General features: G+C 44.4%; 1 protein-coding gene across 4 annotated transcripts; it reads right to left on the reverse strand.

Moving 5' to 3' along the window:
* Nucleotides 1-51,316: 51,316 nt before the first annotated feature.
* MTX2 (metaxin 2) lies at nt 51,317-108,038 on the reverse strand. Of its 4 annotated transcripts, none has more exons than XM_014599584.3 (10): nt 107,921-108,038; nt 90,562-90,609; nt 89,542-89,588; nt 68,540-68,612; nt 64,249-64,325; nt 61,390-61,482; nt 60,839-60,877; nt 60,300-60,425; nt 56,379-56,455; nt 51,317-51,806 (listed from the first exon to the last, which is right to left on the reverse strand). In XM_014599584.3, the coding sequence occupies exons 1-10, from the start codon at nt 107,958-107,960 to the stop codon at nt 51,602-51,604; spliced, it is 825 nt and encodes a 274-aa protein (XP_014455070.1). In that variant the 5' UTR covers nt 107,961-108,038; the 3' UTR covers nt 51,317-51,601. The 4 variants fall into 4 exon arrangements, with proteins under 4 accessions (XP_014455070.1, XP_019336081.1, XP_006272286.1 ...); XM_019480536.2 differs by lacking the exon at nt 107,921-108,038 and adding an exon at nt 107,294-107,342; XM_006272224.4 differs by lacking the exon at nt 107,921-108,038 and adding an exon at nt 104,727-104,778.
* Between the last annotated feature and the right edge of the window lie 23,987 nt (nt 108,039-132,025).

The raw sequence follows: 132,025 nt of genomic DNA on the forward strand, positions 1-132,025 counted from the left end.
GCTCTTTGGGTACATTTATCTGCTGAACACAGGATGAGCTCATGTGGAGCTGGCAGAGGAGATAAGTCATGGCCAGCCAAGGGCCTTGTTACACCTTATGCTGACAGCTGCACAAATGTTAATTGACTTAGTGGAGCAGTCACACTGTAAGGTGAAAAACCATCTCTGACCACTTCACCTGCACAGCTGTGACTTGCCACTAGAGGCCTGGTGAGCAAAGGCAGGACTAGGAGCTAGGGGCAGGACTGATGCACTACTTCCGCTGGGCAGAATGAGTATGGAGCACCCTGTGGCCAGGGTGCTCCCGCCATTGCTTGGACTAGCTCTCTGTGGGAGCAGAGCCAGTCCTAGTGGTGGCAGGAGGCACCGTGGCTGCCAGGTACTCTAGGGTTGTGATGCTCACTCTGCCCAACATGCTTGGGGGGGAGGGGGGCAGTCAGGCACCATGCCCAGCCCCTCTGCACCCTAGCATCCCCTGACTCAGGAGGAGGGCCACTTCTTCTGGAATGCTAGAGGACTTCAGCTTGGATGGAATATCTGTGGAGACTGGCTACACCTTAATGGAACAGGAGCAAAATTAGGCAGATCAAAGATAATCCTGCCTGGGAGTGGTATAACTTTAAGACAAATAACAAGTGCTTCAAGGCACTTAAAAGATGCTAATATACAGCCAATCCAAGGGTTAAGAGCTCCAGAAGCTGCCTAAAATTATTGTATAACAGGGCCCCAAAATGGTAAGAAGGAACGTGTATGCCAACATGCTCTTGACTGCATAGCGTGTTTCCCAAGTGCGTGGAATACATTCATTCCCAGGCTGTTTCAGGGTCTTTACCAAAGTTATTGTTGTCAGGAGAACAAGCACAAAGGACACCTGAGAGTGAACAGAGGGTCAACACCAAAACTATGATATTATGAAGGGGTATAAGATGGAGTCCAAGCACTCTAAAATGGAGGGTACCTGAGACTGAAGTCTCATGCACTTCAAGTTTCCTCAGTGTACCACTGTGCAGACATAAAGAGTAGAGTGTTCAAAATGTAAATTCAAGTTTGAAACTATATTTAATATTGATAACATCTATTAACACAGCAGCTGTAAATGCTGCTTCTTTTCTGAGGAGCTGTAGACAGCACTAGAAGTGATGCGCACTGCGCAATGAACTATCTCCTGATGGCATATGGCTGACAAACACTATGTTCTGATGCTGATCATTCAGCCATGTAATTTATTTAGAACTCTTTAAATTGAAGAGAAAGATTTAAATGCTTCTTCACTGAAAAGTAGCTTTATTTTGCTGAGAGGATGGTTTCGCCTCATAGAAGAATCTAATCATTCTATACTCCAAAACTATCCACCCTCTGAGTGACTGGGGGCTGCAGGCCCCTCAGCTACACGCACAGCATTTCATGCCATGCTACATTGGATCTGCGGTCCCTGTAAGCCACTCAGCCAAGGACTCCTTCAGCCCTGTGGACCACACCACCCTGCCTCGTCCTACCCCCTGGGGCAAGGGCAGGAGAAGATGGAGAAGGAAAATGGAGCCTGGATATTCTGGCAGCAGCAGTAACTGGAGTGGTAGGGAGAGTGGCACCTAGATCAGGAGCCCAAGGGGCACCAGTTAACCCCTGGGGCACTGGATGTAGCCCACAGGCCACTGGTTGGACAGCCCTGATATACAGCTATTCCAATAGCTCTACTAGCAGAATAGTGGTAAAATGACACTTAGCTGTAATAGCAGGTTAGTGGGGAACAGTAATGTCAAAGGTGTTATTGACAATTAATGAGTATCAAATAGACTCAGATGAATAATAATGCTTTTGTACTCCTCACTAAATCAGATTGCAGAATTTAATTCAGCCTTATTCCTTTTTCCCTTGTTTCTTATGAGCATTCGTATTCATACTTACGGAGTGGCTTCAATTCAGACTGCTTGTTAGTGCATGGGTATTCACACCAGAAGTGCTGGTACACAGGAGTAACTAACTAGGGAGTTTTGTGCCCTGAGCTGAGATACCAGGGAGTGAAAGTGGGAGGAAGGAAGGTGGTGCGGCTGCCACTGCTCTGCCATGGTGCTGGTTCCCTGAGGGTTACCATTCTGGCTCTCCTCTAAATCAGTACCTGGAGCTAATGCCTTGCTTGCCCGCTCCTAATTGTACTACTGGTGGCATGCACAAACATCCTGGCTTTGTTTAGGAGGAAGGGAAAGAGCAAGAGAGTGAGACTACACTGTAAACAAACTGAAGATGGCATGAGTAGTGGTGAGGAGAAGGTAGAGGTCAACTGCTATAGCAGAAAGGTCAATTGCTGGAGATACTTTCAGGAATGTTCTGGCTCCAGAACATATCATAAAGGTGTCAGCAGTGTGGCCACAGGTAAATTAATTTATCAAACACCTGTGCAATCTACCCCATGCCTTTTCAATTCATCACAATGGCATCAACAGCTCATAGTGTGGAAGAAACAGGCTTTACTCTGTTATTTGGTTTTGAAGTTGCCAGAAACTTTTTATTGTACAAGCAGCTGCAGGGGAGGACACCAAACAGACAGAGCTTCCTCTTATCAGTTCCGCATGCCCCCCCAACAGACAACTGAAGCAAGCTTTTTATATGTTTCAATTCAGGTCACATGACGCAAGATATAACAAGTCAAAGAAAAAACTGGTTGGAACCAGAAAGCTGCAAGAGGGCATAGACTGTGGTTTGACCTATTGACCTCGTAGGCTTACTCAGCTCAACAAGCGAAAAGGGCGGGAGAAAGAGCAGATTGCAAAATAGGCAGGGAAAAAGCTATCATTAGCAAATAGTGCACTAACTCAAAGAAGTCAGCAGAAATTAAGGCCTGGGGTTTTCTTCTTCCTCATTCCCCCCTTTTGTACTTATAGTACAACCGATGAGATTTTGTAACCGTGTGTTGGGCAACAGACTGCAAGTGAGCTAATGGGAGAACAGTCTGACTTATGCATCCTTCGAGGCACAGTGAAACTTGTTCTTAGGTAGAAGATCTCCCAGTGCTCCCTTCAGAACAACTGTGAGACTAATCTCAATTGAACCAGCATCACGTTAGACATGTCTGTTGCATCTTTTGTGGGATGCACTAAGGTTACAATTGCGTAGCAACAAAATAAGTACTTGTAGAAAGAGAATAAACCCCAGGACCATGATTGCAATATAAAATAATTTGGCCCCAAGTCCGCCAAACCAGTCCCAAAGACTCCATTGATCAGTTTGGTGTAGTTTAGCAGCTTCTTTCTCAATAATTTTGGCCTGGTTCTAAATAGCACTAGAAGCATCTGGTATATAAACGCAGCATTCTGATTTTATTAAAGCACACACACCTCCTTTGCTAGCTAATATATAATCTAAGGCGAGTCTGTTTTGTAGAGTCATTTGTCTCATTTATTTCATTTCTTTACTTATTTCATGGAAACCAATGGCAATAGTATTAGCTATTTTCTCTAGGGATGCTGCAACTTTCTTTATTTCGGCCATAGCTAAACCTGCGGCATAGTTGGGGAACATTATACCCCAAAACCTTTGATTTTCTGTGATTTCATGAACATTGTGAATTCTTCCTTTAGGTAAGTGAGATCTAATAGTAAAGGCAGGATATGCTGCAGAGACATAGCATGTTCCTCCCCAACCGGAAGGAAGATTTTTATAGGCCTTATCTCCACATACAAAATAGTGACCAGCTAGTGCGATAACCAAAAAGTTACAAACTGGTTTTAACATCCATACTGAATAATAACCTAAATATCCAGCCGAAATGGGAGAATAACCGGGTATCCAGAAATCGTTAGAGAGCCAAGCACCATTTACCTTAAATTCTACTTCACTCTTACTGACTCCTACTACAACATGAGATCCATTACAGGTCCAACAAAACTTTCCAGGGGTGGTATATGCTAGTCGTACATAGTCAGCTCAGTTACAATTTATATCTTGCCAAGTTTCGTTCCCATGAAAGGGTGTATAATAAGGAGCTGACATTTGGGTTGCATTCAAGGGTGCTGGTATCATGGGTATCCATCCGGTAGAATGGATAGGGACATGACTACATATCCAACAACAAGAGACATTTAAGTCTATCCTAATTCAGTTAATTAAAGACAAAAATACATTCCCATAGGCCAGGTTTAAAAGTCCAATACAAATAGTCAATAGGAGGGACTCCATGTTTGGTTATTAATGATCTCTTTTCTTGGAGTCTTAATCTTTAATCTCCAATCCTTGGTTTCGTGTACACATACACCAGCTCCACAGAGCACTTGAGCATTATGTCAAAAGAAAGCTATTAGGATTGAACAAGACTTTCCCTATGGCTTCTGCTCATAGCTTCCTGTAGAACGGTTAGGAGACTGTCACTTCACTTCTGTGTTCTCAGTGTAGCCTTTGCTGTGGTCTGGGTTGTGAGAAGAACCTCTGATTTAAGATGCAGAGTGATGAGAAAAGGGCAAGAAATGGGTAAGAGCCTGGAAGTAGAGAGAGGCCAGCGGGCCAGAAGCCAGTGGATGTGGAAACAGAAGAAAGAGGTAAGCAATTGATAGGAGCAAAATGTGAAATACAAAACTCATTCACTGCCAAAGCACAGAGCATCCTGGGCAAAGAATGAGGCAAGCACTCTGTAGAAAACAGTATTTGTTTATACAATTAAAACTGTGTCATTATGCCCCTCTATATGTTATAGAAATGACAAAGGCTGATCAGTCAACTTCATTCCGAAAAGATAGGAAATACCATTCTTGACTTTGCAAGCTTAATGTTCTTTTAATAAGTGGGTGGGGAAGTATATAATTTTAATACATGTTAAAGGACCTTAAAACATTTCCTATATAAATCTAAATAAATAAGTATATAAATTCACAGAGGTGATGTCCAAATCATGGAGCCATTGTATAGCAAGGCTTTCCAGACCGCTTTCTAGTTATCTTATAGTAGGCAATAAGAAAATGAAGATATTCTACTGCAGGGGTTGCCAACAAATGGCACGGACAACTTGTGTGTGTGGCACGAGGCAGACTGAGGATAGGACAGTCAACACAGTGACTGATAAAGCAAGGAACAGAAAACAGAGCAGCAGATTGCTTAGGGAGCACAGGGCAGGAAGCGGAAAGCAAATCAGCAGATTAGACAGGAAAAGGAGCAAAGGCAGTGAGCAGAAAGCAAAGCAGCCAATAGGGCAGGGGAAGGGGATTTGAGTGACACCTGGGGTGAGTGTGGGGCTAATTTGTGGCATCCCTGCCAAAAAGATTGAACCCTCACTGTTCTGCTATAAGAAAACAAAGGCAAAGAAGCATAAGGCTATGTATGCTGTTTAATTCAAAAAAATGAGCAATGGTAAGGAATACACATGGGTTTTAGAAATACATCCCTAACTGCGTAAATGTAGCCTAGAACATGAGGAAATTTAGACTTTAAAAATTACACAGTTTTAAGCAATCTCATTGCATACATGTAATTTCTGTTTCAAGGCATAACTTCATGTGGTTCACAGAATAATTATTTCCCACTGCACAACTGAGCAGATTATTTATGATAAATTTTTACCTTGTCCTGAAAGAACAGGTATAAGGAATGGGTAAAGGCAGACTACTTATGGAAAGGACTATCTTCCTGTTAGTGGGTATGCCTACACAAGACACTTTACTGCACAGTACATGTGCTCACATCTACTGCATAGTAAATTAGTCTACTATGCTGTTAGCTACTACCTATAAAGACAGGTAGCAAACCAAATGCGCAGTAGATACTGTGCAGTAAAACGTGTAGATGCTGGCTTGGAGCAAATTTGCGCTCGGGGACAGGGAGCCACAGGGGAGCTCTCTGTCCCTGATCCTGGCTCTGCTCAGCTCCCTGCCTCCCCCCAGGAGCCCTCACTTGTCCAGCCCTTGCTTGTTCCCTGGAGTGGCCAGCAAGACGTCATGTGGAGCTGATTGCTCTGGGTGACAAATAAGGGCTCAATTCCCAGTCCCAGCTCACTCCTCAGAGCAGCCAGCACCACATGGAGCTGGCTGCTCCAGGGTGTCACAACCCAAAGTTGTGATTTTTTGTTTGTGTGTGTGCTTCGGCACCGCTAAATTATTTCCCGCCAATTTGTCGCTTTCTTTGCACGGTAGAGTTCTCTGCTGCAAGAGAGAACTCTTGTGCAACAGGAGATTTCCCGCCAGATTACAGCTTCTTTGCAGTGTGCATCTCTTTTGCATCATAGTGATACACGCTGTAAAGAAGTTCCTGCCATTTGTATTAGGATTCGCGCCACATTATTGGCCCATTCCTAATGTAGGCACACGTGGCGGCTAGTGATTGGCTTGCTAGCCGTACAAAAGGCTTGGGTAGTTTCCGCCCAAGCCGGAGGAGGGAGGACGAGAGAGATTCTGTGTGAAGATCTCCAAGCGCTGCGGACCCTCGCGGACCTGACACGCCTCCCCTAAGCAGGCAATAGAGGCAATAGAACCGAGCCTACGGAGCTCTAGCTTCTCGCCTCTCCCCGTCGCCGAGCACAATCCTAGACATATCCCTTTCCTGTAACTTTGGACCCGCGGAGCCTAAGTAACTCCGGGGAAACTTTTCGAACCTAACCGAACCGGACCCGCGGAGCCTAGCAAACTCCGTGGGAGCAATAGATTTGTCGTGTTCCTCTAGTGAGGATCCAAGCGGGAGCTGTGCCTGGAAACCTGTCCAGCCTATACCAATACCATCTTTGGGTGTAAGTAAACAATCTTTTCAATCAACCATTACGCCTCCGTAACTAATTCTAACTCGCGTGCACTAAACCGCCCAGCGGTTCTCTCCAGCCCCATGTGCCTGGGCTGCTGGCCACAGCCCGTGTGCAACGAAGACGGGTCCGGTACGACCCCGGTTCGCCCCCGGCTCGCCCATGACAGCCAGAATGGGATCGGAATCACCGCCACACTTGGCGACGAGGGCGGGATCGGGGCCCGGCCCGCACACAGGGGACAAATGAGGGCTGAACTCTCCACACAGCCCAGAACTGGCTGGGATCTGCCCCAGAATGGGACAGTTCCCAGTCATCCCTGGGCTGCACAGAGAACTATCCATGCAGCCCAGAGCTTGCTGGGACCTTCCCCAGAAGTGGGACAGTTACTGGCCAGAGCTCTCCTGGCCCCATGCACATGGGGACCAGCCCTCTGCTCCCTGCCAACCCCCAGGGTAAAACCCACGGGGAGCCTGGAGCTCCCACTAGCTGCTTCATGGGGGCCAGAGCAGGGCAGGAACAGCTTTGTACCGCACTGCTTCCATTGGGAGCAAATTGCTCCCAAGAGGGATCACTCATAGACGTGCTCCCGGATAGGCTTACTGCACATTATTTTTTACTATGCAGTAAACCTACTTTGAATGAATAGCACATGTAGACACACCCACTGTGTGTGTGTGTGTGTGTGTGTGTGATGTTTGTCATTTCTTAAATGAACTTTCAGAGGTGCCGAGTACATGGGGTCCTGAGGGTCCTGCCCCTCTTCAGGAAGCTGTCATCTGAAATGCATAAAACTTTCTACATATCCATCATCTTAGCACCCCTCACCCCCCAGCTAAAGTAAAAGTTGGCGTCTATGTGAACGTTCCTTTCTCTGCTCAGATTATTTCAGTGAACTTGACTGTGATACTTTGCATTCCTAAAGTACTTGTGATCTGAAAGCACTTGTTCAGTGTTTCAAGATTTAGGTTTGAGTGCTATTATCATTTCCATTTCCCAAATGGAGCAATTAAGACACAGAGAAATTAAATAACAAAAATGTTTTTCTCATATTCAGATATTTGTAGTTTTGATTCTCAAAATGGAAAAGGACTAATTTCTAGCATTTTTTTAAAAAAAACAGGATCTGTAGCTAAGTCTAAATTCAGCAAAGCCTTTAAGCATATAACACTTGCTTCAAAAAGTCCCAAGGAATTAAGGAGGTGATTTAAATGCTTTGCTAAACAGAGGTGGATTGTTGAAGTGGCCTCAGTCATTAACTCCTGGTTGTTTTTGCACTTCAATAATCTAATCAGAGGAGGTGCTCTAAAATTTGACACAGAAGTAATAATAGATATGACACATCAAGTACTTCCTATAGCTGAAACAGAAATTATGGATTTATTGTAGAACTTCTTATACTGTATCATCACAATTGTCCTTTCCAGCCTTAAAAATTTCTGACTCTGTGAAGTTTTAGCCTGTTGTGACTGTAACTGAAAAGCAAATTCCTGAATAAACACCAAGAGGACCTTTAAGGACACCAGGATCAGTAGGTATAGATTGAAAAAGATCTTTTAAAGCAGCCCTTTTACTTTTCTCCTATGCTTACAAATAGCCAAAAGGCTGAGTCTCAAATACTTTCAGTGGAACTCACATTACTATTTTCAAACATTATCTTTCTTTTTCTTATGTAATCTGCTGTTTTAAAATGTTTAAAGGACTGCTAACCATTTCATATAGGTTATCTTGATTATACAGAAATGTGATATGATTAAGTACCTCAATGTACTTTTCCATATCAGCTTTAATGTATCCACTTAGAAAGGCTATTATTTGAAATCTAAGAGAGTGATTTTTGTCTCTCTAAAAACAGGATATCAATTATAACTTTCTTTTGTTGAACAAGTAGCCATGTTTCCTCTTTGTAAAAGGCAGAGTACCTCGTGTGTAGGCCAGGGAAATTTCTTCTGCCATGTGTGAAAAGTAAGTTTGGCTTCTGAATTTTCAACTGTTATAAATAGTGAGAGAACAACAATATTATTATGGGACTTATAGGGTGCATCCAGATAAGTGAGCATGTGCCTGTTGCAGCATCTCAAAGCAGTTTGAAATGCTGCAAGAAGCACACTGGGAATGAAAAATTGTTCCCTGCACTGCATATTTGCAGCGCAGACTCTAATTTTTATACCAGGAAATCCCGGTATCATAAAAAAAACATGCCAGAGAAAAGTGGTGCAGGGCATGCTCCCTGAGGGTACTCTGAAGCACCCAGAGGCCGAGTCCTCCAGAGAGATGCTCTGACACCTGGCAGAGCATCTTTATGGCTGCTCCATGTTCCTGCTGCCTCAGCACGCTGCCACAGTGTGCTGGGGCAAATAGGAGCGGGGCAAGGCTGCAGCGGTGGATCAAATGCAGGCTCCGTCCATGGTAATTAGGGATGTCAGGGTGCAGGGACTGTGGGGATGAGGGTAGGGGGACTATGGGTGGAGGGACTGTGCGTGTCAGGGGGGAGGATTGTGTGTGTGGGTGGGGGGGACTGTGGGGGTGGTGGGGACTACTTGGGAGGGGTGGGTTCCCCACCTGCCCCCCAGTATGGTGCACAGCCCCCCTCCCCACAGCAGTGGCCATCCGGACACTCATAGCCTACTACTGGCAGAGGCCCCCTGTGGCACAGTGCAGCATGCCCCCAGCTACCTGGGACCAAACACCGCCTGTGCCTCATGGAGCCGGCTTGGGCTAGCCCACTGGTGCACACCCTCAGACAGAACAGGCACGCAGGGCTCAGAGGCAGGACCCAGCCCAGCCTGATGGTGCATGGCTTTTGTCTCTGGTGCCAGGACCCCGGGTGGCAGCAACAGTGGCCCAGTTCTGCCCAAGGGTGCCAGAGTTCTGCCAGAGGGCCAGTTCTGCCACAGGACCAGCCTGAGCTGGTTCCATGTGGCACAGGTGGCACTGGGTCCCACATGGCCAGGGCCATGCTGCACCGTGGGGGGGCTCTGCCAGTAGTGGGCTATGAGCACCCTGATGGCTGCTGCTGCTGCTTGCTGCTGCAGGGAGGTAGACTGTGTGCCATGTTGGGGGGCAGTGCATCATGCAGGAGACCCACCCCTCCCGAGCAGTCCCCCTAACCCCTACAGTCTCCCCCACATCCACAGTCCCCTTACACTCAACCCCCCCTACAATCCACCCATAAACCCCACACCCCCAAACCATCCTCACAACCCTCCCACCCACATACCCAGCCATAAACTATACACCTGCAAACCCCACACCCGCCAAACATCTGCACACACCCCATACCCACACACAAATCTCACCCCAACAAACCCTACACCCAACACCCCGTCCCCCACATTAACTCCACATCCCCTCCACAAATCTCGCACCTGACATGCCCAGCCGCCAAACGGGCCATACTGCAGCCCTGCCCCGTATCCACAGTAGTGCTGAGACATGCAGCTGCAGCCTGCGGGGGTGCTCCTGGTCCCAGGAACTAGTTGGGTGTGTCATGGGCTGGGGGGAGGGGTGGAGGTGGCAGCAGGGGTGTGAGAGAGAGATGGGGGAGAACTCTGGGTAGGAGAGGCCACCAGAGCCAGGCTTAGAGCCCCCCGACTCCCCTAAAGCAGCCTGTGGACAGGGAGGCCAGCCTGGAAGGGAAGGGGCTTGCCCAGCCCAGTCCCTGAACCCCAGTTGAGGGCTTCCCAGGAACAGCATGGAGATTGCTGGGGCATAGGCACAGGCCCAGAGAGCAGACCAGAAAGGGCTTACAGCCCTTACAAAGCACTGGGTGGAACAGCTGCAGCTGGGCTCATGTCTTGGTGCTGGGATGGAGCTGCTGCCAGGAGGGAGCTAGGGGGGCAGGCAGGGGCTGCAGTAAGGGGAACTGAGGGAGCTGTGGGTTGGGGCAGGACACTGGCATTCCCAACACTGCTCAAAGCCCCACATCCTGGTGAGTGAAGGGGAACAGGGACAGCTCTCATTTTTCAATTAAAAAAACCCCAAAAACAAATGCCAAACTGTATAGATATTTAGAATTCACTTTATTGTTAGTGTGTGTGTGGGAGGCGGCAGCTGAGTGGAGCCGGGCCAGGTCAAGCCCCGCCCAGGCCCCTACTTCGCCCAGCCCCCCAGGGAGCCACGCGACCGGAGCCACGCGAACAGGCTGCACAAACAGGCGCGCTTCTCTGCCGGCGCGTGAGTTAGCGCGGAGTTCGTGTGGGAGGGCGCCAGACCCTGCCTGCGCACCCCCCAGGGTAGACAGTCCCAGCCGTAGCCAGCCTACCGGAGGCATGACACGGATGGGCACGCGCTGCACCCTGAGGGTCCCCTCGGGCCCCGCAGCCCCCCCCCCCGGCACCTCAGAGACGGCCACCCAGACGGAGCCCCTGGTTCCGGGCTCCACGCAGACGGAGCCCCTGGCTCTCGGCTGCGGGGGCTGCCTGTCCCTTTTTCAGGCTCTGGGGCCTGGGAGCATGGTGACCTCCCCTTGCGGGGTCTGCTCCCTTTTGGGGTCTCTGGCACGCCAGCTGGAGGAGCTCCAGGCCACAGTCCACAGACTGCGTGCCATCAGGGACTGCGAGCAGGAGATAGACTCCTACTGCCAGGCCCTTCTCCCCCGGGAGGCAGAGGGTAGATCACAGTCTCCCTCCAGGCCAGAGGAGGACTCTGGGACCTCCTGCTGTGTCCAGCCAGGGGCATGGACCAAGGTGGTCAAGGGCCCTAAGGCCCGCCGCACCAAGGCCCCTCCCCCGCCAGAACTGAGCAACAGGTATGCACCTCTTGCTGCCCCAGCAGAGCCTGCTGAGTTGCCGGCCCCCACAGGCAACATGGGCCTAACTGCAGCTCCCGCCCCTACTCTCCCCAAGACAAAATGTAAGGTGTTTGTTGTGGGAGACTCCCTCCTGAGGGGGACGGAGGGGCCAATCTGCCACCCTGACCCCTTAGCCTGGCAAGTCTGCTGCTTCCCAGGGGCCCGCATCCGGGACATTGCAGAGAGGATCCCCAAGCTCCTCAAACCCACAGACCACTATCCCATGCTCCTTATTCATGTGGGCACCAATGACATGGCTCGGAGCACTCCCAGCCAGGTCATGAGGCGCTACAGGGATTTGGGAGCAGGGCTTAAGGGTCTGGGGGCACAGGTGGTGTTCTCGTCGATCCTCCCAGTCTCAGGCTATGGGCTGAGAAGGGACAGGAGGATCTATGTGGTCAACCAAAGACTGCAGCGCTGGTGTCGTCAGGAAGGCTTTGGCTTTCATGACCACAGCCCGCTCTTTGGCGAGAGAGGCAGCGAGCTGCTGGGAAGAGATGGTCTCCACCTCTCTCCCCTAGGGAGGAGGCTCTTCTCAGCCAGACTGGCTGACCTGCTCCACCGGGCTTTAAACTAAGCCCGCTGGGGGGACGGGGGGGACTACCGCCACTGCTGGCCCGCTGAACAATCCTTGCAAAGCGGATCACGGCACTCAAGGGAGCCCACCCCAGCCCCAGCCCTGGTAAAATCTGTGGGCAAGGAAGGAGCCCCCCAGGGGGCACAAATGCCAGGAGCTTGGGGAATAAGCAGGAGGAGCTCATCCTCCTGCTCAGTGCAAACAATTACGATGTCATAGGGATCACGGAGACCTGGTGGGACTCCACCCATGACTGGACCACGGGGATAGATGGCTATACCCTGTACAGGAGGGATCGTGTAGAGAAAAGGGGCGGGGGTGTAGCTCTCTATGTTAAGGAAAGCTACGCGTCCCTGCAAGCCGATATTGGTGACCAGGGTGGACGGCTGGAGACCCTCTGGGTTAAAATCCGTGGGGAACACGGCACAGGGGACACAATGGTGGGAGTCTATTACAGACCTCCCACCCAAAGTCCTGAGCTAGACCAGGAGTTTGCCTAGGAACTGGCTGAGGCAGCTTGCTCCAGGACCATGGTTGTCATGGGTGACTTCAATTACCCAGACATCTCGTGGGAGGATCGCTCAGCAAAATCTGAGCGGTCGCAGAGCTTCCTCTCGTGCGTGGATGACCTCTACCTGACTCAAGAAGTCTATGGGCCAATGAGAGGCAAAGCGCTGCTCGACCTGGTGCTGGCTACTGGGGAGGACCTAGTCGGCGACCTAGTGATCGTTGGGAAGCTGGGTGACAGCGACCACGAGCTGATCACCTTCACCATCCGCCGAAAAGCTGGCAAGTCAGTCAGCAACACGCAAGTCCTTGACTTCAGGAAAGCCGACTTTGACAAGCTCAGGAGGCTTGTCAGTGAGGCCCTAAGGGACTGTGACCACAGGGAGAGGGGAGTTCAAGAAGAGTGGTTGCTCCTCAAGGGAGCGATCCTCAATGCACAAACTAAGTCTATTCCATCTCGGAGGAAAGGCAGCAAGAGGGCACAGCAGCCCCCCTGGCTCTCCAGGGACCTAGCAGACCTCCTGAGGCTAAAAAGAAAGGCCTACAAAGGATGGAGGATGGGAGTCACCTCCAAGGAGGATTATTCTGCACTGGTCCGGTCCTGTAGGGAGCAGACCAGGAAAGCCAAGGCTGCAACTGAACTCCAGCTAGCTTTGAGCATCAAGGACAATAAAAAGTCCTTTTTCAGATATGTGGGGAGCCGGAGGAAAAGCAGGGGCAACGTTGGACCCCTGCTGAACCAGATGGGGCAACTGACAACTGACGCCCAGGAAAAAGCCAACCTATTAAATAGGTACTTTGCGTCGGTCTTTCATCAGCCCCATGGGACGCCTGTGCCTGCTACAGGGCCGGGAAGTCCGGGTGAGGGTGATCCCCTGCCCTCCATTAATGCTGACTTTGTGAAGGAACATCTTGAGAAGCTGGATACCTTCAAGTCAGCCGGCCCTGACAATCTTCACCCCAGGGTACTCAAGGAGCTGGCGAGCATCATAGCCCAGCCTCTAGCGCGGATCTTTGAAAACTCTTGGCGCTCTGGTGTAGTGCCCGAAGACTGGAAGAAGGCCAACGTGGTGCCTATCTTCAAGAAAGGGAGGAAAGTGGATCCGGCTAACTATAGGCCCATCAGCCTGACTTCTATCCCGGGGAAGATCTTAGAAAAGTTTATTAAGGAGGCCATCCTTAATGGACTGGCCGACGCCAACATCTTAAGGGATAGCCAGCACGGGTTTGTTACGGGTAAGTCTTGCTTGACCAATCTCATTTCCTTCTACGACCAGGTGACCTATCACCTGGACAAGGGAGATGAGATTGATGTCATATATCTTGACTTCAAAAAAGCCTTCGATCTGGTGTCCCATGATTGTCTCTTGGAGAAACTGGCCAATTGTCACCTTGGGTTCCCCACGATCCACTGGCTGGAAAATTGGCTCCGGGGTCGGACCCAGAGGGTAGTAATTGATGGAAGTCACTCATCGTGGTGTCTGGTGACCAGTGGGGTCCCCCAGGGCTCTGTCCTTGGACCCATACTGTTCAACATCTTTATTAATGATGTGGACACTGGAGTCAGACTGGCCAAGTTCGCCAATGACACCAAACTTTGGGGCAAAGCATCCACACCAGAAGACAGGCAGATGATCCAGGCTGACCTGGACAGGCTCAGCAAGTGGGCGGATGAGAATCTGATGGTGTTCAACTCCGATAAATGCAAGGCTCTCCACCTTGGGGAAAAAAAACCCGCAGCATCCTTATAGGCTCGGCAGTGCTATGTTGGTTAGCACTATGGAAGAAAGAGACTTGGGGGTCATCATTGACCACAAGATGAACATGAGCCTGCAATGCGATGCTGCGGCTAGTAAAGCGACCAAAACGCTGGCTTGCATCCATAGATGCTTCTCAAGCAAATCCCGGGACGTCATTCTCCCCCTGTACTCGGCCTTAGTGAGGCCGCAGCTGGAGTACTGCGTCCAGTTTTGGGCTCCACAATTCAAAAAGGATGTGGAGAAGCTTGAGAGAGTCCAGAGAAGAGCCACGCGCATGATCAGAGGTCAGGGAAGCAGACCCTACGATGACAGGCTGAGAGCCCTGGGGCTCTTTAGCCTGGAAAAACACAGGCTCAGGGGTGATCTGATGGCCACCTACAAGTTTATCAGGGGTGACCACCAGTATCTGGGGGAACGTTTGTTCACCAGAGCGCCCCAAGGGATGACGAGGACGAATGGTCACAAACTACTACAAGATCGTTTCAGGCTGGACATAAGGAAGAATTTCTTTACTGTCCGAGCCCCCAAGGTCTGGAACAGCCTGCCACCGGAGGTTGTTCAAGCGCCTTCATTGAACACCTTCAAGATGAAACTGGATGCTTATCTTGCTGGGATCCTATGACCCCAGCTGACGTCCTGCCCTTTGGGCAGGGGGCTGGACTCGATGATCTTCCAAGGTCCCTTCCAGCCCTAATGTCTATGAAATCTATGAAAATATTGTGATGATAGAGGCACTGGTAGGCTTCCAAATCGCTTTACCATTGTAAATATGCCAATAAAACACAGTGGCATTTCATTTTAATCACAGAAGAACATGGATTTTGGGTATTTTAATGAGATAATTTGTTTTTTTCTATCTGAGAATTTGTAACTGGAACACCAGGATCTCTGCTAGTGAGGCAAGTGGCGAAACCTGGGAAGAGGAGCCTGCCCAGGGCCAGCACTGGGGACCCAGCTGAAGGGCAGACAAGGTGGCTGACTGGCCATTTGGGGCTAGGAGGACACACTTCAACAGTTCAAAGCAGGCCAAGCTGAAGTTGTTATAAACAGATAGGGTCAGGTAAACAGAGAATCAGAAGTCAAGGTTGCTGAATTGCAAGAGGATTAAGTGGGTATTTATAATCTGTGTTGAAATATTCATCTGAGTCACAAAGAAAAGTAACAAACTTCACACAGGTAGTCTTCTCTCTTTCTTATTACCTCCATATGGAACTAATGGACATTTCGATTAGTTTTTACCTTGAAATATATATTGCTGAAGTCTTATGTAAACTGAGAAAAGCTGCAAAAAGAGCATGGTTTGAGTCCCCATTTTGGGTAAGGAGACTCAAAGTGTGTGTCTACACGTGCAGTGCTGCAGGGTGGGTTTACCTTTGGGTGCCATACTTTAAGAAGCATGTGGATAGCCTTGAGAGGGTCCAGAGGAGGGCCACTCATATAGTTCAGGGTTTACAGGCCGACAGGTCTCCCTATGAGGAGAGACTAGGGGACCTGGACCACTTCAGCCTCTGCAAGATAAAGCTGAGAGGTGATCCTGTGGCTGCCTATAAATTCATCAGGGGGGTGCAGCAAGGTATCAGAGACGCTTTGTTCACCAGGGTGCCTCCTGGGGTAACACGTAACAATGGTCACAAACAGACAGAGAGCAGGTTTAGGCTAGACATCAGGAAAAACTTCTTTATGATGAGGGTGGCCAAAATTTGGAATGGGCTTCCAAGGGAGGTGGTGCTCTCCCCTACCTTGGGGGTCTTCAAGAGAAGGCTGGATAGGCATCTGGCTGGGGTCATCTGACCCTAGCACTCTTTCCTGCTTAGGCAGGGGGTCGGACTCGATCTGTTGAGGTCCTTTCCAACCCTAGCATCTATGAATCTATAAATTGGACCTACACATGTGGGCATCTACATGTGTGGGGATGCGGAAGCAGATTTGCTGCTCATGGCAGCAGTCTGCTCCCACCCCTTTCAGCCCTGCACAGGCTCCCTGCAGCAGCCAGGGGAGCCGCTGGAGGTGCTGGTCACAGCTGCCTGTGGCCAGTGGCCATCTTTAAAATTTAGTCCCACATGATGCTTTTTGGCCTCCTGCCCCCACACTGCTGCCACCTGGACCCCACAGGGAAGTTGCCAGTGCCCTTCTGGATGCCATCCATGTGCTCCTGAGCCTCCAGCCGCATTGCCTGTGAGCCTACTGGGCCAGCCAGGACTCATCACTGCACATCATCCAGACCACCTGTTACAACAAACAGTGGCTGGAGTCATTCCAGATGACCCAGGCCACCTTTCAGAAGCTCCTCAAGCAGCTCTGCCTACGCCTGAAGTGGCTGCCATGCAGCTCCCATCCCCACAGACACCTGGCTGGCTATTACCATGCTCAAGTTAGCCATGCCCACCAGCTATCTCTTTGGTGTGGACAAGGTGACCGCTAGGGAGGCCATCCTGGAGGTGTGCATTTCCCTCTAGGATATGTTGGGGCACACCAGGTGCATGGCCCCTGGAGGTGGTGGCAGGGTTCCATGCCCTGGGCTTCCCCTAGTGCATCGGGGCCCTGGACAGGATCCACATCTCCATCACCTGCCCGCCCCATGGAGACTGTTCCTACTACAGTTGGCAGGGCTTCCACTCTGTCATGCTGTCATGTCAGGCCAGCATGGACCACTATGGCACCTCCACCAATGTGAGTGCTGGCTGGGCAGGCAGCACCCACAACTACATCTTCCACAACTCTGCCCTGCCAGCCCTAGTGGAGAGCAAGTGCTTCATGCTGAGGGTGCTGGACCTCCAGCTAGGTATGTTGGTATTCCCACCTGTCCTGACTGGGGACCCTGCATAACTGCTTCTCCCCTGGCTCCTGCACCATCTGGCTGGACCCCTACCAGGCACACTTCAACTGGTGCCTGGGCTGGACCTGCGTGCTGGTGGAGTGCACCTTCGACCACCTGAAGAAACACTGGCACATCCTACTGCACGCCTCAAGGTTGCTGAGGACAACATTCCCCAGGTCACCATCACAGCCTGCATGCTGCATATGATCTGCAAGACCCAAGGGAAACTGTTTCATGAGGCCTAGGTGAAAGAGGCACAGCTGGCAAGAACATCTGGCACTGGGAGTGCCAGCTGTGGCAGCAGTGACAGTAATGATCACCCCCAGCACCAAAACCCAAGGCGAGCCACTCACCTGACAGTGGGGGCCAGGATACCGGATGTGAGAAGCGCTGGCCGACCACCTCCTCTTGCAGTACCCACTGTAGCATGCCTGGACAGGACCCCCACAGCACTGTGCACCCCCAGCACCACACTCATTGCAGACAGTTCTCAGAAAAGCAGTTTATTTCCCTCCACAAACGCAGACCCCATTCGCCTGCCCCTCCCCCACAACAGAGCTTGTCCTTCCTCCCTCCCCCACACCAGAACTCATCCCCCCCATCCCATTTCCCACAAAGTCCCTCCACCACCCACCACCAATAAAGTACCCTCTTCCCTGTGCAAACTATGTACAGTGCTGTGTGTACCCTCCTGGGGTGGGAAGCCATGGACTGGGGGCAGCTAGGGGGTAGAGCCTGGAGACAGGTGCCCAGCTCCCTGGCCTCTGGCCAGTCCCCTGCAGGTGTACATGAGCCCAGCAAGCAGGGGGCTCATCTGGGAGTGATGGTGGGCACTGCTCTGCCAGTGTGGCCAGCTCCTCCTGCAGGCAGCAGGCTGGGTCAGTAGGGTCCATGGATGGTCCTGGCTCCATGCCAGGCAGCTTTTGCTGTGGGGCTGCATGGATCTAGGGTGAGTGGCAGGGCTGGGCTCAGGTGGGGGGGCAGGGTGGCGAGGGTCCTGGTGCAGGAGCAGGGCAAGGGCACCTGGCCAGCAGAGGTGCTGCTGCACGTCAGCCCAGGCCCAGTGGAGGATCTGCTGCTGGGTAGCGGGCAGCTGCCAGGGGACAGGTGGGGCTATGGCTGGGGGCAGGGCAGCAGACAGCATCAAGGTGACTGCCAAAACCAGGACAGTGTCCAGCACTCGGTGGTCCTCCTCCATTTCCTGTACTGCCCTGGCCACCAGGGCAGTCTGCTACTCCTGGGCATCCAGGTGCCTCTCCTCAGGGGCCAGGAGCCTGTCCCTGAACTTCTCGTCTGCTTGGTCCCTTGCCACCTTGCAGGCATCCATCACCTTCTCACACCAGTCCCTCACCTCCTCACAGGCAATGTCTTCTGCATGCCAGGCCTGCAAGTCCACCAGGCACTCCTCAGCCATGGTGACCACCCAGTCCAGCAGCCAGGTCTGGTCTTGTGTTCTGCACTGCCAGACCCAGCACATATGGAGGGCCCTGGCTGAGGTTGGAGGTGACCTTGATGGTGCATCCTGGCTGCCATCTGGTGACTCTCCCCCTTTCCTATAGATCAGGGAAAAGAGCTTGTTTCTGAAAGTTTGCAATATTTCTGAGATAAGATGCTCTGTACCAGGAGACTGTGTCTCGCCTGGCCTCAGATCAGGGGTCATGCATGCATGGGTGCCCAGGGACCATGGTAAGTTGGCTGGGCAGGCCCTTGCCCAGGTGGCTGCCAGTCGAGCCCCGTTCCCGCTCATTCCACAGGGGCAGGTGGGCTGCTGGGTGCTGGCCACAGGCAGTCTGCCTCCCCCACCCCATTCCCAGGCCAGGACAGGCCTGGCTCCTGGCAGCCACTCCCCCACTTCTCCTGCAGGCCAGCCTGTCTCCTAGCAGCAAGCCCATAGAGCCCAAGCTCAGAAAGTGAGTGACTTCCACCGGACTGGGATGCAGAGCTGCTAGCCTCCCCACTCTCCCTCCACAGGGCCTTTCTGGCATCTTGGGGCCAGCCTCCCACCATGCCAAATCTGTGCTCTGGGCATCACCCTGCTGAGAGTGTCCTGGACATGTTATGAGCAGCTGTTTGAATGGACTGAGGGGTGTCTGACCCATTACACCCTGCTGCTGCTGATCACCATGGTGCCCAGATGTACCTGCAAACCTGGCATGAGGTTATGAGCTTCAGTGGTGTGGAAGGCAAGCCCACCATGCCACACAACCTCTGCCACCATCTGGAAAGGTACCTGTGGCTGCATTACATGTCTCTGCCCCCCACAGCTACAGAAAGCATCACCACTGGCATCAAGGTGTTCCTCGGTGTGTGAGAGGCCTGTGCCCATCTAGCTGTGCCCACCGCCTAACTTAATAAAGTTTTGCACTGTCCCCCACCTCCCTGCATGCTGTGGGAGGAGAAACCCAGGGGCCAGGGGGAGCATAGGTGGGCCAGGCAGGGTATGACCAGTGGCTCGAGTCAGTCTCTGCTGGGGGCAAGGACACGTGGCTCCAGGAGGTGTCCTGAGGCACAGGGGCATGATGTCTGGCTGCTCATGCAGGGGCCTCCTCTAAGGAGGAGCTAGAGCTGCTGGCAGTTGGCAGTGCCATGGCTGACCTGGCTTCCTGGGCAGGGCTGCACCCCCAGAGCTGGGGTAGCAGGTGCTGGTCTGGGCCCCCAGAGTTGCTGGAAGAGGCTAGAGGAAGGGAGCACAGTGGGATGGGTTCCTAGCAGCCCAAGGGGCCCTCCCCTAGTGATGTGTCACCGTGGGTTCCAGGCTGCAATGGAGGCTCGGGCAGGCCGCCTGTGCTTGAGTAGATGGCATGGCTCAGGCTAAGGTCCTGGGGTGCAAGGATGTTGTCCAGTTGTTGCATAAAGGGCATGGACTTGCGGGCAGCCCCTGACCAGCAGTTGTGGTCAGTGATAGTAACCTACTGCGACCACAAGGCCTTAACCTTTCTGCAGTACTGGTATGCCTACTGGTCATGCAGCCTGACACACCCTCATATTTGTGGGTGTTGGAGCATGTAATATGAGTTAGCAGTACACTACTGCTCACAAGTTTACTCCAACCTGGGAGTTCAGTTTAGCTCTGTTCTTTACTTTAGTGTTAGGTGGTTAATCCAGCCTGAGCTGCTGTATTTCTCATCTTCAATAAGTACAGTGGACAATGTTTTTAATAGTTGGAAAATAGGATATGTTATCACTTTAAAAATACAACATAAATACTAGTGATGAGAAAAAAAATGTCAAGTTCTTTTAATCTTACCAGTGCTATCATCATTGCTCCCCTTGCTACAAGGCCTACACATGTAGTATGTGCATCATCATCAAGGGACATAGACCCCACATGTAGATGTACACATTCAAGGCCCCATAGGCTATGTTAGAATGAGTTTAGAAGCACAGCAGCTAGACACTTGAGAAGTACTCATAACTCAGCCACAGTACCTTCAAGTGCTCTGCAAAAATGTACCCTGAATCAGGAGTTAAGGCAGTCAATGGAGGAAAGAACTGTGGCTCCAACCATCCTAGCCCCCCATTTAAAACCAAGGAGCGTGCCTGTGCTTCTTAAATAGACTGTGATTGGCCACTGGTCTATGGATGTGGAGGAAAAGGGAAAACAATTTTGCCCTCTCTATCCTATAACTTGTATACCTATATAGGTGCTATCCTGTTTCATATGTCTGAAAAAAATGCATCTTGGTAAAAGCTGGTACAGTACATACGTTCCATCATATGTCAGTGGAATATTCACTCTGACCCAAGCCACAACCACTCCAAGTGAAAACACTAATTCTGCTGACGGCATTAACTGCTGACAGTAAAACAGACTGACTGGATGCAATGAAAATTTTGGAACTATACTAGGGAAAGTGTTCAAAGTTAGCTGAAGACTTGTTGTCATATCATGAACTTTCTGCCCTAGAACTTGTCAAAAATATCTAGAAAAAATGTTTGCAATGGAAATCAATAAGTTGCATTTTTGTCAAAAAATGTCTAGTCCCACAGGGCTTCCAACAGGTCCAGAAATTTGGCAGCAGGGGAGCAGAGGCACCATTAATTGAAGCTCCCTTGTCACCAAATTTCTGGACCTATTGGGAGCCCTTGAGCGTGACGACAGCTCTACAGGCCAGATTTGGCCCAGAGATTGGAGGTTGAGAGTCTGTTCTAGTGTGCACCTAAGGGACCACTCAGTAACAGTGCACCATGAAGCTGTTTCCTACAGCAGGAAAGGAAATGAGACCAGGAAGACTGAGAGCCAAAGTGTCAGGTTGTTTGCTTTGTCTCTGCCACCTGCTTTATCGATAAGACAATAAGGCTGTTTTAACAGTTAGAACAACATGTTTGACTATCAGTATGCTCCTTGCAAGGCATTTGTATTTATGTGTATTGAACATTCAGTATGTGTTAAACTCGCCACTATAACATTGATTCAGGAAAAACATATCTTATCTACTTGGCTGCCACCTTGGCCTGCACATGTATACCTTAGCTTGTAACTCCTAAGGGCAGAGCTTAAATGCCAGAAACTCCAGTGTATTCTGGCTATTCTATGCCACTTCAGCAGTCCAAGGCAGCAGAAGTGCTGGCTTGAAATCAAAAGGAAATATAGACCTTAAATGGAAGCAGCATTAATTGCCATGGCTCCTAGAGCAAGGAGTGTGGAGCCGAGGAGTGTGGAGCTGCATCATCTGTAAATTTCATGGCAGAAATTTGATGATAGGAGGAGTAGCTGCTGCAGCCCCTGAAGCCATAGCAATTAAGTAAATTCCAGCCCCCATTCTCCAGATCCAGCTTGAGGACTAGTCCTGTGCAACCCACCTGGCTTGTGGGACTGTTAGGGTTACCATATTTCTAGTTCCAAAAAAGAGGACACCTGTCGGGGGGACACCTCACTCCCGACCCACAGCCCCCTGGCACTGCCAGTGCCCTTCAGCCCTGACCCACAGTCCCCTTGCTCCCCCCAGTCCTGCTGAAGGGGGCCTCCAGCTGCGCCAGTCCCAACCAGGCTGGAATGCAGTGGCTGTGGCAGCTCCGGCTCATGCGGGTGGTGGTGAAGCGAGTCTGGCCCCAGCGCAGGCTGGAGAGAGGAGGGGATGCCTATAAAACCTCCACCCCAGGCTGGGCCTCCAACCCCTGTCCTCCATAGACTTATCTGGGTCTAGCTGCAGGGGCTGGTCCTACCATGCTGCCAGACTGCATGCCAGCCACGTGTGTGTGCACATGTAGAGCATATGATGTCCCTGCCTCCAATCACTCTCCCCCTCTCCTGCCAGCGGAGCAGAGCAAAATCTCAGACATTGGTTCAGATTTGGAAAACCCTCCCGGATGGAGATCAGAGGACCCAAAAAGAGGACCTGTCCGGGAAAACACGGACTTATGGTAACCCTAGACTGGATGAGTTGGTTACCACTGGTCTGCAACTACCCGTCCTAGTCCAGGACACAGAATAAGTCTGGAGCAAAGGAGCAGAAGGCCAAACACCTTTGCTTCCCTGTGACTCCTGACTGCAGGAAGATCCCCCCTGAGGCTGCTCTGAAATGTACCAGACTACCCTAATCCTATCTACTCCCAGAATCAAAAAAGCATGATAGTCTCCCTTTGCCCATACCTCTGCAGACATGCTGGGGCTGCTCCACTGTCATTTAACCTCTGGCTGCAGGCACTTTCAGAGCACATTTGTTTTAGTGATCTGACCTTTCAATCTTCAATAACAGTTCTTCATTTTATGTATGAAACAATCATGAAACTTTGAACCAAGTCTTGAAGAAGACAAACTAGAAGAAAGTGGGTTACCAGACAGGCACATGTAGATCACTTAGATTGCGGCTGCTCACAGCTTTATACCCAGAAAGTGCAAATCTTTAAAGCAAAGTTTAATTTGTAATATACTGACATTTACACCTGTATTTTTATGACTTTTAGTTATACCCACATTCAAATATGGCAGCAAACACAATCTGCATTATGAAGCAGACTACCAGTAGAGGTACAAAAACAGCTCATTTCCTGATCACTAATTCAGGCATCATGCAATCAGTCAAATGAATCCAACCTCCTTCACAGCTATTCTGGAGGCTGGTGCCCTATCATTACCAGTGAATAGCAACCCTGACTTAGTAGCCCAAGTTTTCTTTTAATGATAACCTTTGGAAAGGATCAATTGCCAATTGCAAAATGTCATAGAACTCTGACATCCAGAAACTGCTGTCGATTGAGGGGTACATCTGATATGAAGATAGCTGGAATGGGGAACACTATTTGTAGAAACAGAAACTTATCTATTATGGACAAATTAAAGCTGCCACTTGCCACTGTGCTGCACATTTTGGCAAGATGTTCATTGATCAAATACTTCCAAGCTTTCATTTTGATCCTATATCAAACCCTGAACTGACACTGATGCTTTAAGACCAAAACATTTTGGAAATTATATGCTTAACCAGACTCATTGCAGCCAGAATCATATTGTTGTTTAGTGTTCATTGTTCTAAATAATCCTCCAAATATTGATCGATCTGGAGTAAAAGGACAAATTCTTAAAAGCTAATCAGCTTTCCTTTACTGGATGCTGCCTCATATTTTACACTACCAGTATAGTATGAAAAGAATATTTGAAGTATTTTCTCTGCATTTTATAGGCTTGATTTGTGTTCTAATTTCTACATATCTCCCCTTCTTCTCCAAGGGTTTAACAACATTCTTATCAAGAACAAACACGCCCAGAGTTCATCTGATTTAATGGTTAATTATTATTTATGGTGATTTCTTACAGCATGTACCTACATTGTAAAATGCAATTTTACAAGCCAGGAGACAATATCATGTAGCTGCTGGGATACTGATATTATTCTACAGTGCCTTCAACAAATTATTCAGCAGTAGCAACAGTTATTGCTCAGCCTGAAGTTTAACTTACATTGCTGATGCTCTGATCAATGAGGCAGATACTGCACCAGAATTGGGAGGTAAGAAGTAATAATGAATTTTAAAGTCAATCTGAGAGCAGCCATCTGGGTAAATTTGTATTAAATGCATAATGTCAGCCTTAGAAGCCTTTAACTTTGTCATTTGCTTGCAGCCACCAGTTTGTTTTAAAAGTTAAATCCATTAAGTGATAGAAATTCATAGGATAGGATCTGTCAGTATGGGTACTGAGTACAATCATGAATGAATGTGCAATGATTTTGTTTGCCTTTTTAAATAGCCATCAGGATTCTCATCTCTTTCTGTGGACATGTGTTTGTATCATCTTAACTATATGAGGTACCAGGGGGCTGTGTCCCACCTGGCCTCAGATCCTGGCTGCAATTCAAGTCAACGACTTTTCCCAGTCACTTCAATGGAGTTGGGTTTTTTGTCACAATTGGTATCCTCTTCTCAGGAGCAGATTAGGAAGAAAAGAGGTTTAAAAGACTACCTTTAACACTTCTGATGTTAAAATGAGTGGTTTTCTGTTTCTGAGGAGAAGTTAATACATAACAAGCAGGTGCTAAAATTATGGTGTTTTGTGAACAATGATAGCTAGGAAGCTTCTGTTACCCAAAAGTCTTCTCTAAGACATTTCACAAGCATTTTTCGGCATAGATGATCTATAATGTAGACAGGATGCAAAATTTTTTACTACCATGTTCAATAATCCTACGTGAAAAAAGGTCTGTATGCAGTCTACATTATGGCTTTTTCCCATGGAGCTCTATCTACACAACAGAACAATGCTTACAATTTTTAAAAGGGTAGATGCACTGTTTCTCTTATAGGATGAAGCCCTCTACCCTGGTATCCTTCACACAAGCTGACAGAATAGTCTGACTTCAGTCCTTAGGACCAAGGCCTTTTGCCTTACTGTAGTTTTCGGCCACACATGGTTGCTTCACATTGGAGAAATTTTTAAAAAGTGGCTTTATTAAAGGAACTTTTGGATTACATGGAGACAATCGTACATCTACTCTATGTGCAGTACACAAATTAAGTACTGAATGCTGAATGGTGAGGAAGTTTTTAACCATTTTATGTGAGAGATTGTGGATAATCTCTCTCTTGGAAAGAGAACCAAAATGAATATCCAACAGGGGTCTCTTGTAATGGAGCTTAAGCACTGAGCATCAGCTTCACAAAATGATTTACGCATTTAGTTTCTAAATAACTGATGGAAAGCCCATTGACTTCAATGAGCTTTAAATTAGGCCTTTGTAGAGATAACATGAGAGTGCACAGGAGTTTGCATCTTTAGTGTCAGATAACTCTATCAAGGAATGTTAAACAAAAATAGTGTACAAATTTCTCTCTTGTGTACCCACTGCACAACTTAAAGTAATCAGGCATGCACACAAATTAAAATATTAATCTGCAGAAATGAAATTGTAATAAGGACTAGGACTTGGGTCTGCAAGCATTTCTCAGTAGGAAGTATCAACTTGGCTGAAGCATCAAGTTCATCAGTTTAGCCAGCAACTTATAACCCTGTCCTCAGGCCCAGGTTTTCCCTATACCAATGCTTTGGTTCTATGCATTAGATCATCATCCTCCAAGGTCTGATTTAAGTGCTAAATATAATATGTGCAAAATGGCATGGTACCTTTCCCTCCCATGCAAAAGGGGATGGAAAAGCCCCCCAACCAGGAGAAAGTCTCTGTACCTTGCTCCCAGGTTGACTAGGAAAAGTTTCTTTTATATACCACCTTACAACAGGGAGTCCAGGGTTTTGAGAAGAGAACCCTGGCTTGAAGGCTGTCATTGGTAATGCAGTTATAACACAAGCAGTGAAATATTTAATAGAGTTAAGTTCCCTTGTGCGTCTTCTGCTGACCCCTTTTATTCTTTGGGAAAAGGCAGGTTCAGGACAGGGAACCCAAGAGTGCACTTTCTAGCCCAAAAGGAGTAAAAGATCATTGAAGCTACAGCACTGGAGACTTGCTTATCTTCAGGTTTAGCACCGTTCGAAATATCAACTCACAACTCTTTCACCTAGAAGGGAGCATGCCTCTCTCTTTTTTTTTTAATTACTTTCATGTCTTTTTCCCCATTGCTCTTAAATAAGACAGGTGACCTGATCCATAGCAATGGGGCTACATTGCTACCCAAACATAGGTATACATAATTTAGTTTGTACAGAGATATGCCAGAGATAAGACAATGATCTCCTAGAGGGTCGAAGACATAATGTGAAAAGTTATAGGAGCAACTTTGCTCACTCTTAGGGTTTGTTTATGCTGGAAAGTTAACTTTGAGTAAGCATGTGAATTTCAATAAATTATTTCTGAATAACCCCATATATGGATAGTCTGGAATAAGAGTGACTGCTATTCCATAGCATCCACCCATGAAATTATTCAGGAATAACTATTCCTCAATAACTATTCTGGAACAACTCCATTTGTAGACTGGCCCTTAGTCTATTAGAGTATTATTTGTATTGCAAAGTCAGGAATTGTATTTGCATCCAGGAAGTCACTCAGACAATTGTGCCTAAACATAACTAATACCCTGTTATTTAAAAGGGTTTAATGATTGTTTGATATTAGGTAGGGCATATTACTGGAACTGATGCTGGATGGTCCAAACTTCTGGTCATCAAAGTCAATTTTCATTGACTTCAATTTTTGGAATGAAGTACCATCATATTCTTAAGACTTCTAAGATAAAACACAAATATGACACCAGCAATACAGAGTAATTATAATTTAGAGAGAGTAGTTAATAAATTACCTGCAAGCTGCATACATCTTTCTGGCAAAACTGTGTCTCTGTCTAGTATTAATATTTAAAACTATTCCCTTTGTTTATAGGTTATTCTGTACCCTATAATAAGAGATGTGAAATGCAACTCAAATATCAAAGCAGAGTTCAATGAGTTTTAAATTAGGCCCTAGTAGAGAGAACATGCGAGCGCACAGCAGTTTCATCTTCTAAAGATGTTCCATTTCTACCAGGAGTACTGCTGCTTTCCAGGTAGAAACCACAGGCGCATCCAGACGAGCAGGAACATGTGGTATGAGGCACCGCATACCAGATGTGCCATGTATGCAGGCATTCCCTGCGCTGCTAATTTGCAGTGCGTGGAGGGGTGGTGGGGGTGACACCAAAAGATTCTAGTGTCAAAAAAACTTGTGCCTAAAAAAGGTGGGGTTCACATGGCAGCAGCATGTGCCACCTGAAACCAGTCTGGCTGGCCAGAGTCATGTTCCAGCTACTGGCCAGGCTCCCTGCTGCAGGATTGCCATGGCGGGAGCCCACAGAGGCCCCCAGGTAAGGCTGCTGGGGCCAGCCCAAGTGCTGACCCAAGCCTCCCTTACCCCACGTGAGGTAACGTGTCAGGTGCCAGAGCGCATGTGCACAGGCATTCCCTGGGGAAAATAGCAGCAGCATACGTTGTGCCACTGCTGTTTGTCCCCTGGGTAAATGCATGTTCCCCCTCATGGGGATGCGCCCTATGCGTGTACAGATGTTCCAGCTTTCCTCACAGAGCTAAAATGGCCATTCCAGTAGAAAAATAACCCAACTCCAACCAGGTAGAAGTCAGTCTTGGGAAAGTTTCTACTGGGAAAATGAATATCTGCACACTTTAGTGTGGAGCAGGAGGAGTGGAGTCACAGGGAATAGTTCCCATGCCTTCTAGAGACTGCTGTCAGTCCCCCTGGTACAGAAAAGGGGCAGGGAAAGCTGCTCCCACCCCTCCAACAGAGCAGGAGGGCAAGGGAAGACCAGCTGCCAAATGTCCCCCACCTCATTCATTTGAGTCCCCAGCATAGATGGTGGAAGGCCCCGCGGGGCTAATGGGGCTCAGTGCCCCTCCCAAACGTGGGGCAGTGGGTTGGGCTGCAAGGCAGCCCAGCTGCAGGATCTAGGTGGATGCAGTTGGGGGAGGAATGCGCACACAGCCAGGATCACAGCCCAGCGTGTGGATCACTGGCTGCCCAGCACGGCCAGGCAAGTATCAGTCTATCCTATTAAGGGGAGGGGATCAGGGGGAGGGGCAGGTAAATCGAGGCTCCTGCATTGAGACGGAATGGGGTATATGCAGGGGCAGGGGCTGGGGTGAGTGGGGCCCCAGCCAGGCTGGGTTGGGGGGACAATCGGAGCCCAGGCGGCTCATCCAGGGTTGCAGGGGGCTCCTGATGCCGCGTTACCCCAGTGGAGACCCAGGGGACACGTGTCCCCTAATCTGTGCATGGGGTGGAGGTGGCTGCCACTGCACAATGGGCTTTGCTCCTTGCAGTAGCTGCCTCAAGAGCGGCACGATGCCATGTGTGTCCCGCTGCCAGGTGGGCAGGTGAGGGCAGTGCAGCCCAGGGACAGCAGGCACATGGTGTCGCATGGCTCCTGGGGCAGCTGCCACAGGGAGCAAAGCCTAGCATGCAGCAGCAGCCGCCTTCATCCGACACACATATCAGGGGGCCCATGTCCCCCCCGGGCCTCCGCTGGGGTGTGCACAACAGCAGGAGTCCCTCTACACCCCTGGACGAGCCACCTAGGCTCCGATTGTCTCACCACCTTGCCCTGCCAGGACCCCACTCACCTCAGCCCCTGCCACTGTTTGTGTCCCACTTCCTCCCTCACCGTAGGGGCCTTGATCTGCCCCCCTCCATGGCCCTTTCCCTTCCCCCTGCCCCTTCCCCCACAGACTTACCTGTTGGGTGGGGGCACACACATGCACACATGTGCGCGCATGCTCAGCCCTCCCAAATAATTTTTTCTCCCTCCACCTATGGTCCCCAGTGTTAAAAGCAGACAAGAAGCTTTGTCCCACTGCTCCATTCACTTGGCTGTGGTGCAGGGGGGCTGAGTAGGAAGGGATACCACAAACCCCTCAGCTGCCTCGAGTACCCAGTGAGGAAATTTGCCACACTGCTCCAGTCTCCCTGAGAATGGGAAGACTGGAGTAGTCCACACTTTCCCAGACTGGAGTCACACTGGTCCTGAGAAGGCACAGTGAGTACAGGAGAGGAGACACTTGCAGACTGAATGCTTGTGTTGCTCCCTCTCTTGGAATCATGTTAGCAATGGAAATTTTCCACTACTAGACGTGAACATTTGTGCAAAGCCTATGAATGGTCTGAATGTTGTATGCAAATTCCCTAGTACTTCATTTGACAAAAAGATGGATAGGAGCAAGCTCTAGGGCATCATTATCATCACCTATTGCTTTTCTTGTTTGTATTAATTACTGATTAGCGCTTTAAATATCTCCAGCTCTTACAAACATTATGAATTACAGGTACTTCAGAAAAGAGCTCCAACAGGCAAAAACTGGCTCAACAAGGTGCACGGTGAAGTTGTAGTCAGGATCTGTAATACAGAGAAAACCTTGAAGGGGTTTCCACTTAGGATAAGGATAATTCCACCGAATAAATATCTGTGATATAATCTTGAATGAGAACTGTTTCTGGTGAGATAGAGGGGTCTTGCAGAGGCTCATATGAATCCCTTGTTAAGAGAGACAACCTTAGGGCTATACTATTAATACTATTGTTATAGAAACACCTGATAGCATTGATTCAGATTATGCCAACAAGTAGGACTGTAGCTTGCTTTGAGGAAAACTCCAGAAAATTCTCCAAAAATATCTGTACCAAAAAGATGAACAAATAAAATAAAATACTGATCACATATAATGCAATGCAATCCAGTCATTAAAATCTGGAACTTTTCCATTGGCAATATAGATGCTGGAGCAAATGCTATGCCTGAAAGCCCCATAGAAAGATGTAATGATAAGAAAGGTATCACTTAGAAAGACCACTATTTTTCACAGGAACATATAAAATTCAATAGTTTGCCTTTAAAAGCCTAGGGCTTTGCCACAAGGTAATTTTGAAAAAGTCTTTTCTACGTCACCAGCAGATATGTCATTTTCCATAATTCATGAACACTAGGGCGAAGGTAGGCAGTGGGATCTTGGATAAGTATTCATTAATTTCCTCCATGTTTTTAGAAATGTCAGAGGTGTAAAGCTGAGAATAATAAAAGTCAGACTCCTTAGATATATCTACTGTGTTAGTAAGAATATTAGTCTGAGCACTTCTGATAGTATACAGTGTCTTCATGTGCTTGTGTCTTTAATTGGTATGCAAGGAGTTTATCTGCTTTACTGCCTGAACTTATCAGAAAAGATATAAAATGGTATGGTGATAATGGCTGCCTTCAAAGAAAAAGATATGTTCTTTCAAGGGTGTAAGTGCAATAAATCTTTCTGGTTTAAGGGCTCGCTGGAAGAGAAGAGATTCTGTTCTGCTGACAACTGAATGCGGGCAACTTTCCCAAAGGAAAACAAATCATGTCTTCTCTATTCAAAATATAGTAAAAAGTCATTGAAATGTGCTATTCTAGAATGTATATTATAGTATTTCTTACTGGCTCCCCTACCAATTAAGACATGCTTGCATCCCAATTCATTTATCAAATGGTTAATATAAACTACCTGGCATCAATATAGAATATTTCAAAATGAATATGTCTTCCTAATCTACAGTTCATCTGAAAAAAAAACAACCTCCCCCCCCTCCCATTTTTAAAAATAATCAATCAGGTTTAAAAACAACTAAAAGGTATTGTAGGAATTAAATTACACTGAAAGAAGGGACAACACTGATTTAATCACCCTTTCAGGAACATTTTGAACTGCTGTGAAAAGCTTGACTAATACCCTATGTAAAGTAACTGGGAAGTTTTGAAGGATACCTTTACAAACAAAAATCAGTATATTTGTCTAAAATAAACATTTTGTGCTTGGCTTTTCTAGGAATGAAAGACACATATGAACCTAGAGAGACAGATGTGTTTAAATTGATCTGTCAATACAGCACCTCCCGACATTCACTTCTACAAAGCTAGTAACTGGGGTTAACATGAATTTAAATAATTCATCTCGTCCTGAAGAATGAACCAGAAAGTTGAGTAATGGTATCTAACAAATCTCTCAACTAGCTGCTATCTAGTACCATTTGCTTGTATTTAAACCTCTTTTTGTTCTTAATCTTAGCACTGTGCACCACACAGCATATGACTAAACATAATACAATTTGATTTGTGTTACACTGGTTCTCAAAAGAACAAATCTGTAAAATTACAACATGTGAAAGCTTAACACAATGATATAAAATGGCAGTGGCATGGTTCATATCTTAAACTGACAGACTGATGGTGATTATTGCAAGGACAATGCCCTGCATATGTCAAACGATTTGCAAATAATTTATGTCACCTTATCCTCCATTATTGTTTTTGCAGAGGACATAAACTGTGTCACTAATATTAAACTGTCTGCAAAAAGAGCCTACCTCAGCTTTTTCCTAGCTGAGAATGCAGAGCCATCTGCACAGAGACAAACATGCATATGGCCATCATTTGTCCAACATCTTACACAATGTGAAGGTTTTTTACTTGAAATGCCAACCTATGTGGCAGATGATGTATGTGTTTCTTCAGTCCTGTGATTACCAGCACAGAGCTGCTGTGCAGTGCTCTTCACCTCATCAGTTCCACAAGCTGCACTCCAAGGTGTGTGAAACATTTGCAGCAAGATGGCTTCTGACATGCAGCAAGGCAAAAGCATTCTGGTGTGAATATTTGACTCCAGATTTTGTTCAAATCAGGGTCATATTCTGACCTGCAGAAATTAGTGTGGGTAGAGATTTAGCACTACGAAACAGCAATTTGAAAACTGGAATGAATATGTTTTAAAGATGGGAAAGCAAAGGAAAGTGGTGCTGTCTCCTGGGTGACTGTAGGAAAAGAGAAAGCCTTTGTAAATGACCTGCTATTTAAAAAAAAATTTTTTTTTTTGCAAATAAGCAGAGGGCAATGCAATATTTGTCACTTCTATTTGTTAAATTGTATCACGTGATCCACAGCCTGTAACAAGTTGCGTTCTTTGCCCATTTATTGATGCCTAATTTATTTCCACTATAAAATACATTCAGTGAATGACTTTTAAAGACACATTTTGTTAGCAATTAGTATTGAAATATCATTAAAGGATGCAGCAAAGAAATTAGAACAAATATCTGAAAAGTAAGAGTCCAGATTTCTAGAGTAAGGACAGAAATTAATTACACACAAACAAGTGATTGGAAACCAGTTCAAATCTGTAACACAACAGAAGTTCAGTGCTCATAAACCACTTTCAAAATGGCTGAAACCAGTTTAAGATAAACCTGGATGGATGTAGTATCAGACTTAACTGATTTAGGTTAAAATCAATTTATTGAACTTCTGTCCCAGATCCCCTTTGGATTCAAGTTAACTCTCAATCCCTTAGCAAGCCAGGATGCTTTACACTGTTCCTGCAAACTCCCCCTCACAGGTTGGGCAGGCTAGCCTTGCCCAAGCTGTCTGTTCCAGCTGAGCAGCTGGACTGAGCAGTGTGCTCTGTCAACCCCCCAGCTTCTGGCTTGAGACACTGCTGGCATGTGGCTGCATTTCTAGAATCAAAAAGTGAATATCTGTTCACTTGCTTATTGGTTCAATCTACTTCGAGGGTGGCTCAAAGTCTGGCCTGAAAGCCAGATCTGGCCAGCAGTGGACTCCATTTCCCAGCAGCCTCTGCCCACATAGCTGGGGCCAGTTTCCATGGAGCCCCAGCAGCAGCCTCACCTTGATAGTGTGGGACCAGGGTTTCCATGGAGACTGGCCCCAGCAGTGCTGGCAGGCATCAGTGGTGCCAGACTCTTTCTGATGGGGGTGCTGAGGAAGGACTGTGCTGCAGGCAGGAGCAAGGTGGGCTCAGCTGCTGCTGCCTGTGCTGGGCAGGCAGCAGCAGCAGCACCACTGGAAGTGATGGCTAATGGGGGGTTACGGGGAATTTGGGGGTAGCTATAGCCCCCCCCCCCCATACCCACCTATTGCCACCGCTGCTGGCAGGGCATGCGGCAGGATGCGGAGCTGCTTTGGGGCCAGGCTGCATGACAGCTTATGTTTAGTGTAGCATGTTATAATATGCTTTGTAACATGCTATAAATGAAATATACAAATACAGATGGGAAAGCTACATTTTCCAAACAATTCTGCATAATTCCTATACTGGTCATACTAAGAAAATGTTATCAGGTAAGAGAAGTCAAAACAATGAGCTGCTTAAATGAATGTGCCCATTGCTGTTTTGTTACTGTTACTGTAGGAACCTTAGATTATTAATTTCTTTTAAAAGGGACAGACCTCAAGCATCACAACAATCAACTGAAAACACAACATGGTAACCTTTACCATGGAAACCATGGTAAAGGTGGAACCTTAAAGATAACAGTACTGTGGAGTACTATCCTCTCCATGCATTTATTGAAAGAGTTTGCTTGTATGTAAACCAGGGCAGAGATGCATAGGAGGTGCATGCGGGTGCATGTGCACCCCTGAGATTGGCCATATTGAGTGATTGTACTGGAACTGGTAATATATGTATAAGGAAATGAAGAAAAAGGAATTCATAGAGGTAGAAAACTAGCAAATCCTTGAAAGAAAACAAGTGATGACTAGGTTGGGGACACTCATGGTAGTTGCTTCTTATCTGTTTATCATCACTTCATATAAACTAAACTACACTTTAAATTAAGCCCGCTGGGGGGATTACTGCCACTGCAAGCCCACTAGGCAACCTTTGTAAATCCAGCAGGCTAAGACACTTAAGGGAACCCACCCCTACCCTAGCCCCGGAACGATCTGTAGGGAAGGCAAGGGCCCCCAGTGGGACACTTGCCTGCCTATACACCAATGCCAGGAGCTTGGGGAATAAACAGGAGGAACTGGTCCTTCTGCTAAACAAGATTGACTATGACCTCATAGGGATAACGGAGACCTGGTGGGACTCTACCCATGACTGGGCCACAGGTATAGATATCTATACTCTGTACAGGCGAGATCATACAGATAAAAGGGGTGGGGGTGTAGCTGTCTATGGCAAGGACAGCTACACGTCCCTGCAAATTGACATTGGCACCCAGGAAGGATGACTGGAGTCTCTCTGGGTTAAAATACATGGGGAATGTGGCACAGGGGATATCATAGTAGGAGTCTACTACAGACCTCCTAACCGGAAACAAGAGCTGGACCAGGAATTCACCAGGGAACTGACTGAGGCTGCATGCTCTTGGTGCATGCTTGTCATGGGAGACTAACTACCCAGACATCTCATAGGAAGAGCATTCAGCCAAATCCAATTGGTCCCAAAGCTTCATCATGTGTGTGGATGAGCTCTACCTGACTCAAGAAGTCCATGGGCCAACAAAAGGTAAAGTGTTGCTGGACCTGGTACTGGCAAAAAGGGATGACCTAGTCAGTGACCTAAGAATCGATGGAAAGCTGGGTGATAGTGACCATAAGCTGATCACCTTCACTATCCATCACAAAGCTGGCAAGTCATTCAGCAACACACAAGTCCTTGACTTCAGGAAAGCTGACTTTGACAAGCTCAGGAGGCTCATTGTTAAGGCCCTAAGGGACCAAGACTCGACAGGAAGAGGAGTCCAAGAGGCGTGGTTGCTCCTCAAGGGAGCGATCCTGATAGCACAAGGGATGGCTATCCCATCTTGGAGGAAGAGTAGTAAAAGGGCACAGCAAGCCCCTTGGCTCAGCAGAGAACTTGAGGACCTCCTATGCCTCAAAAGAGAGACTTATAAAGGATGGAAGGCTGAAGTTACCACCAAGGAGGAGTACTCAGCACTGGTCTGTACCTGCAGAGAGCGGATCAGGAAAGCAAAGGCTGCAACCGAGCTCAATCTGGCTTCACATATCAAAGATAACAAAAAGTCCTTTTTCAGGTATGTAGGGAGTCAGGAAAAAAGCAAGGGTAACATTGGACCCCTGCTGAACCAAACAGGACAGCTGATAACCGACACCCAGGAAAAGGCCAAACTACTTAATGGGTACTTCGTGTCAGTCTTTCATCAGTCCAATGGGACTGCCCTGCCTAGCAAGACGTAGGATGGCCAGGGTGAGGGTGAGGGGTGAGGGTGTATTTATATCCAGCATCAGTGTAGACATTGTAAAGGAACACCTTGAGAGGTTGGACAGCTTCAAGTCAGCTGGTCCTGACAGATTACACCCTCGGATACTCAAGCTGGCAGGTGTCATAGCCCAACCATTGGCAAAAATATTCGAAAACTCATGGAACTCAGGTGAAGTACCTGAAGACTGGACAAAGGCCAATGTTGTACCCATCTTCAAGAAAAGCTGATACTTTCTGCCCTGACCTCAATCCCCAGTAAGATTCTGAAGAAAATTATCAAGGAGACCCTTATGGATAAGCTGGCTGAGGGCAACATCCTGAGGGATAGCCAGCACAGCTGTCACGGGTAGGTCTTGCCTGACCAATCTCATTTCCTTCTATGACCAGGTGACAAATCACCTGGACAAGGGACAAGAGATTGATGTCATATATCTGGACTTTAAAAAAAAAGCCTTTGATCTGGTGTCCCATGACCTCACGGAGAAATTGGCCAACTGTGGCCTCGGCTACACCACAGTCCGATGGCTGGGAAATTAGCTCCAAGGCTGGACCCAGAGAGTAGAGGTTGATGGTAGCAAATCATTATGGCGCTCATGACCAGTGGTGTCCCCCAAGGCTCGGTCCTTGGACTGGTTCTCTTTAACATCTTTATCAATGATGTGGACATTGGTGTCAGAAGTGCACTGGTTAAGTTCGCTGATGACACTAAACCTTGGGGCATAGCGTCCACACCTGAGGACAGGCTAGTGATCCAGGCTGACTTGGATAAATTTAGTAAGTGGGAGGATACAAACCTGATGACATTCAATACTGACAAATGCAAAGTACTCCACCTCAGGGAAAGAAAACCCACAGCATGCTTATAGGCTTGCCAGTGCTACGCTTGCTAGCACCACTGCTGAAAGAGACTTGGGTGTCATGATCAACCACAAGTTGAACATAAGCCACCAATGCGATGTCACAGCTGGTAAAGCAAATAAACCTCTGGCTTGCATCCATAGATGCTTCTCAAGTAAATCTCAGGATGTCATCCTCCCGCTGTATTTGGTGAATACCAATGCCTTGGTGAAGCTGTAGCTGGCATACTGCATCCAATTCTGGGCTCCGCAATTCAAGAAGGATGTCAAAAAGCTTGAGAGAGTCCAGAGGAGAGCCACGCACATGATCAGAGGGCAAGAGAATAGGCCTTATGAAGAGAGGCTGAGAGCCATGGGACTCTTCAGCCTGGAAAAGCGCAGGCTCAGGGGGGACCTGGTGGCTGCTTATATGTAAGTAAGGGGTGTGCATCAGGATCTGGGAGAATGTCTGTTCACCAGAGCACCCCAAGGAAGAACAAGAACCAATGGTCATAAACTCCTCCAAGACCATTCTAGGCTGGACATAAGAAAAAATGCCTTTCCTGTCCAAGTCCCCAGGACCTAGAATAGACTCCCCCCAGAAGTGGTGCAGGCACCTACTCTGGACTCATTCAAGAAATGTATGGGTGCTTATCTTAATGGGATCCTTTGACCCTAGCTGACTGCTTGCCCCTGGGGCAGGGGGCTGGACTTGATGATCTCTGAGGTCCCTTCCAGCCCTAACTTCTATGAAATCTATGAAGTCTATATATAGTTGTCTTCAGGACTCCACTTCCTGCCCCCACACACCATTTTTTAAATATGACTTGGCTTTTTAGAATGTAATTGGGAAGTTATTTTCATACATGTTTACATATAACCTAGCATTTACGAATATGTTGCAGAGGCGAAAGTGTAATAGGATTAATAAAAGGACATTTGAATTGAGAATCACTTTAAGGTCCTGAAAGCATGCAGTAAGACAAAAAATAAGTATCCATACATCCTGACTTGCACAAAATACCACCAAAGAAGTTCCACAAGGACATAAACAACTATTGCAAGAAAAAGAATCTGGACTTCCCTGGCAGTAGCCTGTTTAACCAAATAACGTAAAACATTTGCACTCTAGTTTTAATTTCATATTTCAGTGATTTTAAGACTCCTAATTCAGGGCTAACAATGGTGGATCTTCAGCGATTTGAAACAGAGGAAGGAAGAGATCTTAGAGACCAATTCACTTATGACAACCATTCACAGTTGAAGAAGGATATGGACTCTGAGAGAAGTTAGCCAGTAGATAGATTACAGAGTGATCATGGGGTTTAGGTAGGAGAACAAGGTAATTAAGACAGAAGAGTTTAGGGCCCAATGAAAGTTGTGACTGTTTAGAGAAAAACAGAGACTAGCTCTTAAGTTTCTGAAGGAAAAAAAGGTGACAAGATACAGAAATAGCCTCAAAGCACAGGCTGAGACAGAGAGGAATCTAAGGTAACATCTAGATTATAGGTTTCCGCATCAGGAACAAGGGCACTGCTTTCAACAGTAACTGAATAGGAGACCAGAGATTGCTTTAAAGCAAAGATCAGGTTGTTTAGTTTTGGCCAACCTTGTCAGAAATAGACTGCAAGACATCCATGTGGAAATGTCATAGACAGTGTGCTATGCAGGGTTAGTTGGATGGAAAAAGTGGTCAGAATGTTGAATGTTGAAATATTGCAAGTTACTTGTGTAAGAAATGGTAGAAAAACTATGAGAAGTACATGTGCACAGAATGAATGTGTAACACCAGGGCCACCCAAAATCACTGGACACCCTGAAGCCTGGCCTCTGCCACAATTTGATTTATAATAATTTGATTCTACACTGTCTTATTTTTAGCTTTCCACCATTTTTCCTTATACCTGTGTAAAATGAGTAATTTGGTTGTGCCACACCTTCCCGTATTACATGCATCAAAGCTAACTCAGATACTAGTTGAAAGCAGCCTAATGTAGACACAATGACACTCCTTTTACTGCAACAGCACTGACTGCTTCTTTTCCTTTACTTGTAACCAGTTCGTGGTGATCCCTCTCCTTGCTTCAGACCATTGCCACCCAGACTGAATTCATGAAAGTGGCCCTGGGACACTGACAATTTGAGTATTGTCTATAGAGAAACATTCTCATTTCTTGCTCACAGGATCCATGTTTTGAAAGGTATTACCTTAACCTTCTAGGTCAATGACAAAAACCAATAGGTATTCACAATGAGGGCTCAGATTTTTGGGGGGTATGATCATTTATTTCTATTTTAAACAGAATATTTATTTTGTAAAAAGAAAAATAAATTTCCATAACATAATTAGTTCTTAGTTTTAGATTTTGTTTTCCATTACCGAAAAGCAGAAATATTTCACCATAAAGCTGAATGAGAAAATGTCTCTGCAAGCAGACATTCAAGTCAACCTGTTCATGCAAGATTGGAAGATACTACTTATTTTACCCAAGACTAAGCTTAGTGGCTATAAATATTATACATGAACAGGAACTATATTTTTCATGCTAATATCTATTATGAGGTTCTAAGTTTGTAGCGATAGATGAGAATACGTGGAATGCAACATGCACAGATTTGTCTAATTATAGCAAATGAATTTTGTTTTTGTGGAGCTAAAGAGAGGTTCTTGAAAACACCGAACTTCTCTTTTTTTTCCTTTCTTGTAACTCATAACACAAAATGCATTTAACCCAAATGTAGCCTTTCTTTACAGACATCCATTCTCTTCTTGGACCAAAATCTTTTTGAACCAAAATGTCAGCTCAAGGTCATTTTTTACCTTTGATTTATAAATCCCTTGACAATAAGTTTTACATTGAAACTGCTGACTGACCAACCCCTCAGATTAACTTCAGTGAGGCACATCCATTTACATTATACCACTGTGACACGGAGGTTTAGGATCACAGCAGCACATACCAACCCCCTGTTCTAGTAGGAGGAGATCTACATTTAGAAGTTTTACTGATGTAATTCTACTGGTCAGAGACCATGGCAAATTAAAAAAAATATGCTTACACAAGTAATGGCTTCAATGGGATATAGTAATAGAAATATAGACGTGCCTGATATAGATTTAGCTTATTTTGCTTCTCAAAAACATAAGCATTTTTATACTGATATAGCTACACCCACAATTGGCCCATACAACTACAGTGGCAACGCTTTCTTGTGTTGAAAAACTCAAACAGGTAAAGTAGTCAACACATGCACCGACTTTCATGCGAATTGGAGAAAATCCTCAAGGAACTTTACTTTTTAAAAATTATGGCTGCTGGAATGCAAGTTCAATACTGAGATTACTTGAAAGCAAAGACTTTCTCAGAAGAGAAGGGTGAAAAACTGAAGAGTGAAAATAGGTGAGTAAAATTCTGATCTATGTAGCAAAGTAAGAGTTAGCTAGCTAGTACTCTTCCAACTCCCACTTCTATTGTAAGACCAGATAATGAGTAGCACTCTTCTCTGTAACAATTCATTAATCAGAGAAATGATCCTTGCTAGTGTTTAGATGTTTTACTTAATTTGGTACTTCTGGCCTGCTGCCCCACTAGTGCCAAAATTATTATTTCTCACCCAGCAGGTGATAAATAACAACTTCAGTCATGATTAATACCACAAATTTCTCAACCTGACTAATGCAAAAAACTTAAAACCTGCAGAACAAGTGGGTGATAATTGTTGTGAGAGTCATCGGAGCTATGGTCTGGTTGTAAAGAAAGAAAGCCACAGGAAATGAAGCGTTTGCTAGCAACCCAGCTGATCCTAAGAGGCTTCATTAAGTGCAGCTCAGCAGCATTCTCCATGTGTAGATTTGTGCTAGACTTTTTCCACAACAATGAGCTTTAAATATGTTTGAGAAGGAAAAGACTGCCAAATTGTTAGGCATTTTCCCCCCCTACAAATGCCAAAGAAAATAGCAGCTAAATATTCATTAACACTCTTCAGTACTATAATGGTTTCTGGTTGATATATGTATGGTATCTTAGCTGTTATGCACTAAGAGCAGCTCTACTATCACTGGGGGGGGTTAAGCAATTTTTTTCTGGGAAAACACCACAATTCATAAGAATATAGCTTCAACAAAGACCATAGCTTCACACAAGCCTAAAAGGGGGAGAGGGTAGTTAAAAACACTGGCCTGGTATTGGCTAGCAGCCAAAACAAAAGATATATTGCCACAAGGACCTTGGGCAAAGCCCTAGTTCCCACTGAAGCCAATGGGAAGTTTGCCATTGACTTCAATAGAGCCAAGATTTCAACCATCCTTGACTACTTAAGTCTGGCATAAATTTAATAGCACGTACTACAAGCAACATTCAGACTAAGCAAACTGAACCCAAGTCCTTAAAATTCCTCTCCTTGTTGCTCTTTTTCCTAGATTGTTAAAGGCATTAAAGTAATTCTGTGCCATTTAATGGTCTATAAACCAATGACAGCTGAAGTAACAATACACTTGGGGTAACATAAGAAATCAAGGCTTGGAGTCAAAAAGACTTCTGCTCACTTTATGTAAACAACTCCTGTTTTGATTTATGGCTATGACAGTGGATCCAAGTCCTACAGCTTTCAGAGGAATAGGCGTGCCTTTATTGATCCTATGCAATTATTAATTATTAGCTGTCAGAGTGAAATATTCCTTCATTTTACAAAATTATTTATTAAAACTTTTGCCTACAACATAACTTTGAACAGTTCATTATGGAGTACTTCCCAACTATCACCTCCATTTTATGTGTGAAATGTAGTTATAAGCAAAAAATAAAATAAAATAAAATAAAATAAAATAAAATAAAAAATATGGACTCTTTTCCTCTTTGATGTTGGATATGGTGTGCTAGTTAATAAGAAAAATGATGCTTTAGCCAGCATTTGTCTTTGGACCACCATAAAAAAAGTTAGGATTACAGAAAGGTTTTTCAAATCAATAGACTGTGTTTTATGTTTGAAGGGAATTCCCACTATTAATTTGTATTATCATAGGGCCCAGGAGTTCCAGTCACAAACCAGGGCACCAAAGATAGTAAGTGTTTATACAGTGATTAAGTGAGTTGGGGCCCTGACTTGAGCCTGTGGTCTAAGGTCACCACAGTATATGATGATACAGTGTTGGCCACTCAAAATGGTCCTTAATGCCATCTGGAACCAGCCACAGGCAATTCTGAATTGAGAAGTAAACTATGCCATCATCAGACCTACTAGGAAAGAAGGGCCTCTATTTTAATTAACACTTATTTCATCATCGTAATCAAGGCAAGAAAATACATTTACTGCTTTCAAAGTATAATATAAACTGAACATCCAAGTGTCAAGCTATTAATTCACAGAAGAAAAAGGTAGAAAGCCAAGCAATGTACTAAAGGGCAAGTATTGTAATTAAAAAAATCAAGATACCCATTTCATTTTAAGATGTACATATATCTTTACAAATTTGAGGCTCATTTAATGTTAGTAATTAATAGTTTCTGGTGGTATTAATCTTCCATGACACAAAAGCTGCTGGCATTATTACTGTTCAAGTGTCTTATGCCTGCCTTAATTTAAGATGATCTGTGACAGTTCCAACCTTTTTTTTTTTTTTAGTTCCAAATTAACCACTGGGAGTTTGAGGTGAAAAAGGACCATTTTTAACGAGTCCAGTTTCTTTCTAGATTCAGGGCACCCCTCCATAAGGCTTTTAATTTAACAGAACCCCAGTTGAGAACCACTGTCTTGCTTCCTCAGCTTACTTTGATGCCTCTTAACTGGGGTGATGGCACCACCTTCATGGCAAAGTGGGACTGCCCACTTCATGTGTGGCCAGACCAGGAAGGGCTATGGCAGAAGCATGCATTCCTTCCTGCATTACGGTTACGTAATAATCCTAAAGCAGGCAGGAGTGTCTGCTCTTGCCACACTCTTCCCTGTCCAACCCCCACTCTCCTCTGGGAAAGACACATACAGGGCAGTTTTACCTACCACACATGCCTCTGTTTCCAGGAGGAGCATGCAAGGTAAGATGAGAAAGGGTTGTGGTAAGAGTGCATACTCCTGCTGCAGCCTTTCCGTCTGGCTCTGTATGAGACACAAGGATGCAGCTTTACCTTGTTGCAGAGGCAGTGCCCACAGCACAGCACCCCTGTAAGGTTCTCTGAATGTATTCAAACTGTATGTAAGGTGTTAATGATAAATACACAAAAAAGTTTTTTTAAATGAGAGCTCCAATTGTTTTTGTAACATTGCAGAAGTTATAGGTTGTGATTTTAATTTTAGCAGACAAACATTAGAACAGCAATCTTATACATGGGGTTTTCATATTTTCAATAAAACTGATTTAAATGACACCCAACTGGGATGTCTTCAGATGTGCTGCAGAAGTTAATTTGTCATCTGAACCTGTATAAAAAAGGTCCAGGAAGTTCAAGCTTCAGTAAAACACACTGTTGTTACAGTACAACATGTGGGTAAAAGAAGGGAGAGCAACAAGGGTGATGTCGTGATGTGGGTCTGCTATAGACTACCAGACCAGGAGGAAATGGTGGATGATGCTTTCTTCAAACAGGTAGTGGAAGTTTCCCGATCACAGGCCCTGGTTCTCTTGGGGAACTTCAATCACCCTAACATCTGCTGCGAGGGCAATACAGCAGCGCACAGGCAATCCGTTACATTTTTGGAGAGTACTGGGGACAAATTCCTGGTGCAAATGCTGAAGCAGCCAAGTAGAGGCCTTGCTCTTTTTGACCTGCTGCTCACAAACAGAGAACTGGTGGGAAATGTAGTAATGGATGGCAACTTGGACAGCAGTGACCACAAGACGATTGAGTTCAGGATCCTGAGGAAAGGAAGGATGGAGAGCAGCACAGTAAGGATCCTGGACTTCAGAAAAGCAGACTTTGACTCACTCAGGGAACTCATGGGTAGGATCCCCTGGAAAGCCAGACTGAGAGGGAAAGGAGTCTAGGAGAGCTGATTGTACTTTGAAGAAGCCTTAGTGAGAGTGCAGGAACAAACCATCCCAACGTGCAGCAAAACTAGCAAGTGCGGCAGAAGACCAGCTTGGCTTAGCAGGGAACTCTTGAGTAAACTAAATCACATAAAGGAAATGGAAACTTGGACAAATAACTAGGGAAGAATATAAGAGCATTACTTGGGCATGCAGGAATAACGTAAGAAAGGCCAAAGCGCAATTGGAGTTGCAGCTAGCAAAGGATGGGAAGGGTAACAAAAAGGGTTTCTACAAGTATGGTGGTAACAAGAGGAGGATCAGGTAAAGTGTGGGTCCTTTACTGAATGGGGGAGGAAAGTTTATGACAGAGGATACAGAAAAGGCTAAAGTGCTCAATAACTTTTTTCTCAGTCTTCACAGGCAAGGTCAGCTCCCAGACTACTGTGCCAGGCAGCAGTTTGGGGAGGAGGTCAGCAGCCCTCAGTGGTGAAAGAACAGTTTAGGGACTACTTAGAAAAGCTGGATGTGTACAAGTCCATGGGGCAGGATGGGATGCACCCTAGAGTGCTGAGGGAGTTGGCTGATGTGATTGCAGAGCCATTGACCATCATCTTGGAAAACTCATGGCAATCAGGAGAGGTCCTGGATGACTGGAAAAGGGCAAACGTAAAGCCCATATTTAAGAAACAGAAGGAGGAGGATCCAGAGAACTACAGACCAGTCAACCTCACTTCAGTTCCTGGAAAAATCATGGAGCAGAATCTCAAGGAATCCATTTCTAAGCACTTGGAGGAGAAAAAGGTGATTAGGAACAGTCAGCATGGATTCACCAGGGGCAAATCTTGCCTGACTAACCTGATTGCCTTCTATGACATGGTGACTGGCTTAGTGGATGCAGGGAGGCTGGCAGATGTGGTGTACCTTGATTTTAGCAAGGCTTTTGATACGGTCTCCTACACCATTCTCCCAGGCAAGGTAAGGAAGTATGGGCTGGATGAATAGACTGTAAGGTGGACAGAAAACTGTCTGGAGCATCAGGCTCAAAGTGTAGTAATCAAAGGCTCTAGGTCTGGTTGGCAGCCAGTATCAAGTGGAATGCCCTAAGGGTCAGTCCTGGGGCAGGCTTTGTTCAATGTCTTCATCAACGACCTGGAAAGTGGCATAGAGTGCATCCTCAGAGTTTGCAGATGACACCAAGCTAAGGGGAGTAGCAGATATGTTGGACAGTAGGGCTAGGATTCAGAGTGAGCTACACAAATTGGAAGATTGGGCCAAAATAAATCTCATGAGGACAAGTGCAAAGTCTTGCATTTAAGACAAAACATTTCCATGCACCAGTACAGGGGATGACTGGCTGGGCAGCAGCTCTGCAGAAAAGGACCTGGGGGTTACAGTGGACAATAAGCTGAATATGGACCAGCAGTGTGCCCTTGTTGCCAAGGAGGCTAACAGCATACTGGGTTGCATTGGTAGGTGTGTTCCCAATAGGTCAAGGGAATGGATTATTCCCCTCTATTCAGCACTGGTGAGGCCACATCTGGTGTACTGTGTTCAATGTTGGGACCCTCACTACAGAAAGGATATGGACAAATTGGAGATAGTCCAGTGGAGAGCAACAAAATGGTGAGGTGGCTGGGGCACATGACTTATTAGGAAAGACTGAGGGAACTAGGCTTATTTAGTCTAGAGAAGAGAAAATTGAGAGGGGATTGGGGGATTTAATAGCAGCCTTTAAATACCTGAAGCGGGGGTTCAAAAAGGACGAAGCTAAACTGTTCTCAGTGGTGGCAGATGACAGAACAAGGAACAACCGTCTCAAGTTGCAGCAAATGAAGTTTATATTACTTATTATGAAGAATTTTCTCACTAGGAGGGTAGTAAAACACCGGAACAGGTTACCCAGAGAGTGGTGGAAGCTCCGTCCTTGGAGGTTTTCAAAACACAACTAGACAAAGTTTTGACTGGAATGATCTAGTTGGGGATGGTCCTGCTTTGAGCAGCAGGTTAGACTAGATGAGCTCCTGAGGTCCCTTCCAACCCTAGCTTTCTATGATTCTAAAACCGTAATTCATTTACTAGATGCAGCATAAGATGCCACACAGCATTGCTGATGGGAAACTCTTTTCTGATGGTCTCCAACCATTACTGACATTCTAAACGTGACCTTTCACCCCACTGTGGTGGTTTTATGTACTGGTATATTGTTAAAGTTGAGGTAATGTATCCTCATATGTAGGACCTGGCCACTGTTTCTTAGAATTAAGTCCTGTACTCAAGAGGGCTCTCAGCTCCACCTCATAACTCAAATCTAAGTAAGTAACACACAAGCATGTCCAGCAAGAAATCTAACCTCAGAGATGGTGGCCCCATCTGCCTTGATGGTAATGCTGGAATGTCTCAGTGATGCTACATAAATGCTTTATCAGCATCAAGCAGGGGACTGCTGACCATGAAAGCTTGGCCAGATCTACACAAAATTTAAATGATCAAGTTATAATAACAGTGCATCTTGCACAAGAATGCAAGATTATGACTGGAACTATGCCAAGTAATCCCAATTGATTTAATCTCTTGTGCTAGTTTCAAATGTACCCAATGTTTTATTATGCTAAACCATTCATAAATAACTGCATCTCCCTACATGACTATATCCTCCTTGTTAACACATCATCCCTCGATTAAAACATATTTCTCGAACAGACATTCAATGTCTGCTTGGGATTTTGCAAATGTCTCAGTAGACCATCACCAGTTCAGAATATTTTGGGTTCTGTCCCACTGTTAAAGCTACCCAAAACAGTATCAGTGCCCCAAGGTGTCCCACTCAGTCAATCAAGACCTATCCCATTTGACTTCCAGACTGATCAAAAGCTTGCAAAAACAAGTTACACAGCTGAACAACCCAAAACAGGATACAAGCAACTAGAAATTGTTATATGATGGTCCCTCCCTGCTTGCTTTAATCAACCAACTATCAAGAAGGAATGCTTTGAAGACTATAAGAATGAAAGAGTTGCAGGCAAAATGCACTTCAGGAGAGGGATCGCTGCAACTGTAACCTGCACCCAGCTAATCACTCTAGGTGGTGGATCCGTGCTGTGAATATTGAAACTGCTTCCTGCCTGTATTGGTGAGACACTATTGCGGCCAATACTTACTGAACTTCTGTGATAGCTTTTACTGACTATTGGAAAGGAGTCTTCTTCTGTCATTTAGTTTTATAGCCCATTTCATTAATTGAAGGAGGTGTTATGTCAACTCTTATATGCTCTAGGTTCAAATCCTACTTTTGACTGAAACACTCTCAACCGTGGCCCCTGATTGAGCGCCACTGATCTGATCTGACCTGCTGAACAACACAGGCTGTAGGATTTCTCTGAATTAATTTCCACTTGAAGTGCAGTTGTTGTGACTTAATAAAAAACAAACAACTCTTGGTAATCTTGATTAAAAAAAGAATCTGCTGATGATGAGAACCCACTACAATACCCTGGATAACCACAGGGACAATTTAAGTCCTTTCACAGTTAAAAATTTACAAGCTTATTTATATAACCAAGATTTGTTTAGCTTCAAAACTTCCACACATTGGATCTTTCTTATACTTTGTCAAGAGTTGGAGAATTTTATTTTCAAATTCATGTTCCTCCATGAAGATATTTATAGACGGATAAAAGACACCTCTTAGATTCCTCTTTGATCGACCAAACGAACAGAGGCCCTGGGACTTCTACTATAAAAGCATGTTTTGTATAATTTTAATAAGTTTTGTCTGTCTTCTCTGAATCGCTTCCAATTTTTCAACATCCTTCTTGAAATGTGGACTAGAACTGGACACAATTCCAGTGCTGTTGCACCAGGAATACAGAAAATAATATTTTCCTACTTGATGTTCTTTTGTTTACATACCCAGAAACAACGTCTTATGGTAAATTGGTTTTCATCTGATAATCCCTCTAAATTCCCAAGCCCCACCCCACCCCTTTTTTTAAAAAAAAAAAAATCACACTTTCCAGGATCCTATAAATTTGGATTATATTATTTGTTCCTAGATGTAGGGTCTTACATGAAATGCATGCTGTTTGCTCAATCAGATTAACACAAATAATCTAGATCATTTGGTGACCTGCCCTCTTCATTTCTGACAACCCCCTCTACAAACTTTCATTAATGATTTCATTGATAAAAATAAATAAAAACAAGAACCAGTTTCTATGTAATCTCACTGAAAACACACTCAGCCACTTCGGGGTTTTTTTTAAATTAATTTATTGTGATCTTGATTTTGTGTCATCTACTTTTTGGGGGTTTGGTTTTTTTTAATTCAAATGCCTGACAGAAATACTAATGGTAAACATGTCAGTTCTAACAAATCTTAAGAATACCACCAAACTGTTTAAGCTAGGCAGCAAAGAATATTTCTTCCAGTTGAAATCAACACAGAATTTTGGTAACTTCATTTACTACAAACTGTTGATGTGGAGGACTGTTAAGTCTATTTAGTTCCGAAGTCTTATGATCTTGCATCTCCTCTTTAATATTGAGTTTTCAACATAATTCACTTTACTCTGAGTCCTTAAGTCCAGTCTGAGCATCTCAAATAGACTTAAACAAGCTTTATTAGTTTATAATAGATTAGAAGTCTTTTACCAAGTAATTTCTATTCTATTCCATGATGAGACGTTAAAAGCAACTTGATGCATATGTCTACCACAGTAAAAAAAGAAAAAAAAAGAAAGGTGTTTAGGCATTACTAAACAGTTTGTATTGTTTATTTTAAATGAGTAACTAAGGACATTTTTACATGTGCTCTGGAACATTGTACTGGGCCACTTTAATTAGCAAGCCGTGTTAATTAAAAGTGCCCACACATCACGTGCATCAGCATCCCGACACCGAAAAAATGGCAGCGAGGCACTCTGAACTAAAGCTTATCGAACGTGTATTATTTTAAAGCTCCCTGCCACCATTTTTTCAGCGCAGCGATGTGCTGGGAATGCTGATAGACACAGTGTGGAAGGCTGCTGGAGCGCATCAATTTCTATGCTCCAGCAGACTCAATTAATCAAGTTTACTCTGACGCACTGGATTTCCAGCACATCGGAGCAGGCTCTGTGCACGTGTATAGGAGCCTTAGGGTACCATATAAAGTATAAAAACTCTTAAAGATTACTCTACAAGCATAAGTTGTCATAGTGCTACACAAAAAAACTAAGCTGGCTGATACTAGCTCAGATTGAGACAATATCCATTTGTGTAGAAAATTCTAAATCATATCACAGAATGTTACCTTCCTGAATAAGGAATTCCATTTATAATTCTCTATTAGTACTTCCTCCTTTTTCCCTAAAACATAGCATTGCTAAGATTGCTTTTGAAAATACAGTGGTGGGCTGGGTACCATATGATCTTGCATATAACACATCCCAGAATATAATTGACACCACCTTGTTTTTGAAAGGTAAAATGAAGAAAAAAGATTTTTCTAGAGTTCAGGCTGCATAGAGCAAGGATGACTCACCCTTCCTTTCCTGCTTAAACTAAAGCTAAAACCCGATCTGCTGCTGGAGAGTGGTCTTCACAGGTAGATCTAGGACAGTGGACTTCAAACTTTTTTCATTCGCAGACTCCTAAAATGTGCAGCTTTTGGGACTATTTTATCATCAAAAGCATCACAACACTTTACACTCTTCAGATTAATTTTTAAAAAGCCTTGCATCAATAATTTTGGTTTGCATTAATATGACCTATGCAAAACAGGGACCAAAACTTGACACTGGGGTCCTCAGCATTAACAATTAAACACTGAATAAAAGAACGCCTCATCAAGTGACACCATGTTTGCCATATTCCGCCCTACCTCCCTCTTTTTGTTGTTGTTGCATACTTGGGAAATTCCTCAAAGGGCAGGAAAACTGGAGCAGCCTCTTCCTAATTAAGATTGAACTGACATGTGACAGACATGCTAATCATGGATGACGTAAGTCTCTAAAACATACTATGCTGCAGTGCAGGATTAAAGAAGTTTGTGGCCATATTTCAACCATGCAAGTATAGAAATCAGAGGAAGTTAGGGTTTGAAGGGGCCTCAGGAGGTCAAGTCCAACCCTCTGCTCACAGCAGGACCATCCCCAACTAGATCATTCCAGTCAGGGCTCTGTGAAGCCAGGCCTTAAAAACCTTCAAGGATGGAAATTCCACCCCCACTCTAGTAGCTTGTTCCAGTGCTTCACCACCCTCCTAGTGAGAAAGTCTTCCCTAATCCAGGGGCAGGCAATTATTTTTGGTGAAGGGCCACTTACTGAGTTCTGGCAAGCCCTTGAGGGCCGCATGACAGGCAGCCCAGGGCAGATAAATATTAATTTTTTAAATTTTTTAGGGGCCCCACGGGCCGGTAGAGTGGTAGAGCCTGGTAGAGCCGGTAGAGCCTGCGGGCCGCATTTTGCCCACCCCTGCCCTAATCCAGCCTAAACCTCCCTTGCTGCAACTTGAAATCATTGCTCCTTGTTCTGTCATGTGCCACCACTGAGAGCAGTCCAGCTCCATCCTCTTTGGAACCCCCCTTCAGGTAGTTGAAGGCTATCAGCTACAGATGCTATCAAATCCCCCGAGTCTTCTTTTCTCCAAACTAAATAAGCTCAATTTCCTCAGCCTCTCCTCAGAAGTCATGTGCCCAAGCCCCTGAGCCATTTTTACTGTTCTCTACTGGACTCTCTTGAACCTTATCCACATTCTTTCTCTAGTGGGGGGTCCAAAACTAGACACAGTACTCCAAATGCAGCCTCACAAGTGCAGAATAGAGTGGAATAATTACTTCTCTCGTTCTGTTGGCAACGCTCCTCCTAATGCAGTCCAGTATGCTGTTAGCTTTCTTGGCAACAAGGGTACACTGCTGACTCATAACCGTCTTATTATTCACTGTAACCCCCAGGTCCTTTTCTGCAGAGCTGCTGCTTACCCAGTCGGTTCCCAGGCTGTAGCAGTGCATGGGATGCTTCCATCTTAAAGTGCAGGACTTGGCACTTGTTCTTGATGAACCTCATGGGATTTCTTTTGGCCCAATCCTCCAGTTTGTCTAGGTCACTCTGAATCCTAGCCCTACTCACCAGTATTACACTTCCCCCAGCTTGGTCTCATCCACAAACTTGCTGAAGCTACAATCCATCCCATCTGCCAGATCGTTAATGAAGATATTGAACAAAACCTGCCCCAGGAACAACCCCTGGGGCACTCCACTTGATACTAGCTGCCAGCTAGACATTAAGCCATTGATTACTACCTGTTGAGCCCAACAACACAGCCAGCTTTCTATCCACCTTACATTCCATTCATCCAGCCAATACTTCCTCAGCCTGCTTGTAAGAATGCTGTGGGAGACCGTATCAAAAGCCTTGTCAAAATCAAGGTATATTACGTCCACTGCTTTCCCTGCATCCACAGAGCCAGTTATTTCATCATAGGAGGCAATCAGGTTGATCAAGCATGACTTGCCCCTGGTGAATCCATGCTGACTGTTCCTAATCACCTTTTTCTTCTCCAAGTGCTTACAAATGGATTCCTTGAGGACCTGCTCCATGATTTTTCTGGGGACTGAGGTGAGGCCGACTGGTCTGTAGTTCCCTGGATCCTCTTCCTTCCCTTTCTTAAATATGGGCACTATGTTTGCCCTTTTCCAATCATTCGGGACCTATCCTGATTGCCATGAGTTTTCAAAGATGATGGCCAGCAGTTCTGCAATCACACCAGCCAACTCCCTCAGCACTCTTGGATGCATTGCATCTGGCTCCATGGACTTATACATCCAGCTTTTCTAAATAGTCACTAACCTGTTCTTTTACCACCAAGGGATGCTGACCTCCTCCCCAAACTGTGCTGCCCGGTGCAGTAGTCTGGCAGCTGACCTTGGCTGTGAAGACCAAGGTAAAGGAAGAGGCATTGAATACTTCAGCCTTTTCCTCATCACCTGTCACTAGGTTGCCTCCCCCATTTAGGAAGGGACCCACACTTTCTCTGGCCTTCCTCTTGTTGCTAACATACTTGTAGAAACCTTTTTTGTTACCCTGCATGTATTTGAAAAAGGCTTAAGAAAATACAAACAAAACCTTAAATATTTATTCTAAATTAAATAGCAAGAGTGTGTGTGGGAAGCAGAAGGGGTGTTATAGCACCTTCCATCAGCATTCTAGACCAGGTAGCTAAATTTCTTGAATGGCATAATCCCGTTGTGTAAACATACTGACTTTCAAAGGACACACTAGTTATAGCTGAACAGCAATTTTCCCTTTGCCAGCTTTACCACATAGTCAAACCAATTCTATGGTGTTGTAATGCAAAACTGCTTTCCTTTGGTCATTCTGCTAGGGAAGATGTTATTTAATTACAGATATACAAGACTCAGTAAAAAGCTTGAGGGGAAAAAGATCAAAGAGAAACTTTCAAATAGGTATGTTTTATTTTAAATACCGATACAGTAGTGTTCCAAGGTCACTTCAGAATTAACATGGCATACAGGCTATTGAAGTGAAGATAGCCCATGATAGATGTACACAATTAATTCTATACCACAAAGTGACATTAAGAACATCTCTTATTTCAGAATAATTTGGCAGCTTCAGAGGTTATTACATGCTTTCATTTTTAAAACCAAAACAAGCCTGTTAAATAATTAAATCAGAAAACTTCAGAAATTGTCCCACCCCCTGTCCAACCAAACATCTATCTCAATAAAGGACCCTTTGAAAATCTGGATGTAGAAGAGCTGTCTTTATCTCGACCCTCAAAGTACTGCTGCTCTATTCTTCTGCAAAATGCTACAAGGTTGCTGTAGTTTTTCACTTTTTCAGAGAGTTCATCGCTGGTCAGTTGAGTAGTGAGAATTGTGAAAAGGTGTCCAAATACCAGAGCATCTAGTTCTGTTGGCCTACAAAAGGGTGAGGGGAGGGGAGGGGGGAGATAAAAAAAAGGTCTCTAGAAGTCAAACCACAATGAAAAAAATCCCTCTTTTATTCATAATATCATTTTAATATTAAATTCACTAAATTCCAAGTATTTCATGATGTAATCTAACTGGCCATTTTAAACTTTCAGTTCTGTTTGGTTAAAAAGATGAATTAAAATATAGTAGTTTATGGATAAATTAATACATGTTGCTGTTAATTCTCAGCATGTTTCGTAAATTAGTCATGTAGAAATGAAGAAAACAAAATTAAAACCCACAGTCTTCTAGTCCAACAACAGCTTTGAACTTTCTGGGATGTAGAAATTTTTATTGGAAATTCATTTTTCTGAGGCACCCCTGCAGATACTATGCATAACAACAAAACCAACTGCAAAACAGAGAAACACACAAACAACAATAAAACAACCAACCAAGATTATCACCTACCAGGAATAACTTAACCCACAAGGAAAAGGAAGCATGTAGTGATAGCAGATAGTCCTATCTCTTTTGTGGTAAATAGATTAAAGAATTGGAAATAAGTATTATAACAAAAAACAGGGGGTGGGGGAGAACAACAGCAGTTTCTTGATTAAGTCTGTAGTCATACTCAGGACTTTGTATACAAGCCTTCCGTTGTCTGGCCACAAATTTTCTGCAATACTGGTCAATATGCAAAAAAATAAAAACATCTTTGGTACACCTGAACAAAGTAAAAGCTCTACACCTTTCATCCAGAAGAACCTCTTACTGGACTAATAGGTCCAGTAACGGTTTCAGTGATATTTCAGACAACTTTAAACTTTAAACTTTTTAAGATTACTTTGAAAGTGTGTTACTGAAGTCTAGTTAACAGCTGGCATAAGTATGGTTATGCTCTGAGAAAAGCCAACAAGCCAATGTCCAGTAATTTACTTCCCCATTTCCTTCATTTCTGACCCTGTGGAAGGGCTGGACAGGACACACCCTCACTATACACTCTCCTGCTTCCTTTATATAAACTTCCTATAGTAAGCCCTTAGTTAACCCCAACCTGCTTTTTTAGCTTGTAATGGTACAAGCAGTTTTAATTTATCATTGTGATCTACCCTTAATTGTTACTCTGTAATATTTTAAAAATTAGTCCAGACATGATCTCAGGATTATAAAAAAAGAGTATAAGATAGCATTTTTAAAAACATATATTCCCCCCAAAATGTCTATTTTTCCATCTCTTTATGGTTCAAATGCCCTGGCAATGGATGCATACAAGGATCTTAATCAACTGATGAATGCAAAGGATGTGCTGTATGTCCTATCAGCTTGTGGTTGAGGTTTTGTAAAAAAAAAAAGTACAGAATTTGCACAAGCTTTAACCATCTTCTTCTGTGCAGTTAAATCCTTCATTAAATCCTTCATATCAGCACTTTCCCAATACCCAATAGTCCAGGATAAGCATGAAGATCATAGTTGTCTAACTCATTCAACACTCGCTTGACATAACCTATACAGGAAGAGTTGTCTTGATGAAAACTGCATCATCACACATGCTTTGACTGATGGACCAAAGCTTATAACCTGATAGAAAATATCTTCTGTGATGCTATTATACCTAAATATATTAAAGCACACTTTTCTCTTTTACAGAATGCTTTTCACCTACATAAATTGTATATTCAATATCAAATCACAGGAAAACAAGAAAAAAAACTTTTAAAGAAAATGTTTCCATTTGAGGTGCACCAATACATCGGTCCCATATTGGATCAGGACTGATACAAGGAAAATTGACTGCATTGGCAAATCAGCTATTTTTGGCTGATGTGGCCAATAATGTCACCAATAAATTAGGGCTGTGCAAAGCTTTGGAAGCCGATTCGATTCAGAGAAGATTTGGCAACCAAACCTCCGAATCCGAATCGAAATCAGGAGACCCGTTAAAAGGTCCAAATCAAAGTCGGAAGCTTCTGAATTGATTCAGAGATTCAGCCATAGACTATACAGGCAGTCCTTGCCGACACTGGAAACAGCTGCCTCCAGCTAGTAAGTCTGTTGTGGTGGGCGAAGGGGGGAAGAGAGAGACGTGGCAGGAGGAAGGGGGGGGAAGAAGATCAACACCCCGACAGCAAGGGAGGAATTGGGGCTGTGGCTAGGACAAGCTGCCCAGCCGGGGCAGTGGGGCATGGGACTCAGGGAGGGGGATTCCTGCCACTGCGCACCACCACATGCTATTGGTCCAGAAGCTGCTCTTCTGGTGGCTCCTCCGGCAGCTCTTGCTGCTGGTCCGGGAGGGCATGGGAGCAGGAGTGTGCCCCCGGATCTGTGCGGGGAGGGCTGGGCTAGGCTGCGCTCCGGGAGGCTAGCCCCAGCTGCCTACCCGCTGTGCTCTGCAGGGCACCTGGAGCCAGGGCTGCACTCTGGGCAGCAAGCCCCTGCTGCCAGGTTGCACTCTGTAGGGTGGGTGGAGCCAGGGCTACATTCCAGGAGGCTAGCCCCAGCCACCCGCCGCCGGTGGGGGCAGCTGCCACTGGTGCACACACACTGAGAGGGCATGGGGGGGCGTGTGCTCCCAGATCTGTGCGTGAGACGAGGATGGGCTGCTGCTGCAGGCTGCGGGTGGCACTGGGACAGGCAGTGGCAGCGCTGCAGGGGGGCTGGGCCAGGGCTGCACTCGGGACAGGCGGTGGCAGCACTGCAACAGGGGCTATAGCAAATTTTGGGGTGACTGCAGCCCCCCCTGTAGCCCTCCTCCCAGCACTGCTGCTATCTGCCCCAAGCACAGCCCTGGCTCAACCTCAACTCCGGGAAGAGCTTGGTCCAGCCCCAGCCCGCAGCAGCAGCCCACCCTCGCCCCACGCGCACAGCTGGGGGTACATGCCCCCATGCCCTCCTAGGATGTGTGCAGTGGAGGGAGCTGCCCCCCTCTCCAGGTTACGAAATGCCTGGACACAGGAGGAGGGGTGGATGTCATATACTTAGACTTCAGGAAGGCCTTCGATACAGTATCCCACCCCATACTGGTGAACAAGTTAAGAGGCTGTGATTTGGATGACTACACAGTCCGGTGGGTGGCGAATTGGCTAGAGGGTCGCATCCAGAGAGTCATGGTGGATGGGTCGGTCTCGACCTGGAAGGGTGTGGGCAGTGGGGTCCCGCAGGGCTCGGTCCTTGGACCGATACTCTTTAATGTCTTCATCAGTGACTTGGACGAGGGAGTCAAATGTACTCTGTCCAAGTTTGCAGATGACACAAAGCTATGGGGAGAAGTGGACACGCCGGAGGGCAGGGAACAGCTGCAGGCAGACCTGGATAGGTTGGACAAGTGGGCAGAAAACAACAGGATGCAGTTCAACAAGGAGAAATGCAAAGTGCTGCACCTAGGGAGGAAAAATGTCCAGCACACCTACAGCCTAGGGAATGACCTGCTGGGTGGCACAGAGGTGGAAAGGGATCTTGGAGTCCTAGTGGACTCCAAGATGAACATGAGCCGGCAGTGTGACGAAGCCATCAGAAAAGCCAATGGCACTTTATCGTGCATCAGCAGATGCATGACAAATAGGTCCAAGGAGGTGATACTTCCCCTGTATCGGGCGCTGGTCAGACCGCAGTTGGAGTACTGCGTGCAATTCTGGGCGCCACACTTCAAGAAGGATGCGGATAACCTGGAGAGGGTCCAGAGAAGGGCAACTCGTATGGTCAAGGGCCTGCAGACCAAGCCCTACGAGGAGAGACTAGAGAAACTGGACCTCTTCAGCCTCCGCAAGAGAAGGTTGAGAGGCGACCTTGTGGCTGCCTTTAAGTTCATCACAGAGGCACAGAAGGGAATTGGTGAGTATTTATTCACCAAGGCGCCCCCGGGGGTTATAAGAAACAATGGCCACAAGCTAGCAGAGAGCAGATTTAGATTGGACATTAGGAAGAACTTCTTCACAGTTCGAGTGGCCAAGGTCTGGAACGGGCTCCCAAGGGAGGTGGTGCTCTCCCCTACCCTGGGGTCTTCAAGAGGAGGTTAGATGAGTATCTAGCTGGGGTCATCTAGACCCAGCACTCTTTCCTGTTTATGCAGGGGGTCGGACTCAATGATCTATTGAGGTCCCTTCCGACCCTAACATCTATGAATCTATGAACCTCCTCCCAGACGAGCCAGTCGCAGATCCATGCCCTGTTCCACCCTGGCTGTGCAGCACCTGCCTCAGTCCCAGTTCCACTCCCTCCTTCGCTGCGGGGGTCTCCATCTGTTCCCCCACAACAGACTTACTAGCCAGACACCACTTTCCAGACTGCCCGGCTGCATATTGAAAAAATCAGATCAGTATTGGCCAATTTTTAACTAGCCATATCGGCCATTGGCATCAGCCCAAAAATTCTGTATCAGTGCAACCCTAGTTTCCATAAAATATTTCAGAAATTTACAATTACTTCACTATTTCAGAAAATCTTATGTATGCAATATAAAGATTTATTCCCATATTTTAATTACTTGTAAAATATTAAAGAATGACAAGTATACCATATTTAGATACATATTCTCTGGACAGTAATACAATACTAAACCACTTCAACACAGTAACTTACAGCTTATTGAAGAAGTATGGCTGCGTTCCCAATCTCTGAGAAAGTGCTTGACAACACTGATCTACATCTTCAAGCACCTAACCAAAAATGCATCAGATTAGTATCCAAAAGTGTCAGAAAAACCCTTATCCCCAAAACAGCTTCTTTACTGCACACACACACACACACACACACACACACACACACCAGTAGTAGGAATTTGCAATAAATGAAGTTGCCCAGGTAGCCTGTATGTATGTAGGCTCACATTACAAATATTTCCATATTTTAAACCCCAATTATATGTTTGGACTTGAGGACATTTTGATTAACAACTTTCTTTAACATCAGTAATTCAGTTTAAATTAAGCCCACTAAAGTTTTACCTCAAGACTGCTTTGTATTTTTCTTAGAGCCCCAAGATGTAAAGGTACAATCCTGGAAAGGAAGTCCATTAACAATTTAGGAGTAGGGGCTTGTGCTTGCTAACCTCTTTTTAGGTTTGGGACTTACTCTACCATAAACAAAAAGATGCAATTCCTAAGCAGCAAAAGGTAGGGCAGGATACCACCTTAGGACACATCCAGATAAACGCAGTTGTGTGGTATGTGGCACTGCAAACACATTTGCAGCACCACATACCACACAGTCCAGTGTTCTCTGCACTGCAAGGATGCACTGCCCAAACATGTGCTGCACTGGGGTTCCCACCCCCCACAGGTTTTTTTTGACCCTTGGGTACTCAGGGGTAAAAAAAAAAAACCCAAAAAACCAAACCAAACCAAAAAGTGGGAAAAAATCTGGTGCAGTGCATGCTCAGACAGCGTGCACTGCTGAAGAGCTGGCCCACCTGGAGCTGTGCTGCAGCTGCCAGCCAGGCTCTGTGTGGCAGAATCGCTGCAGCTGCAGCCGTGGGAGGCCCCCCAGGACCCCAGATAAGGCTGCTACGGCCAGCACAGTGCTGGCCCCAGCCTCCCTTACCCCACCCAGGGCAACCTGCTGCACACCAAAACACGCGAGGCACTGGCATTCCTCGGGGACAAGTAGCAGCGGTGCAAGGTGCGCCACCGCTACTTGTCCCCAGGGAAACAAACTTTCATGCACATCTGGACACGCCCTTAGAGGCTAATGGATCATCCACAGCATCTAATGAAGTACGTTGCTGCCTATGAAAATTCATGACACTCTGAAACAGTCTCTAAGGCTGTGTCCACACAAGCATGCTCATGTGTGTTGAGGCGTCTCAAAGGAGTTTGATGCTACAGAAGGCACATGACATAAGAAAATGTTACCCCCACAAACCCGACACTCCCACACCCATACCCCTGCCTATCCATAAACCCCGACACACATCCACACCCCTACAACAAATCCCACACCCTGTGTACCCAGTCACTGGACAGGATGGAACTTGCTGGCAGGAGCCAGGGCCACACAGGCAGCTGCCGCACTGCAGCCCTGTCTCATGCTCACGCTAGTGCTGGAACATGAGGCCCTGGCTTGGGAGAGTTCCTGGTCCCAGGGACCACATTGGGGGTGTGATGGGCTGGGGAAAAGGGGTGGAGGTGGCAGCGGGATTTATGCATGTATACTATTGGCTGGGGGTGGCAGCAGGGGAGAGAGGGAGAGCAGGATATGCAGAGGGTGGGGGTGCTACAGGTAGAAGCAGCTGCCAGAGCTGGGCTTGTACAGGGGGAGGCTGGCCTAAAAGGGAAGCAGCTTGCCCAGCCCAGTCACTGAGCCCTAGTCAAGGGCTTCTCAGGAAAGGCATGGGGACAGCTGAGGCCTGGGTACAGGCACAGGGAGCAGAACAGCAAGGGCTGGCACTGCTCAGAGCCACCTGCAGCTGGAGCCATGTCCTGGTGCAGGGAGGGAGCGAATTGGGGGTAGACAGGGGCTGCAGGTCAGGACAGAGGCACTGGCAGGACTGTGGATTGGAAGTGAAGGTCAAGGGCATGAGCAGGGGCAGGGCACCAGTATATCAGTGCTGCTCAGCACCACAAAGTAACTGTGGGGACATCCGCAGCCGGACCTACATCCAGGTGAGCAAAGGGGGCAGTAGGAGCTCTGATTTCTTATGATATAAAAAACCAACAGCAAATACTAAAATATATAGGTATTTAGAATTTATTTTATTATAATGACTGAAGCAGTGGTAGGCTTCCAAAATGTGTTAATATTGTACATATATCAACAAAATATTGTGGTCAACTGATAGATATATATGTACATGTAGATATGTGCATGTATGAATATGTACACTCACACACAGTGTTTCATTTTAATAACGAAAAAGTGTAGATGGAGGGGGGTATAAATAAGGGAATTTGTGATTTTTAAACAGAAAACTAGGATTCCTGCTGGTGAGGCAAGTGGGGGGGGGGGGGGGGGGAGGACCTGGGCAGAGAAACCTGCCCAGGGCTGGCACCAGGGACGCAGATGGAGGGTGGACAAGGTGGCTAACCTCCTAGCCATTTGGGGCCAGGAGGACAAGCTCCGACAGTTCAAAGCAGGCCACTGCAATAAGCTCATCTTCTGAGCAACAGCTGCCCAGAGGGCAGAGTAGGGGCACACGAAGGCCAACTGTGCAGCCACAGCCCACTGGCAACTGGCCCAGAGGTGCAAGTGGCTCTGCTGCAGTGTCTGTACCATAGCCCAGATGGCTGTGCTGTTCCTGCCCGGGGGTGGCAGGCATACAGCCATGGGGCTGCAGGTTCAAGGAGGCAGATGCTGTTGCAGGTGCAGCAGGTCACCGCCAGGCAGCAGTCCCCCCGGGCCAGTCCAGCTGGCACAGGGGGCTAGTGTCCCAAGATACCAACTGGCTAAGCCTTAGAAGCTCCTGAGGGCAAGTAGCTCTGAGCTGCTCAGCAGGGCAGCTTTTTATATTGCTAGGGCCAGTACAGATGCTGGTTCCTGCCTCTGGCTCCCTCTGGCTGAAGATCTGGGAGGAGCTGGGCAGAATCACTTTGCCCCAAGCAGTACAATTTGCCCCACACCAAACTGCACATTCAGGCACGTATGCCAAGGCACAAATCTCTGGCACAAAATTTCTGCCACTGCTACTTGAGATGCTGCAAGCACACGTGCCTGAACGTGTGGATAGGTCCTAGGGCTGCCTCCAGATGAGCGCAGACATGTGGTATGTGGCACTGCAGCCCCATCTGCAGTATCACACACTGCACATGCAGGAGTTCCCTGTGCTGTTAGCTTGCAGTAGGGGTGCGGGGAGTTTGACCTCAGGAGATTCTAGGGTCAACCCCCCCCCCAGACCCCCCCCCAAAAACCCATACCCAAGAAGAGCAAAGTGGCGCACGTGGTGGCAGCGTGCGCTGACCAAAACTGAAGCCTGCCCAGCTGAAGGCACATTCCAGCCGCTGGCCAGGCTTCCTGCTGTGGCTGCAGCCCCGGGAGGCCCCCAGGTAAGTCTGCTGGGGCCAGCAAAGTTACTGGTCCCAGCCTCCCCTATCTCACTTGGGGTAAGTCTGCCATACACCAGAGCATGGGTGGCACAGGTATTCTCTGGGGACAAGTAGCAGCAGCACAAGGTGTGCCACTGCTACTTGTCCCCAAGGAAACAAACGTCCACACTTGTCTGCGTGTGCCCTAAGGTGCTATTTTACCCTAGCTTCTGCCTGACTTAAGATGAACACTGCTAACTACACTTCTGTGTTTAGGGAAAAAAAAAAAATCACCCTGCATCTTTCTCAGATTGTATATGTAACCAAAGGCTTATGGCTGGTGCAACCATAGGCATGATTTCATAGATAAGGCCATGGTGTGTTGCAAAGGATATATATTTTTTTACAAAGTAAAACAAAATATTGCTTCTCTGAAACCTTGATACTACTTTAACAAATACACACCTGAATATATTATTGCTTTTCTTTTTAATGTAATCATACAGCAAAGAAGGAAGAATTTAGTTCTGTCTATTAAACTGACCTGTTCAAGTGATTTGCCAGCCCAGCCAATGGCTTTCATCTTTCGTCTGACTTCCCATTGTTTCTGGTAGGCCAAAATGCGATTAAGAGGCCAAGGATAGGGGGATCCGTACCTTGGATGAGTGATCTTTGTTCAAAAAGAAAACAATATCTTTTTAAAAGAAGTAAAATAAGAACACAGGAAATGCTTTATACTGTTATTTACAAACAGCTAGGGTCTTCAGAGATCAGAGGAAATTACATTTTTGTGCAATATTAAGTTATTCAGCACAGAAATTCATAGCTTGCAGCTTAAAGAAAAAACAGTTTAAATCTATTACCTTAGAAATATATGAAAAACATATCTACTTTGCAGCCAGCTACATCCAGTAATGACACATAGCTTCCCCAAAATGTATATGCAAGCAAAATTAAAGTGAAAAACTATATCATTAATGGTATAAACCTCAATGTTTCATTTATGAGTAGGGACTTGCAATTGTGAGCAAAAGTGTTTTCTCATTAAATTTTAATTAAGATAAATGCTGCAGAACCACTCACCTCCTCTACTGTAGCATCATCACACCACTGAAGATACAGCTAGGAACAAAAGAACACTCACTGAACCTCACAATAAAAGGAGACCACCCAGACAATTATTTCTAACTATTGCTATTTTCTTTTAAATATTTGTATTCTAATAGTATGACCTCTGGAACACAGAAAAGGCTTTACTCATGATGCTTAAGACAAAATCTAGTTGCCAGTTCCCTTGCTGAACAAGCACTAGATTAGATCGGAGAGTAAGATGGAAGCTCAAACCATGCTGAGTTACAAGTCAGATTTCTTTATAGCTGCAAAATTAATCTTCATATACAAATTCTTACTTTGTTCAAACACAACACAACTTCCATTTGTGAACTTTTTGTATGGTTATGTAAAGACACTGCACAGAAAGTGAAGTTAATTCTTGTCAGGACACTAACCTAAATTGATTAACTATTTCCCCATCCAAGAACATAAAAATAAAATCCAGCTACTACTCTCAATATGGAAGAATTACTTTGCCTCCCATCACCTACTGAAAGCTGAGAAATTAAGTTTTGCTTTACCTCTGCTGTCAATAGCATATTATTGACTAATTCCATGTAGGCTTTCATCTCAGCTTTTTGGACTTCATCCAACCCATCACTGAGTGAATGGCCCTAAGGGGTTTAAAAAAATTTACAATCCTGTAAGAAAGAATATTGTAATATTCAGCTATGGCCTGATCCAAAGCCCATGGAAGTCACTGAGCTTTGGCTCAGGGTCTCCTCTGATCTTTTATGTAGTCCATTAATTCATAAAATAGGAATATATTACAAAGTCTCTTCTATACAAAAAGATCTTTTACTATTAGACAGAAAGGTTGAATAGCATGATACAAAGTAATTAAATACAAAACACTAAGAAAGGTAATTGCAAATAATCCATAACTATGCATTTATTTTTCAGATAAACATGGTTTAATTGCCTAGCTTCACTTCTACTAAGACATTATTTGTGTAAAGAAAAAATGTATATAAACATTAGCTGAAACCTCAAGACTTAAAAAACCCCCACAAAAAACTACATACCATTTCCTAAGAGTTGTGTTTTAGGGATCCACGAAAGGAGTGCAACTGAAGTTTAAGTTAACAAAAACTTTTGGGTCCGATATACAGAAAACCTATATTTACAAGTTATTTCTAGAATTTGAGTAAATGCCACAGAAAAACATTCCTCTATCACACCTTCACAATATTTCACTAAATTTTACTCAGGGAAGAAAGTTTCTTCTTTAATTGTAACAATACAGATACACTGACTTTTGTACAATGTCACTTTATTCTCTCAAACTTGCCCCAATCACACTTCATCTTCTGCCCTCTCTCAAGTCTGTTCTCATTCCTCCCTTGCTCTTCTCCTTAACTTCTAATTTTCCATCGGCTGTTTCCCCTCAATAAAAATAGGCTTTAGTCTCTCCTATCTTTAAAACTCCCATTTCACCACGCTCCTCCAACCACCACACCATCTCCTTTTGCTAAACTCACCACCCCACTCCCCATCTCCTAATCTCACTGATGTTCTGTTTACAGTCACCATTAGGACTGCCTCTCCTGTCCTTCCAAGTCTTGCACTCAACTGAAACCAAAAGTCTCAAAGTCTCTAATGACCTCTTCCTTGTCAAAGTTCACAAGCAATATTTCATCCAGATCTCCTCAACTATCAGCTAGCTGCTTTCAACACTGGTGGCCAAGTTCCTCATCATGAAATTGTTTCTACTCTTTATTTCATAGACTATTTGCTTTTGATTCTCCTTTTGCCCCCTGAAGGAGCAACTGGAGAGGTCTTCAGAGGATTCTTTTCCACACCCCCACCCTGACCTGTCCCTTCACATTTCTGCGAGGGCTCCACAAAGCTCTGCCCTTGGATCGGTTCTCTTTAAAGCTGCACCTTTTTTTCTGGATAATCTCAATTATAAACACAAATTCAAACATCTCCATACAAGTGACTCAAAACCATCCCTTTCTGTCCAAATGAAAATCTCAGCCTGCATCTTGGACTGCTTCATGGCTGTCAGTGCAATGTCAAAACAGATAAAACAGAGCTCTTAATTTCCCCTCTAAGGCCCCCCCTGCATACCCTGGGTTTCCTTAATCACTATGGACAGTAGCACCCATCTTCCATGACTGAATACTCTAATCTGTGTGTCACCTTTGAGTCACGCTTCTCACATGAAGACTACGTCTAAAATCTTGCAGAGTCTTTCCTCAGAAGAGCTCTAAGATATAAGCTTTCCTATCCACCCCCACACCTGAAAGTCATATCCAGCCTCTCACGATCTCATGTCTCAATTACTTGAACATCATTTTCTGTTTGGCTGCCCCACTCCCATGCATCCATTCAGCATGCTGTTGAAATTATTTCCCTAGCCTATTATACCGTCCATACTTGTCTTCAGTTTCAAGGCCATTCAGACTGTTCCCTCCCTACCTATTCTCTGCCATTCAACACAAAGAGGCTGGTTTCTTTTTCCAACTGGTCTAGGATGCCACCTTTCATCCTGGAGCACCTTCAAGCCTTCTCCTTCACAGGAACTCCTCATAAACCCACTTAAAAGAAGCACAATTAGGTCCCTCCTTCACTACAGTGCTTACACAAAATCATGACAGCAATAAGCTTGTCAGAGTGCTGAGATCACTGCCCGCTAATTCAGTCTCACTATTTTCTTGTACTTCCTCATCTCACTGGATCCATCCATTTTATCTTTTCTACTATATAAATGGCTACTTGTCACTGTCTGATAGGATACTGGACTACACGGACCTTTAGTCTGATTTAGACAATTCTTAAATTATTTTTAAAAAAAGAAACCATTTATTGTTCTTCATACAACATATGCCATATAGAGGGGTCCAGTTTTGCAACCTTGTTAGCTTTGTATGAGGCAGAAGGTAGGGCAGGGTGGCATCTTAGAGCTTAACTGGTTTACAGAGGCACGAGCAGGGCTGTCCGGGGGGGGGGGGGGGAGGGTGTGAATCGGGGCGGCCGTCCCAGGCCCCGCAGACAGTGCCATACAGGCCCCGCCACCGCCGGCTTCTGCAGAGAGTCACCCCCCCAAACCCCCCCACCGCCGATACTGCCACCAGCTTCTGCAGGGCGGTCGCCACTCCCACCTCCTAGTCCTGCACACCCCTAGGGACATCTCTGAGCATGAATTTTCACTGGCACCCACTTGTCAAATGCTAAGAATGGCCTCTCTGAAATAAGTTTCTAAAGGTGCCATCATACCTTCTGCCTGACTTCAGACTAACATGGCTGACCACCTCTGTGCTCCAGATGCTAGAATAATGCAAATACTTCGTTTCTTCTTAGGAAATGCTGTTACGTGCAAATATGAAAGTGACTGACTTATTATTCAATTACCTATCACGCACATTTCGTATTACCTTGGCTTTTACAAACTGGACTATGGGGCCAAGTTCAGACACTACTTGATTTCCCACATGAATAAATGGTACTTTACCTGTCATGAAAGAGAATTAATTTTTAGTTAATTACATTATGGCATGCAGAAATTAAATTTTAAGATCATGGCTTTGAAGTATTGCTGCAAAACATAGTCAAAACCCCTATTTTTTTCTAATTGCATAAATCAAGCACAAAATGTACACATCTCCATTTACAAGAGACAGGTAGACTAACTGACCAAACAGCTGACCAACGGTCTCCTGAATTCGCTAGTTTGTGCTACAAACCTGCCTCACTCAACTTACCCCGATCCCTTTTTAAAAAAGAAAAAAAAATCATCTGCAAGCATTGCACATGGTTTAAGACAAATTGGCAGGTCTCAATCCAATAATAATTAATCTCACCTGCTACTTCAACATTTCCCCAAAGCACAGTTGAGAAATCCCAGGAAAAATAGAAAATATTTATTCAGTTTTAAGGAACAATGTCCCTCCCCCCCCCCCCCCCCCCCCCCCCACCAGTACAGTTAGGGGACAGTGGAGGTTGACCGGATGACAGGGGATGCTGGGAAATGGTAGTTTATGCTCAGCAAAATCCAGGGGAGGGGGAGGAGGGGTTGTACTCTCCTCTGTTTCTCCTATCCCCACTGGCAGGCCTGTAAGGCAGGAGGGAAGCCCACTAGAGCTATCTGAAATCTTCTGAAAGGCTCCTGCTGTCAGTCTTGCTCCCCTCCCACTCCATGGTTATAATGCAGGAAGTGTCGCAGCTGTTGCAGCACCCAACCAAATGCCTCTTTGAAGGCATTTAGCTTGTCACAGGAGGATCAGTGGGACAGATTTAATTGATGGACATTGTGACTACAAAATGAAAGATCAGAGATCTTTGTAAATCAAGGTCCTTGCTAGGTAACCTCTTACCCTTCCCTTGACATGGGTGGGAGAGAAGGGAAAAGGACAGAGCTTGCTTCTGAATCCTAGTGGGGAGGGAGTGGAGTCTACCCTGAGTTACAGGTTATATGGCAATATCTCAGTAACCCCAGTGGAACTAGTTAGATGCCTGCTATGTGAGAGCAGGATGAGGGCACAGTATGCATCACCCCTATGTTAAATTAATAGGTAGCAGCCTACTGCTTATGCCTATCCCACATGCCTGCACATCTTGTTCAACACCAACTTGACAGATACAATCCTTCAGTTCCTGTATATTCCACAGAAGGTAAATTTAAGAAAGAAATGCTATATTCCTGTTTCTATATAATAGAGGTACACCGATACATTGGTCTGATATTGGATCGGCACTGATATAAAGAAAATTGTCTCTCTCGCAAATCAGCCTGATATGGCTGATAATTTGGCTGATAAGTGGCCTGTGTATATGCGCAGCCACAACGCAGCACACAAGCAACGAGAAGCACAGCCCAGCAGCATGGAGAGCTACGTGCAGCTGGTTATGCCTGTTGTGATGGAAAGGGAGGGGAGAGGGAGGAGGGAAGAGGCGTGGGGGGGCAGGGTAGATCAAGGCCTCTGCGGTGAGGGAGAAGTGGGGCTGGGGCCAGCGTGGGACAGCCGTGGCTCGTCTAGGGGTGTGGGGAAGGGGAGGGGCGGCTCCCGCCACTGTGCGCCGCTTATCCGGGAACCACTCATCTAGCACTCGCCCACTCATCCAGCAGCTCCTGCCACTCGTTCAGGAGGGCATGGGGGATGTGTGCACCTGGATCTGTGTTGGGCAGGGCAGGGCAGGGCAGTCTGGGGCCAGGGCTGCACCAGGCTCTTCCTGACAGGACGCTGGGCTGTGCTCGGGGCGGGCAGTGGCGGTGCTGGAAGAGAGCTACAGGGAGGCTGCAGCCACCCTAAAATTTGGCATAGCCCCCCAACCCCAATCCCAGTGCCCCCGCTGCCTGCCCCAAGCACAGCATGACCCAGCCCCCTGCCAGGAAGAGCCCACCCCACCCCGATCCAGGGGCACACCCCCCTCCCCCATGCCCACCTAGACAAGCAGGAGCTCCCGGAAGAGCACGTGAGCACTGGACAAACAGCTCCCAGACAAGCGCTGCACAGCAGTAGGAGCCACCCCTCCCAACACCCGCTGCACGAGCTGCCGCTCTGTACCAAACCTGCCTGGGCAGCACTTGGCCCAGCCCAGTTCCTCCCTCACCGCGGGGGCCTTGATCTGCCCCCCTCCACATCCCTTCCCTCCACCCTCCCCTTCCACCACAACAGGCTTACCAGCTGGACACTACTCTTCAAGCTGCTGGGCTTGTATAGGAAATTGGATAGGTATTGGCTGATATACCTCCTTAAAAACCGACTATCGGTATTGACCCCAAAAATCTCTAGCGGTGCACACCTACTATATAATCCTATTGCAATCACCTCTTAAAAATAGATAAACATTATACATTTTCTGTATCATATTATGTAACCTAATTCACAGAATAAGTTTTGTATAGTAAAATAAGCCACAGCATGCTCTCACAGGAAGAGAAGGTAAAGTGAAGATACAGTAGGTCCTTGTGAAAGATTTAAAGAACCAACATGATATCTACAGAAGTTTTTAATTAATATTAGCTAGATATTCAGCAAGATTAAAAAAAAGAAAAGAGTTCCCTTTCATCAAATGCTGTTAAGATCCAGTTCAAACAGAGTTCACGCTTCAAGCAGATTCAGTCATGGTCTTTATCATGAGATTCACTCCTCACTGGCTCACAGTCAGCCTAAGGGTAATAGATGAGATGCACTGCCAACAAAGGCCTGCCTCATCTACATCCATGCAATGCATTATTACAAAAGAAATTCAGGCTTTTTGAACCGCAAGACTCCATGGTTTTAATCAGTCTATACTTGCACACTGCTGGCATATAAAGACTGCCTTCTGGTATTTCTACATCTGGCTTTGGACACATTCAGAAAGATTTTCTAGGAGAGTAAATCTTACGACAAGATTTCCTTCCTTCGTGTTGAGCAATGTGGATGTGCTTAAGAGCTGCTTCAGTCCACACATGATTTTCTGTCATAAAAAATAGAAGCCTATGAACAGCCTTTTTGGCTACAATTTATTTTAATGTTAAAACTGTATTGAGGTAATCTGAAAAACAGAGCACCATACAGCAGAGTCCCAAAAAGGAGGGTGAAACAAATGCCACATTTATATTCTTAGCTAGATTTTTTTGAAAATGAAACCAATATGAAAAATTGAACATGCTAGACCTGATCAGTACAGTCCAACTGTCGTCAACCAATGTAAGTTGTACTCCTTCGTTCATTATTTTTATCCGGCAGTATTGGAAAGCTTCAGACAAGCAATGCTATTTGATGCAACCAATACAGATGCAGGCTGGGGGGCTTTTCAGGGCATTTAAGATACTAGTTCCTTTGTGCAGACAAGCAGCATTTCAAAATAACTGCCCTCACTTTACAATACACAGATGCAGCAAAACCACCATTTTTAAAATCAAGAATTGTCCTTTTTCGATACTACCAGCCACTTATTTTTTAAGCTCAGGATTCCAATTGCCTTGCCTTCAGTGCCAAGATGGAAAAGCAGAGTTAACCATGCAGTCTACAAAATACAAAATCCCATGTCGGCAGACATTTCTACTGCTGCAAACCTGAATCAAATTTGTGTAACTCTCACAAATGGATTCTAATGCGATGAACAGTAGTGAGTTCACCAATTCTTTCCTAGCTACCTTTTAGGTGAACGTTAAGAGTCTCCAACAGAATTTAGATGCTGTGCAATTAAATCCTTAATTTATGAGGTTTTTTGTTGGCAGTACCCATAGATCAGAAGTGGATTTAAGAGTACCGAGTCATTTATACTTCATCCTTTCCCAACTATTAACAGGCTAACAATGATCTTCCATATAAATGATCTCTCCCCGCTTGCCTCTTCAGAGGAAAATTTAACATTTTTTAGCCAACAGAGCATCCCCACAGGTATGTCCCCAAACATAACTACAATATAAGTCTTTCAGTTTGAAGAATGTCCAAATATTTTTCAACTGTGTTACCACAAGATATCTGTGCTGGCTCACAACTTGTGTGTTTGAATTCTCTGCACATCTATTACATTTCAAATGCACGATATCTTAAATAGTTGTATATGATCACCCTAATTCAATACAGAAGAGAAACTGCAATGGAACAAGAACAAAATAAGAGGCAGCCTACATATACTAGCAGTGACTGACTTATCTGTAAGATGAGGTGCTGTTGCCATGGTATCAAAATGTAGGTATTACAGAGTCATCTAAATGAACACGATAGTTACCAGATGGGGACATATATTCTGCATTTGGCCGACAAACCACCTGGACTGGCAGACTGCACATTTGCAAAAAGGCCTGAAAACAAAGAGCACAGAAAAAGGAATGAATTAATTTGCTAATGACAAAACATGCATTTTCCACCTATATTTAACTAGCTAATATTTAACACATTTCTGAAGTACAGTTACCCACTTAACGTTTTATAGAAGTAAGACCCTGCATTTCACTTGACAGCAGCTTCTTGTCCAGAACAATTAGTAAAAACACTTCTGTTTACCCCACACCTAAGAAAGATGAGCATTATTCAACTGCCAGCTTGTACCGTGATAGTAGTAAGTAGGAGTGATTTTTTGTCTACCGGACAAAATATACATATTTCTGTGGTTATTCTTGGCCAACCAGGATATTTTACATTTATAACATGTAAAATATTTTCATGCACATTACAAATCATTCCATGGTCAAATTTTACTAGCCAACATTTTTACAAATGTTAATCTGCAATACCGTTAAATTTTGAGTTTCCTCTGAGTGGCAGCATTTGTTTTGTAGTTTTTATTTGAACTGCTAAAGGAAGAGTTGATCAATATATTCTTACTTTCAATCTACAACCTCAGACTCAAAATCACTTGCACAGGATTATGATTTCTGTAAGCAGCAACTATTATTATAGAATAGGTAGCATAACGTACTTTAAAAAACAGAGGTATCTTGTATTTTTTATTAATCAATTAAATGTATTTATTTATTTAAAAGGGGGCATGCTCAGGGCAAATAAGTAACTCAAAATTGAGGAACAGCACACAAAATCCTGTTATGCCATTGTTTTCCCCAGAAAAAAGCTAGAATCTCAGATTCCAAAGCTGAAAGTGTTCATCAAGACTGGTATGTTCTGAATAAATGCTAGTACAAGTAAACTAATCTTTAACACTGCATGTAAATAAGAGTTCCAATGCAGTTTTACAGGATGGCTTAAATTATATATTCATAACAGTTTTACTAACACAAAATATCAGTGCTGTTTATGACCCATGTTGATCAACATGAAAGGTGTAATTTCTGGTTCCAAGTACATAACTATAAGGAAAGGAAAAATATCCTTTTCTTAGTTTTGTAAACATAATCCCAGACTGAGAAATATCTCTTGCAGTTGTATTTCATACCTACCTAGACCATGAATTCTGCATGCCCCAAGAATCAAAAGGCAAACTTTTGAGAGAGATGAAAGTAACCTTAGACTAAAATTAAGAGTGTGACAGGAAAACTCAAGGTCAGGGTTGACACAAATGCTGTGCATGCATTCCCAGTCAGTGTGCAATCTGAAGTACTGTATTGTAATTCACATGTACAAGGAAGCACGTTTAGTGCACAGGTATGTATTTTTAATGCACATGTATGTATTTTTTTTGATCTAACAAGTAATTTTAAAATTAGGGTTTCTAATAAGTACGTGCATGTGCACTTAAATCTTTGCCTTCTTTTCCTGGTTTAAATCAAAGGCTGAGGAAATTCTGGTAGAACAGGGGAAGGATGATAACGGAAATAAACAATCCCCTGCACAGTTAGGGAAAAAAAAAAATCACAGAAACAAAGTCAAGCAACATCTAGCAGGAGGAGTTTCTCTGTTGTGTGATCACTTTATATACTATGAACAAGGAGCAGAAGGAAGAGCCTTTTAGACCTAGCAGGAGAGCCACAAGCTAGGACAGTTGCCAGGAGCAAGCTTTTTCCTTGGCCACTTCTCCAAGAAACCGAATCAACATCCTCAACACTCCTCATTCTTTACTACTATGCAGAGAGGTCTGGAAGTGACTAAGGAAGGAAATAAATTCACTCGCAATAATAGCTCTAAGCTCAGAAGTAAAGAAAAAGAAAAAGAAATAATAATATTCACACACTTACTCTCAGCATTACAAAGGAACCACTCAAAAGAAGACCTCCTAGTTTATCTTCCTTTGTTCCATTCAACTCAACCCCCCACAAAAATAATAGGACTGTAGTCTTAATCCTATACCATCCCTGCAGTGGGACAGGGTCTGTTTATCCTGGTTCTGCTCTGCCTGAACTCCTTCAAGAAGCAGAAGTAATGCCCGGAAAATAACAAATGGTAACTTCCTCCTTGGATTCCACATACTATTAGAGCATATGACCAAATATAGAATTCGATATATGGTTGAAAGATATAACTAGGGTATTGATTTTGTTAGGCTTTCAAAGCCACCCCAGTGATCATGCAAGGATGTAAACATCCGCAATCAGCAATTCTGCATTATAGCGTAACAGTATAGATAGCAAAGAACAGTTTTTAGACCGATAGTATTTAGAAGGAAGAAAAAAAGACTCAATTTATTACCACTCAAACCACTCTCCTTAATCCTTAGCCATTATTTCCTTCTTGAAAAGTACCCGGAGTTTTGTTTGGTCTAATCCTACCACAATAATTCCCTCTACAGTAAGATACTAAATTAAACTTCATGATCCTGCATCTAGCCAGAGGTGATTTTAACTACCATGTGCTATGCTCAATACTGGTTCAGAAGAAATTATGCTGGAGTTAGTACAGCAAGCAAATTATCATAAATCTTTTAAATGTAATGGTGAACTCAAAGGAGAAATTGTATGCCAAAAAAGCCACTGCTGAAATGTCTGGGTATTTACAAGGTTTTTCATATTGACATATCAATTGAATTCTTACAGGAAAATATTAGAGTTGGTATGAATCAATTCAGCAATTCTAATTTAAACACAAAAGGTTTCCACCCCAAATATTAAAATTAGTTTCTACTGAAAATGTGGTTTCATGATTGATTAATCCATGGTCCTCAGCACAGTAGAAAAACTGCTATAGTACCTGAGATTATCAAAAACTGGATTTCAGCTCTTCCCACATAAAAAAAAAAAAATCTAGAAACCAAAAATATCTACCATATAGTTTAAGTTTGGTAGGGACAATTGACCTCAGTCTTTGACCTATTTTGGAGACAGTAGGACAACATATTTTTGTCAAAGTGTTTTTATGCTACTGTAAACTTTTGGCAGACTGTAAGAAAAAAAACCAGAAAAGATTTAATGTATGGACTTTGCTTCTGTGTTTGATTTCAACTAGAAGTTTCCTGAACTAATTAAAAAGTATTCATGCTTACCATGGTGAAGTAGGCCCAGTAAACTTAAAATATTGTGTCAGAGGACTTCTGGAAACTGAAGAGTTATAGTAAAAAAAGAGAGGAGAGAGAAGCCCCTAAGTTTTGTTGGGTTTTTTTTTTGATGCAGAGAAAAATACTTCCACATCAGCTGGAACAATTGAAGCTGATCTGATGAGCAGTAATAGTGTCCATATTTCAAGAATCCTAATTCTTTGACTACATCTTAAATGATTCTCTCCAGGTCAGTTAGCTAAGTGTTGTTGGATGCACTAATTCAATAATTCCTCCTGCAAAACTCTAACCTGCAAGCCCTGGGAGGCTTAGTTCTCACTGGACCCCCTTACTGCTGGCAAAACCCTCATAGGATCATCAGAACCCAGTAGAGTTATGGAAAACCATGATCTTCACAGAGTTTGCACCTACTTCAAAAGTGATGCAAGCTCATGGGTGTTTCCTTATCTATGCTAGGGGGCTTCAGTGGTCCAGTTACCTCTGCAGGTGAAACCAAACAGACAAAATGCCAGCGTGGTGGGCTAGAAGGAGTTTCGGTGGCATCGATACCAATAAGGAGTTCTCCCTCCATTTCCTCTCCCTAGTAGACTTCCTCAGATTTACTACAATTTTGATTTCTCAGTGTGTATTGCCACTGCACTTAGAATCCATAACCATAAGCTCAGACACAATTGTGCTTAGTGCTCTACAAAACATGGAACAAAAAGGCCATGTCTGCTGAAAACTTAAAACTTTCCTAGAGACTTTAGGAAGTGGATACCTCTGCAAAAATTCTCTAGATCATTTTTTTAAATTAGGGAAATTTCATGAACAAAATCTTGTTAAAAGACCAGTTCTAGCAACGTGAATTTAGTGTACATTAGTTAACAAAAACAGAATTGAAGAAAAATAGTTTCCTCCAAATCTTATTGTTTTTAAGTCACAAGCAAGGCATTCAAATGACTAACTCTGTCCCTTATAGAAATGCCTTAGAAGAATCAGATATTGAAGCTACCTTGCTAAACATCCATTAGAGCAGCAGGGAGTCAATTTTTTGGCAGGCATGCCACAAGGTAAGCCCCATGCCCTCCCCGATTGCCATTCTGATCCCCTTTCCTTCCCTGACCTGCTGTTCTGCTTTCTACTCTCTGCCCTATCTACCATTCTGTTCCCTGCTCCCTTCCTGATCTACTATGTACCACATTCAGAGGCTGCTTCTGCCATCTGTGGCACACATGACATAGGCTGGACATACACAACACAGGCTGACCACCCTTGCACTGAGTTTTTAACCTGAGTAATTATAGAAACTAGAATATTCTGCTGCATCACACAGTAGGCTGTGCCAACTCTTACTAGTCATTCAGTGTACACTGTAGAGTGGCAGGAAGAGATGGACGTTTTAAACTTCAGATCAGGCAAACAGTATACCAACTACAACCATATCTCCTCAGAGGCATGATCCTGTTAAGTACAGCAAGTATAGAATTGGCCTATTACATGCACCAACCAATTATTCAACTGCCATTAGACAAAAAGCTATGGAGCCTACATGTGTGGACACAAAGCCCATGATAAATCAATGTTCTGTGCTGAAGACCTGACATTCTACCTCCCTGCATGCTCTAAATCACAGTCTCCTCTGTCCTTAACACAGCTAGTGTAAGGGACTTTGCAAAAACCTTACCTGGAAAAAAAAAAAGACCTCAAACATATCAGCTTACCAGGTAATCATAAAAACAAAGGAAATTATTTCATTAAGACTAAGCTAAGTCCACTTAATATCTTAAAACAAACCCAAAAATCTGGAAGTCAGAGATATCACAGTTAAATCTTAAACTTACTGGCTTCTAACAGCAACTGAGAGGACACTTCTCTGAGCAGCATAAAGGGCTGAAGTCAGGGCAGTGCCCACAGAATACCTAGGTGCCATCAGCCCATCATAAATACTAGAAGCAGTTTACATCACTACCATATTTATATTCTCTTGCACTAATGGGACTGAAGGGCCTTACAAAATGAACATAATTGAAAACAAAAACTAAAATGATAATTAACATTATTTTAAGCATACTTAATGTTTTTCACATAAACTGTGATGATATTTGCCTCTATATAATGTGAAATAGAATCACATGCAACGTATGTTTATAAAAATATGTTTTTGAAAGCTCAAAAACAAAATGAACTATATTGAGCAGGGGGTATCTACAGGAATCTTTGTTAGACTTAACTGTATTTAAACATCTATATTAGTAGTTAAAGTGTTAACACCACTTGTAACTTGCAGATTATACTAAACTGGGATGATTTATGCTGCCAGTTAGAAGACAGGAATTTGAATATTGGTGACTCAAAACATTTCATTCTCTTCGAGGTACCTCCTGTTCCATGTATATATGAAACAGTTTCTGTGTGGGTATTTGGTACGCTGGGTAAAAGATAAAAGACCTGAGGAAAGGTAGCGAGGTACCTGAAAACTTGTCTAAGTCTATCCCAACCATGCAGCTGATCCAATAAAGATATCACCCACAAAAAACCTTGCCTCAATCAAACCTCTACCACGGGGGTGTCAAACATACAACCCATGGGCCAAATCCAGCCCACAGGTCTCAGACCAACCGCACATGTGATATGCAGAGCTGGTCTGGCACATGGGCTGGATCTGGCACTGCAGGCACTACTCACGGCACAGATGATTGGTCCAGAGCACGAGCTGCCTGCAGTGCCCACACCAGGTAAGCCCAGAGCACTGGCTCCCCTATCCCCATTCTGAGGCTTGTGTGGCCTGTGGCACATGGGCTGGATGCAGTGCCACAGGGGCTGCCCACAGCACAGGGGGCCGACTTGGGGCAGTTGCATCTTGGGACACTGCATACAGCATTCTGTCGGACGCCCTGTGCAATGGCCAGACTGGGGGCGCTTCATGTAATGCATGCCCCGTGTTAGCTCCCTGGGCCACAAACAGTGATCGCAGCACAATCCCCAGAGCAGAGCCAACATGTGCTGCCCGAGACACAAGGGACCATCACAGGGACTATGCTGCAAGCAGTGCCCCACTGGACCAGCCCTGTTCACTGGCTCCAGCATAGCCAGATCCAGCCCAGAGATCTTTATCTGGCCTGCGGGGCCAGAGTAGTTTGACAGCCCTGCTCTACCATTTGTCTTATTTTAGATCTTATAGATCTGAAAATCCAAAATGAACAAGGCCAAGGTAGTCTGAAGATTCTAGAGCAGGGGTGTCAAACACCTGGCACCAGTGGGCTACCAGAAGTTGGGGGCATGGCAGTAGTGAGCTGCAGAATTCAGGGTCCATAAGCCCTGGTGATGTGGTCACTGGCAGCAAGGGGAGGGGGGTGGGGGGAGTAGAGGGAAAAGGAAGAGGGAGGGGCAATCAAGGGCTCTACTCACACAAATCCAGTTGCTTGAGGCCACTTGCCCCGCCATCACTTGTCTTACTGCTGCCATCTCTGCTGGTTCCACTGAACCTGCTGCTAGCCCTGCCGCCACTGACCCATGCTGGACCCAGAGCCCCATGGTTCAGATCCAGCTCAGAGGATGTAGTGACTGACACCCCTGTTCTACATGACAGAAGTTGTTTTAATCACTGCCTCCCCTCCTCCCCACCCTCCACCCAAAAAAAGAGACTAGAAACTAGAGTCATCACAGCACAATGCAGGTTTTAAGCCAGTTCTGATACAGGGTGCTAACTGAACCTAAACTCTCCTTGAACTATAAAAACCTACATAATACCTATAGGTAGCTACCATACTTACTTGAAAATAAGACGAGGTTTTCTCCAACCAGCTTGGGAGAGAAAGCCCTTCATTTTACATTTGAATACAAGGAAACATCATTGAACACACTGTCTATCATTAAACTGCTGTCAAAAACAGCACATGCTCAGTAATGGTAACCAACTATAAAAGTTGATTAAATGCAGCCAACACAAAGCATCACTAAAACGCAGGGGTGGGCAATTATTTCGGGCAGAGGGCCGCTTACTGAGTTTTGGCAAGCCATCAAGGGCAGCCGGGGCAGATAAATATTAATTTTCTAAATTTTTTTAGGGGCCCCGCGGGCTGGATAGAATGGCCTAGTGGGCCACATCCAACCCATGGGCCGCATTTTGCCCACCCCTGCTATAATGCATGACCCACATTGGGCAAATAAACTGACAGGAGCCTACCACAAGGTTAGGTTAGTACAGTTCATCTGAATAAGATACACAGTTGTGCCCGTTGTGCACAGTCTCCTACAGTGCATACAAGTCATGGTGAGCCACTACACTGAATACATTTCGACTTACTTTTTGTTCCCACAGCTGAGCTGTGCCTTTATTTCCCATTTCTAATTATTCATTTCTTCACCAGACTTAAATGTCTGGTAAACATTACCAAATGGGGTGCCAGACAGTTCACCCAGAACATCTATCAGCCCCTCTCTCAGCCTGTCACATATACTTAGTGTGACCCTGCCCTCCATGAGGTGCAGCCAAACCAGGTTGCCCTGCATCTCACCTGCATATAAAGTTTTGGAAGATTACAGGACTCATGATAAGAACACCCAGTTCCAACCACAAGTGGGGGCTAATTGTAATATAGCTCCTTAGAGAGAGTGGGGTATCTGGAGTACATACATATACTGAGCAGTGCTGAGTTACAGGGATCACCATGGCTTGAAACACTATCGACTCTGCTGGGGCCCAAATCAATCAATTATACAGTGGGTGTGTCTGCATGTGCAATTAATTAGTGCTCATTAAAGTGCTCTGGGGCGCATGTCTACATGTTGGGAGCAAACCTGCCCAACAGGAGCAGCCCAAACCAGGACTGCTCCTGCCCTGCTCTGCCTCCCTGCAGCAGCCAGAGGGAGTTCCAGGCTTCCTCCATGTGCCATTGCCAGAGTTGGCAGGGTGCACGGGGGCCAGTCCCAATCCTCACTTGGCTGGCAGGCAGTCTTGTTGAGCTGGAATCAGCTCTTTCTGCCCCCTGAGGCCCCTTGCTGGCTAGGCTGACTGGGAGCAATGTGTTCCCAGTTAGCATCTATATATGCACTTCCACACAGTAGCTAATGCACCATTAATCTAGTACCTGTACTTGTTAGTACTAGCAAATGACACATTAGCTCAATTTACTGCAAAGTAAATTCTGTGCATGTGTAGATACCGACACTTTACTGTGCATTAGATTAGTTTAGTCTAATGCACAGTAAAGTGTTTTGTGTAGACCAGCATTTCCCAAACTTTTCCTTCTTACAGCACACTTACAGGAATAAAAAAAATTGTAGCACACCGGATGTGGAGTGGGAGGGGGTGGGAGCATGCGGCCAAACCCGGGGGGGGGGGGGGGGAGGGGGGAAGGGAAGGCAAGGGAAGGGTGGCATGCAGCCAGATGCGGAGCAACAGGGTGAGGGTGGCATGGTGTTTGACTCACTGGCTGGAGCCATACCCCTTCCTTGCAGCTACTACGGACAGACGGACAGGGAGTGCAGCTCCCTAACATTCTGCATCACACCTGTTCATGCCTGATGGCACACAGTAAATCATAAGCCTTTTAGTTTTGAACTAATATCATGCATAGTTTGTAATTATATGATAGCAGGTACAAAAGTGCTGCTTGAAAAAGTGTGCTTATGCAGTACTTGTGCTAAAACTTGCAACAGTTTCAAAAAAGGTAAAATGAATCACTTCTGGATGAATTAAGTCTATGAGTACCCACAGTAATTTGCATATGCACAAATTATTATAGACACGCTTATTTAAAAAAAAAAATGGTGTTTTCTAATTAGGTTCTTACAGAGCAGAGCCTGACTGACAGTATGTAGGGGGAAAGGAGCTACAGGGGGAAGTGGGGGGGAGAGGGGAAAAGTTGGGGGGCAGAAAGGGCCACCTGAGTCCCCAGATTTAATTGTCCCTGATGCAGCAACGGGAGGGGGAGAAATTCAACATAAGCTTCTAACAAATTAAATTCAGTACCTGGAAAATTATAACAAATTTATACATTTTTCCATATATAGAATTGACTTATTGGTGGGCCATCTTGCAATCAGGGTAGGCTTATTTTTGAGTAAATATGGTATACTGATTCTGGTGTCTAAGTTAGGCCAGCTGTCTTGATACAGCTGTACACTATGCCTTGCAGACTTATCTTCATTGTTAAGATGATCAACAAAAAGAGAATTCTTCAAGTGAGGACCTAAAAATCATTTGTTGAAAAGATGCTAGTACTTGCAGTGAAAACATTAATATCTACCAAGAATGCATCTTATTCCCCTACAGAAAATTACCAGGAAGGCATGAATTCAAACTGCAGAAAACAAAATGAAGGTCCCTTATTTTCAGAACCTTAAGCAGGAAAGACAGTGTTGGCACCTGTCAACTATTATGGATATGGTACTAACATAGAAGCCAAATCTTACCGATTTTATCCTTGAGCTAATCTAAGTGTGGCTGTCTATTCTGGGTGAAGACAGCCCAGATTCACCAATCTACAGTTTACAAGAAGTCTTCTACTCAACTTCAGCTGAAAAGGTTTTATGGTCTGGAAGAGTTATTAAAAGGTTATTAATAGCTTTCTACATTTCTTCTACTGACCTCTCAATACCAGAGAAAGAAAAATTCTAAAATGCCACGCTCCTTTTTAATATCTTAGAAAGATACAGTGAAACTGATCAGTTTTCAACATATTTACCCTTGGGTATATTAAAATGAGAAGAAAAACCACACACATGTGCGTGTGCAATAGCATCCAGCACATTTATAGCAAGTAAAAGAAAATGGACAGTATGTGTAATTTACTCCAATCAGAGTGCTTCACACCAAAATGCTTTGGCTGACTTTTTGAAAGGGACAAATAGTTTTAATCGACAATAAAGATAACCCAGTCTTATGTTTTGGGTATAACATTACTGAGGATTCTTGTATCATCTACACATCATCATTTTTCTCTCTTTTTTAAAAAAAATGGAACTGCTTTCTTCCCAAACACTGGCCAGTACCTGATGCAGAATGCCAATCCACTAGGGCAACCTCTATGCTCAGCATGCCTGATGTTGTGGGGAAAAACAGTCCTTAAAAATATTTCTGACCTGAAGGTAAGCTGTCCTCCCTTTGGATAAGGTCGTCTGCCTTCCACAAGTTTAATAAAGAATCCTCCTACTGGAATATGCTTTGCCATAGGAGATGACTGACTTCACACACATTTTTTTCTTCCCATTAGTTGCATTACCCACTTTATTTTGAAAGCAAGCATGAAGTGAAATGTATATTAACTACAAGGGAATGAACTATCAGTAGCTACGCAACAAGGGCTTATGTCAAGCTTTGGCACAACACTTGTAACTAAGCTAATTAATACTCTTACGCATATCATTCATTTTAATTTGGGGAGGTGGCACATCCTGCCAAAGTAACATGTTATCCATGTCAGTCATTTCTAAGATACTCTTGTCTGCTGTCTTGATATACAACCTCAAGCTAGGGAGCAAGAAGCAGCTTTTAATATTAATAATTAGGAAAATTAAGTTTCAGCCCTCTTGGAAACCTTTAAACGTAGACTCTCCCTATAAATTAGTTCAACTGTAGAGGAAAGAACTGTCCTGTGAACTACTCAAACAGTAATTGACAGAATTTGAAAGGGATGCAAGACTAGTTTGGTTCCATTACAACAGTAAGAGAGCCTTTTTTTTCCAAGCGTGCCTAATTACAAATAAAGCGAGTTGATCTCTTTTGAATGTTGGTTATAATTCGAAATTTATTTTAAAAACAATGATATCCCTGCTCCCTTCCTAATGATCAGAAAGGACTTTGGAACAGGCCCAAGAATACCAAACATATCTGGATTCACCTATTGTCCTTTTCCTCTCTCTCCGTTCTTACATCCCACCTTTGTTGCTGCTGCTGTTTGTAAAAGCTCCCTGCAGAACAGTGAACAAGAATGATATCACCATGCCCTAACATGGCGACAGGAAGTAAAAATGCAAAGTAAAATACATAAAGTATCTTTTCAGTTAAGTCACCCTAAGTGTTAATTATACAATAATCTTTTTTTCAAATAGAAGAAATATTTTTCAAGCTGGCAAAGTCCATGCAACTGAGTTCCATTTAGTACATCATCTGTTAAATTTTCATCTTAAATCCCCACTCCCCCAGAAATCACATATGCACTCCTTTAAGAATGAATTTCAGTTAGATGCAAATCAGATCCAGATTTCAGCATTTAAGATCAGGAGAAAGAGCAATTAATTGTTCCAGAACTCTGACAGTTCACATGTTGTATATCTGTAGGAAAAATGCTATTCTTAGACAGGATACTCCAAGTTTCATTCAGGGGAGATGCAAAATTGTTTTTTAAATAAACTATTGCAAGTAATATTTCATTTAGCAGAAAGCATTTGCACAGTGTTACTGTGAAGAAAGAGTGAAAAGGGGATTTGTGTTTTCATTCTCATTCTACTTCTTCAGGACACAAAGAAGAATCTGAGGTGACAACAGAAGAATTATTCTCGACCTTATTGAAGGGACATGTTTTAAAATTAAAAATCATGAACAAATCTACAAAATAATTCAGTTTTTATATCAAACAGCTGCAGACCCTGTAATTGAAATAGTGTGTCTAAGGTTACAAATGAAAACTGTTCAGTATCATTCTTTGAGTGACACATTAAATTCCTAATTCAGTTATGGTAATGGCCACATTTGTAGTTTAACATAAATTAAGAGCTTAATTATATTTGTGACTATTTTAAACAAAATAACAAATTCCTTTGTACCTGTGAATGTAATTTATAGCAAAGCCAGGTTCATTTTCCAAAACAATTTATTTTACACTGCAGCAGAACACTGCTATAATAGTATAATGTAATTCTTGTTGTAGAATGTGGAAAGAGTAGATTCACTGGTAGCACAGAGGAGGTTCTGAAGATAAATGAAGATACTATTCATTCAGGGGTAATTTCATCTTAGAACTATATGAAAGATGTTTCACTCACAAGCAGTAGCTGTATGGCTTGGGATTTAAGCGTATTTGCAGCTACAACATAATGCTGCTAGATCAATTATGTTGATACTGTATTTCTAATCATGAAGAATTCTAGCTTTCATTCCAGTTAAAAAATGGATTGTCAGATTTTCATTTCACTACTGAGTCTTTGCTCCGTTTAGAGCAACAAGTTAAAGTTCAGCCTACTTTAGTTTCAAAAACAAAAATCACACAATTCATATGCTACATCAGAAGTCTGTAAAAACTATTAGTCATAGGGGTTTCTCTCAACAAGCAATCAAATAATTGTTAGCTCAGACAACTTAAAATTCTACTACATAAGCATCTACTTTATTACTTATAGTTTCATAGTAGGTAGGGTCAGAAGGGACCTGAGCTGATCATCAAGTCCGACCCCCTGCCATGGCAGGACAGAGCACTGGGGTCAAACGACCCAGGCTAGGTGTTCATCCAGCCTCCTCTTAAAGACCCCCAGGGTAGAAGCCAGCACCACTTCTCTTGGAAGTTGGTTCCAGATCCTAGCTGCCCTGACTGAAGTAGCGCCTCCTGATATCTAGCCTGAATCTACCCTCTGCCAGCTTGTGACCGTTATTTCTTGTCACTTCTGGTAGTGCTTGGGGGAACAGGGACTCTCCCAATGCCTGCTGGTCCCCCCTGACTATGGCTACTAGATCCCCTCTCAGTCTTCTCTTGTGGAAGCTGAACAGGTTCAGGTCCCATAGCCTCTCCTCGTAGGGCCTGCCCTGCTGCCCCCTGATCACACGTCTGGCCCTCCTCTGGACCCTCTCCATGTTGTCCACATCCCTCCTGATGTGCGGCGCCCAGAACTGGACACAGTACTCCAACTGCGGCCTGACCAGTGCCGCATAGAGGGGGAGGATCACCTCCTTGGACCTGCTTGAGATGCATCTGTGGATGTATAACAGGGTACGGTTGACCTTCCTGACCGCGCCCCCACACTGTCAGCCCATGTTCATTTTGGCATCAATAATGACTCCAAGATCCTTTTCTGCCTCTGCACTGATGAGAAGGGAGTTCCCCAGCCTTTAGGTGTGCTGCTGGTTCCTCCTCCCCAAGTGCAGTACCTTGGACTTGTCAGTGTTGAAACCCATCCTGTTCTCATCCGCCCACCCCTGTAAACCTGTCCAGGTCCAATTGCAGCCTATTCCTCCCTTCTAGCATGCCCACTTCTCCCCACATCTTAGTGTCATCTGTGAATTTGAACAGGGTGCTTTTTACACCCCCATCCAAGTTGCTGATGAAGATGTTGAACAGTGCGGGCCCGAGGACTGAGCCCTGCGGAACCCCGCTGCCCACAGCCCTCCAGGTCAAAAAAGATCCATCCACCACCACTCTATGGGTGCGGCCCTCCAGCCAACTAGTGACCCATCTGACTGTGTAGGTATCAATGACACAGTCTCCTAGTTTTTTAATGAGAATGGGGTGAGAGACAGTGTCGAAGGCCTTCCTAAAGTCCAGAAAGACTACATCCACTGCGACACCTGCGTCTAAGGATTTTGTGACCTGGTCATAGAAGGCCACCAGGTTGGTCTGACAGGATCTGCCTCTATTGAACCTGTGTTGGTTGCCCCTAAGCATAATCTCCCCTGCTGGCCCCTTGCGGACATGCACCAGGATAATTCTCTCAAAAAGCTTACCCAGGATCGAGGTAAGATTAATTGGCCTATAGTTTCCTGGGTCCTCTTTCTTCCCTTTTTCAAAAATGGGAACCACATTGGCCCTTTTGCAGTCCTCCAGCAAAATGCCAGAGCGCCATGAGTGCTCGTAAAGCCGTGCCAGGGGTCCTGCAACGACCTCTGCTAATTCCCTCAGTACTCTGGGGTGGAGATCATCAGGACCAGCTGATTTAAATACATTCAGTCCCTCCAGTAGTTCCCCGACTAGATCCTCACTGACCCTAGGCCTGGGTGCGCCTCCCCTGCGGCCTATGGGGGTCCCAGTGTGGGGAGTGACCCGGTCCCTGCTCAGAAAAACGGAGGCAAAGAAATTGTTAAATAGATTAGCTTTGCTGTCTGGTGCGACGACCAGATTTCCTAGCCTGCCCTGCAAAGGCCCCAGGTTACCCGGTACCTTCTTTTTACCCTTTATGTATTTAAAAAAGGACTTCTTGTCCTTGATCTGGGTAGCTAGTCCCAGTTCCATCTCTGCCTTGGCCTTCCTGACCACCCCCCTACTAGCTGATTGTAAAAACATCTTCTTCTAGTACTATAAAGCCCCAAAAGGTAGCTTCTGTAAATAGTATGCAGTTAGCTACTCAAAGATTCTGAACCCTACAAGATAGGAACCTATGTAACACACACTGCAACCTGGAAGATTTTAAAGCATTAAACCACTGGGGTATGTGTCCACAACATATTTTGCTTATACTACATTCATAAGAATCTTTTATAAATTTAACATATTAGAAATGGCCCTATATTTAGGTTTCCTATTTAATGCACAGTTTTTAAAGCAATGCAGATGCTCACAGTTATATAAAGACAACGTTGCTTACACTTCTAGAATACATTACTGACTACTGAAACCGGTCATAAGGACTTCCTCCCATTAACAAGATTACCCCTCTCCCTCTTGTCTTAGCAGAGTGGTACGCAATCTTTTTGCTCCACAGACAGAATGCCTGGTACAGGGTGGTTCTGCAAGCCAGATCCACTTTGTAGGGCTGATCTGGTACACAGGGCCAGGGCCCAATCCAGTGTGTGCTGGATCAGGCACTGGTCCTGCATGCCATATGATGCCTGTGGCCCAACCTAGCCCCAGGTCCTTGCATGCTGAATGGGGCCCTTCCACCCTAGCCCCAGCCAGAGGCTCCCACACACTGGACTGGACCCTTCTGCCCCAGCTCCCCCATGTGCCAAATTGGGGCCTGCCCCCTCGTCCCCTTGCATGCAGGTAGGATCGTATGTGGGGCCCACAAGGGCTTGGAAAATCTGGTGGTGGAAGCACCGATTTCCACCACTCCCCTTGGTCAAATTTTCAGACCCTCATGGAGCCACACAAGCTGGATCACACAGTGCCACAGGACAGATCTGGTCTGTTGTCTGGGGGTACTCAACCCCAGCCCATAGACCAGATCTGTCCCACAGCACTGTCTAGCACAGTACCCAAACAACCAAGCTTGGTTTAAAAACCACACGCTGGCATGTCACACACCATATCCATACCACCAGCAGACTCCAAAGCTGCTTCTTGGCAATACCTTCCTACAAGCTGGAAAAAGCCCCAGAACCTTCATGTAGAACCTTCATTCTGGCATTTGAGGCACATGGATCCATGAAAACATAGATCAGTTAATGCTACTTGTGTCTTTGATGAAAACAAAGACTAAAAAGGAAAGTCCAAAACCTGTCCTCTATTTCTAAAATGTGTTCACTGATTAGAACACAATTGATCTCACTGAATTATAGAGATGTCAGTTTTACTTACATACATACTTAAGATTTCAGATACTATGAACTAGAATAACCTTCAGTCAGTTACTTTAATTCTCCAATTTCTTTTATATGATTCCATCAGACCATTAATTATGTACAAGATTCACAAAAAAGACAATAATGTCTTGGGGGCATGAAGGGTGTTTGAAAAAAAATAGTTGTGGAAGCTTGAAAACACAATCTTTCACTTATTTATACTGTAGCAATATCCAAAAAAACGTTAGTTGGAACGTGCCAGGTGCTGTACACTGGAAGATACAGCCTAGTCCTGAAAAAGGTTAGGGTAAAACACAGGATATATTCAATTCATTTTATTCACATATTTTATTAAGATTACACGTTGGTGCTTTCCATCTTGCTGCTCTCTCTCAAAGATGTAGCAAAAAGGTAACATAAGACCATAAAATTCCTTTTATTACACCCTTAAGGTTCTTCTTCCAAGATCTGGATATGCACTTCAATGAAACAGTAGAGGAGGTAAGAAATGTAAAAGCTTGAAGAAAAAGTATCACACTTGGTGAAGGATTCTGGGGACAAAATTTATACCGATATTACTAGGTGCTCACAATCCTGAGAAAAGATCTATCTATTTGTCCACAGAATAGAAATAAAAGAGAATCAGAAACGGTTCTTGCACACATTCAGTATTCTACAGAATGAAATGCAACTGAAATACCACTGCTTTTAAAGGCAACAAAATTGCCAGCCTGCTAGAGGGACTTACCTGGAAAGTATGGAACGTTCTTCTTTGTCATAAAGTATAGCAGAAAGGAAAATAGCCAGGAGCTTGTTATGGCACTGTTTAATATGCTGTGAATAGTGTTATAATAATAACTATTATAGTGTTATAATAATTATTAACATAACTCATTCATTTTTGAAAGAGATGTTTAGCTATTGATATACTGTTTATATGGGGGGGCATGGGAGGGCAGGGTATACTAAGTGAGGGAATATTCTATTAGAAATAGGGGGAGAATGGTGAGAACACTGAACTACTTCACTTCTGATGCATGCATGAATTTTCATTAACATTAATAGGACTAAGGATGCACACGTCGCAGAAAGAACAGAGGCTTCACTACATATAACATTCTCTACCCTGCAGTAGTATAAGCATTACTGAAATTACCATTACTGAAAATAGTCATTTTCCCTTTATCTGAAGTTCTTTGCAGTGAAAAGTAATATGACATTTAGCATCAAGATTTCGTGGCATGACATCAAGTGATCTTTTTTTCCAATAGGACTGTATAATATGCTACTACAGGTAAACAGACAAGTAGTGAAATACTGTATATTAAAGATAATTTAGTGGCTTATTTCACGTATGCAGTTACATAGCATTTTCAGCAAATGGACAGTTCAAACACAGCAGAAGACAAAAAGGATGCCACAATTCAGTCTGCTTTCAGGAATGGTAGGTTAACAGGAGAAAAAAGTCTACAGTAGGATCAGCAGGAGTTTCATGGTAGGAACTTTTAACCAACTGTTAAAAGGTACATATAAAATTACTATCTATCTCATACATCCAAAGAATAAACCACCTACGACTAGTTTAATATTAAAGAAATTGCATAGCCAACTCCCTGTGTTGAAACTTTAGCTATTACCATTCACTGATAAGAAAATGTCTGAAACAGTCACTCTTGCATATATTAATAAGAACTTACTTTGCTTTCTATATTATCTGCTCTATTGCCAAGAGAGAAAATGACATGCTAAATGGATAGTGGTACTATTTCTAAAGAGTGTAGTCAAATTTTATTCTGCCTAATTGCTTAGCAAAGCATTACGCTTTAATGCTTTTTTAATACACAAGCATGCACACGCACACACGTGCACGCACACACACAAAGTGTTCTTTGGAAGCCAACCAAGACAGACTCAAAAAGAAACCGTTATGAAAAGGAGATTTCTAGAAGTACTTGGTATAGTTGAGAATTAAATTATTACAAGTTTGTGGTTTTGATCTAAACCAGGGATGGGGAACTACCAGGCCGCCAGTGACTTAATTTCCCAGCCACCCCTGCCACATGGCTTGTACCATGGAGACCTCAGTTGCGCCGGCAGCACGCATAGCAGAGCAGTGCAGGGGGCTGCTCCAGAGCTGCTGAGAATGTGGGCAGCTTGCTCTGGAGCCGCGATCTGTAGCCTGCACGCTTTGGGCAAGGGCTTGCATGCAGGGGACCGTAGCTCTGACCTGGCTCCAGACAGGCTGTCACTCCTGCAAGGAGCCAGGGCAGAGCCACAATCATAGCTCTGCCCTGGCACTGGAGCAAGCTGCCCCTGTCTGCGGGCCATGCAGGCAGGGGCAGCTGGGAAATGGAGTTCCTGGCCGACTGGATCCAGCCCATGGGCCGGATGTTCCCCATCCCTGATCTACACCATCTTCCCTGAAGTTTTAATGGTAGTTAGCACCATAACTTCCTGTGCTCTGGAGTACACAAAGCTCCAATGCATCTTCTATATGTAAAAGCTCAACTGAGCCATGGACAAGCTATGAGCTCTCCATCTACAATATCTAGGAGTCAAATGTCACTGATAAAGCTTGGGGGGGGGGGGGGAGAAGAGAAAAAGAAAAAAGAAAGTTTTACAGATCTACCAAGAAAATAAATCTCAAGTATTAGTTTTCTCTCATCCTAGCCCATGAGTCAGCAACATTTTTGGGCAGAGTGCCAAAAACAGCTACAACCTCAGCTTACAAGATGTTGGAGTGCCAGGGCAGACAATGGGGGAGCCATAAGGGACCCAATCCTTGTTGAGGCAGCACAGCCCCAGCCCCTTCTGTCAGCTCTGGGGTGCTGCCACATGCTGGCACCCGTGCCAAGGGTTGCGTACCCCTGTCCAAGCCACATCTACACTGCTACTCTCTCTCTCAAAAGAAGTCACAGAACCAAAATAAATCACAGTAGCTATGAAGAGTCCGCTTTGTTTTTAGCACTTTCTGACTAGCAAACAGAACATTACCTAATGCAACACGTGTCCAGTAAATCAATGTTCAAAGCTTCCTGATTATTAAGCTAATTTTTGTTACAGACTTTAATATACCTTAGAAAATAATCCAGCATGTTGATGGAAGCCTATGCTTTGAGATCACAAGGGTGTAACATACAGATTCTTCTACACTGATATCATTTCCCTGTACAGAGGAAAATTGTTCCATAAAATTTCAATCAGATATCTGCCAAAGTCATATTTATAGTCATGGCTACTATCTGTTGTCAGGCCAAAAAGTATTAAAAATGTTCGTTTTTCTTCAATATATTATGGTTAATTTATCATCTAAGTGACATGTGTAGGATAACAATAGAATTGAAATACTAAAGCAAAATGCTACATTAGAAAAGGAAATTTTTGTTTTGTTTAGAAAAAACAGAAGCCACACCTGTGATCTTGATGAATGGGAAGAAAATTCATGAGGACTAGGGGAAAAAAAGAGCATTTCTGGAGTTAAAATAAACACTGAGATCAAGTGATGAAATGCTCAACAAATGTACTTATTTCTCTCCCTCAAGGAATGATTTAAGACATTGCACCAGACAGAAGGATAAAACACTGGCATCTGTTTTTCTGAACTAAACACAAGACTTGTCCATCTATCAAAGCAGCAAGGTCCTTCTCTGCTACCAAGAGGACTAACTCCTATAACATGGGTATTTTCTAGATGGCCACCTTAAAAAAAAAAAAAGTCAGAGGGGATTGTTAGTGTCCAACTAATACTGAACATCTGATTGACATCTTTGCTAGATTTATACATCCCTTTCAACCAAACAAACTACTGCCTTCTAGGTTGATAGAGAACACCCCAAAAGGCTACATGAATTAGGTGTGCAAAAAGACTGAACCACCTGTGATAAGCACACAGAAGTGAGGGTATAAAGCAACCCCCTTTTCCAGAAAGTAGAAGCAAAGACAGACAGACAGACAGACAGACATTAGAATGGTCCAGGATGCACAGCAGGGGTTAACTGATTTCTAAAAACCAGGGTTGCACATGCAGAGTTTCTCAGTCTTTAGAAGCAGGCTGTCTAACACAAGGCCAATGGATATACACATAGACTGAGAAACTGGGGGCATGTACCATACTGTTCCATAACATGAGATAAGGTGACACCAGCTAACAAGGCCTCAGAGCAGGGGGGCCCTCAAGTCCTGGTTTTGGGAGAACACACCAAATTAGGAGAAGGCCCAGAAAGAAAAAATTAGTATGTGTGCATGTGATGAACTACATGGACATATGACAACTACACAGAGACCAATCAGCGATAGCTACAGATGAAGAGTCATTAGGAGTCATCAGGAGGGAAGGAGACTACAGAAGCAAACTTGAGAGTAACAAAGGGTCCCATTCCCCCTTTCCTGCCCCATTCTCCTTCTCCACAAGAGGGGTTCCAAGAAGGGGCCTGGGTTCAGGGTCCCTGTCCCTAGAATGGGTCCACAAAGCCATCACAGACAGAGGGCACACCACCAGCTCATCTCCTCCACCCCACTGGAGGGGGGCTGTGGGCCTTGGCATCCCAGACTGCTGACATCTGACACCTAAAAAAGCCTCAGAGTGAAAACTGCATCCTGGCCAGATGTATCCTCACTCTAATGACAGCCCTAGGATTGGTATTATATAGAATTGCTTGATTGCTTGTATTGTTTCTTTTCTGTTATCACTGCGTATCAATAAATTTGCCTATTATCAAATGGAAAGGTCATGGTCAGTCTGAGGGTGTTCCCCCTGGAACAAGGCATCTGGATCCTAAATCCAAAGCCAACTTCTTCTAATGGGGAAACATTCCCTCAACCTCTGCAGTTACTAAACCTAACATGTTAATGGTGTTCACCCTAATTCTACAGGAACAGAGATGCTATTAAACCCAATTACAGCTGTAAGCATTTCAATTATAAGAACTACCTCTAATACAAACTGAATTTTATCCGTTTGTACGGTGGAACTGGACGGATCATGTCAGAAAAATTACTTTAATGTGATGCCCATGACATGAAAGAAATTCCTTGCGACTTGGGGATATTAGCTTTGAGAATAAATAAACCAGTAAGAAACAAGAAGTGGCCTTTGGAAGATGCACCTTCGCAAAAACAGCTTCCAAGATGATGAGATTAACTAGAAACAACCATAATGAAGGTCAAAGAAAAGTTACCAGTACTATGACAAGTTCATATTATAAACAGATTTAAAATATGAACACATGCACAGGCATTGCAGGATTTAAAACATTCTATATTCCTTTTAGTCTTTCACTAATTTCAACTTGGAAAATTACACTGCATCCAGGGATGCCATTAAAATAGGGATTTAGATAGGCAGACTCTCCTCAATAAAATAAAAAGCTTAAATTTACTGAGAATTAATTCTTCAAAAACACACAAAACATCTCTAGCGTAGAAAATATTGTTTTACCTGAACAGCAAGAGAAGATGCATTATCAGAAAGCAAAATTTGCTCCTCTGTAGAAAGAAAATGAAAGAACATAATTACAAGAAATAATGCTAGTTTAGTTGTATATACTTAAATAATATTCTAGGTTAATTTTTTTATTTTTTTTTAAATATACAAATTTTAAAAGTCAAATATTTTATCAGGGAACATATATCCCATTAACATTATATTGTTGGACTAGAAAACTTGTGGTATGAATTTAAAATATACCAGGAATACTTCTGGAATTTCCTACCATATATTTTCACCAGTGCTGTACAATTAAAAACCATTATCCCCCCACTTCATAGACACACACAAATGTGTGAATTTTATCCCAATTATTCCTTTCCCAATCAAAGAAAAATAGTATCTTCACAACTCCTCCAGCTAAAAAGTAAAAGCATTCAGGAACCTATAAAACGGCTTGCAGTTAATATTGCACACTGTGTCTAGGTCTGTCACACAAAAGAAAGATGACAAGTTCGCTGCAATAAAAATTCCATGCTTAGAAGACTAGGGCTGCTACCTATTAGTCTTCATTACTTTGCAGTCTTCTGACAACTGTAGCAGGCTGCTGAGCCCCAAATGGGGGCCATAATGTGATCTGATGATATATGAAGAGCTGCTAAAGGGAGCCTGAACCATCCTAGCCTATACATTTTAACAGTTCCTTTTTACTGAGAGCCCACTTTACCACAAGACTTCAAAAATCTGCTGCCTCAGCTATTGGTGCAGTAAATCTGCCAACTGTGCCTGCAACCACATCATTTTACACTGCCTACAGCAGCCAATATAATGAGTCAATAATAAACCAAGGACCTTATAGGCCATGAATAGCTGGTTTATATTGGCAGATGGAAGCACAGCTAAAACCTCTGACCAGACAAACAGCACAAAGGAATCTCTTAATAGTTTCCTTGCAGTTAATTAGGCTACTGCATATTTAATGTGTTTTTAAAAATAAAGTCATTGTTAATTGCAAAAAATAGAAATACCCACCCTTCATTTGCTGATACAATGCAGCATTTTCAGGCCAAGGTTCTGCAGCTGTTGAAAGAAAAGGAATTCATAATTAACGCAAGCCAACCAGCAATGTGCCAGCAGACGTGAACTGAACATGAATGATACCTAAAGCAGAAACTGGAAATGTAGATGCGAAATTTAACCTAACTTAAAAATAGTCCATTTTCACTTGTATCCCTGTCCTGCTTGGAGGGAGTAAAACAGGAAAAGGGAAATACCTAAATCCCTCCTCTCCCTCCCTCCCCCCCCCCCAAAAAAAAGGAAGGCTGAAACATCCCCCATACAAAGGTATGTCAAAGTGATCTTAAAAATACAAAACTAAGGCAGTAATCCCCCCGTCCTCCAACGTAGGAGAGCTCATGTATATACTCCTATCACAACACACTATCAGCTAGCTATTCTGCCCTTTCAGAAGAATAGTGATATAAAAGCTAAAAGACAAAAATATTTTCTTAAGAACAGAATAGATATACAGAAGTACTGGCACAGTAGGCACCCTCAAAACACAGCTAAAAGAATTTGTTTTGGGTCAAAAACATTTGCCTTTTAAATGATGGATTTTGATTCAGTGCCATATATCAAGTCAGTAAGTGCTTAGGACCTTTAGGAGGCACACACCCCAAAGACAGGATGCCAGTCCAAGTGCCTTGTACATATATTTTGGAGTCCTGGAGAATAGTCTTTACTTTTTTTTTTGTCTTTTTAAGAATGTGTCAAGGGAGGGGAAAGGGGAAACATAGGACAAAACATTTCATCTGAGGACCTGTGCTTAATCAATCAATTATGCACCATGTAAATGTATGGGATGAAACAAATTATAAATCAGTACCAATGTACTAGAGCTGGTTTTGCTTCTTAACACTATGACAACAGAATGACCAATTTCTTCGTTAAACACATTTCAGGTATTGATTTTTTATTACCAATTCAAGTTTTACTTGTTCACAAAGCTGGCTAGTTGTGAACATTAACATTCTATTCACCAAACTAAGATTTTAAATCAATCAGGTCTATAAATGACTACACGTACAGCAAAATAGAAGCCTGCCACCAACTAAGAAAAGGTCATTCTTTGTGTCACTTTGCTGGCAGAACTCAGAACTCTAAGGAAAATACTGCATGATTCTATAATTAACATTCTTTTCTCCTACTTCTGAAGTATTAACTTTAGATTTTATGGAAGTAGGACAGGACTATCTTGTAATATGGTACACACAGTTTTACAAAGGTCACCACTACCCTTAACATGCACACACAAAATCTACTGGAGCTATACCAATATGGGCATGAGAAAGCAACTAATTACATCCAAGTGTCATGAAAAAATGTTTTGTTTTACTATAGCATTTACTTTTTTTATACCCATCCATTAAAGTTTGTGCCCTGGAGTAAAAATTCTTGTGATAGATTACTTTTAGCTATTAAGTTTGTGGCATCAGGTACACTACACTGTCTTTGTTTTATTTAACAAAATTAGTGTTAGTCTATCTAAATTACATGGCAAGAGTTGATGGAAATGAGAAAATTAAGTACATTACTACCATATGCAGTAAACCAAGTACTGCTTGCATTGTTATAAGAGTTAGAAGGTTGCAGCTACCTAAACTGGCAATACCTCAACTATCTAACTATCATGAGAAATACCGCCAAAATTTTGGCAGAGCTCCCCTCTGAACTCCCACCTCAGGTCACCCCAGCTGTATGTAGGAACCTGATCAGCCAGGCTGAGAAGGCAAAGGCAGCTAAGCATGATGCTAGTCACATCTCTCCCTTGCATGCCACTAGCATACCGTAGCCATATTAGCCCACAGGACCACATGTTTTCTCACTAAGAAGGTAGTAAAGCACTGACACAAATTACCCAGAGAGGTTGTAGAATCTCCATCCTTGGAGGCTTTTAAGACCATGCTAGATAAAGCCTTGGCTACAACAATGTTGAGGATGGTCCTGCTTTGAGCAGGGAGTTGGACTATATGAATTTCTGAAGTCCCTTTCAACCCTAACTTTCTACTGTTTTTACCTTTTCCAATTGGCAAAATAAGGGTCATCCTGAATCACATTTGTGCCAGCAGAATGCTGTATGGTATGCTGTATGGCAGCAGTGTAATGATCATTTGAGTTTGTGATTTGGGCCCATTTCTAAATCCCCAAACTTTACCTGAATATCTGTAGCTTGGAATCATCAGATTCAAGCTGAAATAGAAATAGCCCGCCAAGTCTGGAGGTAGCTGAAATACTGTATTTTATAGCATACAATACACCCCAAGATATGATGTATACCACCTTTTTTCTGAAAGGCAGAATGAAGGGTGGGGGGGAATTTCCAGAGTTATGGCTGCATAGAGAAGGGACAGTGTCTAACCTTCAGGTGACTCACCTTTCTTTTTCCACTTAACTAAAGCTGACACCTTAGCTGCTAAAGACTGGTCTTCATGGTAAAGCTAAAAACTTTCCAGGTCTGGGAAACAGGAGACAAATCAGGAGCAGCTAGCAAAGAGCAAAACTGGCTTTAGAAGGGCTTGATTAGTGGACATCAAGCCATTTAAAAAAGAGATACTATAATTTACACCTATGGAGTGAAGAAGAATAAGTAGTAAAGCATTGGAACAGGCTACCCAGAGAGGTTGTGGAATCTCCTTCTTTGGAGGTTTTTAAGACCCAGCTAGACAAAGCCTCAGCCAGGATGGAATAGTTGAGGATGATCTTGCTTTGAGCAGGGGGTTACACTAGATAACCTCCGGAGGTCCCTTCTAACTTCAGTTTTCTATGATTCTAGGACTAGGACAATTGACTCCCTCAGCTACCTGAATAGCAACACCAGAGCTGCTGTACTGCAGAGCAAAAATCCAAGCAGAGTGCTTCTATTCCAAGCAGAAAGTCATCTTCCCTGCTTAATACATGCACCACAGTTTTGGGGAGAAGAAAGGTGAGTGACTGATGCAAGAAAATAGTGTTGAGAAAATAAAATTAAGTTAGTGGCTTCTATCATTTGTGGTTGAAGTTAAGTATTGCAGTGTATTCAGACATTAACTTCATGCCAACTGAGTTTACACCCTGTACAGTTCTGCATCCAAATACCAGCATCTTTGCACATCTAAGGGAGACTTAATGACACTCCATCACTGAAGGTATAGGTTTGCCCACAGAGTGTGGCAACTGGTGAAGGTAACATTTTTCTATCACCTATCTTATGCAATGACTGATGGTGCTGTTCAGAAGTCTAAATTATAGACTTCGATATAATGTTGTAAATATAAAGGGTTGTCATCTGTCAAGACCAGATACCAGACACTGAACTTCACCATATGTATAGGCAACCCTGCTTAACATTGTTTCACTTAGCGCTGCTTCGCTACGGCACTCATTTTAAATTGATACCTGATTTCACTTAGCACTCAGCAAGCTTCGTTATAATGCTCACAGTTGCCAAGTTGGGTCATTAAAAACACTTGCGGTCACCATCTTGGATCGTCAAATACTTTCGGTTTCACTTAACACTCAGTTTTTCACAAACCAATTAAGAATGCTAAGGGGGTTGCCTGTATAGTCCCTTGCCCTAAACTATAAGCAATGTAAAACAACACAGTGTAACTTGTCAGAGGAAAGTGCAACAATTGTCTTAGGCTACCTTACTACTCACTGACCATTAACAATACAGCTCCAATCTTATATTAGACACAGCAAGGGCTATCCAACTGGGTTGCATGCATGGGTTAACATGCAGCCCTTAAGCTCCCATCCAACTGGTTCTGTCCCCACCACTCAGTCACCTAAGCTGCCAGAAGTAACAAGGCTCCTATTCCCTTCTCCAGTGTCTGCCTCCACTCTTCGGGGTGGGGCAGGGTAGAGACAGGCAGCAGAAGGGTGCTGCATATGCAGAAAGGGGAAATCCAGGCTGCCCAAGTCACAAAAAGAACCAAGTACTGAGAGTAAGTCTAGGCAGCCCAAGTGGCAGGGGAGACCCTAGGGGTCCAGAAGTTAGACAGCACCAAGATACACCACAGGCAGTAATGACAATCCAGCCTTAGGAAGTTTGCCATATACCTCAAACTCTGATCTACAGTAACTACCCCCCCAAAAAAAAATAAAAAAATAATACCATAATTCAGTACCCAAATCTCAGCACCCACTAAAGAAAGGATGTAGACAAATTGGAGAGAGTCCAGTGAAGGACAATGAAAGTGGTTAGAGGGCTGGGGCACATGACTTCTGAGGAGAGGCTGAGGGAACAGGGCTTATTTAGTCTGGAGAAGAGAGAACTGAGGGAGGATTTAATAGCAGCCTTCAACTACCTGAAAGGGGGTTCAAAAGAGGATGGAGCTGGACTGTTCTCAGTGGTGGCAGATGACAGAACCAGGAGCAGTGGCCTCAAGTTGCAGCAAGGGAAGTTGAAGTTAGATAGCAGGACAGAGGCGGGCAATTATTTCGGCTGGAGGGCTGCTTAACGCATTTTTTGCAATCTGTCAAGGGATGCAAGTAGCCCCACCCCTTGACAGTCACCCCGTCCCCTGGTTGTGATCTTGGGACTAGAAGTCCCACCCCCTAACCCTGACCTTTTCTACCAGAAGTCCCTCTCCTTTTCCTCACAAATATTCCTTTAGGGAAAGACATTTGCCATCTTGCAACAAAAAAAACAACCAAATTATATACCGAAAATCAAACACCAACAATAATATATTTTAATTTTATTAAAAAAAATATTTTTGTCCTAACTTGTGTGTTTTTGTGGTGTATATACAGGTGATTGCATAATAGCTCAAAATGAAATCTTACTCTTGTATACTGTAGGGGAATGTGGAGGGGTTTGGGGTACGGATGTGGGGGTGGTGGGATGTGGATTTGTGGGGATGTGTGTGGATGGGTAGGTATGGGGTTGCTGGGGTGTGTGGTGGGGTGTGCGCACATAGCACTGAGTGGGGCTCCCTCCAGAGGACAGTGTTTGTGGGGTACATGATTGTGTCGGGGGGGTAGGGTGTGGCTGTGGGGTTTGCAGGGGAGAGTTTGTGGGATCTGCATGGGAGGTAGGGTGGGGTATGCAAAGGACCTCCGTGTGCACCCCCCTGAACTAGTCAGCACTCGCAGTGCAACAGCCTGGAGCCCGTGCGCCCTCCCACTGCCAGCAGCGCACAACCCCAGTGCACCCCGCATCTGCTTCGGACTCGTCCTCACCGGAGCAGATCACTCAGAACCTGCGCACAGCCCAATCCAGCCCACCCCCATATCACCCAGCAGTGGCACATCATGCCACCCCCTGGGTGTGCAGTCAGCTGGGGATAGCTCTGCAGCTGGAGTGCCTTTCTAGGCAGCCCAAGTGGCGGCAGCTCCTTCCAGCTGCCGCTGCCACTGGCTCCAGCCCCATGGTACCAACGGGGACCTGCGCTGTACAGCCCCAACCTTGCATGCCCTACTCCTGCTCCAGGCTCACCCACCCAGGCTCAGCAGCAGCAGTGCAAGACTGAAGCTGCTGCTCAGCGCAGAGGGAAAGCAGCCCCTCCTCCCCCTCCCCCTGCCAGCAGTTCCCTGCTACAGCTGCCAGAACTTGTGCAGGCCTGCCCCAAGTCTGCTCTGCACAGCCACCGGTACCCCGTGGGACAACCTGGAGGCAGCAGTGAAGGCAGCGGACATGCAGGGCAGTCCCATGCAGTGTGGGTTCCAGGAAGCTGCAGCAGGAATGGCCCGGCTGCAGTGTGGGGTAGGGGCCACTTTTCCCCCCCAGTGCTGAGCAGCAGCTTCTGTCTTGTACTGCTGCTGCTGAGCCTCGGCAGATGAGCCCAGAGCAGGCATGGAGCTGGGGCTGTGCAGCACAGGTCCCTCCAGGACCGCAGGGCTGAGGCTGGCGGTGGTGGCAGCTGGAAGGAGCCTCCTGCTACCTGGGCTGCCTAGAAAGGCAGTCCAGCTGAGGAGCTGCCCCAGCCCCGCTGTGTGCCCAGGGGGAGACAGAACTTGCCACAGCTGGATTATGCCTGGGCCAGGGGCCTGAGGGACCCCCTGCGGACTGGACAAACACCTGCCATATTTTGTCCAACCCTGTATTAGGAAGAATTTTCTCACTAGCCGGGTAGTAAAGCACTGGAACAGGTTACCCAGAGAAGTTGTGGACTCTCCATCCTTGAAGGTTGTTAAGACCCAGCTAGACAAAGCCTTGGCTGAGATTATATAGTTGGGGGTGGCCCTGCTTTGAGCAGAGGGTTGGACTAGATGACCTCCTGAAGTCCCTTCCAACCCTAATTTTCTATGAATCTATGAACACCAGTCATAGTTGCTAGATGTAATGGTGCTTAGATAATGGGGACTTTTGTCCATAAGTATTACATCAAGGTTGTCATTTATTTCATACAGGCTACTTAAGTAGTAACAAGCTTTGCTTGCTAATTTCTTATTCCTGGATTTCAAAAACCCAACTGCTTTGGAATAAACTCCATACAGGCAACCCCTGTTTAATGCTGTTTCACTTAGAGCTGTTTCGTTATAACGCTCATTTTAAATTGATACCTGATTCCACCTACTGCTCACCGAGTTTCAATATAACGCTCGTGGTCACCATCTTGGGTCATTAAAAATACTTGCAGTCGCCACTGTGGGTCATCTGAACACTCATTTCACTTAACAGTTGTTTTTTTAGGAACTAATTAAGAGCGCTAAGTGAAGGTTGCCTGTAATCCATTACTCACATACCCTAAAACACATCTTGTAATATCTACCTTAGAACCTTGCACACTGGACCACATGCTGGAAGAGTGACTGAGGTAACAACACAGAGTACCTTTTCAAAGGCAACACACTTATTGAACTAAATTAGAATCATGCAATTAAACATTTATACTTCAAGTCCCCTTTATCCCATGATTATTATTCACCCTGTACCTTGTAAGCACCTTATCAGCAAATATACCTTATCTTTAAATATTTTTATTTGGGAGGCAGGTTTAGATTGATGCTATGACACTGACAAACATCCTGTGGTACTTGCAAGCACCCAAGTATAAAAGGATAGAAGCATTACTGCCATCTTTACCAAAATTCAAGACTACTTCAAATTTAAAAAGACAACCCTCCAATAATTAGATTATATATACAGTAAAAGCTGCGCTATCCAGCATCTTACAAGCCAGCACGCTCTATTAACTGGCATGCTGGCTTGTAAGATAAAGCGAAACCAGAAGTGCCCACTGCAGCACTTTCGGTTTTTCCAAGCCCCCACGGCCCGGGGGCATAGTAGCCTGCACTGCCGAGCCCCCACAGCCCGGGGGCATACCAGGCTGTGCAGGGCTGCGTGGGGCCCGCCTCCCTGTCCCGCGAGGCCCGCAGGATGGGCAGCGATGCAGCAGGAGGGACAGCAATGCCGTGGGAGGAACGGAGGGACACCCCAGACGCAGCAGGAGAAGCAGCGGCTGGGGACGCTCAGTTAACCAGCATATTTTGTTATCTAGCATCCCCCATTCCCAGTGGATGCCGGATAACAGAGCTTTTACTGTATAGGGAAAATGTATATTTGTTATAGATTTCCAGGTATCGAATCTAATTATCAGAAGGTAATTACAGCAGGGAAAGCAGCAGCAGCAAGGGGGCAGGTCAAGTGACTGTTAGGGTGCCAGGCATCCTCCATGTCCTCTGCCCCTCCTTCCCCACACTTCTTTCCCTTGAAGCCTGCCCACCCACCTCCTGGCACCTGCCCTCTGCTGCTCCACACAGCCTCTGCCCTTCTCCCCACACACTCATACTGTCAAGTGCCACCCCTGCTCCAGTCCCTCCTTAGCCATGGAGCACACCAAGACATGGCCACTGCCTGGCCAACCAGCAGCCTCCTGGGGCTGGAGCTGCAGCACTGCTGATTGGCCAAGCAATGGACAGTGTTTCCATGTGCTCTGAGCCCGAGGAGGGAATCCATCCAAAGCTGGAGCTGCACCTGATAATAATGGAGAAGTAGAGAGACAAGAGGATCAGGGGGAGGGCAGGTGGTTGCTGTGGGTATGACTCCAACCCCGACCCACACTCAGAGTCAGATACTCAAATCTAAGACAAAGGGCACCCCACCATGTTGAATGGGGTGGGGGAAAAAAAAGGACAAAAAAAACATTTTGGATTTACATTAATACTACCCTTAAAATAGCATTTAGAATACCAGAGCTATGTTCATTTAATCACAAACCTCAATTCACATCTCAGGAAGGCTAATTCCCCCATGTTATAAGATCTAAAGAGAAATTAAAAAAAGCAACAATAGAGAAATGTCAAGTGTTTCCAGAATAAAAGAAACGTTTTTGTTCTTTTTTTAAATGTACAGCATGACTCTTGGCTTATGAATGTAGGTGAAGACATAATTTGTAGAATAATAGGCACTAATATTACACGCTGCTTCAGTTCTGTCATATTTCCAATCCATCAAGTTGATTAATGCAATAATAACTCCACACAAAACTTATCATTTGTGCACTAATGAAGTCAAATCCAGTTTACCCTTCAGCAACAAGATTCTTCTGGTCTGTAAATGTTAATTCCTCAGCTAACCAAGACCATTCCAACACTGGCAAGAGCAAAAGAAAAGAAATCAACATGACATATACCCACTTTTAAAGTCTTCAGATCAAAGTGACCCATACAGTGTGCCAATAACATCATACCTTAATAAAACAGACAGCTTCCTTCATCACTAGCTTACATTATAAAGTAACTGAGTTGGCCTTATAAAGAACAAGTTTACTGAACTTCAGAAATACTGATACAAGAGCGAAGGGAAACTGACAATTCAGAGGGAGTATTGCAGTGATCAGAGAAGCTAAACAGCAGGCCATTTGAGAGCTGCTTTGGCTCTCAAATTAATAAATACTGATTACTGAAAATTGTAATAAGCTTAGTATGCGTGTTAAAAACAAAACAGAACAGAGTATCAGTGTCTTATTCATCAATACTGAGTTTCAACTCAACCTTTGCAAAGTCCACATGTACCAAGTTAAAAAAATTTAGAACAGTGGGCGCATCTACAGGAGATGCTAACTGTGCAGTAGCCTAATAACACTGTGTAGTAGTGCATCACAGCAAACAGTGCTAATACACTACTGTGCAGCATTATTAGGCTACTGCACGGTAGTGTTACAAAAAAGCTGTTTGCTGGCACTACTGCACAGTAACTCTCGTTACTGTGGGTTTATTTAGTACTTGATTAAAACCAGAGCCTTCAAATCACTAGGTTATTATACGAGATGGATATTGTCATTTCTTCCTTCTCTAGTTAAGTTTTAAAAGTATGATCCAGGTGTCCGTACCAAGAAGAATTATGTAGGTGACTAAATTATGAGAGGGTTTCAAGCAGTGAATCCAAGTTTCACATAAATACCCAACTCCATCACCAGCGTGGAATTTCAGGCATGTCCTGCTCTTCAGCATTTCCTACTGGCTGACTTGAGGATTGTGATCCTCCACATCTTAGTCTAAAATAGGTGCCAATTACAGTGGAAAAAACTGTCTTGTAGTCAGCCTGACAGCTATGCTCACAGGTCCCCAAAACACTACACCAACAGCTGTTATTCTCCAGACTTCGGGGGGGGGGGAGAGGAAAATACATAGATTCTCTTTTTTAAACACGACAGATCAAATAGGAGGCAAACTACCAATTTTATTTTTTTTTTAAAAGAAAAGAGTGAAGATTTACAATTCAGTGGTGTTAGCATGCCTCAATATAAGAAAATACTGGTAATTAATACTTTAAAACCTGCAGTACATAAAGTGCATGAATAAACCTTGACTAATGCAGTGATACTGCAGTCAGTTTGGAACCAAAGTAGTTAAAAGAAACCACATCCATTAGTAGTGATCAATAAAAAAAGTGCAACTAAGTTATGAATTAGCTGCCTGAACAGCAGCCAGTTCAACCTACCTACGTGGAAGCACAGATCAATTTCAGTAAGGTACTCCGATCAATTTTAAATTGGTCTAATACTGTAGACTAACAGTGGTCAAGAACCAAGTTCTAGTGTCAGTAATTCCTTGGGATCTGCCAAAAATACACATCAGGTTTTTTGGGGGTTTTTTTTTTTTTTAAATAACAGAGAGAGATTGATGGATATTTGCAGGACCGTGATTCAAGTTCAAGTATGTGCATTAAATCAGATGGAAAATTTGCATTATTCAATTAAATCCATCCTTGGAATACTTCCTGCAAGAAGAAAAAATTACAAGTCACATAGCTTGTGAACATCCCTGGTATACAGGCCAGGGGGAAGGGAGAGAGACAAGGGCCTGCCATGCACCACTCATTTGGCCCATTCATCTGGCCCTGTGGCCATTGATCTGGGTAAAATGAGTTTTACACCCCTGGTCTAACCATTTGTGACTTTTGGTTCCCATCTCTGAATCAACTGCCTATAGCATGTATACACACACACACGCTTACACATTTACACACTTTGATCTTACAAGGTGCTGAAGACTCCTAAGGGGAGATGATCACTTTTACTAAAAACAAAGAAGCATGAGGATGATTAGGATTACAGAGAAGTAGTCAACAAGAGACAGAAAAGTTAAGAAATCTCAGAGAGCTTTTAGATTAAATCCTAAAAGGGTATTCAGTAGTCCCTGTTCCTAGAGAAAGTATGTAAGTTTCTGGTTCTAGGTTGGGGTTTTTTTATAACTACTCTAAAAGATACCTTTTAATTATGTAGCCTTCAATTGCGCTTAAAACTTACATCCCACAACTCACTTGGACTCTGATTCAGCCACTAATAAAAATGAGGCATTTTAACCATGAGAATTGTTCAGCTTGAATTAATAGGTAGCCAAGTCACCTACATTTGTTGTACTTTATACAGACTTGACAGCCTATGGCCTGTATCTGGCATAGAGGTGTGAGAGCATAGAGCTGTACCACGCTGCCAATCTCCTCCTCCGTGCTCCTCTCCACTGCAGAACCTGCTTTTCTATCACATCTGCATTTATTCTCACTGCAGAGCAGTTGGAAAAAAATTAGCAGCAAGGGTAAGTGCAAGCTACTCTTGAGGCCAGAGACTTGTGGATGGTTCACAAAGGGCAGCCTGAACCAGCAAAAGGTTGCCAGCCCCTACTTCAAACAAGTCTCCATCTTCCCAATAACTTATTTTTTCCACTTCCTGCACACTCTCCAACTGTCAGTTATCTTGCCACTAATAGGCTGCCCAGACACAAATGCATCAGGGCTTGTGACAACTCTCTTTGAACTCCAAAAGTCATGCCAGGCACAAGCCTGTTGGGCAACCTAGCAATGCTAATTTGTCAAACTTTATCAATACCCATCATTCCTGCACCTATGTCATTATTTCTACCTCCTAGATTTCACCCTTCAAATTCATTATCTGTTATTTTTTTGCTCAGCTGAGACTTGCATTTTTTCAATTTTCTTCTACATTCTTAGTTTCTTTTTCTGTCAATGCTTCTAACTTTTTGATTCACTTTGCATCATTAGCCTCACTTTTATATGTGGTTTCTTTCAGTGTGTAGGATAATTAAATGTACACATTAACATGCTGCTCACATTTGCTTCATAATAATTAATGAAACCATTAAATAAGAATGAATTAAAAAAAAAAAAAATCCTCTGAGGAACCCTAATGGATACCTCCCTTCTTCTGACTCCCTCTACCACAAAATGTGCCCTACACTTCAACCCAGCCTACTGTAGTTTCTCATTCATTACCCATTTTGGGCATTTCCTGATGAGCAGGAACACTTGTTTGCCCAAGGACAGCCATGACATGCGCACTCTGGTGCACGGCAAGTTACTCTGGGTGGGGCAGGGGAGGCTGGGGCCAGTAACTGTGCCTGGGGTCCTGGGGGCCTCTGGGAGCTGCAGCCATGGCAGGAAGCCTGGCCAGCAGAGCGCGGCTCCAGCCAGCCAGACTCCTGTTTTGGATGACGCACACTGCCACCATGTTCTATGCCCCGTTTTTCTTTGGCAGGGTTTTTTTTTTTCCTTGGGACTTCCTGGGGTCAACCCCCCACCCCCATGCTGCAAATCACAGAGAATGCCTGCATGTGCAGCATGTGGACTGCAGAAGGGTCTGCACAGCCACATAGCACACATACGCACTTGTCTGGATGCACTCTCAGAGAGCAAATCTAGGAGTGTGCCAACAAAGTCATGGAATGCAACACCTGTTCTGTGCCCACATCACTACAGCTTGGAATGGCAACCACAAAGTTCTCTCACTTGGGTTTTGCAAAGAGAAGCAGCAGCTGGAAGGGTCAAAAAATCATCAGGCCTCATCAGGTAAGAGGAAGGGCACTTATGTGCAGCAAGAGCATCTTGGAGCCAGAGAAAATAAGCAGGCTGGGGAGGGAATCCACAATGCCTCCCTAAAGGCAATACTTGTGCTCTATTTCCTCTGCAAACTGAATGTTTTGTTCAGATCCAAAACATTTTAAAAGTGAAAAACCCTATTTGTACAAGTTCTCAAAAGACTAAATAAAGCAGTATTGAGTGTTACTAATATTTAAAAATATGCTATATCTACTATGTTCCTTTTCAGCTGCTGATTTTGTAATATCCTTAAAAAGCAATCAAGATTTCTGGCAAGAGACAAGATAAACTGTTACTTTAACAGAAAACATGAAACAGTAAATACCAATTAGAGAGAGAGTGCTTGGGTTTAATGAATCCCAAAATAACTGGGAAGGAATCTTCCTTTTATGAGCTGTAATTGTATTGTTTCTCAGACCAGGAAATACTAACTCAGATAAAATACATATCAGACGATAATACTAAAGTAAGTAAATTATTTTTCCTTCAATCTACAAGAGGTTAGGCAGGCAATCCCCAGAGCAATTGGTTGGATTGAGGGCACAAAACATCCAAAAACCAAAAGGATTTCAGGTAACACTAGTATCCTAGAAATAAAACAATTTATTTATGGCTTATTCTTACATAACTTCCTATAAAAGGACATAAAACCAGAATGAGAGGATTTCAAAATATGACTTGAAGCTATTTTTGTTTTGAATGCTTTCACATCAATTGAAGATACTACTGCTGATAGTTCAAACCTATTTTTAAACAAGTGCAATTACTCTCCTGTAACATGGAAGCTCAGATGTAAGTATTTTAGTATACAGAATGCCTACATAGTTGGTGTATTATTTAGACTTTGGATTTTTATCTGGAAGAAAATTTATATGGTAAGCCTTATTCTATATTACATATTTGCTATGAGCAAAATCCTGGTTTTTATATGTAAACATACGTACTTAAAAATGTATTTCTAAGGAGACTTATTACACTGAGGGCAGACTTACTGAGAATGTAAAATACACACCTATAGTAGTAGCATGTTTCTCAAACTATTGTCAATTTACCATAGTATTAAAATTAGACTAAGAATCTGGGTATTGTTCATTTATGAGAGAAACATCGATTTGCGAGAAACAGCAGGACACTTTGTGACTTTATTTTCTCTACTTTTTGATTGCTGATATAGAACAAGTGCTTGGAAAATTGTCCACCCCCTTCAATCCTTTATCCATCAATTAAGTATTTTTGCATAATCTCTATTAGGTGATTTTAACAAATATCAGGAGAAAGGATTTCAAGAGATTAGACCCTTTGAAAGCTAGGATCCCAAACTGTCTAGTAGTACAAACATTCACTTCTTATTATGTTTATTTAGGATTGATATACAATTAGTCTGCAAACCCCCCCCCCCCCAATATAGTCTTTGGAAAATATATTTTGAGGGCATTAATGTATTTTTTGCATATGCAATATCTAATATGCATGACAAGTTTATGCTTCCAAATCACAAACACATTGTCAAAATGTGAGGTTTTTTCCCCTGGGTTAGAGCAGCAATATCTTGTTTTTTCAAAACAAGAATGAGTAAATAGTTTTAGCATTACATAGCCAATGTTACCATAAAGAGCTTCCTAGTCTACATAAGTGATTTGATCATCATTTTATATTTAATCATTAGTGCATTAGAACAGCAGACTATGCTCAGCATGTTCAAAAGGATGCTACTTGCACAGAATGAATGCTGATGCCCTAAGAAATTATCATTCACCAGACTGCTAAAATTTTGCAGATGTGCAAGCAGGGGGACAAGTGATTAAGTATGACACGCCATACGCAGTCTTGAAGACACTGCATAAAGTGTGGTAAAAGTGAGGCTAGGCATTACCTGAAAAGTCAATATCTTCAAAGAAGTTATGACTCATCTTCCCAGTACTCCAAAAACCCCTCTCAACTTCTAATACATTTCTGGAAAACACACTGTTGAAATTAGTACATTTAACTGTACATGTACCAAGAACCACAGTTTATGGCTGCTATATTGCTGGAATAGTTAGAGTTAACTAGAACTGTCATGACAAAGTGATTGTTCCCATGAACAGGACCCTCTATTACAAGCCAATCAAATTTCATTTTTATTAGATGTTTAAAAAAATCCTCAGTCAAATTACCTGGGTATGCATACATAATAAGAGATGAGTGTTCACAACCAGAAACATAGGAAATAAGAGCATTTTAAAACAATAAGCATTTAAATAGTATCACTTTTCTTTCCAATACAGCATGTTATTCACCCTCAAAAATATCATTACATTAGGTATGCATGTTTTTCATATTTAAGGCAGAGAAGTACTCTGAACTTCAATTTTTCAGAGGGCTCAGTATACAAAATAAGAGACAGCACATTTGAAGATTTTTATTTTGTTTCTTAAATCCACTCATATAATGCTGGAGAGTCATTATATTATTTTGTAGCTTTAGTTACTGTACAATGTCTCTGATAATGTAAAAACATGGCATGAATATTGATCAAAATCCTGAATGAATTTGTTACTAGACAAATCTTTCAACGTGAACAAAATAGTGTTTTTGTTTTTATTTACTTCCAATCTGTGACTTTATAGCTTGTCATCCAGAATGACTAAAGTGTTTATTACTTTGTAGGCAGATAAATGCTTTTGCACCGATCAGCTTCTGGAAAAGGACAGATAAAGTCATAACTTTGTGTTAAAGAATAAGGTTCAGTAGATTGATCTACCACTAGTATTTGTACAATACTTGGGGTCACAGTGAGTGTTCATGTATCAAATGTACATAAAGGAGATGAATACACTAAGCACCAGGGCATTTATATTCTGAAAAGACAGTGCAGTGCAAAGGGTGATAACAAAGAGTACTAGCAATGCTCTTTAATTAAGATCAGAATGAGCTTCTCTCTCTGATGATGGAATGATTTGTTGTAGTAGCTGACTTATTCTGAAAGGCTAAATTTTAATGAGGGTTTACAGCTAGGCAAGGTGGCTCAAACAGAGACAGAATCCAAAATTTTCAAATGCAGGCTGTTATCATGTGGGCTGAAGCTCACGTAGCAAATATTATACCTATTGTGCACTAGGATACAGATCCCTGTAGGGCATACAGGTGAGCTGCTTAAGCTTAGAGAGGAAAGAGTTAAGGCTGTTTGCAAACTGATTTTCAGACATTTTAATTTTTCTTCCCCTGTACTTAACCCTGATTTATATGTTGTTATAGCTTGCAATGAAGGCTCTTCCTCCCCCAACTATAACATTCTAACATTTTCAACATAAGTAACTAGAATGTCTATAGGGTATTTTTATGGGATTTTGTGCTTGTGAGCATTCTAAAGTGACAACTTGCTGAGACCAACTATTTTGTTATAATAGATATAAAGGCTATACAGTAAAATATACAACACCATACAATATTTCATTCACTACAAGAAAAATGCAGTATTCAATAAATACATCAGAAAAAACAGTGTTTTGCTAGGGCACCACTTTTTATCTGCACTAATAAAGGCCTTAACTTCCTTCATTCAGTTTGCCCAAAATAACTTAACATCACTTGCACTGATGTTATTGCACAGCTGTATGCTATTGGTGGTTCTGCACTCAAAGACGAGGGTACGGTGAAATTCTCAAATACGACTAAGTGACTTAGCCTCTTCACTCCTATTGGTTAATCTTTTTCACAATGAGAATCAGGGAGGCAGGCATTTCTAGTCTTTAGTATGCAGCAGTTAAAAATCCAAATCAGCAGCTCTTGCATAAGAACTTATGGGTAAAGGAAGGTCTCACCCAGGAGACAAACATTCTGCTCCTCCTGCTTTGGAGTTCAAAGAGATTACAACATGCTATGCTTCTGCAGAATTTATGGCATTTGTAGTAGGGGAAAAATGAAATCACTAGATTTATTAACTTAAAAAGGGAAAACTAGGCCACTGCACTGGTTTTCAGTGAAGAAAATAAAGATTCTCCTGAACTCCTTGAGCTAAACTATGAATGAAGTATTTTCCCCTAAAAACAGAAAAAGAACATCTTTTCTCCTAAAATTTATGACGACTTGTACTCCTTGTATTTTATGACAAGGCTTATGTCAGCTTATGCAGCAGAGCTGCACTGACTCACATGTCAATGCTAAGTGCCTGCTAAGACTCAGCTTCAAAAACTGAGGAGGAAAGTTTGAAACAATTTTTCAGAGGGAGCAAGAGAAGTAGCTGTAATTTTGTAAATCCTAAACCCCACAGAAGTGGAGTATCACTCTGGCATTTCTTAGAAGCAACAGATGTCTTCTACTGTGCCACTGGCCCCCATTTCTCCTACCCAAAGAGTACTTTAGCCTCTTCTGCTAATCTAACACTCCCCCTTCTTACCGGCCAGGTGAAGCTGGACAAACTCAGGTGAGTGAACATCCCACTGGCTAACTACAACTTACCTAGGATTATGCTGGAGTCTTCATCACGTGACATCTTTAGATGAAGATAAAAGCAGGCCCTACATCACCCAAAGTTTAAGGGCTTGATAAAGGGATCAGGTGGTGAAATGCAGCTGTGTGTGTGATACAGGTGGTCAGGCTGGGTGACTGCCCTACTCTTTCCTGTCCTTCCAAACCTGTAGCACCCGGCTGTTTGGGAAACCTACCTGGGGTGACACCTTGGCTACAAAAAAGAAAAAAAAGTTGTTTCACGCTTTACAGAGCCACAAAGCCACGCGCAGCTTGCCTGCCTCCAGGGCCTGCTGGCCTGAACCAGGACTTCCAGGCAACACTTCAAGCAAGCAAGAACATCGCCGCCCCTCGCGGACGGGGCTGATCACGGCGGCGAACTAGGCACCCCCTAGACAAGCCGGGGACCGGGGGGCTTCAGCTTGGCCCCAACAGTGCCCGGAGCACAGGGGCATAGAGAGCAGGCTGCGGGGAAGGAGGCGGCGCTGCGGGGCAGGGCGCGGGGCCACGTGCGAGGGGCGCCCGGGGAGAGGCCGCGGAGCTGACTGGGGGCACGGAGCGGCCGCCCCGCGGCTACGGAAGCCCGACGCGCCGCGCCCCGCCCCGCCCGGCCCCTACCTGCGATCTGGCTCACGAGCGCCTCTGCCACCAGCGACATGACGCCCACCCCGGCCCCGCGAGGTGGAGGCACGCACAGGAACTGGGGCCGCGCACGGAGTGCATCCGGGGCCCGCCCCGCCCCCGGGCCCGGGGAGGGTATGGAGCAGGCGCGCAGGGGCGGGGCGGCCGCTCCAAGCCCGGAAGACGGGGCGGGGCGGGGCGGGGCGGGGCTGGTGCTTTAGGCTGAAGCCCCAAGGCGCTGCAGGGCCTGCAACAACCGCACAGACCTCGTTGCGCTGAGGGCAGGGGGTGGGGCTCCACTGCCGGGACAGGCGACAGCCTTCCCATGCTTACCTGGCAGGGGAAACACCACTATCTGGGTCCATGAAGGCAGTTTTCCTTAAGCGCTCCCGGGGATAACTGTTCTTCTGAGTGGTTTAGTACCCGCCCAGATGTTGGGGCTCTAAACATACTTTATAGAAATGGGAGGCTCCTCCCTAACTTGCTCCTGCGGCCGTATGGCCGAGGGCAGGCGAAACTTGGGGGCATCCAAACCCCAAGCCTCCGGGCTTGGGCCTGCACGTAGGACGCCCGCCAAAAGACTGGAAATATCTGAAGCCCCTGGCGGGGGTGGAGGATGTTTGCCGGTTGTTGGGCCAGGTGTGGTTCTGGACTGGCTCACAGGTGTGGACTTGATTTGGCTTGAAACACAAAAAATTTCTTTGAAAAAAGAAAAAAGCCTGTGGACACAATTGCAGCCAAGCCTAGGCTGGCCTAAGGCAGGGGCCAGATCTGGACTGTAGGGCTCTCTTCTGGCAGACGCTCATCACCACCCTCTGTGCCCTGGAGTTTGGCAGCACACACTGCCTCCCCGCTTTCCCCAGCACCAAATTCTCAGCCTCTCTTGCCAGATGGCATGGCTGTACCAGCCAGATGTTTGAGGTATCTGATCAAACCATATTTGAATCCCCTTTGCTCTCCCTCCCCCACACAACTGGATTTTTAACTCTTGTGTGCCCCCCCCCACACACATAACAGCTGGACTTTAATCCCACTCCTTCATCCGTTCCACTGCTTGTGAGGCAAGAAGGTTTTTGTTTTAGATTTTAGAGGTTGCTAAATTAAAGATGTTAAGAAGGATAAACTGCTTCTGTTCTCAGTTCAGTTGCCCCTCCCCCATTTCATGCCTTTCTGGACCACTTGTTTAGCTGCCCAGTTCTGCCAGCTCCGTGAGAAACATTTCTCACTGGTGGCAAGAGCCACTGATTTCCCTCAAGCCGGTCTCCATGAGCACTGAGAGCAGAGATGGAGAGTGAAGTGAAGGTAATGAGAGGAAGGCTGACAGGAGTCTTGAGTCCTGATGGCACAGTGTTGAGAGTGAGACAGATAGAGGTAGCTAGGCCATGTTAGTCTGACATCAGGCACAAAGTGGGGTAGGGTTGCTCCTTAGAGTAGGGGTGGGCAATTATTTGGGCTGGGGAGCAATTTAGGAAGTTTTAGTGAACCGTTGTGAGCTGGGTCAGCACCCCCCACCTGCTCCCCAGGGCCCGCTCCAGCTCATCAAAACTCCCTAAGTGGTAGATTACTAGACTGGTTCAGGGGACACCAGATGGAGCGAGCAAGTGGGGTCTCCATGAAGACCATCCCAGGACCAGGCAGATGGGATGGGGCCATGGGTGGGTGGGCAGCAGGATGGGTGGCTGGGGCCAGGATTGCGGGGCGGTGACAGGAGAGGCCCAGGTCAGAGCCATGATCCATTCCCCACACAGACCTGCAACAAGCTGGATAAAATACGTTAGTGGGCTGAATCTGACCCACGGGCCATATTTTCCCCACCCCTGGCTTACAGACCATCTTGCTCAGAGATGCATGGGTTTTTGTAGGTGATGGCCTACTTCATCACATACTATGAAGTTCTTAGCAAGTCACCAAGTAGGCATGTTGCCTACAAAAGCTCATGTCTCTCTGAACAAGTTAGTCTCTAAGGTGCCACCCTGCCCTGCCTTCTGCCAGGGAAAGGAGACAGAGTGGGAAGGCAGTTGACGGATTCAAGCCCTCTGGTAGCCCCCCCATTCTGTTCTCTATTTAACCCCCATCCCCATCTCCCTATTCACATGTCAAGAAGTCCCAGGGAACACCAGGACACAGCTCTGAGATCCAGGACTGTGCCCAGATCCTGAGTGTTCAGCTCTCTCCAGTTTATCTGTCCCTGATCATCACATTAATCCCAACCTTCTCTTGCCCACCTGACCCTGCATTACAGGCTCATTCCTCCAGCTGTCACTGAGGCACCCAACCACCTGTGCCACCTCTGTACACCATGGCTGATGGCACAGAAAGCCAACAAAGGAGATCCAAACAGGCAACCTATCTGCCTTCAAGTCTGGGGCCATCATTGCCCCCAGTGGCTGAGAGGAATTACTGCAGGAAGAGCAAGGAACAGACTTTTACCCATGGAGTGTTATGTCTGTGTTTTGTGCTTCTGCCAGTAGGTGGCACTGTTCCTCATGTTGCTGCCCACTGTTTTGCTTGCAAGCCTTCATTTAAGACAGGGGTGTCCAACCTTTTTGAATATGGGGCTGGATCATGAACTTTTTATCACCCAGTGGGCCGGCAAGCTACATTTAAAGACCTCACAGGAAGGGTATCATATCAGGAAGTGATGTCACATGACCTTTGAGACCAATGAAGTTGCAAGACAGGAAGTGACAATGAAATGGGTCTAACCAGTTCCAAACTCTCCCTCTATAGCATCCACCTCTGCCACTGTTCGGGACAGGATACTGAGCTAGATGGACCATTGGGCTGAGCAAGCATGGCACTTTATGCTCTTATGTTCTTTGACTGAGCTTCCAAACTATGGCTGAGATTTGCAAAAAGGGGTAGATAGGCATGTTACAAAGTTGTCATAAAAGATTTGGAGCCCTCTAAATCTCATTCATTTTAATGGAAGTTGACCTTTGGACTCAGCTTTGAAAATCTCAGCCCAAAGTGCCAACCAAATAAGTAAAAATATATTTTGCATTTCTATGCAGTGCATCTATGTGGGGCTCTCCAAGCATTTTACAAACATTAAATGAACCTCAGGACATCTCGGCTTTTCAGAAGAAATGTGGTGAAGACATTCTGGGAACATCTCTCACTCTCTGTATGTGATCTGCTTCTACTGTCCTTGGACCACCCTAGAAGGGCCCTTACTGCCTCATTTCCAGTTCAGAGCAGGGAAAGTGTAAGCGGGTAGGAAGGGCTTATTTTTTGGCAGCAGGTTTGAGTGGCTTGAAGCTAGTGCAGATGTACCCACAATTAGTCACTGACCAGAGTGGAAACACAGTTGTCCTCACTTAGTAACATGGCTCCAAGGCCCTACACTGTCTCTGCCTACATGTTGTTCTCATGTCCTTGCTTTCCTAAATCTCATGAGAGTAAAGGATTCCCATCATGCCTCCTGGACTGCCGTCACCAGGAAGCTGTCCTGGTTCTAAGGTTGTGCTTCTGACTCTTTCATGGCCTCTTTTAGGGTGCACACTTAGAACTCTGGCTTTTCCTTCCTTCCCATTTTGCTGAATTGTGATTATTCCCATGGGGCATGAATTTAGTTCAGTGGCTATGATTCTGCTTTCTCATACAGTGGCAATGACTCTCACAAAGTATGGCATATTTTAGTAGGATAAAAACATTCTGAAGGCCATGCAGAAAGCAATAAGCAGTCTTTCCTCACATGAGCTTACCAGATATCAACCACCTGCTACTTGGGTTCCTGGCAGGTATAGACACAAGTTTATTAGCATGTTGTTCCAGAGTGAGTCTCTGTGCCAAAGCCTACATCAGGTCTCAGATCTAGGGAGCCTGACCCCTCCCCAGCCATAGGCTTGTCACATTATACCAATCTGCTGGCCAGTGCAGACCCGGCTGGGCTCCTCCCATCCCCAGCAGCACATGGGAAGCGACCTGATGTAGGCCGTGTGCCGCTCGGGACAGGACAAGCCCGACTGGATCAGCAGGGGCTGAGCTGCATTTTCCCCTGCCTGCACCGTTAAGTCCCGAGCAGCACACGGCTCCAACACCACTTCTGCTGGCCGGCGCCAACACAGCTGGGCTCCTCCCGTCCCCAGCAGCTCGTGGGAATCTGGCTTCAGCTGCATGCTGCTCTGGATGGGACAGACCCTCCTGGGTCAGCACCAGCCAGCAAAGGTGGCAGCGGAGCCGTGTGCCACTCAGGACTGACTGGTGCAGGTAGGGGGAAAGTGCAGCTGAGCCTGTCCTGAGAAGCACGTGGCTACTCCTCTTCCCACACTCATCGCGTCGGCAACGTCAAGCTGACATGGTGGGTGTGGGAACCTTGTCCCTTCCCCATCCCTTCAGCAGCCATTAGGAAGCTGCTGAGAGGCTGGGGGAGGGACAAGGGGTGGGAACGAAAGTAAACCGTATTTACCTTCATTTCCTGTCGCAGCACCATGGGCCACAGAAAATGGCTTGGCAGGCTGCATGGCGGCTGTATGTTGGACAAGCCTGAGTTAAGCCTTTTGCTGGTACTGTACCAGCATAAAGAAAAGGTTGCCCTGTTGCTCCCTGTCTGATCTCACTGGGACAAACAAGCCCTATAGTGCAGGAAAGGTGAGACACCATTTGGTTTATCTGATTGTATAGTGGAGAATTGCAAATGCATCAAGCATAATGAATGATTCTTGGCAGCTCTGCATATGTTTTCAGAGCTCCAAATAGCTGACAAAGATAGTTTTTTGGTCTTTGGAAATGAGATCTTGTCCAGAGACAAGTTACTTAGGAATCTTAATCATTATAAGCTACAGTCAAAGAGGAGCTGAGATCACTGTGGCAGTGTCCTGAATTCTCTAGATCTGTGGAGGTGTGGAGGAAAGGAAAATAAATAAGTAGGCACTGTGAAGGGGCTCTCAGGCAAAGAAAGAGAAAGGAGGGGGATGGGAAGATAATCCTCATAGGCCTGACATAGCTCGTTTAAGTACTGAAGAGCAAAACGAAACCCATCAGTGTAGCCTGGAAAGGAGGGAATCTCAAGAGGCAAAGAGCTCTCTCACATCTCTCTTGTGACATTGTGATGCTTCTGGGACACTCCAGCAGGGTGAAGAATCTGTCCTCTGGTTCCATTTGCAAAGAGCAAGCCCAAACATTCAAATTTAAAACAAACAAAGCTGCTAATAAAATCAATGAACAATAAATTGTATTAGGCTGGAGTTAATGATGAAAATAGATACTGGTTTTGCATCAGGTGAAGCCTCACACAAATACCTTTATCTTCAGAACACACTGGAAACCCAGCAACTTAACAGCTAAAATTAAATCAAAATATCTGGAAGTATGAAAATATATAGTTAAGACAGCAAGCAAACTTAGTTCTGCCCATGAAATCTTATCCTTTCATACCAAAGATTGCAAAAAAAAAGGTGTTACTTTTAGTTGTTCAATGGTTCTACAATGTCCAGTCTGTGTACAGCTCTGCACAGTCCACAGGGAAACTCATACTTCATAAAACTGTGACGAGACACATAACATACTGGAGACCATCATTCTGCGTTATGGTTTAGCATTGGAATAATAATTCAGCTTAGAAATATAGACACAAAGAGAGACAGTCAAAATTAGAACGAGTTTACTAGCATCAAGAAGCATTGCCCAATATCTTAATGGATGAGAATATTTATCATAATTCTGGTTATTGTGATGGATTGGTGGTTTGAATATTAGCCACATCACTATACAGTAAGTAGAAGTAAAGTGTATGTCTGGGATATAATGACATTTTCTATATAACTCATGACTGATGCAAAATTCCCCAGCAGTGTACACATGGCTGACTTCTGAAATACTGCAGAGATTTTAACTCTGGTATGAAAGTGTTATTTTTCTGATATGAAAATAAAATAAGGTATTGGTTGTAGGATGACTGCAGATATCTCAATCTGGAATATGCAGTATGAGTCTTCCTTAGGGATATAATGGATGCATGGAACTATACCTAGGGTGACTCGATAAAGGATCTAGCCTTGTCCATTCTACCACAAACCAAGATCTTTCCTAAGATGGGTATCTTACTTCACGATATACATTCATTTATTTTATTCTTACCTCTATAATAGAAAGCATATGTAAAATCAAAAGACATACCATACAATTCAACTGTACATCTAATATCTAGATGACATAGTAGATACAGGAGATAGAAAAAGCTATTTCATTATTCTGCCATACCACCTAATGCTTTTTCAGCTGTATTTTAGTAAGAACTAAAAATGACTCACTCGGTGTCAGGATGACCTCAGTCTGTTGCCAGGTCCAGATAAAGCAACAATATATCATAAGTCTTACAGGGCGCATTCTTAAATCGTCTATGCTGTGAAAGACTATAACATATTTGTGAGCAAATATATAGCTTTATAAATGTTTGCAGAGTAATTTTCAAAGTACATGTCATCAACTTAAAACATTGCGCTGTATTATTAAAACGAAGCTCCTTGTATTAAAGTGCAAGCCTCCTAATTATAGCAATAGCCCAAAAATAGACCTAGCAAGTAATCTGAGACAAAAGAATGTGAAGCTCTGAATCAGAGATGTGGTACATGGGTGATTGTTTTAAAATGCTAATGGAAGCTAGATTTCCCAATTCGAGTAGTAAAGTAAATGATAACAAAATTACAAAAGCTTGAAAGAGTCATGGGAAATGGGATATCTTTCTATGCGAACATTGAGATATTAAGTTGCTGGGTACTGATTATTCAAGTCTACTCACCACCATAAATAATGGGAAAGGCTAAAAATAAAAAGCGTTGGACACAGGGAGTGCATCCAATGAGCGTGGACATGTGGTATGTGGCGCCGCAGACCCATCTGTGGTGCCATACCCCACACATGCTGCACATACAGGTGTTCTCCACACTGCTAATTTGCGATGCAGGGGGTGGTTTTTGGCCCCAGGATATCCTGGGGTCAAAAAAACCTGTGCCTAAAAAAAGTGGGGCGGTGTACACAGTGGCAATACGTACCACCCAAAACTGGAAACTGGCTGGCCAGAACCATACCCTGGCTGCCAGTCTGGCTCCTTGCTGCAGGATCTCCATGGCCACAGCTCCCAGAGGCCCCCAGGACCCTACGTAAGGCTGCTGGGGCCAGCACAGTTGCTGGCCCTAGCCTCCCCTACCCCACCCAGGGCAACTTGCCATGAACCAGAGCATGCATGGCATGGGTGTTCCCCAGAAACAAGTAGCAGCACACAATGTGTGCTGCTGTTCATCCCCGGGGAAACACATGTTTCCACTTCTGGGGACATCCCTAGGTTGCCAAGCTTGATAGCAGTAACCAATACCAAATGAATATTTTAACATATAATTACAAAGACATTTTTCTATATAGAATTCAGTTTGATACAAACAGTTCAGTTCTACTCCTGGATGCATAAGTGGATTATGCAAATTAATTCAGAGTTCAGAATTTAGCAAGTGAAACATCCCAATAGGTATCAAATTATATTCTAGACTATTAGACACAAGAAAAAAGAGCAAATATAAATCAACCACAGTGAATGTTTCTTAACTCTGACATTTTTGCAAGTCTTTCCTTGATTTCCTGTTGCAAATTAATTTCCCCTATGTCCTTATGTCATATTATAAGGACATCTCCTAAAATCCCCTAATTTTAAAGGGAGAACACCTCATCATAGGACATAAGGCCCATCAACATTATGGGTTATCAGGCCTATCATCTTCAATACTGATTTGATCATAGACTAAAATGGAAATTCCAAGGGCTGAATTGGTCTCTAGTGTTTGTATAGAAGAGGAGTGGCTTCTCAAGTGTGGCAGCAAGGTTCTTATAAAATCTTAAATAGAAATATCAAGTGCATGTCATTCACACTATGACCAGAAACATAGCAAAAAAGAGAGGCTGAGACTGCAGAAAAATGCAGTACTAAGAGGCTTAGGGTTCACATGGAATCAATCTGTAGATATGTTGTGTACCCTTTTCCCCTTTGTTCACCCCAAATCTATTTTGGAGCTCTGAGAATTTCCCTACCCCCCAAAGATTACTTGGCTTTCTACCCTCAAAGGCATCTTGTCATGACCATTTTTTTGTTGAAAAAAGCTGGATGATTATATTGATCGTGATAATATTGTTTTAATACCTAGAGGTTAGGGAACAAGTTGCACCAGTCACTGTACTAGCTCATAATTTTGGGCTTGTCTACAGGGGAAAACTAGCCAACAACATTACAATGGAATGATTATTCTGCACTAGCTATGCTGGTCAATTTCCCCCTGTAGACAAGATCTAAGAGATGGAGTACAGCCCTGTCTACCATCCTTTGTCCACAAGGGTTACCTTTACTAGTGAAGGTGTTAATGATTAGTCTAAAACTCTAAAATGATAGCAGGAGAGACCCATTTAATAGTGTCAAAATGGGGTTAGCTTAGGGATTGTTTCACCAGCTAAGAAGTCCCAAGGCTGGTGTCATAATCAGGTCTTTAATATTGTCAAACTTTTTCAGTAACACCTTGATTATTGAATATTATTTTCATTATTCTTTCTTTTATTGTTATTTAATTAAAATATGTATGGCACAAAAACCAAGACTACCATCAAGTGCACACTCTAATGCCTACAATGTAAATCTTCTGCTTATAGAATATGCGGGGGAGCTGGAGTATTTAGGAAGAAGGGATGTCTGGAGGCTTTTTGTTTTGAGATAGCTTTATCTGCTGGGTACTGTTTACTTTAAAATCGAGTTTCTTGGGTTTGGGTACCAAATCCATAAGACTAAAAGGAACTCCACAGGATGCAAAAGTGTGGTGATAGCAGCTTGATGTTTATTAAGTTCTATCATGAGTCATATGATGCATGCAAAACACACATATTAGTCTAAGTCCGGTTTAATGTGGGTATAAACACACACACATTAATAATACCCAACATTGATATAGCACTTCTCATTTACAGAGCCCTGTTAAAATGTTAATTGACACTAAGCAGTTTATTTGTGCTATATTTGAAGCTACCAGTCCTTGCAGTCTGATAATGTCTCTCCCTCCTAGTAATTACTTCAGGCTTCATACAACCTTTTAATACCCCCTGCCCCCACTCCACAAGAGCCACGTTAGGATCTTCAGCAGCAGTTCTTCAGTAAGTGACTGGTGCACTGTAACCATGCATCAGGGTTTCTGGCTGAAACCATGTTAGTCTAAGGACATAGGCAGGCAAGGTTCTTTGGGCAGATGTGATATCTTTTATTACACACTTGGTCTAATAAAAGATATCACATCTACCCAAAGAACCTTACATAACCATGCAGCAATTTCTGTCTCCAGACAGCATGCTTATGGCAACTGAGCACTTGATGTAACATAGGAAAACTTTTGATGGTTATACACCAACCCAAAATGGTTGTTTTCCACTGAAATAGCACTTTACCCAAATATCCTAATTTTCAAACTCTTGAAAACACAAGGGGAAACATGCCCTTTTTATAATCTGCTCGTGGTGGAGAGCAGATTGACAGCAGTCAAGGAGAGCTCTCACACAAAGAGAGCACAAATAAACCAACATGGCACACATTCACTCCTGGGCCAGCTCTTTGCCATACTGGTTTCCTGGAGTAAGAGCATCTGAAGGGCTTCCCAGTGGGGTATCATGACACCTAGAGATCCTTGAGATGCAGGGAAACACTGAGAATACACTTTTTTCCAAGCAGTAGGAAGGAGGTGGCATTACGGTAACTTCATGCTCCTGTACTGGCTGGTTTTCCAGCCACTTTGTACCAGCACAGAATGCAAATTTGCAAAGCAGAAGAATCTGGGCGAAAATGTTATCATGGCTTTTAATGAGCACTAGGTACATTTTTATATAAATACATACACCATTGTCACACTGTCCCTAGTACCACATTGGGCATCTTAAAATGAGAAGCAGGTGTGACAGAGCACCTTTGGTGCCTGTCACTTTAAGGGCTTTGAGTGACAGCAGGGCAACCAGCAGGTGCAGGCCAGCCCTGATGAGGTGGTCACATGACCTTCCCTGTGATTGGAGGACAGAGCTAATTCCATTTTAGCTCAGGCCCTCAGGGCTGAGCCAGCAGTCTGCTGCTGGTAGCTGGCAGAACAACATCTGGCTGAGCAGCTGCTCGGGAATACCTTGGAGGTAAGGGCAGGAGCTATGGGGATGGCAGGAGGCTCCTGGTCCTGGGTATGACTTGAAACTGCACCCTGCTGGGGAATGATGGCCTGGTGGGGATACCTGTGGCAGGGTAGCTCCCCAAAAATGCCAAGCCAGTTGCCTCCCCAGTGAAAGGCAGGTAGGGGCACCTTATAACTCTAGCCCCCACTATCCAGTGAGTTATAGATCAGACAGTGGGACCAGGTACACCAAGAGAAAAGTACCTGAGTCCCTGGGGGTATAAGATCCCAAGCCCAGGAAGGGGGCATAGAATCGGCCACAGTGAGGAGTGAGAGAGGGGCCCCAGGAAGGGGGACAAGAAGAACCAAGTGCCCAGAGAGGTGCTTGTGGCTAAAGTCAGTCTAGTGTTAGGCATAAGAGAGGCACCTGAAGGGCTGTGGGAGAGTGTATATAGGCAAGTCTACATATACTCTGGGCCTACATGTATATGTCAGCAAGATTGATGGCCCAGGGCCATTCAGAGGAGCAGAGTGGGTTGAGAGTGGCCCAGTGAGGGGCAGTATGAAAGAGGCCCTGTGAGAGGGGGCTGAGCAAATGAGGGCCTGTGAGAGGGTGTAGCGTGAATGAGAACACTGTGAGAGACCCAGCAAGGGGCAGAGTTTGCCCTGGCTTCTGTTGGGAGCAACTATAATTTTGGATGCCATCTGCATGCATGAAACACAGTAATGGGAGGTTGGAGTTGTGTATAAACCCCTTGGCATCGGGACATTAAAATGGGTAGCCTCCTGCTTATTATCTTGTATATCTCAACAAGTCATGGCAGTTGAGACTGGGTAAACTGCCCTAGACGGAGGTGTGGCCAATATGGTGACCAGCCACAAGTAGGCTCCTCCACCACAGCAGGTTGTAAGTGAGAAGTTTGACTTAGCAAGGATGGAGGCAAATCTTTGATTCACATGCACAGTCTCATTGTCCTTCCCTGTTGAAACCAATCTCAAAAGAATGGTGGACAGCCCGTGAGTGAAAAATTCAAGATAAACTTTACCTCTCATGCCTGTGTGCAGCCCCCAGAAACTCCAATGGCAGCTATCTATATGCATTCAACCAAGGGCAGGATTTGATTCTGAGTAAGAAAGAGAGAATTAGTCACAAGTTTAAATTTATTTTCCCAATAGCTTTTTTTTTATACATTAAAAGGGCAAAAGAGCTATAAAATTATTTTTTTTTTTTTCAGGTATTACTCTCCACTCACCATATCCTTAATCAAACACAGTATCACCACTTGTTTACTGAACTATGCACACCGAACAAAGTATGAATTCTAGAAACACACATCTATAAAAATAATAATCCAAGGGCATTATTTACACTCCTGAAGGATATTGCATGATCATTTCCAACATCATGGATTTCAAGATTTTCATACATATGAAAAGGTGCCAAAACACCATTTCTAAAAACAAACAAAGGATCGCTAAGTACATGCAGAAAAGATGCATCATATCTTTTTTTCTGTTCACCATACTTATTATTTCCTCTCTCAAAGTTGCTCAAAAGGATTTTTACAGTGTAAGTTTTAGAGGTGCTCAATCCTTCCTTACATTCTCCCTGGCTCCTTTTGGTTTCACTTTATTTTGTGGTCATTCGGTATTGCTGAAAATTAGACATTTACTGTACTGAGACTTAATGAATGAAGGCAGACATGTCAATGCAGTATGCAATATTCATTTTTTATATAATACTACATGATGTAGCATTATATTGGAGATGTATTTCCCCTATTCTCTTTTAAAAGCTAGTTCCTTAAGAATTATACTGACTTTAGCAGTTTTCCTGAATAAAGACTGTGTTAAACTGAGCTCCTCTCCAGGGTTTGGGCCATATTTTTTAAACATTTTTATTATGTGCTTTTGTGCAGGTGAAGAATTCAGGGGTGGACAGGGCACTAGTACCCACTTTGATTCCTGCTCCACCCAAACTTTAAAACCAATCGCCTGGCAATGGCAGCAGTATTTCTAGGCAAGCAGTACTCAGGGAGTCACTTAACTTCAGGGCTCATTATAATCTACCTTATCCCTTCCAAACTCTTCATTCCACAGGTGTTAGTGACCATTATTTTTAATGATCGTGAGGTTTCACTAATCAAGCTATCCTTTGTTGTGCAATTCTGCTATCTCCTATTTTACAGCCTTGCAGATAACTTTTAAGTCTTTCCAATGAAGTTATATTTATTTTGCTTCCATCTTAAACAGAATAATACAGCTGTAGGCCCCTACAATATTAGTAAAGTGTGACAGAGTGGCCAAGACACTCTGCCACGGGAAAGTGAGGAAGAATACAAAGAAACAAAACTTACCCGGGGATGCTGAAGAAACTGCGCCAAGCTGAGGCAGGAAAGATGCCATGCCACTACTAATTAAAGGTACCAGCTGGGACCATGGCAGTTCAAAGGCGGCAAGCCCAGCTGCCGGAGTTTGAGCCTGGGACAAGGAAAACAGTGTGGCATACGAAGAATAGAGAAACTGTGCTGAAAAAGGAAAAGGAAGACAGTGAATCAGACGCTGCCACGGGGGACACAGTGGAGGGGAAAGGGAATTTAAAGGGATGCCAAGGGAGCGTCCGTGGTCGGTCTGGAGAAAAGGGGAGTAAGGTGTAGATAGAGAAGACAAGAGGAGGAACCAGTCCCAGGGCTTGGAGGAAAGACTCAGTCCCTGAAATTGCTTGGGAAGAGCCAGCAAAGCAACGGAGGAGACCACTCTGTCGGTGAGTCCAGTTCCAAGGAGTGGAGATAACTGCTTTGGGACCCTAGAAGAGAAAAGAGACATAGACAAGATTACATGCTAGGAGGGGTAAATTCATCCGAACCCTGAAGGTAAGGGTGGGATTAGAACTGAGAGGTGGCTGTCTTGGGGCCTGTGAGGGGAAGAACGGGGCAAGCAGCCAACTTAAAAGAAGATCCCAACTAGGGGGTTTGCTGGACACAGAACTTGTCTGGACCTATGTGCAAAATTCAAATGACTAAATTATAATATCAGTGCCCTTTTTCACAAGAATATAAACTCATGAATGGGACCACCTGAAACATAACAATACAGGTAATCTCATCTCTGGCTCTGGTATCAAGTTAGCCCCATGCCCAACTAAATTGATTATGAATAAGTTCCCCTTTCAAAGTGACTGCCTCTCCATTGTTATCAGATCCCTCACCAATCTAGGTGTCTGTGCCAGTCGAGAAATATTTTGGGTTCTGCCCTGTTATTACAACAACCTATATAGCGCCTTACAATTCAGGGTCTAAGGTGCTCAATTCAAGTAATCAAGTCCTGCTGCAATTAAATCAAGTAGTATATCTCTGGTTTAGGGTGTTGGGCTCGAGCAATCAAGCCATATTATAGTTAAGCAAATGATGAACCTCCAGAGCAATCAAGGCTTTTTGTGCATGTCAGTTTCACCCACAGCAACCAGAAATGGATCCAAAAGGCTAACATTTATGACACAACCAAAGGATAATGACCTCCACACTGTCAGCACTATCTAGATCCTGATCTTCAGCCCATCAAGAAAAATATGCTTTGAAGAATGAGTATAAGAGAAGGATGAAGCTGCCAGCAAAGTGGGCTCATCTCAGAAGGGAAACACCACACAGACCCATCATAACCTGTGCCCAGCTGACCACCCTCAGTGATGGATCCACACCTGATGAGAAGCTGCAAAGATCAGGACCACTTCCTTGCCCGTGCTGGTGAGAAAACCACTATTACGGCTAGAAATATACTGGACTTAATTATAGATGTTGTTTGTAGATTGCAGTAGCCTACCTGTCATTTTCCTATATAGCTCGTTGTTTAATTAATAAAGCCTTTCTGCTGACTATCGATAGAAGTGTTGTGTTAATCTTCCTAAACACTAAGCACCCCATTTTAATTGCAGCAGTGTTCACAGGACTAAGACTGGACCCTCAGTCCAGTAGGCAAGCAGCAACAAATCCGGAACATATGATGTGGTTAGGGCAGAGTATGAGGATGGTGGAGCCCTGTGAAGATAAGTCAACCTCCTGAGCCTTTGACTGAGCTTTTTGTCTCAAAGTGTTTGGTACCTCGCTCTCTAACATCAAGGTGTGGCAGAAGAATTTTCGAAGAACAGAACACTACTATTACAGCAGAGAGACAACTTGGCTCCAGGTGGCATGACCCAGCCCCCCTTTACATAAAGCTTCTCTTTTTTTCTGAAGAAAAATGTGTGTAGTGTTATATGTGATGATGCACCTCACCATCTGCACCCCGCTTTTCAAAATTCTAGAACTGCCCATGTACAAGTACATATGGCTTAAATTACATAGGATAAAATTCTAGCACAAGGGTAGGCAACCCCAAACATGGGTGCCAGAACATGGCGCACACAAGCATTTTTCTTGGCATGCATACCTTTGGGCGGATGGCAAGGAAGGAGCTGGGGCTGCTTTGCAACAACAAATATCAGGCCCCTCATGGCTCCCTGCTGTCTGGCCTGGCACACCAAGATCTTCCAAGTCAAAGTTGTGGGTGTTTTTTGCACTCTGCCCAAAAACTTTGTCAACCCTTGTTCTAGCTCCTAAACTGTGGCTCACATTTGAGGAGGCTGCAAAGAGGCATCTTGCAGCAGGCATGCTCAACAGAGAGAGAAGAGGGAGTCGGCCAGAATTTTTCCCATGCTCTGAGGCTGGACTACAACATTTTCCACTCAACTCCTTGCCACTTTGCTAGCAGCTAGTGCCAGCAGGGCACTAGCGGAAAACAACAGCTCCATTCTTCAAAAGGGTAAGGCAAGAAAAGGGGAGGCAAAAGTCTCAATGCTCTTTGCATCTTCTACACACACATGCCTCCCACATCTCCCCACAAAGGGATAGACAGAATCAAGTCCAATTATCTTTTCCAGTGAGGATCACAATAAAACTGCTGAAACTCCAAGAATGTCAAAGCAATGACTGAATAAAAATTATCCTCATTATCATGGTCCCTGTGATCGGACCCTAGTTCTCAAGTGGTGACAATGTTAAATTCCAATCTGGTCTTTGTGCATCATGTCTCAGTGCTGCAAAATCTTGAAGTATCCTGTTAATCTTGGTGATGAGTAACAGCAACTTTCCTGTTAAGTTGAGGAAACCTGCTTATAACCTGCAGATGCTATCTGAAAAATGAAAGAGCAGAACTGTAGGCAGTTGCTGGATAAGTGTGGTAAATATTAAAGAGGGCTTATTAATACTTTGATTAGGTATAAATCCCCTGTGAGAGGTGGCATAGAAAGAGCATCCTTTTCCTTCTTGCCATAGAAATCATCACAGTTCCATACCATGAATGTAGAAATGAGGAATTGACCATATGCAATGCACAGTAAGAGGGATGTGCTCTGATAAACTGTAGACCTGGGTGAGAAATGGTCTTTCCATCTTGTAAAAGTGGTTGAGATTTCAATTTTTTTTTAAACATTCTGCATTGGGTAGAACTGTACCCTTTGTTTAAAGTCTTTTTATGGAAAATGGGAGCACAATCCACTTCAAAACAGTTGTTCAGAAGTTTAGGGCTTGCACCAGGGAGGTGGGAGACAGTCCCAAGTCCTTAGAAAAAAGGACTCCAACATCCCCGGTGCCTGCTTGAGTGAGGGGAGTCTCTACTCTGAGATGAGTCTCTCCGTCTTTCTTATTGGAGCAATTTCACTGTATATAGATCATTTACATATTCAGCAGAGTAGGGATGTGAACTTGGATTAACCACACTCTAGGTGATTGCTGTAGTCAATCGGGTAGCCTTCTAAGCTTTTCTGGAATGGGTTTCAGTCTTCTAAGCTTTTCTGGGATGGGTTTCAGTCTCCTCTTCTCTCTAAGATGATCAACAAGTCCACTCCCAGACCTGAAAAAAATATCCTGACCAAAAAAAAAAAATTGAAACTGACATATTACAATAAAACACTCCAGTTTTAACAAATCAGCATTTTCCAGACAGGAAAAGAACAAGTTTAGTCAACTGGGAGCTGGCTCTGACAGGAGAGGTCAGGGGCGTTAGGAAGTTTATTTAAGATATTTTTTTGAACATGGAGTGAAGGAATCCTTCTTTCACATACTTTAAATTTAGGGTAGCCTGTTCTTTGTTCTTAGCCATTAAAAGCATTTTTACTTTTCCATTTCACTACCAAACATAATACCAAGCTCCTCATAAGTCTTTCAGATAATTTTTTATTGTGGTTTTTGTTTGATCTCTCTCAAAATCTGCATGTATCCTGATTTCATAAAAGTTACATTTTATTTTGGTAATTAATGATTGTCCTCTTGTGTATTCTAAATAAAGAGACTTTTTCTAGAATAATCTAGTTATTACCATCAATGCTTCTACAATTTAAACATAACATAACACTAGCTATAATCTTTACAGGAAAAGCTTTCGCCAGGCAGAAATGACTTCCATATATCTTCAGAAAGTTGATCACTGACTCATCTTTTGTGCAAACATATGAACTAGCAGAAACTTTCAAATTGGGACATGCTCCTATGTTTCAAACTACTAACTTAATACAAAAAGAGAATGGGAATAGGACAGCCACATCTTCCTCCTAGTTCTCAAGACTTATAGCTGACATTGCTTCTCCCTAGGGACCAGCTACGGTGAAAGAAAAAGCAAGCAAAGGAAGTATCCAGTTACAAAACTTTGCAAGTATGTTTTATATAAGATTTACTCATCAGTGGCTGAACTTTACTAATCTGAAAGAGATAACTGAAAAGATATTAGGGCAAGCAATGCCACTGTTCAATTGTGTGTATACTTACTTTGGTAAAAATTAAAGCAGTTGCCTATATATGCTATGGGGAACAAAAAAGTATTAGTATTAGTTTGTAAGAATATTACAAGTGCCTCAGTTTTCCTAATTGATATTATTATGGTGAACTGGATGTAGTTAAAAGTGATGAGACTTGTAGGAGTAATGACATGAGCAGAGATAAAAACACCTCCAAGGAGAACACCAAAGGTCTCTAAGGATACAGACAGAAGGGCAGCTCCCTGCTGTAACTGAAAACACTTTGCAGAAAACACTTGGTAACTCAGCATTCTGAGTTACACCGATACCCCAGACAAAGCAGAGGTTTCACTGGTGGTTCCAGAGACGAGGGGAATCTACTGTAGCTGCTGGCTACCAGCCTGCAGCCAATCTCCCCTAGAAAGGGCCCCTCCTCCCTGCCAGCCTAGGCTGTTTTCAGAATGGGAGTGGAGAAAAGGGAGTCTAGAAAAGGGGGTTGTAGGGGTTCCCAAGCTGGCACTGGCGAGTGGGGTGGGTTAATTGGATCACCCCCACCTGGGTAAGCCTCCAGTACACCCACCCCACCCTTCCGAGAGGGCTGAAAAAGCCCAGACTGAACTCTCTCTGCTCCCTTTTCCCCCTTTCGTTCTGAAAACAGTAGTAAGCTGGGAGGCAGCACAGACAGAAATCACAAAAGATGCTCTGTTTTGAAACATCTTCCTCTGAACCCTTATGCAAATTTTCACCCAATCAGCCATTTTTAAGCAGTCTGCAGCCATTCATTTGTCCTTGTTCACTGCTATAGACCACTTTCTGTAGCCATATTGGGTGAAAATTGTCACTTCCTTCTGCATTAACAATGGCTGAGCCAGGCATTAAGGAACTCTCTACCTGCATATCACTAGAAGGGTGATTGTTTCCAAGGCCAGAGACTGAGGTCATAGAACACTAAGTCATTAAAAAAAACCCAGGTTAAAAGAAGAAGAGGACAATAATTTCTTAGGGAGAGGCACTGATTTAGGTAGAGCAAGCAGCAGGGCTGCAGAACTAAAGCAGGGCTTTGCAAGATGTGTTTGCAACATATTGTCACCTAAGCTTCGAGATAGTAAGAGGCAGGCAAGACCTAGCCATGCAGACCTATTATATCAGGGGTGGGCAAAATATAGCCCACGGGCTGCATCGGGCCCACAAGGTCATTCTATCCAGCCCATGGGGACCCTACAAAATTTAGAAAATTAATATTAAGCTGTTCTTGGTTCCTGTCAGGGCAGTAGGACCCAGGGGAAGCCCCAACAGGTTCCTGCAACAACAGGGCACACCCGCCCAGCCAGAAGCCCCAGCAGGGGTAGGGGGGGACCTGGGGAAAATCTGAGCGCGGGGGTAGGGGGGGGAAGCGCCCCTCCCCCACCCCATGGCTGGCACCCTGCTACAGCCGCTCGCAGCCTGCACAGAGCTGCCCTGAGCAGGCACAGGTAGCCCCAAAGTGGGGTGCCGACCATGGGGCAGGGGAGGGGCTGCTTTTCCCACGCTCAGCACCAGCTTGTAACCTGCCTCTGCTGCCAGCCTGGGCCCCACACTGGCTCTGGGCTCACCCGTCCGGGCTGTGCAGGGCAGCAGCAGCAGCTGCTCAGCATGGAGGAAAGTGGCCTCCCCACTTGCCACGCTGGGCAGCGTTTGCTGCTGCTGCCCGCCCGGAGCTCATGCACTGGGCAGCCCAGAGGTGGTGGTGACAAATGCTGCCCCGATGGGTGAGCCTGGAGCTGGCACGGAGCCCAGGCTGGCAGTGAGGGTGGGTCACAAGCTGGTGCAGAGCGTGGGGAAGAGCACGGAGCCCCTCGCCTGCCCTATGCCCAGCGCCCCATGCTGCAGCCACTTGCAGCCTGTGTGGGGCTGCCTGTGCCTGCTCAGGACAGCCCCACGTGGGCTGCAAGTGGCTGCAGCAGGAAGCGATAGCCATGGGGCGGGCGAGGGGTTGCTTTTCCCATTGCTCAGCACCAGCTCATGCCCTGCCAGCAAGCAGGGGATTGGGGCTGTGTGGTGCCCCCTGCATGTACTGTGGGGCTGGGGGGCACTGGGAGTGAGTGGAAGTGTGGAGCCCACACTGGTGTTCCGGGACCAGCACCGGCAGGGCCCAGAGCAGGGCAGCAGGGGTACAGGGTCCCAGGTGGCAGGGGCTCTATGGAGCTGGGCCAGCTCCGCCCTCTCCCTGCTGGTGCAGCCCAGCCCGGCTCCACAGACCCCTGCCAGCCTGCACCCCACTCTGGGCCCCGCTGGCACTGGCCCTGGGACATTGGTCCCAAGAGATTGGGACATTGGTCCCAAGATGGTGACCAGGGGGCGGGGCACCTGTCAAGGGGCCCTTGACAGCTTGCTAAAACTGGGTACCCACGCGGCCCTCGACAGCTTACTAAAACTGGGTAAGCGGCCCTCCGCCCAAAATAATTGCCCTCCGCTGTGTTATAGCTTGCTTGCCATGCACTTTTGAAAGACCAGACAACATGTTTTCCCTCTTTACTAAGTCAGTCCCATCAGCCATTCAGCATAGACACCTGGAGGAGTGTCTTCTGGGATGCAGTTGCAGCTCGTTGAACTACAACCTGTTGAACTAATAAGGCTGGAAATAGGGTGACTGCTATCTACTGGTAGTTTAAGAGTGGTGGAACAAGGGAGATCCACCCAAAGTAAATTGTAGTTAGCAGTACCAGTTGCCTGAGAAGTGTGTTCCCAAGGGACAGCAAAAATATACAAAACACGACTGACCCCGTAAGTGTGGCAGGACAGTGGGAATAGGGCTCAAGCTTGCCTAAGGCAACCTGTCAAGAGCCTGAAATGTGTGAACCATGGAGCTCTATTCAAGGAAGAGTACAGGCAGAGCCCTGCCACTTAGAGAGAGCATCTGAGAGACTGGAGGAGAGATCACAGATGCAGCTCACCCCTGACCCAAGACACAGGTTCAAAGTGCTAGTTACTTATTTGTAATTACCACCCGCACTTCATTGTTTGTAAACCTCTGATGTTAAGTGAAATGACTTGAAAATATATAAAACCTGCTATGGTTCTTTTTAGCAGTGATCATGAGATAGGTAGGCTAGATCAGTGTTTCTCAACCTGTGTGCCACGGCACACTGGTGTACCATCGGGCATGTCCAGGTATGCCGTGGCATTTCAGGTTGAAGACACGCCCCCTGCCTGGCTGGAGCCACGCCCCCTGCCTGCTGCTGCTGCGGACACAGACGGGGAATGTGGCTCCAGTCAGGCAGGGGGCGTGGCTCCAGCCCAAAATGCCATCCGTCTGGCTGCGCACCACCCCTCCCTGCAGGTGTCTGCCTGGCTGTGCTCCCCCCACGCCTCCCCGGGTCAGTGTCTGGATGACCGCACACCATCCCCATCCCCCACTCTGGGTCCAGTGTGTTGCAGTGCTTTTTTAGTTAGGTAAGTGTACTGTGGGGCAAAAAATGTTAGGAAACACTGGGCTGGATGAGTTAGGGAGGATCATGGTTTTTCCTATACTGGCAGCAGTAGAGGGCTGTGAGTAAAGCGCCTTGTGCTGCTCCTTTTAGTTTTTGAGATGGGATATTCTGTTCATTCCTGATTACCCTAAGTGAGGAAATGTCATTGGTTTAAACAATGGTGCAGCAATATTTTCTCCTCGATGCTATTTGGTATTTTTTCTTAACTCAAAGGAATACATGATGATGATAATTTACAAATATTCTGAAAAGAGGAAAATAAACAATGACATCAAACTAAGAACTTCCTAGCAATGATATAAGCTAAGCTGTGCATAGATTCTCTGGGTGAACCAAGGAGTTAGATAAATACCAGACTATGAACCATAGGCCACAAACCTGCATTATCAAGGAGATGGACATGACAAGCTACAAGTCTGTTTTTTTCCCTAGGGATTTTAAAGTTTATATCAGACTGTGTTAGAGATGCTAGTTAATAGAGATGCTCTCACTAGGTCAAGGTATGAAGCAGCTTAATGAGTAAGGACCTACCAAATTTGCAATTTCAGTTTTCACAGAAACCACAAATTTGGTAGGTCCCCTGTGAAAAAGTGCAGGGACCACAAAAAAAATGGAAAATGGCCAGCAAGTTGGTGGTGGGAAAGGGAGCTGGAAACAGAGGTGGGAAGGCCTGGTGTCCTGAAGCACTAGGAGGAATGGGGGGAGTGGGGATTTTTGCAGCAGAGCACAGCAAGACCTCCCACATCTCTGACAACCAAGGGACCCAGGAAGTCCCACCCCTCCCTGGAGATTGCCAGATGGTGATCTGTCAATCTCTGGGGAGGGATGGGACTTCCAGGGACCCTCAGCCAAGTGGGGGGGGTGGGGTGGGGGATGGGCACTGCGCTCTGCTGCAAAAGTGGCAACCCACACTGTGTTGAGACCACAACATAAGGGCAGCCCCTGAAAATTAGGTAGCTCCCTATTAATGAGATAATGTAAAGAAGTCTGCATTGTTATTTTCTGTGCGGCAGCTAAACAAACACAGGATTTCAGTTTCTAGGGTTGTCAGTCTGAGTTCTTTTGATGAGCTAAGAGTTAATTTGAAAGATATCATAACTATTTGATCAAATAAATATATTGGGTTTTCATTCATAAAAGTTAGCACTCTTTAATAGTAACATCAGGAAGTTAGACCAGACTGAGATACATTATCCCGTCTGCACCTGGCACTTATCCCCATGCTAATAAAATGCAAGTGAGAAGAACCCATGGTTGTCTCATTACATAACTTCTTAAATAGTCTTAAAGGGTTGAATCTGAATGGGGGATGTTTGCAAAACAATACAGCATACTCTTCCTTTTGGGGTAGTCTCTTCACATTATAATGCCTATTACATAGAAAGCTTTGCTTTGAGGATCAACAAGTAATATAGTACATCAGATACTAAGACAAGGAAGACAAGCACTGCACTATCATCTCCTTTATAAAAATGCCATCCTCTGCTCATTTGGTAAAGATTGTGTCACAGAGGTATTCATAAAAGAGTAAAGTAAAACAGATGATTGACCGCTATCTCAAAAATGCTTAGACAAAATTACAAATGGTAAGTCCTGTTTGTAGTGCTGCATAAGAATTTACAAGTTTTAGCTTACACATTTTTTTAAAGCTATGTTGTTCTGCTGGGTAAGCCTTCATAGCTTCTGCAGATCCATTTTTTTTTCCAGTGAGACATACCTATGAAAAAGCTCCAGCAAAACAACACATACACTATTGTCATGTCATTAATAGATGACAAGGTTTAGAATATGTTTCCCTGCTCCCCCCCCTCCCCTGCCCACTTGTAGTGTGTGACTATTGCACACAAACTTAGACCATTTATTCTGATTTTTCTCACTGCTTATACATATCAATACAAGAGTTCCTAACTGGGTTGAAACATCTTATTTAATTAGAGAATGAGATAGAGTAATTGCAAAGTACTCTATTTCAAATCCTATAGTATGTTAAAAAAACCACGACATCTCCTACCTCTCCCAAAAGACAAGTCAGTTCATGCTAAGAAGTTACATTCTTGTTTATATAAATTGATGAAATAATGGTATATGCAAACTAAATTCAAATATATATTAGTTACTTAGTAGATTGTAATAGACACAGTGCTAATATACACTGGGTACTTATTTATGCAATTTCCAGAACAGATTTATGGTATGATGCATAGATCATTCACATTTTTCACTAAACGCTTTTGGCAGGATAGAAAAATCCACAAAACTCCACAGCTAAGTCACAATTACTCACTGCTTTTATAGAAATGCTGATCTTATGAGACTACAAGTTCCAGTACACAGTGTTCTTCTTGATCAGAATGGGCTGCATCTCCCTCCTAAAGTAGGTTGAGCAGCACAGAGCAACCAGTCAAAAACCTTAGGTCTCTTCTGGACACTGTCACTGAATCATTGTGTAACTTATGGGCCTGTTATTTAATCACTCTGTGTCAGTGTCACACCTTTAAAATGAGGATAACACTGCCTCTTTGATCTCCATGACTGAAAAAGTGCTGCACACATGCAAAATGTTCTTAAAATTTATTGGTATCTGCCCAATTTTGAGAAACTTAGCTGCTGCCCTAGTGTTCTTGGCAAATTGCCAGTCCTTCCCTCAGTTTTACAAAATGTTGATTATCTGTGATTTAGGATTTTGCCAGTAGTCTTAAAATCTCAGATAATGGTGCAGTCTTGGGAGTTTTGTGTAAGCAGGGGATATAGGATTAGATTTCTTACGTGTTGCACAAAGGAATGCAGATACCTACAAAACAGCTTCATAAACAATGTCACTTTCTTGTTTTATCTGGGTTTTTTTTCCTATAACACTCAAAGGTAATAGCCATTGGAGATTAATGGATTGCAAAATGGCATTTAAAACAGACAGAAACAATATTGAGCTATATGTTTTGAATTACACTTTTCACCCTTCAAAAGGAAGCTATATTTTCTGATGCATTTCAGCAAAGAGCAAATTGCTTCAGCCACGTTACTAAATTCAGAAAATATTGGTTTCAAATGCAAACTGACACCTAACTATGGCAACATGCATGGTATATTTCTCATCAAAACATTATCAGAAGTGTATATGATAACCTATGCCCCTGTAACGATACCCCTAATTCCCTATCAAACTCTTACGTAGTAAAGAATACGTTTTCATTCTACTTATACAACCTTTGTAAAATGTCTGAAGCCTAGTAATTTCTGTTATGGTACAATATCAGTAGAATTTGAGAGTTAAGACTTTACCCACATTATTCTTCATCTTAACTACCTTGCTACACTAAATCTATATTCTTAATGTCCTTTTTAATGTCCCTTTAACAAGTAAACTAGATTAAACACAATAAAGTTTAAAGTGATATTTGAAAGTAGATAAAAACCCACTAACACTAAATTTTTAAATGACTAACATAGATTGGATTTTGCCCAGCAACTGTTCAGATAAATGAACAAAAATCTAGCTTCTGTTACTCTCTTTTAATACTATATCCTTCTGGTGTTGAGAGTATTATGCTACAAATTAATACATTCCTGGATTTCTGAATTATATCATTTATAAATGGTGACTCTCTTCATCACCTGAGTGCTTCAAATTAAAATACAATTACAAAATAGAAGTTAGAACAGCTCTAAATAACACCCATATATCTTGCTCCTTAAAAAAAAATGGCATAACAAATATGTATCCCTGAAGTTTTTCAGACTTGACTTTTAATCC

Source organism: Alligator mississippiensis, chromosome 4 (assembly GCF_030867095.1).
Source record: "Alligator mississippiensis isolate rAllMis1 chromosome 4, rAllMis1, whole genome shotgun sequence".
Classification (NCBI taxonomy): Eukaryota; Metazoa; Chordata; order Crocodylia; family Alligatoridae; genus Alligator; species Alligator mississippiensis.

What these genes read in the sequence shown, in the direction of transcription:
- MTX2 (XM_014599584.3), bottom strand. Translation starts at nt 107,960, where the DNA reads ATGTCGCTGGTGGCAGAGGCGCTCGTGAGCCAGATCGCAG. An exon ending in CATCTTCTCTTGCTGTTCAG is followed by an intron (nt 68,613 to 89,541) that starts GTAAAACAATAT and finishes CTTTGTTTTCAG; the next exon opens with GCCTTTTTGCAAATGTGCAG. An exon ending in ATATGCTATTGACAGCAGAG is followed by an intron (nt 60,878 to 61,389) that starts GTAAAGCAAAAC and finishes TTTTGTTCCTAG; the next exon opens with CTGTATCTTCAGTGGTGTGA.